Source organism: Telmatherina bonti (genome assembly GCF_933228915.1).
Source record: "Telmatherina bonti genome assembly, chromosome: 17".
Classification (NCBI taxonomy): Eukaryota; Metazoa; Chordata; class Actinopteri; order Atheriniformes; family Telmatherinidae; genus Telmatherina; species Telmatherina bonti.
Window position 1 is genome coordinate 34,825,839 of NC_136615.1, and position 144,179 is coordinate 34,970,017.

Consider the following 144,179-nt stretch of genomic DNA (forward strand, 5'->3'; position numbering starts at 1 on the left):
GAAAAGGTGGTGTGTATCTCTACTATCATCTGGAAATGATGATGAAGACACTTCCTGTCAAACTTTCCACCAATCAGAGAGCTGAACTTGACTGTGACATCCAATCAGGAGCAGCCTGAGGGCAGAAAGTTCAGCGTCAGTCTGAAAAGAACTTAAGTAATGATCTTCTATGGCTGGAATAAAGGCTAGAAGATGTTTCTGATGCAAAACCAGACCAAAAAGCAGAGTTAGTGTTGTGAGGATGTTAGATTAATAGTAGCACAAGGAGCTCCAAACAGCAGAAATAAACAAAGTATCTGTATAGTTTCTGTTGTGTTTAATGTTTTTTCTCCTGAAAGGTCCGACTGGAGAGACCGTGCAGATGGGAAAAGGTTTGCTCGCTGTGGAGGAGAAGCAGTTTCTGGTGTTGGCTTGGTTTTTACACCTGGAGGTTGTTTAGTCGTGCCTGAAGGCGGTGCAGGATGGTGACGGAGCTTCTTCCTGTTGTCGTTGCAGATCTGTGCATCCAGGATCCAGCCCTGTGCATGCCAGTGTCGCTGCTGTTCCTGGAGCAGTCCTAGAAGACGGCGCCAGCCTGCTTTCATCTGAATCCCATAATGGCTTGAAGCTAGCACAAGCTGAAGATGCACTGAGCAGCAGCTCTTCTCAGGCATGTCCAGAGCCTGCTGGGTCAGGATGTGAAACGGATCAACTTCCAGACTTCAAGGCCCAAAATCGCCGCTTATTACCCAACTTAAAGAACCCTCTGCACATAATCGATGGCCCAGAGCAGCGCTACTTCATCGGCATCATTGACATTTTCACAGTTTACAGTTTTAAGAAGAGGCTGGAGCATATGTGGAAGAGACTGAGACATCCTGGCCGATCCTTCTCCACTGTGAGTCCACAGACCTACAGCCTGAGGCTCTGCCAGTGGGTTCAGGACCACTCCAAGTAGACCTTCCCACCAGCAACTCCGGCTCGGCTGCTCACATGTCAGCATGATTTCATCTGCATCATGCTCAAAGCCGCGTCTCGCTTCCAGGATGACAGTCAACACGCAGAACATGCTTTTGCATGCAGTGGATTAAAGATGGACCGGTCAGAAAGCATCTTTTATTTGAGTTCATTAAATGTCTTCGCAGGATGATCTTTTTCTTAAGCTGGTGGGGGGGTGGATACAGACTGATCAGACATTGATTAGAATAAGTTTTTTTATATAGTTTAATCAATATTTAATCTCATCAGGTTAATTTTATTTTATATATTTTTCATGAAAAAAATCCATTTCTGCCATGAAATGAGAGGAACTGCACGTGTTTGTCGTGACTGTTTGGGGATCTATGAATATGCAAATTAGTCCCTCCTCCATCTACTTCCTGCTCTGGTCTGCTGAACACACAACATCAATAAAACGACTTGCAAAAGAAAGTTGTGTAACTGTGCAAAATGTAAATAAAACATATATGAGACGTGTGTGGAAAATATCAGCTCATATAGAACGTGTTGCAGCAACATGTCTGCCAAAAGTTGTTCCAGGATGATGCATCATGTAGCATCGTGGTGTCGCGGTCCCTCACGGAGTGCAGAAACAAAAAAAACCCCAAAAAACTGAAAAGTTAGCCAGAAAAACACAGGTTCAGAAAAGTGACATATAAAACGACTGTTTAGTTTACCCCAGCTTAGTTATTTATACTTCATTTATTTCCATTTCTTTATTGCAGCAGGTCTTATTTAACAATGAGGTGTTTTTTATGGGCTGAATCAGGAGTGGTTGTGTGTGAGAACCAGGTCATCAGTAAATCTCTCCTGATGAAGACTCATTGCTCCAAAAGTCGCTTCAGTTTCATCACACATTATATTTCGTACAAACATGATGGAGGAAACCAGATCAGATCAAACCGCCACATTCTGCAGCGCTGATAAAGTTTAGAGTGACTCTGAATGAAGCGTTTCCTGCTGCAGAAGGAGAAGAAAGAACATCAGAGCCAAACGATTGGTCATATTATGGAGCGACGCTTCCATCATCACTGCTGGTTGTGAACATGAAAGACACACAGTACAGTTACACACATGCATGTTTATTGCACATCACACTAGAGACCATATGATGACGGAAGTCTGGATGTTTTAAAACTGAAAACATTTGAAAAACACAATAAATTAGTAACATGTATGCAGATCCCCAACCAGAGCCGTGACTGCTTTCCACAGGCCTGCATACGTCTGCAGCAGACCACACCCTACAACGTTCATGCAAAACACTACAAATGCATAAAGAACTCAACGTCAGCTTGAATCTGAATGGATGCTCTTCCTACGAAGAGGGACTGAAAGGTCAAATTCAGTCATTAAAAAACCAGGAGAAAAAATCTGAGTAAAGAGGTGACCTGGAGGTGTTTGTGTCTCCGCGGGGCGCTGAGGACCGAGCTGTTCCGCCTGGTTTTCTGTTTAAAACACACACTAGTTTGTGTTCAGCTGCACGGTTTTCATCGGAGCGCGACGACGTGACCAGTCAGATGGTTTCTGTGGGAAACACGCCGAGCCTTTCTCAGCAGATGACTACACAGCTGGAGACGGTGATGGAGGAGGGTTTGGACCGGAGAGGCTCAGGAAGACTGTCTAGCTATGGAACAATGGTTTTACCTCAGGATCTAGTGTAACAGTGAGCAACCCTGGGCTCAGTCTGGACCAGGATCTGTCCCTGGACTCACATATGAAACAGGTTTCTGGGACCGCTTTTATATAACTTGGATTCATGTGGGTCACGTGATGCAAACTGCTGGTTTTACTTTGGTTTGGATCAGTTTCAGCTCCAGACAGAGTCCTGACTCCATCAGCAGCTTCTCTAAGGTTGGGATTACTTCAGGAATCCACATCCTGTTCATGCATGTCTGCATGCTGTGAAGCTCTACATCTCTACATGTCCTGCGTGCTGCACACCTCCGCTTTGAGCTCCAGTTCAGACCCGTTCTGCTCTGACTGGATTTAAGTGGAGAGCTGACAGGTCCGACTCTCGGCGGCAGAGTTTCCTCCCAACATCTGTGTCACTGCCAGATGTTTCAGGACGAATCAGCATCACAGATACAGTAAAGAGGTCGATTCATGTGTGTGTTTGGGGATCATGGAGATGTTTCATTTAACCTGAAAGTCGTAAATACGTGATACTTTCATTACATAAATAAGCAGAGTTCCTGTTTTCCTTCTCTGAAGTCATTTTTAACAAGCAGCTGATTGTGTTTCTTGGCTTCTTCATCGTGTTGTCACCACGTCGCCGAGTCCAGCTACACCATCATTAATATGTTTCTGTTTAATGTAAAACCAAAGGCTCATGTTTAGTTGTTCTAAACATCAGCGTATGTTCCGCATGCTCAGATGTCTCGTACTGTGGTTACATATCATGGTAACACTGGTCTCATAGTCAGAGTTTCATCCGGTTACTCGTCGTGTTTGCTGAAATGTTCCCAACAAGCAGAGTCTTTCTGCTTGTTGGGAACAAATCAGAAGGTTGGAGATGAGCCCAACTCTGGCCGGCTGCCTGTTAGCATAAATCTGCATCTCAGAAGTAACCGCAGCATGAAAGATGATGAAGCGATGGATCCTAGAAACCGTGCAGCGGTTACTGCTGGGAATCAAACGTACACCGACAGCTGAGAGGCACAAACTGAGGCTAAAAACAAGCGCACCCACCATGTGTGACAGAGAAAAGAGTTTTCTGTAAGTGTGTTCATGTTGCTTGGTCCATTAGCTCAGCAGTTCCAGGTAGGTGACGGGGACTTTGCCCTTTTCATTCCCCCTTTCTCCAATCAGCCAGTCAGGGTCCATTCCTGGGACAGTGTATACGGTAATAAGCTGCAGAGAGAAAGAAGTAAAAAGGTCAACATTAAGATAAAAGATAAAAGAAACACGCAAAACACTTCTGTTGTCACTTCTGACAGTTGGTTACACCATCCCATCTTTACACTGGTTAACATCCTGCTGGACGAGCAGAAAACAGTGTAAACAGTCAGTTTCTTCGCTCCTCAACCTGAGCCCACAATGCACAGGGGTCAGGTCGAGGAGGTCATGCCGTGATGACATAATCATGGATCTGGGGCCTCATTTACGAAGCTGTCGCACACACAAAACCTGCCGTACGCCAATTATAGTAAACTTTTGGGATTTATCAAAACACGACTTGGCGGTGAAACGTCCCGACCTCCACGCCAACTCTGACCCCGGCGTACGACAACATCTGGAGAAACGGCGACACCAAAGGCAGAAAATAAAACCAAAGAAATGGTGTGAAATTTGATACATTTGTTCAAAATCAAGTATAAACCTTTACGCAGAATGCTGTACATTAACAGCATTTGCAAAAGAAAAAAAAAACGCACACTTGATATCGTTCCTCCACCACTGAAAACATCAACCAGAAAAATCTGTTCTGAAACGAAGCAGTTCTACATGCTATAAAAACCATTTCACACAGTTAAGTCGTACAGAAGCTGCATTTATAATAAAAGTCTAAAAGAATAATTGCATTAAAATGACGTGTCGCCATGACAACAGCCCATGATTAGGATGATCAGGTGTTTCCTCCACCTGCAGATACAGAACATGAAGTGATGGTTGGAGATAAAATGCTCCCCAACGTGGCTTATCTGTCCCTGCTGGTGGACATGGAACATGGAGACTCTGGACTCCAGTCCGGCACCTTCCAAAGGGAAGGGACTGACAGGTCGGGTCCGCTCCTTTTCCCAACCCAGAGCAGAGGAACAGAACGATGTTCTCCACAGCCAGACGTGGTGTAGCGGCCATCGGGCAGATGGAGGCAGGTGGAGGTGCCTCCATGCCCAGGAGGAAACCTGTTGTACAGCTGCAGATGTGTGCAGATAGTGGAGACGCTACATAACATGCTACTAAATGACGTCAGCGCTTCACCTGCGTTCACCTGATCAATCATCCAATCTGAATGATTGTGTTGTCAATCATCCTCTCACGTTGGAACCAAACGCTGCTGCTTTATGTCTAGAAGTGATGCAACACACCAGAGGTGGAGAATTCTCATTTATTCACAAGTTTATCTTTAGTGTGGTTTCTGTCAGGGTGGTGTTTATTTCTCTCCATCTCCTGCACCTCCTCCTTCATAGTGATTATTGGTTCCTCTGCGAGGACACCGCAGCTAGGACACAAGGTGGACCCACTGCCCCCCCTCTCCGACCACATCTGCAGCGCTGCAACCCAGCTGGGACACACAGGAACACCAGTATGTTCCCAGTAAATAAACTGGAGTCAGAGACGTCTCATTTATGTCCGTTCATTTTATAATCTGAGACCAAGGAATGAAGCACTTCCAGCATCATCTGGAGCATTTTGTTCCAGCGTATCTCTGGACTCCTTCATTTTCCCGCCAGCTTCTAATCTGTGGGAGTGGGCAGCGGCCCCCCTTCCTCCTCCTGTGGACCAAGATGCACTTTCTCCCTACATTTTACTGTCTGACCACTTTATTTGTCCTTTCTGGATAAGTCCAGGAGTGTTCACCTGACCTTTTATGGCCAACACGTGGGCGTGACAAGATGTGCGCAACATTTAGTTTTGATCCTGATTTCTGAAGCGAAACAGGCGTGGGACGTGCGCGCGCACTGCTTTGTAAATCGGCAAGTTTTTTTGCGCCACATTTCCTGTTTTCCGTACGTATGCCACCTGTAGTCATCGTTGCTACGCACAGTTTGATAAATGAGGACCCAGATCGGCTGGTCTCTCAACGCAGTCGATTTTCTCCTCTCGAAGATCGGGCAGAGGGGAGCCCGCATGTCCTGACGGGATGCTTCCGGCTGGATACGTTCAGGACTCATGGGCCAGATGGAGACCGATGTGTCTGGCGGTTCTGTCCTCTGAGGACGTGGAGGATGTTTACATCTTTGGATTATTGGTGATCGGGATTCTGCTGCTTGGTGCTGGTGGAGTTCTGATCTACCTCAAGACCCGTGAGATTCTGGCAGCAACTGGCAGGCTGCCAGAATTTTGCAATGGAACAGGACGGGCTAGCAGTGCACAGACTCATGCGCTGACTGGATTCGACCATAAGCAGGATGCTGGTTTAGCCCAGACTGGTCATCTTTCGTCGGTCCCAGAGTTGATACCAACATGGAGAGGATGTCTGCTAAAATTGGTGGAAATTTACCCCCCCCATTCAGCTGTCTGGAGCTGCCAGCCTGAGATCTGCTATGGACTCAAGGCCGAGGGCAAATTGTTTTCCTCGCCTGGAACCCAAACAACAATCATATCTGGATTTGGCTTCCCAGCGGCCTTGGGCCGGCGCAACCCTCCCTGAGAACGGAAGAAGACATGTTCATAGATGCTCTTTCCCCCTCCTCAACCACCCCCAGTCCCCTCCCACATGACTCACTGCCTCCCGGGACTTTGTGTGTCTTGTTCGAGTTTGTGCTTAAATGTACGAGATTTTTTTTTCCCCTGTTTCTCCGGACTGCGTCATCTAGTGGCGCAGCCTGGAGTTACATGACCTTTTTTTCTGTAAACTTGTCATAAATCTTACATATCTGGATGTCAAACCTTGGACGAGCTGGTTTGAACCTTGACTCAGGGATGAATAAAGTACTTTGATTGATTGATAGATAATGTAATGCTGTTATGGTGTGGTGGTGTCATGTTGTGATGACATCATGTTGTGATGACATCATGTTGTGATGACATCATGCCATGACGCTACAGACTGCTAGAACTTCCAGAGATAAAACATTCGTAAGGCTGACGTTCCCCGCCAGTTCGGGGGCGGGGACACAGACCTGCTGGAGGGCGGTACGTGTAAACAAGACCTTTAAAAGAAAAGAATATAGACTTATGCAGAGTTGGGACTGTTACTAAAAAAGTAATTTGTTACTTGTTACCCGAGTAAATTGTAATGAGATTACTTCACTAAGTACTGCATTTGGAGTCACATAAAGGCACAAACTGAAACAGAGGTGATGAATCTGTGGAAGTGGTCATAATGTCTCCGGTTTTAATGAAACATTGTGTATTTGGCAGCAGATGGAGTGTGTTGGTGTGTATGAGAGGGTGTGGGCTGATGTCCGCCGGGTTTCACGCTGCGCATGCGGTCAGACCTCACAGCCAATCAGCAGCGTTAACACTGATCATACAGCTCCTTCAGAGGTTTACAGCTTTGTTTCTTTGTACGAGTCGAAGGTCACGTGTTGATCCTCGTGCCACAGAGACGTTATGATGTGATGTTACTGTACCTCATCAGCCAAGAGGGAGAGCTCGCTGGCATCGTGGGCATCGTAGTCGTACAGGACCTTGGCCTTTCGGGCGCCCGTGGCAGGCAGCTGCATCTGCTCTATAGCCAGTGAGCCGGCCCTCTGATTGGATGAGGAGGGGATGGTTGCCCCAGGAGATGATGGTCCAGATGGGAAAGCTGAGGATATGGGGGCGGGGCAGCCAGTAGCCAGCGTGTGTGGAGCGCCTGCAGCATTAGCGCTTCTGCAAGAGATTTGGAAAGCACAGACACTCATGAATGCTCGGTAGATCAGCGTGGGTCTGTTTTTCAGGAGTTCTCTTCACCAAATCTGTCCTCTGGAGCGGCCAGGAACACTAAGTCCTCACCTGTGGAGCTCCCTCTGAAGGTCCTGCATGTAGTGGTGACACTGAGCATAGTAGGTGGCCTGTGCCTCGGCAAAATCCTGCAAACAGCGCAGGTGGTTGAGCTAAAGAGAGAAAGGAAAAGGTTAGAGGGTTACATAGACATTTATTGTTGCTCCAACCTTCAACATATAACATCACATTGATGAAAGCTCCTTCTAATCTAATAATCTGCACAGCAGTGTGATGATGCTCCACTCGTACTTCTGTTGGTCTGAATTAGTGGCTTACAGGCCAAAACTGCGAACTGGGCAGGATAATATAGTTTAAGATAACTGGGATGTAATTTGATTACTTTTACTAAAAAAAAAAAAAGGGTTTTATTTTTTATATTTTAGGATTTTTTCCATTAAAAATACAATCTACCATTAGTGTACTACACATCTATACAGATTGATGGATGGATGGATGGATGGATGAATAATGGATGGAAGGATGAACCGACCACATTTAATTCCAGAAGGACTTTCTGGCTGTTGCTTGGACCTTCTATAATGACTCACATGTGTGCTGCTGATGCCTTCCAGCAGCAGCCTGGTGACCTCAGCCTGCCGGTCGAACTCCGTTTGAGCCACTCGGAGCTCGTGTTCGGCCTGTGAGGGAGAACACAGAACGGAGAGGAATCATTCAGGAACATGAGCTGTGATCATGGAGCAGGTGACCACACACTGTCCACTAGAGACGGTACTCACTTTGTCCACCTCCTCACTCAGCAACTGAGAGAAGGAGCATAACAGGAGAAAACACAGTCATGAGACATTATCATACTCAGACATGAAGCTACAAACATTTCCACAGTAAAACAGCTGCAGTGTGAGTGTGTGTGTGTGTGTGTGTTTCAATCTGAAAGTCATCATCATGTTTCTGATGTTTCACCACTGAAGTCAAATTACTGCTGTTTTTATTCAAATCCCTCATTGTAGACCTCTAAACGAGTTGCCTAGCAACCGCTGTGCTGGACAACAATAATAATCATACAACCCTAATGTCCCATGGTGCACTGGGAGACGTCCCATGGTGCACTGGGAGACGTGCCATGGTGCACTGGGAGACGTCCCATGGTGCACTGGGAGACGTGCCATGGTGCACTGGGAGACGTGCCATGGTGCACTGGGAGACGTCCCATGGTGCACTGGGAGACGTGCCATGGTGCACTGGGAGACGTCCCATGGTGCACTGGGAGACGTCCCATGGTGCACTGGGAGACGTCCCATGGTGCACTGGGAGACGTCCCATGGTGCACTGGGAGACGTCCCATGGTGCACTGGGAGACGTCCCATGGTGCACTGGGAGACGTGCCATGGTGCACTGGGAGACGTCCCATGGTGCACTGGGAGACGTGCCATGGTGCACTGGGAGACGTCCCATGGTGCACTGGGAGACGTGCCATGGTGTACTGGGAGACGTCCCATGGTGCACTGGGAGACGTCCCATGGTGCACTGGGAGACGTCCCATGGTGTACTGGGAGACGTCCCATGGTGCACTGGGAGACGTCCCATGGTGCACTGGGAGACGTCCCATGGTGCACTGGGAGACGTCCCATGGTGCACTGGGAGACGTCCCATGGTGCACTGGGAGACGTCCCATGGTGCACTGGGAGACGTCCCATGGTGCACTGGGAGACGTGCCATGGTGCACTGGGAGACGTGCCATGGTGCACTGGGAGACGTCCCATGGTGCACTGGGAGACGTGCCAATATGCACTGGGAGACATCCCATGGTGTACTGGGAGACGTCCCATGGTGCACTGGGAGACGTCCCAATATGCACTGGGAGACGTCCCATGGTGCACTGGGAGACGTGCCATGGTGCACTGGGAGACGTGCCATGGTGCACTGGGAGACGTCCCATGGTGCACTGGGAGACGTCCCAATATGCACTGGGAGACGTCCCATGGTGCACTGGGAGACGTCCCATGGTGCACTGGGAGACGTCCCATGGTGCACTGGGAGTGCACTGGGAGACGTCCCATGGTGCACTGGGAGACGTCCCATGGTGCACTGGGAGACGTCCCATGGTGCACTGGGGGGGGGGGCGTCTCTGTGTTGTCATTTATTCATGTTTCCCTTCTTCCCTCTCTGCAGGATCTCTGGTTCAGAGTTCTGCTTCTCGTGGACCCTGTTTGCTGTCCTCTCCACTCCCAGCTGGTCCAAGCAGATGGCCGTCCCTCCTGGTTCTGGTTCTGGTTCTGATGAGGTTTCTCTCTAATGTTTCTTGTGCAGCTCAGGATGGAGGATTTGATCCAGTCTGCTGGTTTCCTCAGCTGGGTATATAATACAAATACAGCTACAGTGGACTAATGTGGATCATATGATTGGGATTCTGACTGGACTGGAAGTTTGTGAAATGATCTCAGCCTAAATGTTTAGAACAAAGACAGAAACGCAGAGGAAGCCTCGTCAGCTAGGGAGAGGATGCAGCTAATGTTCTATCAGCACAACACCAGACAACAGAGACGTAGTCCTAACAGATGTACCACCTTCCTCTGAGAAGACACACTGGGCTCAGCTGCCACATCCCAGCTCTCCCAGTCGCTCTGCAGCTGCTTTCATCACACACAAAATGACAGACATGACTCCTGCGACTGGACAAACATCTCATTTACCGCTGAAACACAGCAGTCACACACCAACCTGGAATCATCGAGTCATCTGATCACACTGATTAAATACCAAGTCAGTCTGAACTGACACGAAGCTTGAAAACAAATATCAGTTTAACCATATGAGTATTTTCACATAGCTGCACTCATGCTGGGGAATTCTTTTCTCATGACTGGGTCGATATGAACACACGGTTATTTCAACTTCATTAATGTAGATTTGTTTTACTAAAATAAACTGGTGATTATGTCTGTAAAGTACCTTAAGATGATCTGTTGTGGGCTATCGTCATACAAATAAAGCTGAATTAAACTGATGCAGAAGAAAATAGGAATAAAAGAGACATAATTATTACTTAATGAATATTAATTTAATTAATAATTAATTACTTCTTAGTAATTACTTAGGATTCATTAAAAAATTCACTCCCCCCACAGTTGTCGTGAGGTTAAACCTGACCTATTAAACCGAAAATGTTTTTTTAACTAGGCTGTAAACGTGTTTATTTCTGCCGTAAACGTGTTTATTTCTGCCGTAAACGTGTTTATTTTTACTGTAAACACGATTATTTCTGCGTTGAAGTTGGTCTTTTTAACATTGGAGTCTCTGGATATTCCCTGCTATTTTGCATTTTCTCGAGTTATTTTTGTCTAATGTTATAATTTAGTGATAATCTGACACATTTAGGACAAATCTGCAAAATAATAAGAAACCAGGAAGGAGGTAAATACTTGTTCGCATCGCTGCATGGCAGCTGGATCGTCCACGATGATGTCACCAGCAGGCCTCTGGCCTGGAAGCTGCTGGGACCAGCATGAAACCCTGCACTGGTCTAAGCAGGGACACTGGACTGGTGGCTGCTTCTCTACTGGAAATCCCTGCATACGTCCAGTCGTTCAGGATTTTCCTCCTCAGCTCAGATTTTATTCCCAGCAGAACATTAAAGCATTTTTCTTTTTGTCGGAATGAAAAATGATTCGGGAGATTTTCACATCCTCGTGAATAATTATGTTTTAGATTAATTTACATGAGAGAACCGTTTAAACTAAAAACAGAGAAGCATCTTGTTTACGGAGGAAAGACCCCTCAACCAGGGTCTTGTAGCTGGACTCACTTTTCACTTTGCTTTCAGCAAGTGGGATGAGACCAGTTTTAATCTCATGCTGGCGGGGAAAATGGTCCAGCAGCCTAAAATATTTAAATAAATGTTAATTATTAATGTTTAGTATAGTGGCTTTAAAGATGTTGCAGTGTGAGGAGGAGCGTCTTCACTCTTTCAATGCATTAAACAAAATATTTGTGTTGCACAAACTACTTTATTCCTTTAAAATTCAGAACTTTTAGCTGCAATTTAAAGGAAAAATCAGTCAGAATAGCAACAGATGCTCATTCATGTTTGTTTCTTCTTACCGCAGATGCACTGGCAGAAAGAACGTAATTTCGAGGCCTCGTCTCCTGAAAATCTGGTGCAGCCTATAAAAACACACAGAGGATAACACGCATGTTGGCATCATGCAGGTAAAACGCAGACATCTCACTCAGGCAACACAAGGACGGAAACCAGAGAGAAAGCAGAGGAAACGTTGAAGATGAAGGGATTTTTAGCATCTTGAAAGTCAGATCGAATAACGCAGGGTTGGAGGTGTGCTGGGTCCAGCTCATTCAGCTAGATAAGCACATGTATCGTCGTAGCAACAGTCTCCAGCTCTGGTCCTGCAGATTTTAGTGTTTTCCTGGTACAACGCTTGATTCAAATGAAAAGGTTCTACAACAACTTGTGTGCACCTGCCTGTTAATGAGCCTTGTTTGATTTGGGTGCTGGAAACCCTCAGTCATCCTCAGCACATTCTCCAGAAACACCACTGAGAGCATCCTGAGACTCCGTATGGAGAGGAGGCTGCAGAGCTTCTGAGTGGAAGAGTGTGAGGAGAGTGGACCCCACACACCCCCATCATGCTGACGTCTGGTAGGAGGTTCCACAGCATTCGGGCATCATTTCACCATCTATTGGTGCATTTTGTATATATTTTTTAACACTGCTGAGCCAATGAAACAAAATTTCATTCTGTATACACTTTTGAATGACGATAAAATTGGTCTACGTCTACGTGTGTTGCAGCAGGGAAACAATAAAACCTGCAGGATGGTAGCTCAGCGGATGAGGATCGGAGTTGGAGATCCCTGGGAGAGTGTAAACAATGTAAACGTAAACCTGCAAGCATGTCAGGAGCAGTGACATACTTGCAACTCATTTGGTATGGGTTGGGCCAAACTGCAGCCCCCATGTCAACAACAGTCTCCACACCCTCCAACACACAGTCAGCCGCACAATGGGGCTGTTGGTTATATGTTGGTTATATGCTGGAAGATCCATTTCCTCACTGACATGTTAACGACGCATGGCGACACGTTCGCCAGCTGGATTCAATTGTTGCTGTTCTGTTTTTATTTTCCTTTATTTTATTACATATTTACTGGCAGTAATGAATGTAAAGCCACATATTTACAGCCAGAAGAAATCTAACACTACTGTACAGAAGCGTAGAGCCTGATTAAGTCTGGAATCTCATAACACGATAAATTTTATAATAAAAGATTAAACTTATTTCATGATAACGTGATGCGTTTTGTAGTGAAAACCTGGAATATAAACCGTATTCCTCTTTGAGTGAGGAAACTGCTGCAGATCAGAGAAAAGTCTGAACGGGATTACGTTGTAGTTCGTAGGACAGCCTGATGGTGCAGCTGGAGGATAAACCAGACAGGATACGTCTTCCTGTCCCAGTCCTACCAGAGCATTTATAGCATTTTATCATTAACCACTGGTACATGTTAACCAAAAGCAACACACACGCCATCTCACTGCTGCAGCCGTGTTGCTCATATCTGTCCTGAGTTACAACACTGAAGAATAATTCATCCTTTGAAAAATAAGTTTCTGCTTGATAAGAATAATTTCCATAAAACGCATTTTGCTCCAATGTTTTTGGTTGCAGCAACATCTGCAGCATTTTACAGTCATGATAAGGTCCCCGGTTGTGTTTTCTGTGCAACTGCAGAGTAAACAGACTACATGGACTTTGTGGGACTCCAGACATGTGCCATGATCTCACCGCTGCTTTGGCTTCTGCCTGCTTGGCTTTTTTCAGGCGAGCCTTGCAGATGTCCAGATCCAACCTTCGATTCTCCAGAAGCCGCTTCTCTTTCTGTAAACCGTCAGAAACATGGGATCAAACATTTCAGCAGCTTTTTATCCATGTAAAACAGAGTCAGACAGAGACACCAGACTGGAACAATCCATGCCCACATGGTTCTTCCCTTCACTGGTGTTGACATGAAAAGAACCAACAGGCCATACTCACTGATATGGTCCTCCAGTCCCCTTCCAGGAAGTTGCGTAGAGGAGAGAGAAAACTTCCAGCTGAGGTCTGGAGGAATTCCCGTTCAGCTCCTCCCAGTCTCTTCTGGTACTCTCCCACGGTGATCAGGGTACTACCTACAATGGTACAGATGGCGGAGGATATTCTGTTCACATGTACAGAAACTTTTAAAGTTTTATTTGGACATTTGGGAAGACGCAGGGAGGATGGGGGGGAGGTTTAAGGGTTTGGTTCAGAACTACAGGCTGCACTGTGCAACTTTCCAACCTTAAAACTGTTTCCAACTCATATAAAGGCACGGTGATGTCTACTGTGTGCAATTCTGCAGCCACCGGGGGGGGTGGTAGGGTTTTCAGGGTTTGGTGGGGGGGTGTGTTGTAGAGCTTCAGGGTTTGGTGGGGGGTGTGTGGTAGGGTTTTCAGGGTTTGGTGGTGTGTGTGTGGGGGGGGCTTCAGGGTTTGGTGGTGTGTGTGGTAGGGTTTTCAGGGTTTGGTGGGGGGGAGGGGTGTGGTAGGGTTTTCAGGGTTTGGTGGGGGGGAGGGGTGTGGTAGGGTTTTCAGGGTTTGGTGGGGGGGAGGGGTGTGGTAGGGTTTTCAGGATTTGGTGGGGGGGAGGGGTGTGGTAGGGTTTTCAGGGTTTGGTGGGGGGGAGGGGTGTGGTAGGGTTTTCAGGGTTTGGTGGGGGGGAGGGGTGTGGTAGGGTTTTCAGGATTTGGTGGGGGGGAGGGGTGTGGTAGGGTTTTCAGGATTTGGTGGGGGGGAGGGGTGTGGTAGGGTTTTCAGGATTTGGTGGGGGGTGTGTGGTAGGGTTTTCAGGATTTGGTGCAGTGTTGCCTGGTTTGCTTGTTAAAAGAGACTTTTGTTTTTTGTAAAGTCGCTTGTAAATATCATCAGTCGCGAGTTGCTTATTTGAGTTACTTTGTTCCTTGTATGAACGTATCTTGAATATTTCTAACTTATTCACATTTATGTGAAAAGCATCACATCTTGGATCTGTCCAAAAAAACCCATCTCCTTGGTAACCACACTGGCCCAAACTGGTAATCGACAGAGGGCTCTGCCTAGTTTGCAACGTTCACCATGCTGACTTGGTACCAGTGTTGCCAAGTCTGCTTGTTATAAGCAAGTTTTTGCTTGTTTGCTTATTCTGAGGGGTCAAGCTGATTCTTTTGGTCTTGTTTCCATCCAGCTGGTTGGTTGTTTTTCTTGCAAGATCTGGAAACATTAGTTTAGTGGGTGTTGGCACCAAAGGCTAGCCTTGAAACAAGAACCACACCTCAACTACCAAAAAGGCTAAAATTTGATTTAAACATGACTGGACTAGAGTTAAAGGTAGATTGGGAGATCCTGGAAACACAGTTCCATCAAGCCTCAAAAGAACCAGCACACACCAGAACCAGTACACACACTGCTCATTCTTCTTCTGCTTTTTTCTTAGAAGTAACTTTCTCCAAAACGGTTTTCGTTTCCGACTCCAGATGGTCACCTTTTCTGCCATAATGTCCCCTTTGTTTACATATGTACTTTATTCTAATATATATCATGCTAGCATGTTTACTTGTGTACTGTATTCTGATGTAGCATGCTAGCTAACGCAGCTAGCTAACGCAGCTAGCCAAGCTTGGTCTTTCTCTGAGTTTACTTTGTGTCATAATTTTTTCCTCTGCCAGATAAACAACTTTACATTTACAACAATAATTAGTTACTTTTTAAAGTTAATAAATTCCTTAATAATACAATGTCAGAGTACATTTAAGTCACTGATTATTTTGCTTTATTTTCATCATGCAATAATCAAAACAATATTATTGCTGGCATGTATTAAAGTCATGCAAAATTTTTGCTTTTGACATTATAGTCAGCGCTAAATTGTTATTGAAGAGATTCCTGCAGCAGATAATCCCTGAATTTAACAGACAGGTTGACCAAAGTTAAGAATATTCCTAACAGATGTTGCAGATAGTGATGATAGTTCATCAATAACTTCTGTCCCTGTTAAAACCCTCCAGACCCACCTCTGGCACAGAACAAGAAGAAATTCTTCTTTCATTGCTGGAGGACATATGAACATGCTGAGTTACTTAAAACTGTGTTCGTGTTCACATGACGGCACATCCTCCATCAGCTCGGCGCGACAGAGAGTGGAGTTCCACCAGCTGATTGTAGAGTGTGATGAATGTGGTCTCTGAAGAATTCTTCGTGTTTGTTTTTAATAGTTAAATTAAAAATGAGCTGATATTTCATAAAAACTGTAAACTCTCTTATTTTGAACATCTAATATGATGTTTGTGTTGTGGTTGAGTGCTACTCACCATACGGCGTCTCGGGGCCAAATTCAGTGGCAGCGTCCAACATATACTGGCCCAGTAGCTCTGCATTGGTGGTCCTGGAGGGGATCTTCTTGTCCAGTTTGTCATAGATGAATTCCTCTATCCGAGCACCTGGATAACAGGTGGGAAAAAAGAGCTGGAAGTCTCTGGTTCTGGAAAGATGGGGCTTCTTCTTACACAGAGGCACCCATCTAATAAACGGCAGGTCTGAACGTCATATAGATGTTTACTGTTGTATTTTTTTTTTCTGAAGTTTATTTATTCTATGTTTTTTTTCTTGTTTCTGTTTTGTGGTTGTTTTGTTTTTCCAGGACCAATCACATTTAAATATGAACTAGGGACCAGTAATAACTGATCAAACTCTGATGCAGCTAATCTTTGACACCTTCCGGACTACTAATCCCAGTTTGAAAATAAATCTCTACACTATCAACATGTAAGAAGTAATTCATATTCATATTCAATTCTTTTTTTTTTCCTTTCTCTCTCTCTTTTTCTCTCTACAAGTTGTTTTCTGTTTTCTCTTCTTTTCTATTCTCTTTCTGTCCCTCTTCTGTCCTCTCCAGTCCGGTCCAGCAGTACAAACTTTGTAATACAAACAATTATGTAAAATAAATAGAAAAATAAAATTAAAATCCAGAATATCAATAATGCTTCCCTTGGCAAAGTAAATTTGCCCAGCAGAACACAGCATCCAGAAAATCCATTTTGTCTGCTTAAATGCTGGACAAGACAAAAAGAAGAAGAAAAAAATAAATAAATCATATTTTATGTGAATAAATGGTTGCATTATGTAAATGAACTGAAATTTAAAGAGTGAAAACTGTGAACACTAATGTGCTTTATGTGACAAGGACAACAGCTGATGACCAAAAACCATCCACACCAAACAACGACAGAATCGACTGTTTGGTAGAGAAGATCTGGACAGGTTGTCATGGACACAACCCACATCCTCAACTCTGCTGCTCATCCAACTAATACATGTTTCTTCCAAATGGGACTCCATTTAACTGGGAAACAAACTGTCCACAGTATTTATTGTTTAAACAAATGAATAATCCACAAAATGCTCATTTACTAACAGCCCTGAGAAAGCTGGCGAAAACAAATAACAGAAATCTTCATTTAACCCTTTCCGGTCCTGCTCGACCATCTGGCAGAGGTAAATATGCAGTGACTTTCATGAATTTCTTGAAAGATTGTGGAAATAAACCTGCCTAAACATCTCTACCAGCTTGTTTGTGTATGTATATGCACATGGAGGAAGTCTTTTGCTGAACAAGAGGAGGTTATGGGTCTCGGGATCACTAGTGATTGCTGGTAATGCATGGAGAGTCTCATCAAGTTCTTTAGCACAGAGAACCATTCCTGCAGAGGTTCTCTGATAAAAGTTGGGGTTCAACCAGGTGAAATGTTAAAACCAACTCTGTAGGGGATGGGGGGCCAGAGTAGCTAAATTAATAATAGGGGACACGAGGATACTATAAGATTTAGCTATGAGCCTCGCTGCGGCCTTCTAAACAACTTGTAGTTGTTTCAGTCATTGTTTACATGGTGAACAAAGCATTGCCATAATACGGACTTGATGAAATGAAAGAATGCAGGATCATTTCCATCAACAGGACTCAGTTTGGCATTATTTTAAAAGTAATAAGAGCAAGAGTGAACCAAAGAAACATGACATTTGCATGAACTTCCTCCAGTCAACGCTAAGTTCAGAGTTAGCCAGAGGTCCCGGATGGAGGGTTTAACACATGAGGCAGGGGGTTAATATGTAGAAATCTATCTGGCCTTCAGTTTTTCATCATTATGTTGAAGAAAATTAGCATCCATCCCACTTCTGAGTCCAAGCACCTTAACAAGATTTGAACATTAAAAACATCAGAATTTAAAATGAAAATATAACAGCATATCATCAGCATATATCCGAGTAAAACCATCCAAAGCAGATGTTGATACCCAGCATTCAGCCAATCAAGCGTGATGTGGTGGTTAACTCCAACATCAGGAGCGCAGATCATCCTCATCATCAGGATGTTACAGGATGTTTCAGAGAAATGACATCCAAACGGAACACGATGGTATGTAGAACAGCTGGATGTCGTCTAGCCACAAGCTGATTGTTTTACAAGCTGATGAAAAATCTGGTGAGGTTTTCAAGCTGCTGCAGCAGATGGATGCTGGGCTTGTTGGGTAAATAATGACAACCAGGCTGGAACAACCAATAAAACGATGACTGTGTATCACATCCTGATGCAGAAAACCTGATTCAGTCTGAGTCAGTCACCACAGCACTGTGGGAGATGAAGGAGAGACTTACCGGTGTGATCAACTGCAGCATGAGGGGTGACAGAACACACACATCATTAACTTGCACTTTATATGACACTCATGTAAAGATTTCTACAGGTGCACCTCCACGAAAAGGTCCAGAACCTTCCAGAAACTTGTTTCTAGGAATGTCCCCAGCCTACTGCGATTCATGACGGAAACATAAAACTGGACTAGAGCTGAAGGTAGAATAGGAGATCCTGGAAACAGTTTCAGCGAGTCCAAACCCCGAAGCCGCGGCTCCAAGGCACCAATCCACTCGCTGCTCTTGCTCCACTCGGTCTGCCTTTCTTTGCCAGTAACCTTCTCCAGAACAGTCTTTCTTTTAGGCACCTTTTCTGGGTTAACCTCCCTAATGTTACGTTTGTACTCCATTCCAGGGGTGTCCCGCTCCGTTCTCGGGGGCCACAATCCTGCAGGTCTTCCGTGCTCCAACACACCTGACTCAAGCTAATCGGTCATTTTGGAGAACTTCATTGGCTGTTGGATCCTTTTAATGGAGGCCAGGTGTGTTGGAGCAGGGATACATGGAGAACCTGCAGGACAGCGGCCCTCAAGGACTCACTTTGGGCACCCCTGGTGTATTCTGATGTAGTATGTCAGCTAATGTAGCTAGCTGAGTTTTGCCTCTCCCTTTAATGCCTTTATGAGTCCTCTAAACCTCTGAGAGAGCGCGATCCGTGCACGAAGAGGGGCAGGTCAGTTTGATAGACATGTCTCCATCCAATCGTTTAGAACGGGTCGGTTAAAATGAGTGAAGGGTGTCTTTTCAGTCCTGTCTGTTCCACAGACGACTACGTTTGTTTTGTTTGTGTTGGAGCATTTAATCATCTGGTTGCAACCGCTGTGAAGAGGATTTTAAGCAAAATATTAAAACTGCTCCTGGAAAACATTACCAACCCTTAAAAAGTCTAAAATAGTCACTAAATGTCTCCTTTTGCTCAAACTGTAGAACAAGACGTCATCATCAACGAATCAGTCTTTATAGTTCTGAAGTGAATCAAGTTCTTCAGAAGGTTCTGGGTCTTCTGGTCAATCTCTTCAGTAAACACGGAGTCCGAGCGTTCAACTGGACGTACACACCTTCACACGGGACCGAAAGGTTTGGGAACTTACTCGGGTTGGGCTGCAGGAGAACCTCCGTTTGTCTTAAGATCTTTTCAGTCCAGTTTTTGGTACCATCCGCCTTCATGATCAGGTTCTCTAAGTGGGGATCCAGTTCAGTTTTCTCCGCCTGGCCCAGCTTCTCCTCGGTGAACTATGAGACAGGATCATAAAGGTCCATCAGGTCTCAACAGCAACTGGAGTCTGAACAGACGTAACATACAGAACATAACTGATTCTGTTGTTAGCTTTACTGAGCGGAAGATCGCCTGAACCGGCGCCTGAACTGGATGGATGTATGAGACTTGTACAGCTCTATTACAGTAAAGTTTAAGTCAAACAATCCGTGGGCTGTGTTGGTTTGAACATTACAGGTTTTTAAGTCATTTAAAACAAAGAGAAACACAGAACTCATGAAACAACATCAAACAGTAAAAACTGAGCAAATATAAACTTACTTCATGGTTAATAGTCGATAATTTTATAAGTTTTAACTTTTAATTTCTGTCTGAAGTTCAGCTCTCCAGCAGCTGATCACAACCCCAACTTCTAAAAGGTTTGTATGTTAAACTGTAAATAAAACCAAAAGCCAATTATTCCTAAATCTAAACAACCCAAATTCCATTTCCAGTAGAAGATAAGACAACATATTAGAAGTGGAAACTCAGATTTTTTTTATCATTTTGAGTTAAATATGAGTTCTAATTGAATGGAATGGCAGCAGGATGTTAAGCATCACATGGTATCACCTCTTCTTTTAATGGCAGGAGGGGAAAAAGCTGGAAAAGTAACTGGTACAAACTGGATGAGCATCTGGCCAGTAAAATGACTGGGTATGAAAGGAGCCTTTCAGAGAGGCAGAGTCTCTCAGATGGAAAGATGTTCACCAATCTGGGACAAACTGGGTCTGAGAATTGGGTTACAATTTCAGAAAATGTTCTTTAAGTAAAACTGTGAAGAATTTAAAGATCCCTTTGTAGAATATCATCAAAAGATTCAGAGAATCAGAAGGAATCTCTGTATGCTTTTGGTACTTTTATGCATTAAAACCAGACATGATTCTCTACTGGAAACCAGTGCATGGACTCATGAAGATTCCAGAAACAGCCCAGTTCAGCCTGAAATCCACACCTGCAGGTTAAAGCTCCATCATATGTGAAGAGGATCCAGAAACACGCCGTCTTCTCTGGACCAAAGCTCATTTAAAATGTTCTGAGTGGAAACCTGGATGAAGATGTGGAATAGTTTGTGGACAGCATGGACGGCGTGTCCTGCAGACTAAAGAGGAGAGGGAGCATCCAGCTTGTTATCAGCCTGCATCTCTGATGGGATGGGGTTGCATTAGTGCCGATGGCGTGGGCAGCTTCCACATCTGGGAAGCTCCATCAATGCTGAAACATCTGCTCCCATCCAGACAACGTCTCTTTCAGGGAAGACCTTCCACCATGCTGGACCACATCCTGATGGTGGATCAGGAGAACCGGTCCAGCAGGACCACGCTGGACCACATCCTGATGGTGGAACAGGAGAACCGGTCCAGCAGGACCACGCTGGACCACATCCTGATGGTGGAACAGGAGAACTGGTCCAGCAGGACCACATCCTGATGGTGGAACAGGAGAACTGGTCCAGCAGGACCACATCCTGATGGTGGAACAGGAGAACTGGTCCAGCAGGACCACGCTGGACCACATCCTGATGGTGGAACAGGAGAACTGGTCCAGCAGGACCACGCTGGACCACATCCTGATGGTGGAACAGGAGAACTGGTCCAGCAGGACCACATCCTGATGGTGGAACAGGAGAACTGGTCTGCTGCAGTCCAGATGTTTTAACCAGTACAGAACATCTGGAGCTTCATGGAAGCAGAAATCCAGCTGTGGAACCCCCCAGTTTAGCCCTGAATGGGTTAACGTCTTTATATCCGTTATCCTGCAGGTTTATCTCTTCTTTGTTTGTTTTTAACGCACTTTCATTTATGGTGTTTTAATTTCATAGTAAAGCTGCTTGTAGAATGAAAATAAAGCCTATCTATCCACCCACCCATCCATCCACCTACCTACCTGTCTGTCTATCTAGATACCTGTCTATCTACCCATCCATCTATCTAGACATCTATCTGTCTGTCTATCTATCTATCATCTATCCATCCATCTATCTATCTATCTATCTACCTACCTGTCTATATGTATGTCTGTCTGTCTGTCTGTCTGTCTACCTATCTAGAACAGGTGGTAGTCTGTGTGCTGAATGAATACGTCGGGAGTCTGCGAGCATGTGCGCGTGCATCTGAACATGCATGTGCGTGGTGTCATGTACTGGATCACAGCCATCAATAATAGATGGAGTCTGGAGGAGCCTTTATCGGCTTACAGCTGCTCATGCGCACCAAGCCCATAACCAGCAATATGTCCAGGTGGGATCAGAGGTCACGAGGAGTCTCGCGCTGTTAGAACCGGAACCTCGGCCCAGAACCAGCTGCAGTCTGACCTCATCTCCACCATACCGGACTCTGGAGGACCTGCTGCGGATCCAGGCTTACCTGGACGGCCCGGGTGAAGAACATCCCTGCGTCAGAGGCCAGCTTCTTCACGTTGAAGTCCATGGTGCCGTGCCGTGCCGTGCCGAGCGGGTTCGGGTCGGGCTGGTTTGGTTCCCCTCAAAGGGAATCCTCTGGATCAGCTGATGATGGAGTTGCAGACGGAAAACTGGAGCCGTAAATCCGCTCTGGCGATCGGGGATCTGCTGCGCGTCCTGGATTTAAAGAGACCGCAGCACCGCGTCATCATGATGAAGATGATGATGATGATGATGGTGGGGGAACTGCTTCCAGAGCTTTAAGCACACGTGACCTCCACATGCACAAACACTGGTAGTCACACCTATAAACATAAACAATAATAAACTATCCAGCCATCCATTTTCTGAACCACTTCGCCCAATACGGTCACTGGGAAACTGGATCTGTCCCAGTAGTCACTGGGCGGGAGGAAGGCACACTTGGACATGTCACCAGTCCAGCACAGAATAATAAACTCTAAAAAGTTATTTAAACATTGATGAAGATTTAAGGTTTGATTAAAAAGTTCTCATTAATTTTGCTAAATTACACAAAGCACAAGAAAGTCTTCCTGTCAGGTGGAAACTTCCACAGTGGGTGTTGTCTGTTATAGATGTAGCACACTTAGAGTTGTCTACTGCACGTGTACATAATGCTGAGGAAGAAACTATCATTGCCTGGAATCAGTGTCTGATCTGAAGAGTCTCATAATATGAGGCTACTTTTCAGGATGATTGAGAAAGTTGAGTCGCGTTTCCTTAGTATGCAGATCAAACACTTTATTATGTGTCCTGTGTCTGTAGGTTTATTTTATTTTTGTTCATAGTGTTTCTTCTATATGCGTTTTTGTTCATGTGTAGAATATAAAATAAATAAAAAAGTTGGTTAAAAAAAATTGTGCAATTTGCCCTCAACAGTTTAAGTTGGGATGGAAAATAAATAGAAAAAATAAATTAATTAATTAAATAATTTTTTAAAAAATGAATAGAAATTAATAAAAATAAATAGAAACAAACGAAATAAATCAAATAAATAGAAACAAACAAATAAAGGTTAGGTTGCCGGGTTATTCTGAATTGTCCCAGGGGGTGAGTGTGAATGGCTGTTTGTCTCTGTGTGTGGACCTGTGATGGACTGGGAACCACTGACTCCAGCTTCCTGCCTCCATCGACTGGTCTAAGTGGTGAAGAGAATGGATGAAGTAAATAAATGTCAATATGATCATTTATTAATCAATAATGTAAACCAGAATCCCCCCCCCCCCCCCCCCCCCCCCACATAGCCTACTTCAACCCAAACAACCAGCTTTCCTTTTTTAACTTGTTGCAGATATTTATGCTCGTTGATCCAGATGTTTTATTTTCATGTCTCTCTAACGGGATCACAGTTAAAACAGCTGTGTGTGTGTGTGTGTGTGTTAAGAGAGGAACATAATCGTGTGTGTGTGTGTGTGTGTGTGTCCCCGGTAAAATCTAAAGTTCTGTATTTGAGGATCCACAGAAGCTTCCTGAATATTTCTGATCATCTTCTGCAGCTTCTGTTGAATCCTTTATTTTCTTTCCACGCTTCAGGCTGAATGACGTTTGAGAGACAAAAATCTGCAACTGATTCTGAAAATTCACACAAAAATCCAGCTTTTAACCTGTAAAGAGGAAACTTGTTCATTTGCAGGTGAAAGAAGAAGGAAGATGAATATTTACAACATTCCTCTCAGTGCAGGTGGAAACATGGTGAACTGCAAAATAAATGGACTTATTTCATAAACTCTACTTCATCAGCTTCACCTGTTTACACAAATATCCGACCAGTAAATCACTGGCATGAGCGTTGTCATGGAGACATGGTGAAGACGATCCGCTGAAGTTCCCACCAAGCATCCGGATGAGGAGGAAAAGAGTTTAATGTGCTTTGAACGCAGCATGTTGTCGGTCTGAGTGTTTCAGAAGCTGCTGCGATTTTCACACACAATAACAGCAGTAACATCAGAGAACATCATCTCTGAACACACAACACGTCCAGCCTGGAAGCAGATGTTCTCCAGCAGCAGAAGACCACAGCGAGTTCCTCCTGTCAGTAAGAACAGGAAACTGAGGCTACAATTCCCACAGACTCACCAGAACTGGACAATAGAAGATGGAGAAACGTTGCTGGTCTGATGAGTCTCCAGTTCAGCTCCACATTCACATGGTAGGATCAGAATCTGCTGGAAACATCATGACAACATGGATCCATCCTGCCGTCAGGATCAATGCTGCAGGCTGCTGCTGGTGGGATGGTGGGGGTTCTTGTCCCACTTTGACGACTTCCTACAACCATCATGTTGGAGGAGACCAGATTTACGTCTGCCGTCGCAGGACATGTAAACAAATAAATACAGCTCAATTCCAGCAGAACAACCACTGTTAAACTCTGAAACAGGGCGGTCCAGCTGCGGTCCTCGGGGGCCACAATCCTTCAGGTTTCCCATGTATCCCTGCTCCAACACACCTGACTCAAACCAGTCAGTCATTGTACAGAACTTCCTTAACTGTTGGATCCTTTCAATAAAAGCGCGTTGGAGCAGGGATACATGGAAAACCTGCAGGACAGAGACCCTTAAGGACCGACTTTGGGCCCCCCTGCTCTAAAATAAAACTGGTCGGGGCCCCTGGTTGGACGAGCGTGGTAAATTATTACTGACATGAATGTCAGTCTCATTTAATGACACTGATGGTTTTATTTAGTTACACTTAATATTAGATTATTTACTGATTACTTTGTATCATTTTTATGTATCATTTTTTTAAATAAGACATTAATCATGATATATAATCTTATAGTAATGTTTAAAAACCTGTCAAACAAATGCAAAGTGTTGTATATTTATCATATAAAAACACCAGAGCTCAGAAGAAAGACATGATTCAGGCTGATTTTACCACTCCATCTTTATTGCTTATTTATTTATAGATTTTACATCAATTTCTGGAAACTACTGAAACAAACTAAGTGGAAACCTGAACTGTTGCTGTCCTCGCGCTGTTTGGGTGAAACCTACCAGCATCAGATAAGAAATGAACATTTTCTAACAGGAGAACCTTGGAAGCAACAGAACATTTCAACCTCACACACACCTTCACTCAAAGCCAGTCCACCTGCTACAGTTTTTACTTTTCATCTCTAACTTCGTTCCTTCTCGGGGAGAAAAAGCCGAACCCTTCCATGCTGTCCGAGCAGACGGACTGAAGGGAAAAGTTACCTAAAAGCTGGAGATGTGATGCATGTTCGCATTCACACAGAGAAACCACATGACTGTAACAGACAGCAGCTGGAACACATCTGTACCAACCAGACTGGAAGATCGACATGAGTCAGCTCCAAAGCGCCATCACTCAGAAAGCCAAACAGACGGTGGCAGAATTCCTCTGAGTTACATCATCAAGTCCTTTTTCTAATCCATCGGATAAAAGATCGTTAATATCACCTTTTTTCTGTTTATTAAATACTTTACAGCTGAAGAATGAAAACATGAACAGAAGGATGGTGTTTACAGAAAATGGACCTTTAAAAGTGAAGATGGTGCGTCACCTGGACAGGGCGTGTAGACGGAGACGGTTTTAACTCTGCCTCATTTCAACCAGATGAAAGCTGATGCAGCTACACGAGGAAATGTTCATGTTCACCAGCAAACTGTTAAAACCAGTCAAAGTCTGTGGTTCCTCACCACTGAAACCAGTCTCTTCAAACCAACGCCGTTCGTCTTCCTGTCAGCACAAGCAGGAGTCCATTAGAACTCCTGCAGAATGGTAATGAATCGTTTTCATTACCATGAAATGAAAACGATTCATTTCATGGTAAAATGAATGACCCGGTTGTTCTGGTCCTGGTGGACCTCAGTGGTCCGATGCCCCGGATCACAACATTCTGTTACTGGGATTAAAAAGATCAGATTGGTCTGATAGATTCCCGTTTGTTCATGAAAATGAGTCTTCATCACACCCGAACAAGTCATGGCGTCCCACAGGGTTCTGTCCTTGGACCAGTACTTTTCACCCTGTACGTGTTTCCGTTAGGTGATATCATTAGAATAAACATTTATTCCACCCAGATGATACTTAGCTATACTTCCTAATAAAAGCAGAACACACAGATATCTTAAAGACGCAGAGACATGGACGACCGAATCGTCCTCTAAACTTGGACAGAGTTTAGAGGACAACTCTTTAGACGACAACTCTTTGTCGTCTTTGGAGCCGAGAAGTTCAGGAAGACTCTGACTAGCTATGGATGGTTTTAGCTGGTGAGGAACCTTTCTGGACCAGGATCTGTCCTTCCTGGTAAAACTGGGGCTCCACTGTCTTCTCATGCAGCTTAGATTGGACCATTAAATCAAGGGTAAGACGTGATCCAATCCACTGGTTTGCTCAGCTGGGACATTCTGTTTATGAACTGGTTTATCTGAACAGAATTACTATAAATGATCATGAAATGGATTGGTGTGAACTGGATAATAACTGGAACACAATGAAGTGGATTGAGCTTGACTTTGGATTGGGTGGTTCTGAGTCTGGTTTGGTTGAGTTTAACTGGGTTTGGACTCCACCCTCCTTCAGACTGCGTCTGATGGGAGTCGAGACGATCCGCAAAACGGGATTTTAGAGGGAAAGTTTAGGCGAGGGAGTTTGAAGTCGGATCATGAAAAATGTCTGAAGAAACTTTTTAATGTGGAGTTTTTAAAAAACAAAATAAATTCTGCTGGCAGACAAACAGCTTTTACCCCTAAAAACAAAGAAAAGTCATCCTACTAAAGGTAGGGATGCGGCTGACATGTTTGTTCAGCTCAGTGTCAACATGAAGGTGAAGTAAAGGATGGAAACTCCACACAGCAGCTTCAGGAGAACGACTGAATAAAGTCAGACTTTGGCTGCAGGTTGAGGTCGGGGTGAAAGCAGAGTAGATATTACCAGTAGATATTAAATATAAATAAGAGATGGGAACAAGGTGTGATTAATCTGAGCTCACATTCAAACCAGTGATGTCGTCCACACGTTCCCTTCACCGTGATGTCCGAAGCTCCTCTCCGAACGCCAGAAAAGACCCCATCCCCACCACTCTCAGTGTCAACGTCCACACGTCGCTCCATTTTACTGGCATCGTTTGAAAAAGCCGAAAAGGGCAGATTCACGTAAAGCAGCAGCTCCAGCAGCAAGCTGCCGACCAGTAAACACAGATCTGTTCCTGAATTCTCCTTTACTGGACATCGGGCCAAACAAACAGCAATTCTGTTGACTTTAAAGTCTAAATATACAGACAGAGCAAAGCAGTAACTCCTACTAGATGCCAACCACTAGATAATATCACCGCCACCTGAGTGAACACCTGCAGGTCTTAATATTTGTTATAGCTTTACCAAACAAACAGGATCTACAGCTGAGTTAGAGGACGGGGGGTCAATCAGGCACTGAGTCTTCACGAAGAAGAAGAGAAGATGAAAACGACTATTAAACACGTTTCATGGCATTTCTCTGATGGTTCATCGTGACAATAAGACAGTTAAGCATGAATTCCTCCAACAACGGCTTTAGTTGTCCAGCTTCAGCCTGCTTTACAAACAGTCTACGAACAGCCAGCCAACAGTCTGCCGGACAGTCAGCCGACAGTCAGCCGGACAGTCTGCCGGACAGTCAGCCAGACAGTCAGCCGGACAGTCAGCCGGACAGTCAGCCAGACAGTCAGCCGGACAGTCAGCCGACAGTCAGCCGGACAGTCAGCCGGACAGTCAGCCGGACAGTCTGCCAGACAGTCAGCCAGACAGTCAGCCAGACAGTCAGCCAGACAGTCAGCCGACAGTCAGCCGGACAGTCAGCCGGACAGTCAGCCGGACAGTCAGCCGACAGTCAGCCGGACAGTCAGCCGAACAGTCAGCCGGACAGTCAGCCGGACAGTCAGCCGAACAGTCAGCCGAACAGTCTGCCGGACAGTCTGCCGGACAGTCAGCCGGACAGTCAGCCGACAGTCAGCCGACAGTCAGCCGAACAGTCAGCCGAACAGTCTGCCGGACAGTCTGCCGGACAGTCTGCCGGACAGTCAGCCGGACAGTCTGCCGGACAGTCAGCCGGACAGTCAGCCAAACAGTCTGCCAAACAGTCTGCCGGACAGTCAGCCAAACAGTCTGCCAAACAGTCTGCCGGACAGTCAGCCGAACAGTCAGCCGAACAGTCAGCCGAACAGTCTGCCGGACAGTCTGCCGGACAGTCAGCCGGACAGTCTGCCGGACAGTCAGCCGGACAGTCAGCCGAACAGTCTGCCGGACAGTCTGCCGGACAGTCAGCCGGACAGTCAGCCAAACAGTCTGCCAAACAGTCTGCCGGACAGTCAGCCGGACAGTCTGCCGGACAGTCAGCCGAACAGTCTGCCGGACAGTCTGCCGGACAGTCAGCCGGACAGTCAGCCGGACAGTCAGCCAAACAGTCTGCCAAACAGTCTGCCGAACAGTCAGCCGGACAGTCAGCCGAACAGTCTGCCGGACAGTCAGCCGGACAGTCAGCCGGACAGTCAGCCGGACAGTCAGCCAAACAGTCTGCCAAACAGTCTGCCAAACAGTCTGCCGAACAGTCAGCCGGACAGTCAGCCGAACAGTCTGCCGGACAGTCTGCCGGACAGTCTGCCGAACAGTCTGCCGAACAGTCTGCCAGACAGTCTGCCGGACAGTCTGCCGGACAGTCTGCCAGACAGTCTGCCAGACAGTCTGCCGAACAGTCTGCCAAACAGTCTGCCAGACAGTCTGCCAGACAGTCTGCCAGACAGTCTGCCAGACAGTCTGCCGGACAGTCAGCCAGACAGTCTGCCGAACAGTCTGCCGAACAGTCTGCCAGACAGTCTGCCAAACAGTCTGCCAAACAGTCTGCCAGACAGTCTGCCAGACAGTCTGCCAGACAGTCTGCCGAACAGTCTGCCAGACAGTCAGCCGAACAGTCAGCCAGACAGTCAGCCAGACAGTCTGCCGAACAGTCTGCCAGACAGTCAGCCGAACAGTCAGCCAGACAGTCAGCCAGACAGTCAGCCAGACAGTCAGCCAGACAGTCTGCCGAACAGTCTGCCAGACAGTCAGCCGAACAGTCAGCCAGACAGTCCCCCAGATTGTGGCTTATTTTGGACTGATGTTTTTTCTGCTGACAGGACACTGTGGACACATTCACTGCTCTTTCACGCCTTTAAGGGGTAAAAGAAATGTAAAAAAAACTGCAGAAACATTAGATGGATATTTTTCCACTCATCTCTCCACCCCCAAATCGTTTTACCAACTTCAGTCCTGATTAAAAATATCAAATATTAAATCATTTAAAATTATTTTAACCATTTAAATGTCAATTAAATCATGCAATGTCACTGCTTTTCTGAAAAAATACACTCTAGTTAGTTTCCACATAAATGTTGAGATTTATTAACTCATTCACTCATTTTGCCTCAAATGTAAGAAAGATTTGATTTGCTGAGTTTTTACAACTAATTGTGAAACCTTAAAGGCAACATTTATCTCTAAACCTGCAAAGCACACTAACAATGCACTGAAATAAGTTTTGTTTATTTCTGCTATTACTGAGATTAATAACAATATTCATCAATCTTGTACAGCACTTGGTCTGCTTGAGGGTAGCAGGGAGACTGGAGTCTATCCAAGGCAGGGGCAGGTCGCCAGCGCAGACACACACCACCACCAAAGCTCCGTCCTACGGAGGATTTATCGGTGTATCAGAACTATATTCAGCTTGAGACTTTCGAATCGCTTCACTGTAAACACTTTGCTCAAACTTGGCTGCTGCCACCTGGTGGACACAGTTTGCACTACAACAATCCTGACGTTGCACAGCAGTAAAACTGTAAATGTATAAAGATATTTCTAGAAAATATGCTTTTACATTTTGTTAAAATCCATATAAGAGTTTTTTTTAAACATTTTTGGGGGGGGGGTCAGGCTTTAAAGGGTTAAACTGCTATAACATCAGCTGGTATGAATGGATGAGGCGTTCATGTCCTTCCTCAATAAACACCCGTTTGTGTGGCGGGAACAGTTTTTGTGCATCTGGCCTCAGGTCTTCTGTTTTTGACAAAAGCTTGTAATGTCCATAAAGTTCATACTAAGTTTTTATTAATGGTTTTGTTTGGGATGATCAGGTCTTTCTGGAGGTTCAGGTCCACCACCACAGAGACAATCAGCTGGTGTCTGAGATTTAAAAACAAAGGCAAGGTTGAGCAACATCTAAAGAGCTGCTAAAGAACAGGAGAGTCTCCAGAAGTTTACATCTGAATGATTGGATAAACTGTGGATAGTTTCCTCAGTCGAACTTAAATTTAAATACAGAGTAAAGTCATGAGTGTTTACAGTCATAATATAAAACATACACACAGTAAAAGGATGAGACACAGAATATTTACATATATAACAAACAACTCTGTCTGGGAAAATCCCATCAAAACCAGTGGGATTTCTCTGCAGCCTGCACACATGATGGCTAATATTACTGTAGACAAGTTCACGTTTCCCACCAGCATCCAGGACACAGCGCAATCTCAGCCGTTTGTCCGAAGAGCTGCGGAGGACCTTTATGTCCCGTCTGAGAACTAAACATCTGTCCAGCTTTTCTGCTGGTGCCAATTCCTCAACACACACACACACACACACACACACGCACGCACGCACGCACGCACGCACGCACGCACGCACGCACGCACGTAAGAGGAGAGACAACAGTCACCCATCCCAACAGATGCTTATGTGCAGTAAACACCCTCACAACAAACACCATGCGCCTGCTGTCAGTCAGTCGGTGTCACACGGTAAGGTTTTGTCCAAACTGCTGTGAAGATGGTCAGAGACGCTGTTCTGCTCTACGAAACAAGAAGAAGAATGCACACAATGACCCTGGTGGTGATGATGGTAGCAGGGTCTCTGGTGGGTTTACTTGATCGCTCCTGGCTCCAGCGGGGTCAACCTCTTTGTCCATAGTTTACCTCCTGTCCGCTGTTCGTTTCCATGGGGTCCTCTTTGAAGCTCTCACACTGCTCCATCACTTTCCTGAAACATCACAACGTTTACAGTTTGACTTCAGAAATGCTGCAGAGGTCAATGACCGGGTCAGAGGTCAATGATTACAGAGCAGATAACCTCCTCCGTTCCATCTGACCGCTCTCCTTCAGAGCTTTCATCATCCTGACTCACACTCTCCTCCGTCCATCTGTCTGGAAACGAAGACAAACAGCTAAAAGTGCATTCACTTTCCACATCTCACTGGGACATGAAAACAGGCCAGAGGTCCTGTTGGTGGACGGCTCTCCTCACCATCATAATCTTCCTTTTATTTCAAAACGTCGTAGCTTTTCAACTCCATACTCACCTTTCTTCCAACAACGTTTAGGAAAAATTTCAATCTGGCTTCCGCTCTCTCCATCGTACAGAAACCAACCTTCTCAAAACCACCAGTGACCTTCTTTCTGCTGAGGCCGGTTCACTCTCCATCCTCCTTCTGCTTGACCTGAGCTCAGCCTTCGACATCATCTCACTCTCCATCCTCCTTCTGCTTGACCTGAGCTCAGCCTTTGACATCATCTCACTCTCCATCCTCCTTGACCGTCTTGCTTCAACTGGAAAAACTGGCACACCCCCAACCTGATTCCACTCATCTCTCAGGCCATACTCAGTTCATCCAGCTCAAGTCCTTCACCTCACACCTGTTTCCTTTCACCCCTGGTGTTCCGCAGGGTTCTGTCCTAGGCCCCCTGTTGTTTATTATCTACCTACTCCCTCTCGGTCACATTCTCAGAAAACATCACATCCACTTCCACTGCTTGCAGATGACACCCAGCTCTATCTTTCTAGCAAACCTAACTCTACACTTCCACCATCTTCCCTTCCTGACTGTCTCTGGGAAATAAAAACCTGGTTCACCTCAAACTTCCTAAAATTAAACAGCAATAAAACTGAACTCTTATTGGTTCCAAATCCACCCTCAACAAAGTCAAACCATTTTCCATTTCCATCGCCGGTGCCTCCATCTCCCCCTCCCCTCAGGTAAAGAGTCTGGGTGTCATCCACAACAGTTCCCTCTCCTTCACCTCACACATTAACAACATCATCCGCTCCGCCTATTTTCACCTCCGTAACATCCACCCCTCCGTCCCTCTCTCACTCCATCTCTGTTCTTGTCCACAGCCTCGTCACCTCTCGCCTTGACTACTGCGACTCCCTCCTGTTTGGTCTCCCTCACAAAACTCTCCATAAACTACAACTGGTCCAAAACTCTGCTGCCTGCATCATCACACACCCTCCACAAACCACATCACACCGGTCCTCCAACAGCTCCACTGGCTCCCCACCTCACACCGCATCCTCTACAAAGTCCTGTTCCTCACATCTAAAACGATCCACAACCTCGCCCCTCCATACCTGACTGACCTTATTCAGATCAGCTCACCTGTCGCTCCCTCTGCTCCTCCTCCTCCCTCCTGCCTGACTCCTCACTCCTCCCCAGCTCTGGAACTGTCTCCCCCCTGACCTCCGCAACACCGACTCACTCACAGACTTCAAATCCAGACTCAAAACTCATCTGTTTAGACAAGCCGACTCACTTCACCCATAACTGCACCGTCTTTTAATGTCTGTTGTTTTCATTTGTTTTAATGCAGTTTTTATCATGTGTAATGTTAGGCGACCTTGAGTGTCTAGAAAGGCGCCTAACAAATTAAATGTATTATTATTATGATTATGATCAGCTACAGACACTCGTCTTGTTAGAACAGAGAAGTTGATTTATTTTCCAGGGAATGCAGTCTGCTTCCATGTGAAAGCAGCTGGCCTACCTTGCCATGTCCTTGGTGTCTGGATGGGAACTTTCCAGCTCCAGAACTTTCTCCAAAAGAAGTATTCCTCCTTCCTTTATCAGTAAGGGACAGTATTTGCTTGCTGGAGATAAAAATAAATTTAAAAAAAAAAAAAAGGAAAAATGGAAGATTTATGATTAGAACATGGTCCTATATCATCATGTTGTTGTGGTTTATCAGCTTCTGCGTGTCCACTGGCATCTGCTGATGTCTGCTTAGCATGATGTGGCTCCTCTGTTGTGCAGATACTCACGGTAAACTGACACCAGGTTGTAAAGAGCCCACGTGGCCCAGTGCTGGCTGACCGGAGAGATGCTCTGGGGCAGCAGTCGCAGGATGGGCTCGAATGACCTGTCGGACCAAACGCCATTTACATTTCACACTCATGTCCACGACCAACAGATTTAGTGTCATTTTTCTAAACTAAATGCTGAATTGAGTGGAATGAGGGAAACGTTCTGAGGTTTTTAGCTCATTTAACACTGCATGTCATTACATTTGATAAGCTAATAGCACCTGTATTGGTTAAAAACCAGTAAACAGTTACCTGTAGTTGATATTGCGACGTGAGCTCACATCCCAGCTCTGGATGGCCTCCCACATTTTTTTCATCACGGTGTCCCGCTGCGGCTCTTCCATCGACCAAACCTCCGGTCCGTCAAACATGATGTGTGACAACACGCCACAGGCGTTGTATGACACTTCGATGCCGTCGGCCTTACTGTCCAGCAGGTTGCTGCAGCCAATGAGGAAGACAAAAGATGGAGACTTGGGGTCAGCATCAACTACAGCCGAGTCCATTCACTAAAGATGTTCTAACTACAGGACGTTTACAGGAAACAGCGAGAACACAACATGATTCACCACCAGCAGTTCAACTCATTTCAGCTGAGAGGGGTGTCATGGTGGATGATTGACATCTAGTCAAATCCAACCCACCTGTAGCTAAGAGCTAACCCCGAGCTGACAGGAGCTAACAGGAGCTAACCAAGCTAACTGGAGCTAACAGGAGCTAACCGAGCTAACAGGAGCTAACCAAGCTAACTGGAGCTAACAGGAGCTAACCGAGCTAACAGGAGCGAACCAGCTAACAGGAGCTAACAGGAGCTAACCGAGCTAACAGGAGCGAACCAGCTAACAGGAGCTAACAGGAGCTAACCAGCTAACAGGAGCTAACAGGAGCTAACCGAGCTAACAGGAGCGAACCAGCTAACAGGAGCTAACCAGCTAACTGAGGTAAGAGGGCTAAATCTAAGTCCCAGTGTTAGTCGGCTACCTGAAAGCTGATAATCATTCCATCATCTAATGGAAGTACCCTGAATCCCAGTCTAACCCTGAGGCACCACCATGCTGAACGTACCTGAACACAGTGATGAACTGTGGGGTGAGCAGCTGTGGCCTCAGAACTTTGACCTCTGCTACGTTTCCCAGAAGACCCAACATGTTGCGGTGAAGCTCCTGCTTGTCTGGAAACTCCTGGTGAAAGATCAGACAACAGAGTTGGACAGAGAGATGAACAGAGAGGTGGACAGACAGCTGGACAGAGTTGGGCAGAGAGGTGGACACAGAGGTGGACAGAGAGGTGGACAGAAAGGTGGACAGAGAGATGGACAGACAGCTGGACAGATCACGTCCAAAGAGTCCAGCAGCAGAACGTTTCATCACAATCTCCATTTTTAACCCACTTCCTGCTGAAGTTCTGACTTCATGTCCCCAAACTGCAGCTGCTTATGTTGAACATGTCTCAGAAACCGTGGCGACAGGTGAGAAGCTCCTCCTGGCCGTAGAGCGACCGCGTGGACTCACCTGTAGACATTCCAGGAACAGACTCATGCCCCGGCAGTTGAGGAACATGCGACAGTTGTCAGGTGTCTCATCGGTGATGTTCCACAGAGCGCTCCAGGAGAACTCCATCACCTGGTCACACTGAGGGAAAACAAACGGCTGGAGAGTTACTCGGCGCCGCAACAACCTGGAGCTTCTCATCACAAACACACTGCTGGCCTCCAACTCACCATTCTGTCCTGCAGCTTCTTCTGAATCAAGTTCAGCATCGTCTACCAAGAAAACAAAAGAAATAAACGTATTTACCAAACTCTGTGCAGGGTGAAAAATGTCACAATAAGTTACATAAATAAAGCATTTAATAGTTATTCAAATGGGTCATTAATATTAAACATTGAACACAGATTTATCAATAACTACGTAAGTGTCATAAACTCATACTGACAATAAATACAAATAATTCAGATAGAAAATTACCTACATGTTTCATTAATTTAAAAATAATAGAAATCAATTCATAATTTTTTGCTTGATTAAATTAAATTTTCAAATGTTTCAGTAATTAGAATAAATGAATTACAGCTCACACCTGTGCCTACGCTACCACACACACCTGTGCCTACGCTACCACACACACCTGTGCCTACGCTACCACACACACCTGTGCCTACGCTACCACACACACCTGTGCCTACGTTACCACACACACCTGTGCCTACGCTACCACACACACCTGTGCCTACGCTACCACACACACCTGTGCCTACGCTACCACACACACCTGTGCCTACGCTACCACACACACCTGTGCCTACGCTACCACACAAACCTTGCCTACGCTACCACACACACCTGTGCCTACGCTACCACACACACTTGTGCCTACCCTACCACACACACCTGTGCCTACGCTACCACACACACCTGTGCCTACGCTACCACACACACCTGTGCCTACGCTACCACACACACCTGTGCCTACGCTACCACACACACCTGTGCCTACGCTACCACACACACCTGTGCCTACCCTACCACACACACCTGTGCCTACGCTACCACACACACCTGTGCCTACGCTACCACACACACCTGTGCCTACGCTACCACACACACCTGTGCCTACGCTACCACACACACCTGTGCCTACCCTACCACACACACCTGTGCCTACGCTACCACACACACCTGTGCCTACGCTACCACACACACCTGTGCCATGTTTGGGTAGAGTTGTAATAATTTTTACATTATTACATTGATAATAAATGTATTTTGTGCACAGGAAGTGCTTCCACTCTACGTCCACCACATTGACATTTGTGTAAAACTGGTCGTCTTTTCTTAATGTAGCTAGGCTAGCTCGGCTAGCGCTTGGGCATCTCTTTCATACAACGTGCAGCTAGCTTAGAAAAACATCAAGATGAACAAAAACTGTCAGTTAATGTGGTGAAAATAATTTGAGAGTGCTTCCTGAGTAGAAAATAACATACATTACATGGAAATATAAAGATTAAATAGGTGGAAATTGAGAATTTGTGTGTGGATGTGTTTCAGTCACATCGCTCCACAGCAAGCTGAATATTGTCTGTAAGTCGTGCAGAACTAACTTCCAGGCAGAAATGCATGTGAAAAGCTGTACTGACATGAATAAAGGCATGAATAACAGGCGTGTTCCAGGGATCACACATTCTCAAACGATGAACTTCCTCAGAGGTGAAACTAAGTAGGCAGAAAAGACTTGGCCAGACCTGGAACATGCTGCTGCCATTACCTTGACAAATCCCATTTTCCCTACGGCTTCTTTGTGATGGTTGTCCACTTGGCAGACCAATGCGTTGCAGAGGTGGACAGCGATTCTCTGGATGGACTCGTCCTGTCGGGCCGGCTCCAGGATTTTCAGCAGCAGCTGGTTGACTCGACTGTACTGGAACTCCAGCTCCTCTGGAATACTGAAGTTACACAGAGTCAAGCAGCAGTTCCTCTGGACCTGGTGGCCGACAGGGAACAGGAAGTCAGGTCAATCATCAGCCTTTAACCAGACTTTCAGACAACACCATAAACGACCATTTAAATTCTCTTGAATGATTTAGTACACAACATCTTTGGTCAGAGACGCTTAGAAACGGAGAGGGCTGACTCACGGTGACCTCCTGGTACTGCTCCATCCCATTTAAAACCACTTGGATGACTTCTCGCCTCAGCCGTACACTTTGGTCACTGCGGTACTCCGTGTTGGTCAGGTAGAACAGAGCAGCGCTGCCCGTCACCTGGATGCTCTTGTCATATTTATGGCACTTCAGAGCCGCTATTACAAGCTGAAACACCAGAAAAACAAGGTTAAAAACAACTTAGAGGCTGGAAGTGTCTGTTCCCGTCTAGAAACAACAACCTTCATACCTGTAAGGCTCGGAGAAGCTGACTGCAGTGTTGTATCCTGGCGATGTCGAACAGCTGATTGATGGCTCTGTGAGCGAGCTCAGGGCGAAACTCCGTGTACGCCTCGATGGCATTCAGAACCTGGTCTTCATTCTTTGACCCAGTCACCTGAAAAAACAACAATCAGTGCTCAAGTCAAAACAAGTATTTAATAAAAAAGATCAAATTAAATTTAAAGGAAAAATAATCTCATTTAAATTCATTCGAAAAAAAAAGATCAATTTTCATTTAATACAATAAAAATATGATAAACTATGATAATGATAATGAAACTAAAAAGAAATAAAATATAAAAAGGAGGTAAAAATTAAACAGCTAAATTTAGTGACCAAAATAAAGTATTAAATAAAATGCACTAAAAATGGAATGAAATAAACTAAAATAACAAAATTAAAATAAAATTAAATATATATTTAACCAAAGAAAATGGCTAAAACTTGAATTAAATCAGATTTAAATTATATATTTAAATATAAAAAACAATTTAAAAAAACAAAACATTTCAACAAATATAAAATAAACTTGGACTTAGATCATGGCGCATGACGGAGCGAACGGTCAGCTGTAAAAGCATCGAGAACCAAAGATGACATTTTAATGAATAACTGAATAAAAACCTGACGTCAAAGCCTCTGAGAGCTAAAACTTAATAAATCCAGAACATCTCTGCCTCCTACAGGGCAGCCAGTTCCTGAACAGAGAGGGCTGGCGTTACACGCTCCCCGAGGTCGCATCATAGTTTCTGACTGTCAGGAAACTCTGAGATAATCGGCTCAGTTGTTTTCAGCAACACATCTGGATTCTGACACTTCTGTTGCCCTAAAAGACAAACACTAACAGGTTTTCCTGTTCAGTCGGAGAAACCCTGCAGAGTTCTGGTACCTTGTAAGCAGGGATGTGCGTCACATTACACAGGGTGGTGTCATACAAGCCCAGGAACTGCAGCGGCCTCTTCAGCTCCTGGAAGGGGTAGATGCTGCTCTTACACGGCTCGATGCTGGAAAAGGAAAGCGGCTTGTTCAGAAATGCATCATTCGTCTGACGGAAAGTGAAATTACACGCTCAGATGTCCACCTTGGGCGGCCCATAGCTTCTTCAGAGTGTGAGACTGTGCAGTTGTCCAGCATGATATGCCCTGAGATGTCCAGTGAAACCAGGTTGACCAAACGCTGTGTGATGGCCGTCAGGATTTTTCTGGTCATCTTGAACTTCGTGGTCCGCCTGCCCTCCCGAGAAATGTCCAAATGCCTGAAGAAGAATTTACAGAGACGTGACCTACATGGATCAGGCTACCAATCAGATCACAGCCAGTCAGTTAATACAGCAAGTACACACGTATTTGAGGCAAAATATTACGAGTTTCATCACATATTTAGAAAAAAACTACTGAATGACGTTAATAAAACACAACGCAAAATAATCCTCTGAAATGGACATATTTTGGTTTTAAAAGGCATTTCGAGTACAAACTGCGAAACAGTTGTGAGCAGGGACATCACCATCACAGATATACTTCGTACAATTATCGTCAATAATTGCAATTTTACAGCCATTGTACGTTAATTTCCCAACACTAACTGTGTAAAACCATAGACTGTATATGAAAGATGGACTGATTACAGTGCGGATGCGGTTAACAGAGAAGCCTATGCTGAAATACATAAAACTGCAGTTCCCCCTTCATCCACTAGGGGCTGCAAAACAGAGCAAATCCCCATAGACTCCCATGTTAAAAAGACCAACTTCACAGCAGAAAAAAACATGTTCACAGCAGGAATAAACATTTTTACAGCAGAAATAAACATGTTTACAGCATAAACACGTTTATTTCACGTTTATAGCAGAAATAAACATGTTTACAGCATAAATAAACATGTTTACAGCAGAAATTAACATGTTTACAGCCTATTTCAAAAATCTATTTTCGGTTTATTAAGTCAGGTTTACCTTCATGACAACTGTGGGGGGAATGTGAATTTTTTTCTAATTCGCCCGTTTAAAAGTAATTTAATCTTGAAGTTCGGCATATATAGGGGCGTGTCCTTTTGATTGACAGGTTATCTCCCGCTTCAAGTCAGAAGAACGTAGAAAAACCGCGGTTTTTAGCCGGTTAACAACGTGACTTAGCTTTAGCCCGTTTACCTCTGTTAGCTCGTTAGCTCCTGTTATCTCTGGGTTAGCTCTTAGCTACAGAAAGCTCGGAGTTCGCTTGATGTCAATCATCCACCATGACGCTCACAGCCCCCCTCTCAGCTCCACCTCTTTGCCCATATTTGTATTTTCCGGGCGAGACGACACGCATGCCCCTACCAAGATGGTGATGGTAGGAACCGCCCACCGAGTTTCAATTCAGCTCTTAAGAAACCTACGGGTGACACGGAGGCTCCGCCCATCTCTTCATATATTGTTTATGTGTAAAACCACATCAACACTCCTTATAGGTCTTTACGTTTTAATAGCGATGTGATGCGCTAATACAAAGAGCTAAATCTGTGGAAATTACCTTCTTTTCTTCCACATTAACGCATAAACAACAAAGTTATTACTCATGTCTTACTAAAAGTCAAATTTGACATGATCTCCATGAGAGAAGCTGATTTTGGGCCAAATGACCCAAAAACCCTTCCTGGCCATTATCAAGCCTTACATTTAGCGGATAGCGGCAGGACGCCCATTTTCTTTCTGTCCACAACTTGCACTGATCTGCCGTCACAGTCCAGATCTGATTGTTCATGTAAACTGACGATAATAATGCGGGATTTTAGCGATTAATTCATTGTGGCGTTTAATAAAGGAATAAAGGAAGTACTCCAGAGTCCTGAGCCTCAGCATGCTAACATGTACAGCAATACTACCTGCTTTCCATCAAACTAACTATAACAGCTCAGTAATGTTTTAAAATAAAAACATCTGCATTTCACCGCAACACAGGGTTTTTTTAATCACAATTCAGCGACCTCTCACAGCTGCTGACGTGGCGATGCAAGGTTCATAAACAAATCTGTTCTTAGAGCCAATTTTTTTGGGGAATGAGAAAAGTCCCAACAAAATAAAAGTTTCCTTCTGCGATGACACGTTTCTCAGCAAGACTCTGCTCAGCTGTTCATTAAAGGTTTGATTTAGATTAATAGTTGCTGTATTGGAATAGAAAATGCATAAAAACAAGTTCAAAATAAGTAAAAAAAAACAAAACAAAACAAACATTTCTCTTTTAATTTACCGACATTAAACCGTTTCTAAACTTCTAAATAAGGTTAAAATAGAGTCTCAATAATACGGAACGAGAAGCTGTTTAAGCACTGAACTGGACAACAGCACATTTAGCCCGGTGCCGTTTGGCCCGCTTTAAACTCGGTTCTTTTCAGCTTTATTTGTACTACGTCCCTTCACGACAAAGTCATCATATAGCCTTGCTAAAGGAAAACCAACAGATTACATCGACTTGTATCCGAGTCCGAGTCAAAAGAAGAAACTCTTAACCTGAACCTCCGGCATAAACCCGGATCAGGGAGACCAGAAGATAACAGGAGCTAACCAGCTAACAGAGGTAAGCGGGCTAAAGCTAAGTCACGTTGTTAACCGGCTAAAAACCGCGGTTGTTCTACGTTGTTCTTACTTGAAGCGGGAGATCGGGTACCTGTCAATCAAAAGGATACGCCGCTAAATATGCCGAACTTCAACATTAAATTACTTTTAAACGGGCGAATTAGAAAAAATATTCACTCCCCCCACAGTTGTCATGAAGGTAAACCTGACCTATTAAACCTAAAATGGATTTTTCAACCAGGCTGTAAACCTGTTTATTCCTGCTGTAAACAAGTTTATTTCTGCCGTAAACATGTTTATTTCTGCTGTGAACGTGTTTATTTCCGCTGTAAACATGTTTATTTCCGTTGTAAATGTGTTTATTCCATTTCAGCTGTAAGCATGTTTATTTCTGCTGTGAACGTGTTTATTCCTGTTGTAAACACGTTTATTTCTGCTGTAAACATGTTTATTTCTGCTGTAAACATGTTTATTTCTGCTGTGAACATGTTTATTCCTGCTGTAAATACATTTATTCCTGTTGTAAACACATTTATTTCTGCTGTAAACATGTTTATTTCTGCTGTGAACGTATTTATTTCTGCTGTAAACATGTTTATTTCTGCTGTAAACATGTTTATTTCTGCTGTAAACATGTTTATTCCTGCTGTAAACATGTTTATTTCCGCTGTAAACATGTTTATTTCCGCTGTAAACATGTTTATTTATGCTGTAAACATGTTTATTTCCGCTGTAAACACATTTATTTCTGCTGAAAACATGTTTATTCCTGCTGTAAACATGTTTATTTCTGCTGTCAATATGTTTATTCCTGCTGTAAACATGTTTATTTCCGATGTAAACATGTTTATTCCTGCTGTAAACATGTTTATTTATGCTGTAAACGTGTTTATTTCCGTTGTAAACACGTTTATTTCCGTTGTAAACACGTTTATTGCTGCTGTAAACATGTTTATTGCTGCTGTAAACACGTTTATTCCTGCTGTAAACGTGTTTATTTCTGCTGTGAACGTGTTTATTCCTGCTGTGAACGTGTTTATTCCTGCTGTAAACATGTTTATTTCCACTGTAAACATGTTTATTGCTGCTGTAAACACGTTTATTCCTGCTGTAAACACGTTTATTCCTGCTGTAAACATGTTTATTTCTGCTGTCAACATGTTTCTTCCTGCTGTAAACATGTTTATTTCCGATGTAAACATGTTTATTCCTGCTGTAAACATGTTTATTTATGCTGTAAGCGTGTTTATTTCCGCTGTAAACACGTTTATTTCCGTTGTAAACACGTTTATTTCCGTTGTAAAGATGTTTATTTCTGCTGTAAACGTGTTTACTTCCGCTGTGAACACGTTTATTCCCGTTGTAAATACGTTTATCACTGCTGTAAACGTGTTTATTTCCGATGTAAACATGTTTATTCCTGCTGTAAACATGTTTATTTATGCTGTAAACATGTTTATTGCTGCTGTAAACACGTTTATTCCTGCTGTAAACATGTTTATTTCTACTGTGAACGTGTTTATTTCTGCTCTAAACATGTTTATTCCTGCTGTAAACATGTTTATTTCCGCTGTAAACATGTTTATTTCCGCTGTAAACACGTTTATTTCTGCTGTAAAGATGTTTATTTCTGCTGTAAACGTGTTTATTTCCGCTGTGAACACGTTTACTCCCGTTGTAAATACGTTTATCACTGCTGTAAACATGTTTATTTCCGATGTAAACATGTTTATTCCTGCTGTAAACATGTTTATTTATGCTGTAAACATGTTTATTGCTGCTGTAAACACGTTTATTCCTGCTGTAAACATGTTTATTTCTACTGTGAACGTGTTTATTTCTGCTCTAAACATGTTTATTCCTACTGTAAACATGTTTATTTCCGCTGTAAACATGTTTATTTCCGCTGTAAACATGTTTATTTCTGCTGTAAACACGTTTATTTCTGCTGTAAACACGTTTATTTCTGCTGTAAACATGTTTATTTCTGCTGTAAACATGTTTATTTCTGCTGTAAACATGTTTATTTCTGCTGTAAACATGTTTATTTCCGCTGTAAACACGTTTATTTATGCTGTAAACATGTTTATTTATGCTGTAAGCGTGTTTATTTCCGCTGTGAACACGTTTATTCCCGTTGTAAACACGTTTATTTCCGTTGTAAAGATGTTTATTGCTGCTGTAAACGTGTTTATTTCCGCTGTGAACACGTTTATTCCCGTTGTAAATACGTTTATTACTGCTGTAAAACATGTTTATTTATGCTGTAAACGTGTTTATTTCCACTGTAAACACGTTTATTTCCGTTGTAAACACGTTTATTTCCGTTGTAAACACGTTTATTTCTGCTGTAAAAATGTTTAGTTCTGCTGTAAACATGTTTATTCCCGTTGTAAATACGTTTATTACTGCTGTAAAACATGTTTATTTATGCTGTAAACGTGTTTATTTCCACTGTAAACACGTTTATTTCCGTTGTAAACACGTTTATTTCTGCTGTAAAAATGTTTAGTTCTGCTGTAAACATGTTTATTCCTGCTGTAAACATGTTTATTCCTGCTGTAAACATGTTTATTTATGCTGTAAACACGTTTATTTCCGTTGTAAAGATGTTTATTACTGCTGTAAACATGTTTATTTCTGCTCTAAACATGTTTATTCCTACTGTAAACATGTTTATTTCCGCTGTAAACATGTTTATTTCCGCTGTAAACATGTTTATTTCTGCTGTAAACATGTTTATTTCCGCTGTAAACATGTTTATTTCTGCTGTAAACATATTTATTTCTGCTGTAAACATGTTTATTTCTGCTGTAAACATGTTTATTTCCGCTGTAAACACGTTTATTTCTGCTGTAAACATGTTTATTCCTGCTGTAAACATGTTTATTTATGCTGTAAGCGTGTTTATTTCCGCTGTGAACACGTTTATTCCCGTTGTAAACACGTTTATTTCCGTTGTAAAGATGTTTATTTCTGCTGTAAAAATGTTTAGTTCTGCTGTAAAAATGTTTATTGCTGCTGTAAACATGTTTATTCCTGCTGTAAACATGTTTATTTATGCTGTAAGCGTGTTTATTTCCGCTGTGAACACGTTTATTCCCGTTGTAAACACGTTTATTTCCGTTGTAAAGATGTTTATTTCTGCTGTAAACGTGTTTATTTCCGCTGTGAACACGTTTATTCCCGTTGTAAATACGTTTATTACTGCTGTAAAACATGTTTATTTATGCTGTAAACGTGTTTATTTCCACTGTAAACACGTTTATTTCCGTTGTAAACACGTTTATTTCCGTTGTAAACACGTTTATTTCTGCTGTAAAAATGTTTAGTTCTGCTGTAAACATGTTTATTCCCGTTGTAAATACGTTTATTACTGCTGTAAAACATGTTTATTTATGCTGTAAACGTGTTTATTTCGCACTGTAAACACGTTTATTTCCGTTGTAAACACGTTTATTTCCGTTGTAAACACGTTTATTTCTGCTGTAAAAATGTTTAGTTCTGCTGTAAACATGTTTATTCCTGCTGTAAACATGTTTATTCCTGCTGTAAACATGTTTATTTATGCTGTAAACACGTTTATTTCCGTTGTAAAGATGTTTATTTCTGCTGTAAACGTGTTTATTTCCGCTGTGAACACGTTTATTCCCGTTGTAAATACGTTTATTTCCGTTGTAAAGATGTTTATTTCTGCTGTAAACGTGTTTATTTCCGCTATGAACACGTTTATTCCCGTTGTAAATACGTTTATTACTGCTGTAAACATGTTTATTTCCGATGTAAACATGTTTATTCCTGCTGTAAACATGTTTATTTCTGCTGTAAACGTGTTTATTTCCGTTGTAAACACGTTTATTTCCGTTGTAAACACATTTATTTCCGTTGTAAACACGTTTATTTCTGCTGTAAACATGTTTAGTTCTGCTGTGAAGTTGATCTTTTTAACATGGGAGTCTATGGGGATTTGCTCTGTTTTGCAGCCCCTAGTGGATGAAGGGGGAACTGCAGTTTTATGCACTTCCGCATCGGCTTCACTTTTGTCCGCCGGAGGCTTCGTCCATCTTTCATATGCGGTCTATGGTTAGAGCGCAGAGAAGGCGTGGCACCTCTATGACATCACTTGATGATGTAGCATCGCCACCACCATCAGACTGGAACCTGATTGGCAGGTGGAAACGGGTCGCCTCGTCGTGAACCAATCATCGCCTTTCATCGTGACTTTATACGCTAAGCGTGATGCACCGTCGCTTCCTGCCATCTTACCTGAGGTTAACTAGCTCCACCACTGTGCTGACCAACTCGTCCGACAAGTCCACATTGTAGAGCACCAGTGAGGCCAGTCTGTCTTTCCACTGGGCCAGGAAAGCTGTTCCCAGTAAGTGTACGTTGGACAGATCTAAAGACGTGATGGACTTCAGGGGTCTGAGCAGGGTCTCGGCATCCACCTCGTCGGGCAGGCCTCCCAGGTTGAGCAAGCGGAGGCGGTTGAATCCCTGAAAGCTAAAGTCCGTCTCCAAGGCTTTCCGAGAGGAAGGGCTCTCCTCCTCATCCTCGTCCGAGTCCTCGTTGCACGCCAGCGGGGCTCCGCCCCTCTTGTAGAAGATGTGGTTGCAGCTGAACAGACAGAGGGAGAGCAAGGTGTCGCGGAAGCAGGTCAGAGTCTTCAGGCTGCGAGACGACAGGTTGTTGCAGTACGGGAGGTGCAGCTCGATCAGGTCCTGGGAAACACACAATTACCAGTAAGGAAGGAGCCGGACAACTGGGAACCAGTTCAACTTCACAACAACCACCAGAGGCCAAAACCAGGCATGAACGGTTTAACTGGAAACAGGTCAGAAGCTACTGGTTTAACTGGAAACAGGTCAGTAACATGACTGGTTTAACTGGAAACAGGTCAGTAACATGACTGGTTTAACTGGAAACAGGCCAGTAACATGACTGGTTTAACTGGGAACAGGTCAGTAACAGGACTGGTTTAACTGGGAACAGGTCGGTAACATGACTGGTTTAACTGGAAACAGGTCAGTAACATGACTGGTTTAACTGGGAACAGGTCTGTAACATGACTGGTTTAACTGGAAACAGGTCAGTAACAGGACTGGTTTAACTGGGAACAGGTCGGTAACATGACTGGTTTAACTGGGAACAGGTCGGTAACATGACTGGTTTAACTGGTAACAGGTCGGTAACATGACTGGTTTAACTGGGAACAGGTCTGTAACATGACTGGTTTAACTGGTAACAGGTCGGTAACATGACTGGTTTAACTGGAAACAGGCCAGTAACATGACTGGTTTAACTGGAAACAGGTCGGTAACATGACTGGTTTAACTGGGAACAGGTCTGTAACATGACTGGTTTAACTGGTAACAGGTCGGTAACATGACTGGTTTAACTGGGAACAGGTCGGTAACATGACTGGTTTAACTGGAAACAGGTCAGAAACATGACTGGTTTAACTGGAAAAAGGTCAGTAACATGACTGGTTTAACTGGAAACAGGTCAGAAACATGACTGGTTTAACTGGAAAAAAGTCAGTAACATGACTGGTTTAACTGGAAACAGGTCAGAAACATGACTGGTTTAACTGGAAAAAAGTCAGTAACATGACTGGTTTAACTGGAAACAGGTCAGTAACATGACTGGTTTAACTGGAAACAGGTCAGAAACATGACTGGTTTAACTGGAAAAAGGTCAGTAACATGACTGGTTTAACTGGAAACAGGTCAGAAACATGACTGGTTTAACTGGAAAAAAGTCAGTAACATGACTGGTTTAACTGGAAACAGGTCAGAAACATGACTGGTTTAACTGGAAAAAAGTCAGTAACATGACTGGTTTAACTGGAAACAGGCCAGTAACATGACTGGTTTAACTGGAAACAGGCCAGTAACATGACTGGTTTAACTGGAAAAAGGTCAGTAACATGACTGGTTTAACTGGAAACAGGCCAGTAACATGACTGGTTTAACTGGAAAAAGGTCAGTAACATGACTGGTTTAACTGGAAACAGGTCGGTAACATGACTGGTTTAACTGGGAACAGGTCGGTAACATGACTGGTTTCACTGGGAACAGGTCGGTAACATGACTGGTTTAACTGGGACCAGGCCAGTAACATGACTGGTTTAACTGGGAACAGGTCCGGTAACATGACTGGTTTAACTGGAAACAGGTCAGTAACATGACTGGTTTAACTGGTAACAGGTCAGTAACATGACTGGTTTAACTGGAAACAGGCCAGTAACATGACTGGTTTAACTGGAAAAAGGTCAGAAACATGACTGGTTTAACTGGAAACAGGCCAGTAACATGACTGGTTTAACTGGAAACAGGTCAGTAACATGACTGGTTTAACTGGAAACAGGCCAGTAACATGACTGGTTTAACTGGAAACAGGTCAGTAACATGACTGGTTTAACTGGAAACAGGCCAGTAACATGACTGGTTTAACTGGAAAAAGGTCAGTAACATGACTGGTTTAACTGGAAACAGGCCAGTAACATGACTGGTTTAACTGGAAACAGGTCAGTAACATGACTGGTTTAACTGGAAACAGGTCAGAAACATGACTGGTTTAACTGGGAACAGGTCAGAAACATGACTGGTTTAACTGGGAACAGGTCAGAAACATGACTGGTTTAACTGGAAACAGGCCAGTAACATGACTGGTTTAACTGGAAAAAGGTCAGTAACATGACTGGTTTAACTGGAAAAAAGTCAGTAACATGACTGGTTTAACTGGAAACAGGTCAGTAACATGACTGGTTTAACTGGAAACAGGTCAGAAACATGACTGGTTTAACTGGGAACAGGTCAGTAACATGACTGGTTTAACTGGAAACAGGTCAGAAACATGACTGGTTTAACTGGAAAAAAGTCAGTAACATGACTGGTTTAACTGGAAACAGGTCAGAAACATGACTGGTTTAACTTGAAAAAGGTCAGAAACATGACTGGTTTAACTGGGAACAGGTCAATAACATGACTGGTTTAACTGGAAACAGGTCAATAACATGACTGGTTTAACTGGAAACAGGTCAGAAACATGACTGGTTTAACTGGAAACAGGTCAGTAACATGACTGGTTTAACTGGAAACAGGTCAGAAACATGACTGGTTTAACTGGAAAAAAGTCAGTAACATGACTGGTTTAACTGGAAACAGGTCAGTAACATGACTGGTTTAACTTGAAAAAGGTCAGAAACATGACTGGTTTAACTGGGAACAGGTCAGAAACATGACTGGTTTAACTGGGAACAGGTCAGAAACATGACTGGTTTAACTTGAAAAAGGTCAGAAACATGACTGGTTTAACTGGGAACAGGTCAGAAACATGACTGGTTTAACTGGAAACAGGTCAGAAACATGACTGGTTTAACTGGGAACAGGTCAGAAACATGACTGGTTTAACTGGAAACAGGTCAGAAACATGACTGGTTTAACTGGGAACAGGTCAGAAACATGACTGGTTTAACTGGGAACAGGTCAGAAACATGACTGGTTTAACTTGAAAAAGGTCAGAAACATGACTGGTTTAACTGGGAACAGGTCAGTAAATTGACTGATGAATAATGATCCATTAGAATCTGGTTTTTCGGGGATTCAGAGGTATAAAGTTGAGAGAAGTAATATCTGAATGTGTCATTAATCTGAAGTCATGTTACCGTCCTCCATATTCATATCTGCTATGCCCCTTCGCTCCACGTCTTCTCAGCTGGTTAGCAAATAACTTCCCTGATTTTTCACCATGGATATAAAATGAGCCCTTGTTTCTCAGGATTTGTCGTCGATGGAATGGGTTGAGGCCAAATCAGATTGGATCTGAAGATCCACCTGAGTTTTAGACAAGTCAGGGTTTTCAGCATGAGCGTATCGTTTATTTCCTTCATTTGGTTGGCCAGTTCTAATCTTTCTCTTTTTTTTCCATATTCCATATTTTTTTCCAGTCAAAATTACTTTCCAGTAAGTTAAATGAAGTTATAAACTCGACAGCTAATGCCCATCTGTGCTGCTCCAGCAGCTCAGCGATAGCCTCCATGGTTAAGCTCGCAGTTTGGTCGTCTTTTTTCCCTGATTTGCTGCGATATGAAGTCATTTTTATGTGTATGTAAGGTAAAATAGAGTATGTTACTCAATAGAGATTAACAATGAGGAGCTCTGGCGCATTCTGTCTCCTCCATGAGGCAACTGACTGGAAGTAGAGAGATTTAAAGAGAAAAGGTCTGTAAATCTCAGTTTTCTGGATAAATGTTTCACATAAAATATAATAAAATAATTCTGAAAAGTTCATGAGCAGCATGGTACCTGTTTCCGTATGGCCTCCAGGTCTCTGTCCCGGACGAAATCTTCTCTAAGCTGCACTCTCGTCAGTCTGGTGCTTCGAGGGTCGGAGAACAGTTGGAAAAAGCTGTCTTCTGGCTCGAAGTTACTGTCTGTGTGTACTAACTCCATATATCTGTAAAAACAATATAAACACTGACTTCTAAGACAAAGCACAGGCAGTAAAAACATAAAGGGATGTTGAACGGCCCTGTTACGTACGTGTTGACCAATTTGTCACAGATTTCACTGGGAAGGAAGATGTCTGAGCGCAGGCATAGCTTGTTTCTGAATCCTTGGTAGCACATCGTCTTCCTGAGATTCCTGAGACAGAAGACTGTAGCCAGAGTCATGAGGCTGTCAGGATCGTCTCCTGCCTTGGCTGCCATGTTAGCCTCTTCTTCTCTGCCGCTGATTAACGATGGGCAGTGCAGGGGACCTACATGGACACATGTTTTATGAGCAAAAACTTCGTATGCAGTTGTTCCAGATGAAGGCAATGACCATGACATTCATAAAAAAATAGCTAATGTCTCCTGTGTCTTTAGCTAGGCTATTTGTTCTGAACTGGCTTGAACTGATGTGTCTGTAAAGTACCCTGAGAAGCTGAAGTTCCTTTGCTGACTTTTTCTAAACATTATTTCTTTAGTCAAAGGTCACAGTAGCTGATGTTACCGAGAGGCGTGCAGGTTGTGCTGAGCGAGAACCAGCAGACAGATGTCCTCTCTCATCTCTTACAGTTAATTTACTCCTCCAATAAGAGCATCAGCAGACCACCTGACATACCGGCATACTAGGGCCGGTATGTCGAACCGAAAAATCGAATATCGGGATTTTTTGATTGACAATTTTAAAATAGATTTTTTTTTTTTTTGTAAAAATAAAAGAAGAATTTCAAATAAATAATTTTTTTATTTTTTTTTTTAAATTGATCATTTTACTTGTCTTATTGGGTATTATAGCAGCAGACTGATTGTTTGGCTACTGTGTTGTTTTTTCCACATTGAAATAAGAAAAATGACGAGTAAAAAAAAAAAGTTTTGTACATTTTTTTTGTTTTTATTCTACAAAAATCAGCAATATGGAAGAATTGTGAGAATCGCAATTTAAATCGAATCGGCACCCAAAAAAAATCAAAATCGAATCGGGACAACAGCATATCGTCGCAGCCCTACGGCATACACTGACTTAGATTTGGCAGGTTTTTAACTGACATGACCCACATACTCACTCTACGGCTCATTTAAAAGTAAATAAACGGACTTTCCAAGACTGGTTACTAATAAGCATTTTACAATATATAATTAATACACTAAATATTCATTGACTAACTTTTTCTGATTGGTTTTGTAAACTGCTCATGACATTTTATTAATTACAGACAGTGGATCCAGCTATTTACTAAACTCCATTTACACCTAAGTCACTAAACTGGACATTAAAATGAAATTTCATCCACCCACTCTTTACTTATTCCTCCAGTTAGCTGCATTTTATCTGAGTGCAACCACGGACTGAGTGTAAATAAAATACTTTGGAGCACCTTTAGCAGCAGATGCACAGCTTTTAGTGCCAGTTAGCTGCCCTGCTTTAGGCAGCCTGCTGTTAGCAAGTCCTACTTAATAATAACTTGTTTAAATAAGAACAAATATACATATCACACTAATATGTCTAAGCGAGGTTCATCGTGAGTTGCGTGACCAAACTTTTGCTCCATCTTTCTGGACATACGACCGGTAGGTTAGCAGAACACATTCAGAGGAAGGCAGAGAACGTTACCAAGTTAGCATTCTGGCTAGCTGGCTAGCTGCACTATAACATAACTTAGTTTAACATTAACGCAGACAGCAGCTGATAAACGGGAATAATATCAACCTGCACACTTCATACAAGCCAGAAAACGAACAAACCAAACTTGTTATGTTGAGTTAAGGCTTGGCTTGCTGTTGCACTGTCAGCAGTCAGTTTCAAAGTGTAATTAGCTCGTTGCTAACGGTGACTTTCCCTGCTATAAGACTAGCCAGCTTAGCTGGAGGGTTAGCAGCGTGTCACATCCACCGCACACACCGGGTCACCGCGCGCACCGTCCGCCACAACTCCCCCTTACCTGTCGCCAAGGATGTATGTCCTGATGACGGCGACAAAAGTGATGTGTTAAAGCCTGTCTTCACTCATCTGATTTTCGCTGTAGTCCGATGTCAACAAACAGACTCCTCCTCCTTCACTTCTACTGCCCTGCTTCCTTTTACCCTTCTTCTTCTTCTGCTGCTTCCTCTGTTACAACCTCCAACCTCCAAGTCCCAAAGTTCCCATCAGCTCATAGCTTCTCTTCTTTCAATAATAATAATAATAATAATAATAATAATAATAATAATAATAATAATAATCTGTTCATCTTAGAGGGAAGTTTCAATTTTTTTTTATTGTACAAAACACAAAATACTTTATTTTTTAAAGTTTTATTGTTAATATTATATTACATATTATATTATAACTATGTAATATATATTACACACAGTCCGCAGGTCTGTGCTGTCCTTTACCCCGGTTCCGAAACGAACCGCCACCCGCCGTGCTGCTCGACCCGCTACATCTCCGCCACCACCTCAGGTAAAGCCTCCATCACACTCCTCTCCAACGACTCTGATAATTGGAGACTCAGTTGTGAGAAATGTAAGATCTCGCTCCATAGTTAGAAACGTGGCGATAGATACTCCAGGGATCGTAGTCGGATACATTCCAGGTGCCAGAGCAGGCCACATTGAATCTCACTTAAAACTGCTGGCTAAAGATAAACGTAAATACAAGAAGATTATTATTCATGTTGGGGTAAATGACACCTGGTTACGACAATCAGAGATCACCAAAGTAAATGTTGCCTCAGTGTGTGACTTTGCTAAAACCATGTCAGACTCCGTAGTTTTCTCCAGACCCCTGCCAGACCTGACCAGCGATGACATGTTTAGCTGTTTGTCATCCTTTAACCTCTGGCTGTCCAGGTGGTGCCCAGAACAAAATGTGGGCTTTATAGATAGATGGAAAAGCTTCTGGGGAAAACCTGGTCTTATTAGGAGAGACGGGATTCATCCCAAAGTGGATGGAGCAGCTCTCATTTCTAGGAACATGGATCCTTTTATTAGTCAATTAAACCCATGACTGTTCACGACTGGGACTAGGAAGCAGAGTTGTAGTCTCACATGCTTTTCTGTAATCTCACCCCTGTCGCCCCCCTCCCCAAAACCCATAATGATGGTATCTGTCCCCCCCCTCCCCAAAACCCATAATGATGGTATCTGCCATCAGATCGCACGGGTGGAGTAAATCTTAAAAACCTAATTAATATCAAAACAATGAATCTAATAAGACAAAATAATAAAACCATTAAATGCGGTTTATTGAATATCAGATCTCTTGTGTCTAAGTCTCTGTTAATCAATGACCTGATTACTGATCATCATATTGATCTATTTTGTCTGACGAAAACCTGCTGCAGCAGGAGGATCATGTTAGTATTAATGAATCGACTCCACACAGATGTTCCCAGAACTACAGGTCGGAGAAGGTCTGGGAGCTATCTTTAAATCAGAACTATTGATTAGTACTAAACATAAAAATAGTTACAATACCTTAGTCTCTCCCACCCAAGATGGAAATGAGAGAAGCCACTTCTCCTAGTCGTAGTCTACCGTCCACCTGGATCTTCCTCACAGTTCCTAACTGACTTCTCAGACCTCTTATCAGACTTAGTGCTGAATACTGGGTGATTTTAACATTCATCTTGATGATGAACATGACAGTTTAACCATTGCCTTTAACTCTATATTAAGTTCAATTGGATTTTCCCAAAATCTCCACAGACCGACTCATTCTCATCGTCACACTCTGGATCTTGTTCTGACATGTGGCATCAAGTGATCAACTAACAGTTTTTCCTCATAACCCTGTTCTGTCTGATCATTTAATAACTTTTAAGTTTACTTTACTTTACTACACAAGGGCTGAGATGAAAATTCATCATAGTCGATGTTTGTCAGATAGTGTTGTAACAAAACCTTCTCTAGTTAATTATTAAAATCTACTACAAAATTGAGTTTCCCTTTGGGGATGAATAAAGTATTTTTCATTTCAGTTGTATTCATATGTATTCATCTCCTTTCATTAAAGAAAAGGCTGAATTTACAACAGTCACTCAAATAACTGGAGACTTAAGTCTCAGTTCTATCTTTTACCCCTAGCCCTACCCCTAGCCCTCGGCCCCCCAGTGGAGGGGTAAGTGTCAAGTGGTGAAAATGTTCCCCTAAGAGATGGGACACCACTCCACCGTGACGACGTCATCAAGCTGCGGCACTCTAGCTGCTACGCAAACAGAGGTGACGAGTGATTGTTTTCCAAGATGCCGTTGTCGTCAGCCGTGCAACTTTCTGTTGTCTGGCCAATCGGTATATCTCCCATTTCTTGTCTGCTTGTTGGCCAGTCACCTTTCCTTCCAACCACACCGCTTTTTCAATGTTCTGTATCGAAAGTAGAAATTTTTTGTTCGTTTTCATTAGCCCAATGCATTCCATTCCAAGTGTCAGATACAAGTTGTCTATGAGATACATGTGCATAGCTTGATCTTTTTCTTTTCTTTTTTAAATGTAGATATATTACAGACTGAACCGTAATCATCAAAAGTAACCTGGTAGTAATTGTATAAAAATTTTAATGCTGTGTAAACTGCATAAACGGGAACTACTGTCCCTTGAACGTTGTTTTGCAGACATTGTATTCACAACATGGGAATTGAACGTGTAACATCTTTATGTAATTATAACTTAATAGAGGCTTTTTAACAGAAATTAGTCCAAGAACAGGAACGTAAACAATAAACTCCTCTTTTTCTGCTCTGTAGCGGATAAGTGCCCTCGTGTGTTCTGGTGTCCCTGGTTAAAACATGTGAGACAATTTAGCACTGTGCACAAAAGTAAAGGAAATGCTACAATGTATAGATGATTGTCACTGAAAGAAAACAGCGACAGTGGTTTTATGTGTTCATATATCAAACCAGCAGTTCAGCAAATGCTAGCCTCTTGTGCTAACTGTAGCAAACTTTCACAGAGCAGAACATACGATCGTAAAATAAAACACCGTAATTTCAGTCTTGTTATTGAATTGTATTTTAATGCTGAAAATACATAAATGTGTAAACCTCTTTTTCAGCGTTGGTAGACATGTTGCTGGTGAACACGCTGGACAGGAACTAGTAATTAGCAGCTGTACGCTTCTACCCCTTCTTCAATGAAGTGTGGTCCTGGAAAATTTCACTTTAAGGGACATGTAGCCCTCACCCTTCCCCCTTAGCCTTTGTCCAAAGGAGAATTGGGATACCCCTTCCCCCCACATGATTGCGCAATATGGAGGGATAGGGCTAAGTGGAAGGGGGAAGGGGGAGAATTGAGAATCACCTTTAAAAAAGGAACAATAAATAAAATTTGCAAAAATATAATTTAGTGATATCAGAGACCGTTTTTTCATTCATTTGAGTTAAAGAAAGAAAAAAAACAAATGTGTCCTGGACAAATGAGAGACTTTTCTGTTAAACAGTGGGACAAAATACCTGTCAACAGGTATTCAGTCAGACTGTCAATCAGTCTGACTGAGAGGAACAGAAAACACCTGACTGGAGCGGAAACATTAAAGGATTCTTCAACTAAATATTAGTTTATAAGTGATGTAATAGAAAGAAAATAATCTTTTGGACTATTATATAACCATTTTATTGACATTTTGTTGAAGGGATTACCAAAGACCTCATAAAGACAATTTTTTCATGGGTTGGGCTTAGTAGGGTTTTGGAAATTATAAACTTTTTATATTTTTCTGTTGCTGCTTGAAAGAGGTGTAACCTGTTAACTTCAGTTCCACAAAAGTTGTGGTTTTGTGTTGAAAGTAAATAAAACATATTTTTCATTATCTATGAGCCATAATTATCAAAGTTTCAAGAAATAAATGTTTGAAATGTTTCACTCTGTGTGTCATTAATCTATATAATGTACGGGTTTCACATTCTGAAATAAGTGATAAAAAATATTGAACTTTTTTATAATCTATTTTTCTGCGATGTACCTGTATAACAGAACTTTCACAATCTAAATTTGATGATCTTGAAGGGTTTGGACATTTCCAAAGTTTCTGTGTGTAATCTGTCTGATCAGGACTGCATTTTCTGAGAATATGATCCCTGTTCACACACGTTTCAGTGGAGGTCACCAGTAAGTCACTGGAAACACAAGAGAGATGTTTAACCAGGTCTTTGTTAACTTGCACTGTCAGAGGGTTCAGTCAGTGAACTTGTAACTAGTTTTAATGATGAAATGTCAGATGTTATGGAGGCTTTTGCTCTATTTCATGTGAAGGTTGTCTGTGGAAGGAAAAAGTCTCCATGGGGAAATTCCACACTGGTGAAACATGAAAAAAGAGAACGTCAGAAGCTTCCATTGTTAAGAGTCAATGAAAAAGCCATTTTCCATCAACTAAATAATTTTATAACACAAAACAACAGCTATGATGTAGGGCTGCACGATATAGAAAAAACTAACAGGATTTTTTCTAACCCTGCAATATATATTGTGATATAAAATGAGACAGGAGTTTTCAGCATTAGACTTGAATAGGACTTTAAGTTATGCTGCACTCCGGACACTCCGGAGCTGACAATAAACCTCCATGACCTCACCTCTTTTTGTGAATGGTACAAGTATGGCTTTTGTCTGTATTTAAACCGGGCGGCTGTAGCTCAGGAGGAAGAGCAGTTGTCCTTCAACAGGTAAGTTGAGGGATCAATTCCAGGCTTCCCCTGAAATGCCAAAGTGTCCTAGGGCAAGACACTGAACCCCAAACTGCCCCCCGATGTGCCTATCAGGGTATGAGTGTGTTGAATGAGTGTGTGTGTGAATGGGTGAATGTGACAAGTAGTGTAAAGCGCTTTGAGTGGTCTGTATGACTAGAAAAGCGCTATAGAAGTACAAGTCCATTTACCATTTATTTAAGAGTTATTCTTATTATCTGTGTTGCTTGCTTTTATTGTCCTGAGTAAATGTTTTAATTCTACCATGTCTATTTTATAAACTGCCCACATATAAGCAGTCGCAAATGAAAATGTACAAGCTCCTCCGTGTCTGCATGACGAAGATGGACAGATGGACATATTGAGTTCATTTGCCTCCTACATTGCTGGACCTGCAATCTGACAATTGTATACCCGACCCATGTTTGGCAATGACGATGCTCTATCGATATATTCTATTCTATTCTATTCTATTCTATTCTATTCTATTTTACAGTCATTCAGCAGACGCTTTTTTCCAAAGCAACTTACATAAGCAAGTTCAGCTCTACTAGATGTCTTCCAGACAGCACCACAGCACCGATCCTGCTCTGACCAGAGGTATTAATGACATATGTTTAACCACAGATGATAAAAAAATATCTTTGTTTTACTGGGACCTCAGTGCTGCATTTGATACTGTTGACCATGATATATTACTCCAACAACTGGAGAGCTAGTTGGACCTCTTTGACACTTTACTAAAGTGGTTCAAAACATACTCTGAGAACAAGAAGTACGTTGTGTCAATAGGTAACTTTACATCTTAGCAGACAAGAATTACATGTGGAGTTCCCAAGGTCTCCATCCTGGAGCCTCTTCTGTTCAACTTCTACATGCTCCCACTGGCACAGGTCATTAGTTACTATAGTTACGCAGATGACACACATGTTTATATAACAATGTCACTGGGAGGCTGAGGCGCTAAGCAGGATCTTGGTAAATGCATTGAAGAGATTGACTGGATTGACTTTCTTCAGCTAAACAAAAACAAAACTGTACACCTGAAAATCACCAACCAGACCAGGAATCTGGCTCTAGCGATGGACTCAGACCTAAAACCACCAACCAGGCCAGAAATCTAGCTCTAGTGATGGACTCAGACCTTAAAGCCTCCAACCAGGCCAGAAATCTTGCTCTAGTGATGGACTTAGATCTAAAAACCAACAACCGGACCAGAAATCTGGCTCTAGTGATGGACTAAGACCTAAAAGCCACCAACCAGGCAAGAATTCTAGCTCTAGTGATGGACTTAGACCTAAAAGCCACCAACCAGGCCAGGAATCTGGCTCTAGTGATGGACTAAGACCTAAAAGCCACCAACCAGGCGAGAATTCTAGCTCTAGTGATGGACTCAGACCTAAAAGCCACCAACCAGGCCAGAAATCTGGCTCTAGTGATGGACTCAGACCTAAAAGCCACCAACCAGGCCAGAAATCTTGCTCTAGTGATGGACTCAGACCTAAAAGCCACCAACCAGACCAGAATTTGGCTTTAGCAATCGACTCAGACCTAAAAACCTCCAACCAGGCCAGGAATCTGGCTCTAGTGATGGACTAAGACCTAAAAACCTCCAACCAGACCAGAAATTTGGCTTTAGTGATGGACTAAGACCTAAAAACCACCAACCAGGACAGAAATCTGGCTCTTGTGATGGACTAAGACCTAAAAACCACCAACCAGGACAGAAATTTGGCTCTAGTGATGGACTCAGACCTAAAAGCCACCAACCAGGCCAGAAATCTAGCTCTAGTGATGGACTCAGACCTAAAAGCCACCAACCAGACCAGAATTTGGCTTTAGCAATCGACTCAGACCTAAAAACCTCCAACCAGGCCAGGAATCTGGATCTAGTGATGGATTCAGACCTAAAAGCCACCAACCAGACCAGAATTTGGCTTTAGCAATCGACTCAGAGCTAAAACACACCAACCAAGCCAGACGTCTGGGTGTAATGATGGACTCAGAAAACAACATCAAGAGAATAACAAAATCATCTTACTTTCACTTTAAGCTGGTATGAAGGATAAAAGATGTCACAGCAGAACCAGAAAAACTAGTCCAGGCTTTCCTGTTTAGTCAGATTGAATACTGTAGCAATGTGTTTAGGGTCTTCAGGTGACTGCAGTTTATTCTGAACTCTGCTGATCCAGTCCTCACTAAGACCCAGATTTGGACCATATCAGTCGAGTTCTGAGGTCTTTACACTGGCTGGCTGTCCGTCTGAGGATGGACTTTAAAGTTCACTCTCTGGTCTATAAAGATCTGAATGATTCAGGACCAAAATACATCCAAGACTTCCCCATCCAGGATCAACCCACTCAGGTCATCGGAATCTGGTCTTTTATCAGTTGCCAGGGTCAGAACCAGTCCTGGAGAATCTGCATTCAGCTTCTATGCTCTACATGTCTAGAAAAACTCCCAGAAAGCCTCAGATCAGCTGAAACTTCCAGTAGAAGACCCTCCTGTTCTCTGCTGCAGTTCAGTTATTTAAAAGTCCACATCAACGGTTTCTTTTAAGCTGTTTTTTCTCTTTTCTTGTTAAACTTGGTCATTTTTTATTAGTTTCATCGAATGATACTACCTATTCCTTTGCCATTTGTTTTAAATATAAAAATATGCTTTTTATGTTTTAATGTTTAATGTCTCTGTGAAGCAGTTTGTGCTGTGTTGATAAACTCAATACTCTGGCCAACATGGCAGAAATGTGAAGCTTTACTGCTCCCCAGTGGCTGACAGGAGCTCTGACACCTTCAACAGAAGCATTTACTGTACTAAATGACAAAAATGTTTCAAACCAAAGCAGCAGCCACTTGTTTTAGCTGCTTATTCTATTTATTTTCTTGGAAAAAATAGATGATTGACTTCACATCTATAACAATTCTGCAGATAATTAATGTTTTGTTGCTATCACCAGGAAAGGAAGGTTGTGCTAAAAGGGTTGTGACTGGGAAACAGGAGTGGTGTGCATGATTCTGTGAAGCAGAGACCTGCAGGTGGACTCCAGATCAGCCCGGAGTGTCCAGGAGTGTCTCCTCTGCTCACGGCTCAGCTGTGAAGACGGAAGTGACAGGAGGACTTCCCTCTCACAAACAATTCATCCCTTTTTGGAGACAGTGGAAGGACAACAACGTCGCCTGTCCAGACATGTCTACAGCATACAGGAACAGGTGAGACATGTGGCTGTCTTTTGTCTCATGCAGACAGGTGAAAAGTATGACCAGCTAGCATCTTAACCGAAACTAGCATCTTTCAGCTAGCAGCAGCTAACTGAACACAAGCTAAGTTTGGCTTTTAGGCGACACTTAAACGAGTCCTAAATGCTTCTTGCTTTACTTAAAGGCAAAATGGTACATTTTATGTTAGGATACTAGGCAGGTAGGGGCGTTTTCTAAACTATAGTTTAGTCAATTACATTATGTAAGGAGCTACAATAAGTCCCTGTTAGCAGATCAGCTGACATCCTCCAAGTGGCTAACAGTTAGCCTGGATCCTGCTGCTGGAGTGTGTTTTTATCCAGAAAACCTCCTGACAAATCCCATTTCTCCCAGTTAGAAACCATGACAGCATGTTTTTATCCAGAAAACCTCCTGACAAATCCCATTTCTCCCAGTTAGAAACCATGATGGCATGTTTTTATCCAGAAAACCTGACAAATCCCATTTCTCCCAGTTAGAAACCATGACAGCATGTTTTTATCCAGAAAACCTCCTGACAAATCCCATTTCTCCCAGTTAGAAAGCATGATGGCATGTTTTTATCCAGAAAACCTCCTGACAAATCCCATTTCTCCCAGTTAGAAACCATGACAGCATGTTTTTATCCAGAAAACCTCCTGACAAATCCCATTTCTCCCAGTTAGAAACCATGACGGCATGTTTTTATCCAGAAAACCTCCTGACAAATCCCATTTCTCCCAGTTAGAAACCATGACGGCATGTTTTTATCCAGAAAACCTCCTGACAAATCCCATTTCTCCCAGTTAGAAACCATGATGGCATGTTTTTATCCAGAAAACCTCCTGACAAATCCCATTTCTCCCAGTTAGAAACCATGACGGCATGTTTTTATCCAGAAAACCTCCTGACAAATCCCATTTCTCCCAGTTAGAAACCATGACGGCATGTTTTTATCCAGAAAACCTCCTGACAAATCCCATTTCTCCCAGTTAGAAACCATGATGGCATGTTTTTATCCAGAAAACCTCCTGACAAATCCCATTTCTCCCAGTTAGAAACCATGACAGCATGTTTTTATCCAGAAAACCTCCTGACAAATCCCATTTCTCCCAGTTAGAAACCATGACAGCATGTTTTTATCCAGAAAACCTCCTGACAAATCCCATTTCTCCCAGTTAGAAACCATGATGGCATGTTTTTATCCAGAAAACCTCCTGACAAATCCCATTTCTCCCAGTTAGAAGCCATGACGGCATGTTTTTAATCCAGAAAACCTCCTGACAAATCCCATTTCTCCCAGTTAGAAGCCATGACGGCATGTTTTTATCCAGAAAACCTCCTGACAAATCCCATTTCTCCCAGTTAGAAACCATGACAGCATGTTTTCTTCCAGAAAACCTCCTGACAAATCCCATTTCTCCCAGTTAGAAACCATGACGGCATGTTTTTATCCAGAAAACCTCCTGACAAATCCCATTTCTCCCAGTTAGAAACCATGACGGCATGTTTTTATCCAGAAAACCTCCTGACAAATCCCATTTCTCCCAGTTAGAAACCATGATGGCATGTTTTTATCCAGAAAACCTCCTGACAAATCCCATTTCTCCCAGTTAGAAACCATGATGGCATGTTTTTATCCAGAAAACCTCCTGACAAATCCCATTTCTCCCAGTTAGAAACCATGACGGCATGTTTTTATCCAGAAAACCTCCTGACAAATCCCATTTCTCCCAGTTAGAAACCATGACGGCATGTTTTTATCCAGAAAACCTCCTGACAAATCCCATTTCTCCCAGTTAGAAACCATGACGGCATGTTTTTATCCAGAAAACCTCCTGACAAATCCCATTTCTCCCAGTTAGAAACCATGATGGCATGTTTTTATCCAGAAAACCTCCTGACAAATCCCATTTCTCCCAGTTAGAAACCATGATGGCATGTTTTTATCCAGAAAACCTCCTGACAAATCCCATTTCTCCCAGTTAGAAACCATGACGGCATGTTTTTATCCAGAAAACCTCCTGACAAATCCCATTTCTCCCAGTTAGAAACCATGACGGCATGTTTTTATCCAGAAAACCTCCTGACAAATCCCATTTCTCCCAGTTAGAAACCATGATGGCATGTTTTTATCCAGAAAACCTCCTGACAAATCCCATTTCTCCCAGTTAGAAACCATGACGGCATGTTTTTATCCAGAAAACCTCCTGACAAATCCCATTTCTCCCAGTTAGAAAGCATGATGGCATGTTTTTATCCAGAAAACCTCCTGACAAATCCCATTTCTCCCAGTTAGAAACCATGACAGCATGTTTTCTTCCAGAAAACCTCCTGACAAATCCCATTTCTCCCAGTTAGAAACCATGATGGCATGTTTTTATCCAGAAAACCTCCTGACAAATCCCATTTCTCCCAGTTAGAAACCACAACAGTGTGTTTTTATCCAGAAAACCTCCTGACAAATCCCATTTCCCCCAGTTAAAAACCACTCTTGCTGGCACAGTATTTTCATACAGTTCTAATGAGCCAGATCACACTGTCGTCAGCACCTTTTTGATAAAATAATCAATACATTGAACTTTGAATCGACTGAAAATGATTTTAAGCAGAGTGTCATATGATAAAAACCAGACTTTCCCCTTTGAACAACCATTGTCCAGTACACAGCCATATTTATTTATTTATAAACTATACAAGAATTTTAAACTGTTATTGGTTTTACTTAGAAAATAAAGGAGCCATGACTACAGATTTAATTTTATTATGATTTTTGATGAAACTGAAGGGTCATTCTTACAGTTTAAAGTGTTTAGACATGCTTTACCAATCAGGCTTATGTAAACACTCTCCATGAACAATAGACTTAGCACAATAAGTCAGCAAATGGTGGATTATTTCTCATCTTTAATAAACCCAGCTGGTGTTGTTAAACATCCTGGTCTAAAACCAGTTAGAACTGGTGGGATGGAGAGTTAGGGTCTGTAGGCCAAAATGTTCCCAAACTCCTGCTGGTGTTTACTCTGGTTCTGAGGTTCAGCCACAGACGATGACTGATCCAGAACCAGTGGGGATCCATATCTCCAGAATCTGGACCTGAGCTGCCGTGGAAATGTCCGTCGTCTTGCATGAAAACAAAACAAGAGAAAGGATTGTTGACTTCAGGAGAAGAGTAAACAAAATGCTGTTTACGTCCTGCGAGAAGAGCTGGTGGAGGAAAACAGGAAGCTCAGCTGGACCGCAGGCCCAACATGAAACTGGATAAAGGAAACAAACACAGAACCATCAGAACCGAACAGAACCATCAGAACCGAGCAGACAGAAATCCTTCTAAATCTGAAGCAACACGTTGCAGAACTTCTCTCAGGTTTGATCCGCTTCGCAGCAGAACCATAGTCACACTGCAAGAGACTGGTCAAGCTAATCCACAAACTGGTTCTGGTTCTGTGCTGAGGATGTCTGGTTCTGGGTCTGTGTTGGGAGTGATTCTGGTTCTGTGCTGACAATGGCTCTGTGTGGGGGATGGCTCTGGTTCTGGTTCTGTGTGGTGGATGGCTCTGGCTCTGGTTCTGGTTCTGTGTTGGGGATGGTTCTGTCTCCGTGCCTGGGATGGTTCTGTTTCTGTGTTGGGGATGGTTCTGGTTCTGTGTTGGGGATGGTTCTGGCTCTGTGTTGGGGATGGTTCTGGCTCTGTGTTGGGGATGGTTCTGGCTCTGTGTTGGGGATGGTTCTGGCTCTGTGTTGGGGATGGTTCTGGCTCTGTGTTGGGGATGGTTCTGGCTCTGTGCTGGGGGTGGTTCTGGCTATGTGCTGGGGATGGTTCTGGTTCTGTGTTGGGGATGGTTCTGGCTCTGTGTTGGGGATGGTTCTGGCTCTGTGTTGGGGATGGTTCTGGCTCTGTGTTGGGGATGGTTCTGGTTCTGTGTTGGGGATGGTTCTGGCTCTGTGTTGGGGATGGTTCTGGCTCTGTGCTGGGGATGGTTCTGGCTCTGTGCCTTGGGATGGTTCTGGCTCTGTGCTGGGGATGGTTCTGGTTCTGTGTGGGATGATGGTTTTGGTTCTGTGTTGGGGATGGTTCTGGTTCTGTGTTGGGGATGGTTCTGGCTCTGTGCTGGGGATGGTTCTGGCTCTGTGTTGGGGATGGTTCTGGCTCTGTGCTGGGGATGGTTCTGGCTCTGTGCTGGGGATGGTTCTGGCTCTGTGCTGGGGATGGTTCTGGCTCTGTGCTGGGGGTGGTTCTGGCTCTGTGCTGGGGATGGTTCTGGCTCTGTGCTGGGGATGGTTCTGGCTCTGTGCTGGGGATGGTTCTGGTTCTGTGTGGGATGATGGTTTTGGTTCTGTGTTGGGGATGGTTCTGGCTCTGTGCTGGGGATGGTTCTGGCTCTGTGCTGGGGATGGTTCTGGCTCTGTGCTGGGGATGGTTCTGGCTCTGTGCTGGGGATGGTTCTGGCTCTGTGCTGGGGATGGTTCTGGTTCTGTGTGGGATGATGGTTTTGGTTCTGTGTTGGGGATGGTTCTGGCTCTGTGCTGGGGATGGTTCTGGCTCTGTGCTGGGGATGGTTCTGGCTCTGTGCTGGGGATGGTTCTGGCTCTGTGCTGGGGATGGTTCTGGCTCTGTGCTGGGGATGGTTCTGGCTCTGTGCTGGGGATGGTTCTGGCTCTGTGCTGGGGATGGTTCTGGCTCTGTGTTGGGGATGGTTCTGGCTCTGTGCTGGGGATGGTTCTGGCACTGTGTTGGGGATGGTTCTGGCTCTGTGCCTTGGGATGGTTCTGGCTCTGTGCTGGGGATGGTTCTGGCTCTGTGCTGGGGATGGTTCTGGCTCTGTGTTGGGGATGGTTCTGGCTCTGTGCTGGGGATGGTTCTGGCTCTGTGCTGGGGATGGTTCTGGCTCTGTGTTGGGGATGGTTCTGGCTCTGTGCTGGGGATGGTTCTGGCTCTGTGCTGGGGATGGTTCTGGCTCTGTGTTGGGGATGGTTCTGGCTCTGTGCTGGGGATGGTTCTGGCTCTGTGCTGGGGATGGTTCTGGCTCTGTGCTGGGGATGGTTCTGGCTCTGTGTTGGGGATGGTTCTGGCTCTGTGCTGGGGATGGTTCTGGCTCTGTGTTGGGGATGGTTCTGGCTCTGTGTTGGGGATGGTTCTGGCTCTGTGCTGGGGATGGTTCTGGCTCTGTGCTGGGGATGGTTCTGGCTCTGTGCTGGGGATGGTTCTGGCTCTGTGCTGGGGATGGTTCTGGCTCTGTGACAACAGTGGGTCTCTGTGAGTGGAGTCCAGTGGGAGACAGACTGGTACCGTCTCCGAGTTGAAAGGTTTAAAATGGGAACCGCTGACGGTCCATCGTCTTCCCAGCTGCAGGTCCGGATACGACACCAGCACATCCATCGCTCGCTCGCCTTCCCACACAGGCTGGTGGCGAACTGGTCCCAGTTTAGAGGTGGGACACAGCTGTACAGATGTGGAGGATGTGGTGAGAGCATGAGGAACCTGCAACCCCGCCTAGATCTTCTCTCCACATAAATCTGTTCATGTCTGAAACTCGCCAGAGACGGTCATGTGACCCACTTTAATCACTAAAACCTGCAGGAATAAAAACACGTGTGTTTATTCTCATGGTATCCAGCGACGTCCCTTTCAGGTTGAATAATCTTGATGGTTTCAAGTATCTGTGTGTGTGTGTGTGTGTGTGTGTGTGTGTGTGTGTGTGTGTGTGTGTTTCATCATACTGACGACACACAGAGACGACGTCTCGTATGGACCGCTCAGACTTCTCTAATCGTTGTTTTATCTCATGTCAGAATACAAGAGTTCAAAGTAGCCCTGAGTGAAGAAACCATAAACCTGAAGACCCTGAGAGAGCTGTGCTTCAATGGTAAACCCCCCCCCCCCCCCCCCCCCCCCCCCCCCCACACACACACACACACAACCCCCCTGCTCTTATATCCTCGTATCGTCCACATGAAGCTTTAATATTTATCCAGATTTTGCTTTGCTTTATTTACCAGGAATCCCATTTGAGGGAGGCATACGGGCACTTTGCTGGAAGGTAGGTTTCGCTCCCTCCTGTGAGGCTTGTTGTCGGGTCCTGTCAGCGTTTTCTGAGCTCAGTGAGCTGCATCCACACAACGCTGCCGTTCAGCTGTAATAATGCCTGATGGAGAGATGTGAAAATCTGCTAAAGTTTCCTTCAAAGAAAATGTAAATATAACAGATTTTACGTCCTTAAGCTGGTTCTGGATGACCCTCAGGTGACACAAACATTTGTGGGTCTGAGATGTTCTGTTCTAAACTGAGTTAAGACCAGAAAGAGGCTGGCTGTCGGAGCTGCTGCTGCTTCTTACAGCTGAGATCTTCTTCGCAGGATACATGCTTTTAACTTGGACAGCGCCTGCATGGTCCAACATGGATCTGCATGTGATGATGAATGTGATTATGGAAGACTTTTTCTGTCCTCCTGACCTTGTGGTTTTTTTCCAGATTCTCCTGAACTACCTTCCTCTGGATCAGACGTTATGGGAGTCTTTTCTGAAAAAGCAGAGGTGAGCAGACGCACATGACTAGCCGGCTCTGAGGTCTGAAGCTTCTTTTGTTTCTGTGGTGTGACCGAGCAGCTGAATCAGGTGCTATCACTTAGCTTCAGCTGATGTCGTTAGCTCATCATTCAGGATCACACCAGCAGTGGGAGAAGCTCATTCACTGGAACCAAACGTACAGAGTCATAATGTGAAGTAAAAAGAGCCGGTTTATCCTCCAGATGTTTGTGTTTTCTTCACCTGTTAACCATGATAGAAACCATCTTATATAGAAAATATGAAAATCTGCTTCCACATTTACTCTGTTTTGTTTACACAGCATGTTTAATACAAAGATTTTTACAATGAGACAATAAACGAGTCATTAAAACTTGAAAAAACATAAAAGTTTAAATAAATACTTAAAAAGCAGCACAAGGATTTGTTAATTCAGCTTTTATTTTTTCATTACAAAGCAGTTTTTTTTTTTTTTAAATGGATCTGAAAAAATCAGATTCATTCAACTAAAGTACCTTATTAAACTTTCCAGTGTTGTAGAGTTCAGTAGAATCTGCTGAAATGAAACCTAACAGAAGAAACCCTGAACACTTCCTGGATGGATTTTATCTTAAAATCCAACTAATCCAGCCAATAATGCATGAGATTACTGTAGTTATTTCTGTAACTAATGAGGTTAATATGTAATAATAATTAGGAATAATCATATTTCTGTGATTTTTTTATTTTATTTTTTTTTACAGGGAGGGGTATTCCCAGTTCCTAAAAGAGATGATCATCCAGCCAGGCATCGCCAAAGCCAACCTGGGTCTTTCCAGAGAAGATGTGACGATGGAGGATCATGTAAGTCTTCTCCGCTTTGCTGCAGCCCGGAACTGAAATCAGACTGAACCCACTAAACGCCGCGGATCTGATTAAAAAAAAAAAAACAAACAAAAAAAACTAAGCTACACTCCCACATTCAGAGCGGTGTAAAACAGCTTTTCTTCAAAAACATCCAATTTTTCTCTCAGATTACAGATCATAGATGGAGGGGACTGGTTAGAGCTGGACATTAGAGCAGAGTCTGAGCAGCCATCCCGCTGTAAAGAATCCATGCAGCACTTCCTCACAAACTGACTTCATAGTTTGATCAGGATACAACGTATTCAGTAGATAATGACTCAGTGTCTTAGTTATATCACTTTGTGCAACGGGATTAGGGTCCGATTCAGAATGCAGAGACCGATATGAGATGGTGTCACAGCTGATTTAACCTAATCCCTTCCATTTAGATCAATATAGTAAGAATCTAGATTTCTTCCTGGCTTCAGTTTCTGCAGGGAGATGAAGACACTGATGATGCTGAGCATCAGGACACATACTTATTATAATAAAAGGAATACGATTGACATACCTAGTGAACTGAATGGAGGCTGATGACACCAGAAAACACTGGAAATGTGGTGTCAAGCATGGAAACAGTTCCTGATGCCCCGCGCAGTGCCATGCGGCAGACGCGGGGTGCCGCGAGGCAGACGCGGGGCGCCGCGAGGCAGACGCGGGGCGCCGCGAGGCAGACGCGGGGCGCCGCGAGGCAGATATGAACTGTTTAGATGAATGTGTAACAGAAGGAAAATGACTTCTGTACGTCACAATGCAGCATGTTTTTTTATTCCAGTCTCATGACACGCTGGATCCAACATCTTATGACATGCTGCACAGTAATGACTTACTCATGTGAATCGTGTGTTGGAGCAGGAAACAATGAAACTGACATCTAATATCACCCTGTTAAATTTACCTCATCTGTATCTCAGTTTTACTTCAAGCCAGTCCGATGGTCTCTGGGTGGAAACCGAGACATTTTATGGCTTTTTCTGGTTTTATTTCTGTAAAACGAAGTTCAGTACAGATAAAGTCTGATCGATTGATTAATCCGACATCCAGTGTTGCATAGACTCAGCCAATACTTGTTTGATTCCCATTAATGCAGCAGTTCTATTGGTTTCTGACTGATTTTTGTTCAAAATGTCTGAAATTGTTTAATTTTCCCTGCTGTCATGAAGGAGGACGGGAAATATTGACTTTTGTTTGTGTGTTTACAGCCTTTAAATCCAAACCCAGACAGCCGGTGGAACACCTACTTCAAAGATAATGAGATTTTGCTTCAGATTGATAAAGATGTGAGGTAGGACTTCACACTGGATCTGTGTGTTCAGATGGAAAGCTTCCAACACATCTGACGGCTGACATGTTGTTGTTTTTAGGCGGCTGTACCCAGACATGGCCTTCTTCCAGCGGCCGACAGAATATCCTTGCCAGCTGATCTTGGACCCTCAGAATGAATATGAGACGCTGCGACGACGAGTTGAACAAACAACCCTGAAAGCGCAAACTGTGAACCGAAACCGCAGCGGAGTCACCAACGTAAGTCACCTTTACCTGGCCCGGTCGGGACAGGGTGGTCGTCGGCTCCCTGTTGAGTTAAACAGGTTGGATTTTCTTGACCACACACATAACACATGCACGGTGTAGAAGTCTTCCTAACAAGTCTGGAGAATGTTGTTAGAAAGCAGAACGTTGTGCAGTTCCGCCACTTTCATTAGCTGCCTGTATCCCATCATTGAAAACTAAGGAATATGGGCACAGATCTTTGCAAATGACGCCCGCAATCGCTGCAGTTATTATGAGAGAACGTGCAGAATTGTCTGTAAAGTTTGCTTGAGTTGTGGCCCGATGGACGCTTAGACATGAGATCTTGGTGATGTGGTTCATCAGGTTTGTCATATTTCCACAAAACTTCCCCTCCGCTTGACATGTCTTGCAAATCGAGTTTGTCTTTTTGTTTGTCCTTTCCTGAGTCTGAAATGTTTCTAGAAATCAGCCTTAAACATTTCGGGTGTTTTCAAAGCCGGAGCTTGGCTAACAGTGCTAGTGCCTGACGCCATGTTCACTGTTTTAAAGTCGTCACACGCATGTGTAAATTCAATAATGCGGTAAAAAGGTTAAAGGTCACCGAGGAAAATTGATCTTTCGACTCACGGGTCGATCTTTAGGATTCAGAATTGCTGAATCAATCTTTTCAACACACCTCTAACAGGAACTGTTCATATAAAGCAGCTCCGCTTGGTTCACATCTGAAATAATGATCTGAATAATAATTCTCGGACTGTCAGGAGGGATGGTGGAGGTGTGGACCCAAATGCAGGAGTGGAGGCAGGAATGCTGAATCTAAATGTTTATTCCAAAAGACTTGATGCGGGAAGTGACAAAACGAACCAGCAAACAACTGTAAGCAAGCGCTATAAATACTGGGAAAGCAGACAAGACCCAGGTGTAGTGAAAGAACTAAACGAGACCAGGTGAACTTAATGAACCAAACAGGGAAGATAGGAAACCAAAACTGAGAAAAACACATGAAACGTCACGTCATGACACACACATTCAGAACCAGCAAGTCATGCAACACAACGACTCGTGAAGTCATGCAACACGACGACTCGTGAAGTCATGCAACACGACGACTCGTGAAGTCATGCAACACGACGACTCGTGAAGTCATGCAACACGACGACTCATGCCGGCGAGGAATTAATGTTCCCAGACAAAAGACCTGAATGGAAAATGTAGAGGAAAGGAAGTGAGGAAGCTGCCTGGAACATTTGGACCTTCATCACGTGGAACGGAGTGATCAGAGTGATCAGTTCAGTCAGTATAATGTCACAAACTTACACATTAACAGAGCCGTCTATGTTCTACCAGTGTTCCTTCCAGGGTGTTGCTTTGGTCTGGACGATGCGTTTAATTCTCCGTATTTGTGAATGTCTGCTCCTCCCTGGTGAAGTAGCTGCTCTGCAGGGTTTCTACATGTCCTCCATTGGTCAGAGGCTGCAGACTCCATCTGATAGCCAGCTCGTAGTACTCCTTAACCAGATCTGAATGTCTGGCTGGACCAACCCAGGTAACGGAGACATCTGGTGTGGTATTCACAGTACAGACGGGAGCTGGTTGCCTGAGGGGGTCGTTGCTAACTTTCACCAGGTCTGTCTGAGTCCCGACTTGATGTTTATCTTCTTGGTTTGAGTTGGAGTACGAGCGACTGAAAAGGACTTGTTCCATCTCCAGATACGTGCGTCAGTAGAGCGTCGATCCGAGGTTAAACCTGCATCCCGGCAGCTTTTTTAAATCCTGCAGCAGCTCGGATCGTCTTCCAGTAAAGCAGTCTAACTTATTCTGGACCCTGCTGAGTCTAGGACTATTTAACAGCATGGATTAGAGTCTGGGTTAGATCTAGGACGAGTCTAAACCTCTGTATACCTGCTGAACATCAGGCCAGGTGACTTTAGGAAGCAGATGTGTGGTGTGACTCATCCGTTTTGTTTCTCCATGTCATCTTGTTTCCATGTTTGTGAATGAATCACAGTTTCATGCTTTTCTTCTTCTTCTCCCAGGTGAGTTCTCCTGGAAAGTCTCTGAACCTGTATCCATCTAATGAATACGAGGTGCTGCCCAACGGCAGCGAGGCTCACTGGGAGGTGGTGGAGCGGATCCTCTTCATCTACGCCAAACTCAACCCTGGGATTGCTTACGTACAAGGCATGAATGAGATCGTCGGGCCAATCTACTACACGTTTGCCACAGACCCCAACAGCCAGTGGAAAGGTCTGTTATAAGTCTCAACGATTTGTCATTTGACAAAATTTCATTGTCGTTGTGTTGCATTATAAACGTCCGTAACGCTTTGCTAATAAAACGCTGCGCCAGGCAACTTAACCCTGTTTACCAACCACGGCTTTTCAGTCAGTATCAGAACTCTAAACACCAAGCGAATGACACAAAGCACCACAGGAAGCGTTGGGGGCAGTATCGTCATGTTGTGCAGCGTCTCTTCAACGAAGAAGAAACTGATGGCAGCGCAATTTATTTCCAAAGTTTGGGGATATTTCAGGCTAAACAAAGAGTCAAACAGGTGAAACGTGTCGTCTGCCGCGCAGAGTCGGCGTACCACGGCAGCACAACAGTCATGCATGAGCATCTGGAAGGAAAGCAGCCGGAGTCATGGTTTCCAGCGTTCTGGATGGCAAAGTTAGCCTTAGCTAAAGTTAGCATTAGCGAGTAGCGATGTGCTGCTGTTACCTCTGCCAAAGAGCTTCTGTTTTTACTGCCGTTTATCTGTTTGTGTTCAAGATAACTCAGAAAGTTATGGATAGATTTTCATGAAATGTTCAGAAGTTGTTGGAAAAGGAAGAAGGGATTTAATCTTGGTGGTGATCTGGATCACCGTTTGGATTCAGGAATGTTTTAAAGGATTTTGGCCCTTGTTTACCTACAAAACAGGTTTTTTTTTTTAAAGATGTAAATAATCATTTCAACGCAATTCTACAAAATCTAATATGTTAAAATATTTTTTTTATTTCTTTTTGTTGTGGCAAACAGTCTGTCGATGACGAGGAGTCTGCTTCTGAAGTGAAAAAGATTACAAAGTCTGTTTAACAGAAAATAAAGTACAGAATAATACAAATTGCAGTTTGGAGAGACGGTCCAAAGGTCCGACGGGCAGAAGTCTGGAATGCTCTACCCGAGTCCTGGGCTGAACCGTCCTTTTACCCTCGCATAAGGGTGTCACTTGTCTGGCCTGAATCTGTTATTCCAAACAAGAAATATCTGTTGTTAGCTGTAACCCTCTTCGAGGAAGAGAGTGTTCTAACTAATCAGATGTCTGAATGCAGACATGTCAGATCTACACATTGCTATGTCTGTAAAGGGGAATAAGCAGACACTGTGTAACGAAGCTTAAGTTCCTAAGTTCATCATGACCTTTTCAGAAAGCCCACAAAGCCAGAATCAGAAATAAATATATGCTAGGACTATGAAATATATGAAAATCTAAACATTTCCACGACATTTTCCTTTTGAGGCAAATCCTGTCCAGCTTGGAAATGACACTATAGCTAAGTTTGGATGTTTCATAATAAATTAGTAGTGAGCTGTTAAGCTTAAATTTAATATTCAGCTGGTTCAGGAGTCGTTCTTTTAACTTCCGAAAGGACATTATGTTGGGACTGACTAAAGGACATTATGTTGGGACTGACTAAAGGACATTATGTTGGGACTGACTAAAGGACATTATGTTGGGACTGACTAAAGGACATTATGTTGGGACTGACTAAAGGACATTATTTTGGGACTGACTAAAGGACATTATGTTGGGACTGACTAAAGGACATTATGTTGGGACTGACTAAAGGACATTATGTTGGGACTGACTAAAGGACATTATGTTGGGACTGACTAAAGGACATTATGTTGGGACTGACTAAAGGACATTATGTTGGGACTGACTAAAGGACATTATGTTGGGACTGACTAAAGGACATTATGTTGGGACTGACTAAAGGACATTATGTTGGGACTGACTAAAGGACATTATGTTGGGACTGACTAAAGGACATTATGTTGGGACTGACTAAAGGACATTATGTTGGGACTGACTAAAGGACATTATGTTGGGACTGACTAAAGGACATTATGTTGGGACTGACTAAAGGACATTATGTTGGGACTGACTAAAAGACATTATGTTGGGACTGACTAAAGGACATTATGTTGGGACTGACTAAAGGACATTATGTTGGGACTGACTAAAAGACATTATGTTGGGACTGACTAAAGGACATTATGTTGGGACTGACTAAAGGACATTATGTTGGGACTGACTAAAGGACATTATGTTGGGACTGACTAAAGGACATTATGTTGGGACTGACTAAAGGACATTATGTTGGGACTGACTAAAGGACATTATGTTGGGACTGACTAAAGGACATTGTGTTGGGACTGACTAAAAGACATTATGTTGGGACTGACTAAAGGACATTATGTTGGGACTGACTAAAGGACATTATGTTGGGACTGACTAAAGGACATTATGTTGGGACTGACTAAAAGACATTATGTTGGGACTGACTAAAGGACATTATGTTGGGACTGACTAAAAGACATTATGTTGGGACTGACTAAAGGACATTATGTTGGGACTGACTAAAGGACATTATGTTGGGACTGACTAAAGGACATTATGTTGGGACTGACTAAAGGACATTATGTTGGGACTGACTAAAGGACATTATGTTGGGACTGACTAAAGGACATTATGTTGGGACTGACTAAAGGACATTATGTTGGGACTGACTAAAGGACATTATGTTGGGACTGACTAAAGGACATTATGTTGGGACTGACTAAAGGACATTATGTTGGGACTGACTAAAGGACATTATGTTGGGACTGACTAAAGGACATTATGTTGGGACTGACTAAAGGACATTATGTTGGGACTGACTAAAGGACATTATGTTGGGACTGACTAAAGGACATTATGTTGGGACTGACTAAAAGACATTATGTTGGGACTGACTAAAGGACATTATGTTGGGACTGACTAAAGGACATTATGTTGGGACTGACTAAAAGACATTATGTTGGGACTGACTAAAGGACATTATGTTGGGACTGACTAAAGGACATTATGTTGGGACTGACTAAAGGACATTATGTTGGGACTGACTAAAGGACATTATGTTGGGACTGACTAAAGGACATTATGTTGGGACTGACTAAAGGACATTATGTTGGGACTGACTAAAGGACATTATGTTGGGACTGACTAAAGGACATTATGTTGGGACTGACTAAAGGACATTATGTTGGGACTGACTAAAGGACATTGTGTTGGGACTGACTAAAGGACATTATGTTGGGACTGACTAAAAGACATTATGTTGGGACTGACTAAAGGACATTATGTTGGGACTGACTAAAGGACATTATGTTGGGACTGACTAAAAGACATTATGTTGGGACTGACTAAAGGACATTATGTTGGGACTGACTAAAGGACATTATGTTGGGACTGACTAAAGGACATTATGTTGGGACTGACTAAAGGACATTATGTTGGGACTGACTAAAGGACATTATGTTGGGACTGACTAAAGGACATTATGTTGGGACTGACTAAAGGACATTATGTTGGGACTGACTAAAGGACATTATGTTGGGACTGACTAAAGGACATTATGTTGGGACTGACTAAAGGACATTATGTTGGGACTGACTAAAGGACATTATGTTGGGACTGACTAAAGGACATTATGTTGGGACTGACTAAAGGACATTATGTTGGGACTGACTAAAGGACATTATGTTGGGACTGACTAAAGGACATTATGTTGGGACTGACTAAAGGACATTATGTTGGGACTGACTAAAGGACATTATGTTGGGACTGACTAAAGGACATTATGTTGGGACTGACTAAAGGACATTATGTTGGGACTGACTAAAGGACATTATGTTGGGACTGACTAAAGGACATTATGTTGGAACTGACTAAAGGACATTATGTTGGGACTGACTAAAGGACATTATGTTGGGACTGACTAAAGGACATTGTGTTGGGACTGACTAAAGGACATTATGTTGGGACTGACTAAAGGACATTGTGTTGGGACTGACTAAAGGACATTATGTTGGGACTGACTAAAGGACATTATGTTGGGACTGACTAAAGGACATTATGTTGGGACTGACTAAAGGACATTATGTTGGGACTGACTAAAGGACATTATGTTGGGACTGACTAAAGGACATTATGTTGGGACTGACTAAAGGACATTATGTTGGGACTGACTAAAGGACATTATGTTGGGACTGACTAAAGGACATTATGTTGGGACTGACTAAAGGACATTGTGTTGGGACTGACTAAAGGACATTATGTTGGGACTGACTAAAGGACATTATGTTGGGACTGACTAAAGGACATTATGTTGGGACTGACTAAAGGACATTATGTTGGGACTGACTAAAGGACATTATGTTGGGACTGACTAAAGGACATTATGTTGGGACTGACTAAAGGACATTATGTTGGGACTGACTAAAGGACATTATGTTGGGACTGACTAAAGGACATTATGTTGGGACTGACTAAAGGACATTATGTTGGGACTGACTAAAGGACATTATGTTGGAACTGACTAAAGGACATTATGTTGGGACTGACTAAAGGACATTATGTTGGGACTGACTAAAGGACATTATGTTGGGACTGACTAAAGGACATTATGTTGGGACTGACTAAAGGACATTATGTTGGGACTGACTAAAGGACATTATGTTGGGACTGACTAAAGGACATTATGTTGGGACTGACTAAAAGACATTATGTTGGGACTGACTAAAGGACATTATGTTGGGACTGACTAAAGGACATTATGTTGGGACTGACTAAAGGACATTATGTTGGGACTGACTAAAGGACATTATGTTGGGACTGACTGGGAATCAGGGGGACGTTCATATGATGTATGAAACATGACGACGTCCAGTATGCTAAAACATACTGGAACCTGGAATAGAGCTGCGTCAACTGGAAGCACAGATGGTGGGCGGGACAGAAATAATCACAACTAATGGAAAAAAATGATTTACAGATTAGTCAACTATTGAAATAATCATTAGTTGCAGCCCTAGTTAGTTAACTGTAAGGAAACACACACTGTTGTACACACCTAACAGTTCAGCTGGAGCTTTGTGTGGATTTCCAACATGGTGCTGAAGTGACATGATGTGGGATGTAACTCTGCCGTACAGAGCACGCCGAAGCCGACACCTTCTTCTGTTTCACCAACCTGATGTCGGAGAACAGAGACAACTTCATCAAGAGCCTGGATGACTCTCAGTGCGGCATCACTTACAAGATGGAGAGCGTTTACTCCATGCTGAAAGACAAAGACCCGGAGCTCTACGTCAAGCTGGTAAGACTGCAGCTTCCTGGACCTCCTGTTCACAGAGGAACGGCCACATGGCTTCACATGGATCACTTCAATGTTTCACATTAAAACTTCAAACCTTTTTTACTGTTTATTAGTCTGCCTGTTTTTCGTCCATAAGACACCATGACTTCAGCCATGACTTCACATGGAGGTGTTTAATCTGCTGAAATGGTCCCACACAGTCGGGCTGGAGATTAATCAGATTTTAATCTCAGTACGATCTGGGTTTCCATCGATGATAAAACTAAAAGGGTGTGATTATTTTCCTCTCTGCAGTTTCCTCTGTCTTCAGCTGCTAATCGAGCGTCTCTGGCGTTGCAGCGCTGTGCTGTAAACTCCTCCCACAGCCGCTTTGCTTTCTTTCAGACACTGTTGCCAACTTGGAGACTTTCTCGCTAAATCTGGAGACTTTTTTTGTTAAAAGTGACAAATCTAGCAGCTTTTACTGGAGTTATTAGAGACTTTTCTGGTGTTGTGGCGACTGACTTGAAGACACATATTGTTCTGCAGTTACTGTAAGGAAGGAGCAGCGGGAGCCTCTCCCGTCCTAAAGCACTCCCAGGCGGCCAGTCTCAGTCGGCTCCGGCTGCAGGTCCATGTAGAATAACTGCAGTAGGTTGTGGAAGTTCACCTAAACATAGTTTATACCATTGTCACTGACAACTGGCTGCATTATTTTCCTATACATAGTTCGGCCAGTTAAACACTGTAATATCCCTCCGTTACGGGGCGTTGCCATAGCAACGCGTTAACCAGCTGGTTCAGATCAGCCGTCTTTTAACAGGTGAACGAGAGAAACGCGCTGCAGCCTGACAGCGGTTGTTTGGTATAAAACGTAAAATAGTTTGTATACTTCAGCAAATGTTGTAGAAAAGAAATACAAATTTGTTATAAAATATTTACTGTGTGGGACCGTGGTATAAGCGGATTAAACAACTCGTAACCGCGTGTTAGACGGTTATAATGCACAACATGGAGTCTAGAACACCACGACGTTGTTTCAGTCAAAATAATGGTGATGATAATTTTTGCCATAATCGAGCAGCTCTACCACACAGTAAACATTTAATAACAAATGTTTGTTTATTTTACAAAACTACCTCAATATGCTGGAGTATAAGAACTATTTCATGTTGGCCTCCTGTTGTTTCTGCTGAAACAACCGCTGTCAAGCTGCAGTGAGTTTCTCTCATTCACCTGTCAAAAGCAGCTGGTCGGAACCAGTAGATCCACCCGTTGCTATGGCGACGCCCGCACCAGAGTGATGCGGCAGTGGTGTAACTTTACGGACTACGTGTTCTTCTCTCAGGACTGGATGGAATCTGAACAAACGGCATATAGAACATATGGATATGTGGGCGTATGGCCTGATTGTTGCCAGGACACACCCCGAATCCTGCCGCCGGGTTGTTAACCTCCCGGATGCACCTCGACCGTAACTATCCATACAGTTTTCAGAACTTCTTAAAGAACTGGTTGTGAGTGAGACTGGAACCAGCAGACGTTCTCGGCCAGAACGTTGGACGGAGCCTGATGATGCTGATGGTTGGAGCTGACGGCTGCATGTGGTCTCAGGCGGTCTCCTGGTTTCTGTCCTCGCAGGAAGAGCAGAACATCAAGCCGCAGTACTTCACATTCCGCTGGCTCACCCTCTTGTTATCCCAGGAGTTCCTCCTGCCGGATGTCATCCGCATCTGGGACACGCTGTTCTCCGACCAGGACCGCTTCCACTTCCTGATCCTGGTCTGCTGCGCCATGCTCACGTGAGGCTCCCACTCTGCTCCTCTGATGCGTGTGATTCTGCCTTTCGCTCGTCATCTTCTTGGCTTTTTCTGTCCGCAGTCTGATCCGGAGCGACTTGCTGGCGGGAGACTTCACGGTGAACATGAGGCTCCTGCAGGTGGGTCCTCAGAGGAACGTTAGAGCCTCACAGCTTCATATTGCACAGAAGTGCCTCTCTATTTGTGCTGTGTTCTCCTCGCAGGATTACCCCATCTCAGATGTCCACACCATACTGACCAAGGCCAAAGAGCTGCAGGATAACTCCTAACCTGATCCGCTTTTCCCACGGCCGCCCCGGCTCGCTCCGGTAGGTGGGAGGTGTTGTGGACGGACCTAGCAGGGAAAAGCCTGCTTACTATGTTTTAACTGTGTGTGTGTGTGTGTGTGTGTTTGGCCATCGGGGGACTGCTGAGACGAGGCACCGTTTTATCATGCAGCTGTTTCTCCCATGGAGACGTGGCGGGTCTGGAAAACCTTGTTTCCAGGGAGAAGTAACCCCACACTACCAACCTTAGTTCGACCGTGCAGCGGAGCATGAAGCAGGAACTTCTCTGCAGTTTTATAAGAAGCGAAGCTGAGAAAATGATTTTTATTTTTCATGTTGATCATTTTTAATTGAACCGACATGTTTGCCTTATGTGTTTACTGGTGTCCAAACACCGACAGTGTTCCGGGTTAAATACGTACCAAGTGATGAACGTCCGCGTTGGATCAGGAGTCGCCGCAGGTCACCAGGTGGCCGGTGTGTGTGTGTGTGTGTGTGTGTGTGTGTGTGTGTGTGTGTGTGTGTGTGTGTGTGTGTGTGTGTGTGTGTGTGTGTGTGTGTGTGTGTGTGTGTGTGTGTGTGTGTGTGTGTAAGCTGGTTCATTAAACATCCTCATCAGTTCACCACCGTAAAGAGTTTTTGTTTTTAACAAGGTGTTGATTTGCTGAGCGGAGGAATGTGGCGAGGTGTGTTAATGTTTAGCGCCGCCAGCGTGCAGCGGAGATGAACTTTAGCATGGGGGCTGAAAGCGCCGCGGCGTGGAGGAAACATCCCAGGATCGGGCTTTCTGATTGGATGTTTTATTACACACCGTCCAGCAGAAACAGGAAAACTGAGGATAAAAGTTCTGATGAAGATCTTCGTGGACGTTAATCTGAGACGTGATTTTCACACGAAACGGAGAAAAACTTAGAAACTCCACCATTTAAAAGTTCCACAGCTTCCAGTTTTTCCTGTTTTTACTTCTGAAACGGAACCAGTTTGGAGTCTCTTCGTTTTCTGGAATAATAACAATCCTACGAAGAAGTCGTAGATCCAGAACCGGACCTCTCCACACAGACCTCTCTGGGTCTACTGGACCTCTCCAGGTCTACTGGACCTCTCTGGTTCTACTGGACCTCTCTGGGTCTACTGGACCTCTCTGGGTCTACTGGACCTCTCTGGTTCTACTGGACCTCTCTGGGTCTACTGGACCTCTCTGGGTCTACTGGACCTCTCCGGGTCTACTTGACCTCTGGGTCCACCAGACCTCTCTGGTTCTACTGGACCTCTCCGGGTCTACTTGACCTCTGGGTCCACCAGACCTCTCTGGTTCTACTGGACCTCTCCGGGTCTACTTGACCTCTGGGTCCACCAGACCTCTCTGGTTCTACTGGACCTCTCCGGGTCTACTTGACCTCTGGGTCCACCAGACCTCTCTGGTTCTACTGGACCTCTCCGGGTCTACTTGACCTCTGGGTCCACCAGACCTCTCTGGGTCTACTGGACCTCTCTGGGTCTACTGGACCTCTCCGGGTCTACTTGACCTCTGGGTCCACCAGACCTCTCTGGTTCTACTGGACCTCTCTGGTTCTACTGGACCCCTCCGGGTCTACTGGACCCCTCTGGGTCTACTGGACCCCTCTGGTTCTACTGGACCTCTCCGGGTCTACTGGACCCCTCTGGGTCTACTGGACCTCTCCGGGTCTACTGGACCCCTCTGGGTCTACTGGACCCCTCTGGTTCTACTGGACCTCTCCGGGTCTACTGGACCCCTCTGGGTCTACTGGACCTCTCCGGGTCTACTGGACCCCTCCGGGTCTACTGGACCCCTCCGGGTCTACTGGACCTCTCTGGGTCTACTGGACCTCTCCGGGTCTACTTGACCTCTGGGTCCACCAGACCTCTCTGGTTCTACTGGACCTCTCCGGGTCTACTTGACCTCTGGGTCCACCAGACCTCTCTGGTTCTACTGGACCTCTCCGGGTCTACTTGACCTCTGGGTCCACCAGACCTCTCTGGTTCTACTGGACCTCTCCGGGTCTACTTGACCTCTGGGTCCACCAGACCTCTCTGGGTCTACTGGACCTCTCCGGGTCTACTGGACCTCTCCGGGTCTACTGGACCCCTCCAGGTCTACTGGACCCCTCCAGGTCTACTGGACCCCTCTGGGTCTACTGGACCTCTCCGGGTCTACTGGACCCCTCCAGGTCTAGTGGACCTCTTTCTTCCAGAGGGTCTGAGCCATCAGATGGTGAAGGGGACTGGTGAACATCTAGACTTTCCGTGTCAGCTGGACCTTCTGGTCTATGATGGTGGTCCGGTGGTCGGTTCTGCCCCTCCTCTGCGGTTCTGGTTCCAGACTGTGTCAGCCCGAGAGGTTGGAAGTTCTCTGGGGAAGCTGGACCAGCTGGAGGACCATGTCACGGCTTCACCAGCCTCCCTTTTCAACCTTTTCCCACCAGAACTGCTTGGATTTCAGTAAAAACAGGAGGAATGTGGTCGTTGTGAAACTTGTGACCACGAAGGAGTCCGTTAGAACTGGACCTGAGCTCGGACTGTGCTGGCGCCATCCATTAGTTCCCTGCTCTGTCAAAGCTCATCACTGAGAGAGGATGATGGGTTTCCACATGTTATTCCTCCAGTTTGAGTTCAGATGCTCAGAGTCCAGGTAAACTACCCCCCCTCCCCAACGCAGGAGGTTGCACCTGAATGACACTATTGGTTCTCTTTCCACTGTTCACATCATTTTTATTTGGTGTGTATATCTTATATTTGGTCCTCTAGCTGCTGCCAGACTCCTCCTGGTGTGCCTACCAGCCAGCTAGCATGAAGTCAGCTCGTACTTGGCTGGATATTTGAGATTAACATGATGTTTAGCAGGAATGTCTTTTTCTTTGGAAGGAATAAACATCTTTCAAGTTATTTAACTCCACGTTCTTATTTTATGATAAAGCCTAAAGGCTGGTAGAAGTGAGGCCTTTACTTTGATGAGCAGATGTTCTGTGCGGATCACCAACACCGTCATCCTGTCTTTGTACAAATAACTTCCAAAAAAGTCAGAGTATTGTTTAAAATGTAACCACAAACAGAAATATGTAAATGTCATCACCACATATTTTATTCCCAGTAGAACATAAAACATATCAGATGGTGAAATCGGGGCATTTTAATGGAAAGTTAATCTGATGGCAGCAAAGCATCTGTAAAACGTCGTTGGAGGGTGACGTTTGCTACTGTGTAGCATCACTTTATCATCAGAGATTCTGCTTTTTAACTGTCTGCTGATAACAAGTCTTAACCTTCAACTTAGTCCCCGACACACAGAGATTCCTCCTGATTCCTCCTGATTCTTTCATCTGTTGATGAAATTAAACATTGTGTCATCAGTTTCACAGGTTTCAGAAATTATTCCACAATGTTCAGACCCAGTTTGTCTAAATTAGTGAAGCTCTGTCCATCTTTCCATCTAAGAGACTCTGCCTCTCTGAAATGCTCCTTTCATACTCAGTCATGTTACTGGTCTGCTGCCAGTTAAACCAGTCATGTTACTGGTCTGCTGCCAGTTAAACCAGTCATGTTACTGGTCTGCTGCCAGTTAAACCAGTCATGTTACTGGTCTGCTGCCAGTTAAACCAGTCATGTTACTGGTCTGCTGCCAGTTAAACCAGTCATGTTACTGACCTGCTGCCAGTTAAACCAGTCATCTAACTGACCTGCTGCCAGTTAAACCAGTCATCTAACTGACCTGTAGCCAGTTAAACCAGTCATCTAACTGACCTGTAGCCAGTTAAACCAGTCATCTAACTGACCTGCTGCCAGTTAAACCAGTCATCTAACTGACCTGTAGCCAGTTAAACCAGTCATCTAACTGACCTGTAGCCAGTTAAACCAGTCATCTAACTGACCTGCTGCCAGTTAAACCAGTCATCTAACTGACCTGTAGCCAGTTAAACCAGTCATCTAACTGACCTGCTGCCAGTTAAACCAGTCATCTAACTGACCTGCTGCCAGTTAAACCAGTCATCTAACTGACCTGTTGCCAGTTAAACCAGTCATCTAACTGACCTGTTGCCAGTTAAACCAGTCATCTAACTGACCTGCTGCCAGTTAAACCAGTCATCTAACTGACCTGCTGCCAGTTAAACCAGTCATCTAACTGACCTGCTGCCAGTTGAACCAGTCATCTAACTGACCTGCTGCCAGTTAAACCAGTCATGTTACTGACCTGTAGCCAGTTAAACCAGTCACATAACTGACCTGCTGCCAGTTAAACCAGTCATGTTACTGACCTGCTGCCAGTTAAACCAGTCATGTTACTGACCTGCTGCCAGTTAAACCAGTCATGTTACTGACCTGTTGCCAGTTAAACCAGTCATCTAACTGACCTGTTGCCAGTTGAACCAGTCATCTAACTGACCTGCTGCCAGTTAAACCAGTCATCTAACTGACCTGCTGCCAGTTAAACCAGTCATCTAACTGACCTGTTGCCAGTTAAACCAGTCATCTAACTGACCTGTTGCCAGTTAAACCAGTCATCTAACTGACCTGCTGCCAGTTGAACCAGTCATCTAACTGACCTGTTGCCAGTTGAACCAGTCATCTAACTGACCTGTAGCCAGTTAAACCAGTCATCTAACTGACCTGTTGCCAGTTGAACCAGTCAGCTAACTGACCTGTTGCCAGTTGAACCAGTCATGTTACTGGCCAGTTAAACCAGTGACGTTACTGGTGTGCTGCTAGGTAAGCTGACTAGTTATACTAGTTGTCCTCCAGATGTTTCCAGACAGATTGACAGTCAGCCAATCGTATTTCCCGTCTCAGCTTCATCGTCTGATTGGTCGTTGGTGTTCCACTGGGAGGGAATGATGACATCTGGAAACCATTGTTCTGGTTCTGGTTTGGGTTTCTGGAAATGTTGGACCGTTTCCGTGACAACCAAAGTTCAGTTTTTACCGCTCAGTCTTCACATCGTTTGTGAGAACGTAGAATCTGGTTACCAAACATGGCAGTGCCGAGTCTTGTGTGTAATCAGCTGTTTGTTGCCAAACCAAGCGTCCGTGAAAGCATCTCCTGCATCAGAGCGCCAAACGCCACGCCAACCTCGTGTTTTGTGGCCAAACGCTCCGCTGGGGACGTTTTAAATGCAACGGCGTTGACTCCAGCGTGGAGACACAGCGGGGGGTTTATGGAAGATAAAAGACCCGAACAGATGGGATTTTCCTCAAACGTCTGCTGATGCGAGCGAATAACCACAAATACACAAACCTCCCGAACTGGAACCTGCACACGGGGTAAACTGGAAATATCAGCTGTCCTGTAGACGTTTGATGGAAACTGTGGGAGTCATGTGCGCTTTGCAGACATGTTGGGACGCAGACATATAGAACTACATCTCTTCCACCAGATTTATTGTTTACATTTCAAACAGCAGGATTTTATTCAGTTAACATGAATGTTTGTAAAACCTTTTTAGCTGTTTCTAATAGAAAAACCAGATTTAGTATTAGTCAATGGTGATAATTAGTTATGAAATACTAGTCAGTATTTCAGTGTTGAAAAGTTGCAAACTCTGAATATGGTTTGTCATATTTAAGCAGTTCAGTTTTTAAAGTTCAGTTTTGGACTTTTGACGTTTTGAAAAGGGGAAAAATAAAAACTCTGGAGTTCATTCAGACAGAAGAAATGCAGAAAATGTGTTGTTGCATAAACTGTTGCTGGTTAGAAATGTAAAAGCTGAATGTAGTGAATCATATTGGAAATCAGATGCATGCAATGTTTTATTCTTTTTACCTGACATTAATGAAAAACTCATGAATGCCTCTAATGATCTGTTCAGTTTGACCAAAACAGACACTTGAAGGTCATTTTTATGTGCAAAAGTTGCTTTATATCTATTTTTTTCTTTTTATGACTGTTACTGATCATCTTCCTGTTTTTTCTATCCTGATGATTTTTTTGCGTGTGGGTGTGATATTTGATACTCTGTCTTCTGTCTGCTATTTGCATGGTTTCTATTTTGTAAGCACATTTTTTGTAATGTCCCAGTGTTGAAACTTGTATAAATGTTTTTACATGTTTGCAGGTGTACATTAAAATAAAACAACTGAATAAATCAGACGCTGTTTTGTTTTTCTGTTGATAAAGTCAGTGATGTAATATTTGCAAAAACAAATAAGTTGAAGTTCTAACAGAAATTTGCACGTAGCACATCAAACTTTCTCCGCATTCCTGTTTGATTACAAACTACATGGTGTTATGACCTAAATATAACAAAGAAAGGTTTTCATTATGAAGGTTTTTATAATGACAGATGTCTTTGGGGTGTCACCAGTAACCCCACATGTATATGATTAGTAAGATTTGTAACTATTTAAAAAATGTATTTCTGTTTTTCAGTAGATATGATCGTCTGTACAACCAGCATAAAAAAACATTTACATGAGCATTTGATCCACAAATTCTACTTCCTGTGATTGATTTATTGACATATTTACTTTTATTCATGTGTTATTTACCTCAGTAACTTAAGAGCTGGTGTATGTATGTCTATAAATATGAAGATGAATACATGTAAATGAACTAAACTAACAAAAAGAATAGGGGCAGCTATCTGCTACATGCTAATGGGGATCCAAATAAATTAAAAAAATAAAAACCGGTCCAGCCTGCAGCACATCAGTTTTTCTCCCTCTGGATGAACAAACTTCTTTAGTTGGAGAAGTGTTATAAATAGTGACATCATGAGGAGAAAGGTGTTGGGGAAATCTTTCTTCTTGTCATTGCAGTGGTATAACAAATAACAAACAGTATTATGAGACATAAAGGAAACATTTAGCTGATGCCAGAGGATGTATGACAGGAACATTACAAATATTTGTTAGCATATAATTTATAACAAAATATTGAATTTAGAGCAAAGAGACATTGTTTTCAGGGCTTTACTATTGGAGGAAGAAGATAAAGTGCAATATTTAGTTTTACTTTTTTGATGAAGCTGATGTATGAGGGTATATATAGTCCTAGTAACTTTGCATTTATGGACATAAAATCTGGCTAATAGCAGGATAGGATTGCACAAAAAGAGTTGGTCAACTAGTTCCTTCTTATATAGTGTAAACCCAAATAACATCTTTAAAGTACAGTTCAAAATGATTCTGTATATTGTCCACAGCAAAGTGCCAAATGCCACAGAGGTCTGGTGTGTTCACAGCTCCAAAACAGATGAAATATTGTTTCTGGTTGAGTGCTGCAGAAGCAGGGGCGCTGCGAGAAATTTTGGGCCCTATGAAAGACAATGACGTAGACCCCACCACTTGTTTTCTAATTGCTGAACGTTGTTTTTGCTGCAGCTGCTTATTACAGAAACTGGAGACTCTGGGTTTTGTTATTTTAAATAAAAAATACTGAATTAAAATGCAATTAATTTTCAGTTATTTTCTGCAACGCATGTGTCAAGTTTTTCCGTCCCGCATTGATAAATCCATCTTTCCTGTCCAAACCCGTCGCTGAATATGCACATGAAGGCTGATTTTATTTGGCCTGATACTAATTATAATTAATTAATTAATAATAATATTATAAAAATATAGTATTATACTTAATTTTATTATTAATAATAATAATAATAATAATAATAATAATTTTAATTTTAATATTATATATTAAAATTATTATATTATATATATTTATTATTATTATTATTATTATTATTATTAATAATAATAATAATAATAATAATAATAATAATAATGTAATTACATTACATTAAATATATATTTTTTAATATTCTTTTTTTTTGTTTATCTGTTTACTGCTATATTTTCTTATAGCTTTTGAAAATATATATGTGTGTTTGTTTGTTTTTTTATGAAGGGTTTATAATGTTCTTAGAGTTTGCACATCTCCTTGGGCCCCTATCAAGTCGTGGGCCCTAGGAATCTTCCTAACTTTCCCCCCCATGCAGAAGGTACAGGTAGCATCATTGTCCTTTTTATATTTCATCAGAAATTATTTTAAAGGGAAACAGCGATTAATGATTTTCAAGGAAACTTCTCTTACTTTAAATAAGAATTTGTTGGGAAAAGTCCATGTTTTGTTCCATCTCGCTCCTTTAACCAGGAGCACGCTGTGCCTCTTTACGCCGTACGTCCTGCGCTGACGTCAGACGTTGACCTTCGTGGCCCCGCCCACCGCGGTAGACGCGCCAGTGCCACGGTGCGGGACAGTGCGGGTCTGCTAGTCATAATAATATATGTCTATAAGCCGCTATCAGCTGACAAGCAAAGGTAAGCAGGCAGAAAGGAGCCACCTGGAAGGTTTTGGTCTTCTGGAGCGTTTATTACAACCTTTCTAGAACCGAGACGAGTCCGTGTGAAGAACTGAAGCATTTCAACTTGTTTACAAACAGCGCAGAAGATAAACAAACATTATCAGACCTTAAATCACAAACAAGTTGGGAAGTTTGATTTGTGAAAATGTAATTCTGGTAAATATGTAGATGATCATTGTCAGATCATAATCAGTCCTCAGACTTAACTTAATTCTGTTCTTGTTTTTTTTTTTTAGTTTAGTTTTGTTTTTACAGAAACTTTTTACTGAAACCTCGTCTTTTTTACACGTTTCTGCTTTTTATCTTAATCTTTAGATTAAATCAAATAAAGAGCTGATTATTTTCAAGGCACGACTAGTTCCTTCAGACCAGAACACCTGAGACTGAAACACACGTAGAGTTTAGACTCCAGCACTGAGCTGGAACTGACTGGAACAGGTGTCATTTAACTCAGGTGAGTTCAAAGTCCAACTTTATTGTCCCTGTTGCTGTCTGCAACAAGACAGGAGACGACTGGTAGGAGACATCTGACAGGACACATCTGGTAGGAGACATCTGACAGGACACATCTGGTAGGAGACATCTGACAGGACACATCTGTCAGGAGACATCTGACAGGAGACATCTGACAGGACACATCTGGTAGGAGACATCTGACAGGACACATCTGGTAGGAGACATCTGACAGGAGACATCTGGCAGGAGACATCTGACAGGAGACATCTGGTAGGAGACATCTGACAGGAGACATCTGGCAGGAGACATCTGACAGGAGACATCTGGCAGGAGACATCTGACAGGAGACATCTGACAGGACACATCTGGTAGGAGACATCTGACAGGAGACATCTGGCAGGAGACATCTGACAGGAGACATCTGGCAGGAGACATCTGACAGGACACATCTGACAGGACACATCTGGTAGGAGACATCTGACAGGAGACATCTGACAGGACACATCTGGTAGGAGACATCTGACAGGACACATCTGGTAGGAGACATCTGACAGGAGACATCTGGCAGGAGACATCTGACAGGAGACATCTGGCAGGAGACATCTGACAGGAGACATCTGACAGGACACATCTGGTAGGAGACATCTGACAGGAGACATCTGGCAGGAGACATCTGACAGGAGACATCTGACAGGACACATCTGGTAGGAGACATCTGACAGGACACATCTGGTAGGAGACATCTGACAGGAGACATCTGGCAGGAGACATCTGACAGGAGACATCTGGCAGGAGACATCTGACAGGAGACATCTGACAGGACACATCTGGTAGGAGACATCTGACAGGAGACATCTGGCAGGAGACATCTGACAGGAGACATCTGGCAGGAGACATCTGACAGGACACATCTGACAGGACACATCTGGTAGGAGACATCTGACAGGAGACATCTGACAGGACACATCTGACAGGACACATCTGGTAGGAGACATCTGACAGGAGACATCTGGCAGGACACATCTGGCAGGAGACATCTGACAGGAGACATCTGACAGGACACATCTGGTAGGAGACATCTGACAGGAGACATCTGGTAGGAGACATCTGGCAGGAGACATCTGACAGGAGACATCTGGTAGGAGACATCTGACAGGACACATCTGGTAGGAGACATCTGACAGGACACATCTGGCAGGACACATCTGGCAGGAGACATCTGACAGGAGACATCTGGTAAGAGACATCTGGCAGGAGACATCTGACAGGAGACATCTGGCAGGACACATCTGACAGGAGACATTTGGTAGGAGACATCTGACAGGACACATCTGACAGGACACATCTGGTAGGAGACATCTGACAGGACACATCTGGCAGGAGACATCTGACAGGAGACATCTGGTAGGAGACATCTGACAGGAGACATCTGGCAGGACACATCTGGCAGGAGACATCTGACAGGAGACATCTGGCAGGAGACATCTGACAGGAGACATCTGACAGGACACATCTGGTAGGAGACATCTGACAGGAGACATCTGGCAGGACACATCTGGTAGGAGACATCTGACAGGAGACATCTGGCAGGAGACATCTGACAGGAGACATCTGGCAGGAGACATCTGACAGGAGACATCTGGCAGGACACATCTGGTAGGAGACATCTGACAGGAGACATCTGACAGGAGACATCTGGCAGGAGACATCTGGCAGGACACATCTGGCAGGAGACATCTGACAGGAGACATCTGGCAGGAGACATCTGACAGGAGACATCTGGCAGGAGACATCTGGTAGGAGACATCTGACAGGACACATCTGGTAGGAGACATCTGGCAGGACACATCTGGCAGGAGACATCTGACAGGAGACATCTGGCAGGAGACATCTGACAGGAGACATCTGGCAGGAGACATCTGGTAGGAGACATCTGACAGGACACATCTGGTAGGAGACATCTGGCAGGACACATCTGGCAGGAGACATCTGACAGGAGACATCTGGCAGGAGACATCTGGTAGGAGACATCTGACAGGACACATCTGGTAGGAGACATCTAGCAGGACACATCTGGCAGGAGACATCTGACAGGAGACATCTGGCAGGACACATCTGGTAGGAGACATCTGACAGGACACATCTGACAGGAGACATCTGGCAGGAGACATCTGGCAGGACACATCTGGCAGGAGACATCTGACAGGAGACATCTGACAGGAGACATCTGGCAGGAGACATCTGGTAGGAGACATCTGACAGGACACATCTGGTAGGAGACATCTGGCAGGACACATCTGGCAGGAGACATCTGACAGGAGACATCTGGCAGGAGACATCTGACAGGACACATCTGGCAGGAGACATCTGACAGGAGACATCTGGCAGGAGACATCTGACAGGAGACATCTGACAGGAGACATCTGGCAGGAGACATCTGACAGGAGACATCTGACAGGAGACATCTGGCAGGAGACATCTGACAGGACACATCTGGCAGGAGACATCTGGCAGGAGACATCTGGCAGGACACATCTGGCAGGAGACATCTGACAGGAGACATCTGGCAGGAGACATCTGGCAGGAGACATCTGACAGGAGACATCTGGCAGGACACATCTGGCAGGAGACATCTGACAGGAGACATCTGGCAGGAGACATCTGGCAGGAGACATCTGACAGGAGACATCTGGCAGGAGACATCTGACAGGACACATCTGGCAGGAGACATCTGACAGGAGACATCTGACAGGAGACATCTTACAGGAGACATCTGGCAGGAGACATCTGACAGGACACATCTGGCAGGAGACATCTGACAGGAGACATCTGACAGGAGACATCTTACAGGACACACCTGGTAGGAGACATCTGGCAGGAGACATATGGCAGGACATATCTGGCAGGAGACATCTGACAGGAGACATCTGAGAGGAGACATCTGGCAGGACACATCTGGTAGGAGACATCTGACAGGAGACATCTGGCAGGACACATCTGGCAGGAGACATCTGACAGGAGACATCTGGTAGGAGACATCTGACAGGAGACATCTGGCAGGAGACATCTGACAGGATACATTTGGTAGGACACACCTGGTAGGAGACATCTGGCAGGAGACATATGGCAGGACATATCTGGCAGGAGACATGTGACAGGAGACATCTGACAGGAGACATCTGGCAGGAGACATCTGGCAGGAGACATCTGACAGGATACATTTGGTAGGACACACCTGGTAGGAGACATCTGGCAGGAGACATATGACAGGACATGTCTGGCAGGAGACATCTGGCAGGAGACATCTGGCAGGACACATCTGACAGGACACATCTGGTAGGAGACATCTGACAGGACACATCCGACAGGACACATCTGACAGGAGAAATCTGGCAGGAGACATCTGACAGGAGACATCTGACAGGAGACATCTGGCAGGAGACATCTGACAGGAGACATCTGGCAGGAGACATCTGGCAGGAGACATCTGGTAGGAGACATCTGACAGGAGACATCTTACAGGAGACATCTGGCAGGAGACATCTGGCAGGAGACATCTGGTAGGAGACATCTGACAGGAGACATCTTAGACATCTGAGAGGAGACATCTGGCAGGAGACATCTGGCAGGAGACATCTTACAGGAGACATCTGAGAGGAGACATCTGGCAGGAGACATCTGGCAGGAGACATCTGGCAGGAGACATCTGACAGAACACATCTGGTAGGAGACATCTGACAGGACACATCTGACAGGACACATCTGACAGGAGACATCTGGCAGGAGACATCTGACAGGAGACATCTGGCAGGAGACATCTGACAGGAGACATCTGGCAGGAGACATCTTACAGGACACATCTGACAGGAGACATCTGGCAGGAGACATCTGGTAGGAGACATCTGACAGGACACATCTGACAGGACACATCTGACATGAGACATCTGGCAGGAGACATCTGACAGGAGACATCTGGCAGGAGACATCTGACAGAACACATCTGGTAGGAGACATCTGACAGGAGACATCTGGCAGGAGACATCTGACAGGAGACATCTGGCAGGAGACATCTTACAGGAGACATCTGACAGGAGACATCTGGCAGGAGACATCTGACAGGAGACATCTGGCAGGACACATCTGACAGGAGACATCTGGCAGGAGACATCTGACAGGACACATCTGACAGGAGACATCTGGCAGGAGACATCTGACAGGAGACATCTGGCAGGAGACATCTGACAGGAGACATCTGGCAGGAGACATCTGGTAGGAGACATCTGACAGGACACATCTGGTAGGAGACATCTGGCAGGACACATCTGGCAGGAGACATCTGACAGGAGACATCTGGCAGGAGACATCTGACAGGAGACATCTGGCAGGAGACATCTGGTAGGAGACATCTGACAGGACACATCTGGTAGGAGACATCTGGCAGGACACATCTGGCAGGAGACATCTGACAGGAGACATCTGGCAGGAGACATCTGGTAGGAGACATCTGACAGGACACATCTGGTAGGAGACATCTAGCAGGACACATCTGGCAGGAGACATCTGACAGGAGACATCTGGCAGGACACATCTGGTAGGAGACATCTGACAGGACACATCTGACAGGAGACATCTGGCAGGAGACATCTGGCAGGACACATCTGGCAGGAGACATCTGACAGGAGACATCTGACAGGAGACATCTGGCAGGAGACATCTGGTAGGAGACATCTGACAGGACACATCTGGTAGGAGACATCTGGCAGGACACATCTGGCAGGAGACATCTGACAGGAGACATCTGGCAGGAGACATCTGGCAGGAGACATCTGGTAGGAGACATCTGACAGGACACATCTGGTAGGAGACATCTGGCAGGACACATCTGGCAGGAGACATCTGACAGGAGACATCTGACAGGACACATCTGGCAGGACACATCTGGCAGGAGACATCTGACAGGAGACATCTGGCAGGAGACATCTGACAGGAGACATCTGACAGGAGACATCTGGCAGGAGACATCTGACAGGAGACATCTGACAGGAGACATCTGGCAGGAGACATCTGACAGGACACATCTGGCAGGAGACATCTGGCAGGAGACATCTGGCAGGACACATCTGGCAGGAGACATCTGACAGGAGACATCTGGCAGGAGACATCTGGCAGGAGACATCTGACAGGAGACATCTGGCAGGAGACATCTGACAGGACACATCTGGCAGGAGACATCTGACAGGAGACATCTGGCAGGAGACATCTTACAGGAGACATCTGGCAGGAGACATCTGACAGGATACATTTGGTAGGACACACCTGGTAGGAGACATCTGGCAGGAGACATATGGCAGGACATATCTGGCAGGAGACATCTGACAGGAGACATCTGACAGGAGACATCTGGCAGGACACATCTGGTAGGAGACATCTGACAGGAGACATCTGGCAGGACACATCTGGCAGGACACATCTGACAGGACACATCTGGTAGGAGACATCTGACAGGACACATCCGACAGGACACATCTGACAGGAGAAATCTGGCAGGAGACATCTGACAGGAGACATCTGACAGGAGACATCTGGCAGGAGACATCTGGCAGGAGACATCTGGCAGGAGACATCTGACAGGAGACATCTGACAGGAGACATCTGACAGGAGACATCTGGCAGGAGACATCTGACAGGACACATCTGACAGGAGACATCTGGCAGGACACATCTGACAGGACACATCTGGTAGGAGACATCTGACAGGACACATCCGACAGGACACATCTGACAGGAGAAATCTGGCAGGAGACATCTGACAGGAGACATCTGACAGGAGACATCTGGCAGGAGACATCTGACAGGAGACATCTGGCAGGAGACATCTGGCAGGAGACATCTGACAGGAGACATCTGACAGGAGACATCTGACAGGAGACATCTGGCAGGAGACATCTGACAGGAGACATCTGGCAGGACACATCTGACAGGAGACATCTGGCAGGAGACATCTGACAGGACACATCTGACAGGAGACATCTGGCAGGAGACATCTGACAGGAGACATCTTGCAGGAGACATCTGACAGGAGAAATCTTACAGGAGACATCTGACAGGAGACATCTGGCAGGAGACATCTGACAGGACACATCTGACTGGAGACATCTGGCAGGAGACATCTGACAGGAGACATCTGGCAGGAGACATCTGACAGGAGACATCTTACAGGAGACATCTGGCAGGAGACATCTGGCAGGAGACATCTGGTAGGAGACATCTGACAGGACACATCTGACAGGAGACATCTGGCAGGAGACATCTGACAGGAGACATCTGGCAGGAGACATCTGGCAGGAGACATCTGACAGGAGACATCTGGCAGGAGACATCTGGTAGGAGACATCTGGTAGCAGACATCTGACAGGAGACATCTGACAGGACACATCTGACAGGAGACATCTGGCAGGAGACATCTGACAGGAGACATCTGGCAGGAGACATCTGACAGGAGACATCTTACAGGAGACATCTGACAGGAGACATCTGGCAGGAGACATCTGACAGGACACATCTGACAGGAGACATCTGGCAGGAGACATCTGGCAGGAGACATCTGACAGGAGACATCTGGCAGGAGACATCTGGCAGGAGACATCTGGTAGGAGACATCTGGTAGGAGACATCTGACAGGACACATCTGACAGGAGACATCTGGCAGGAGACATCTGACAGGAGACATCTGGCAGGAGACATCTGGCAGGAGACATCTGACAGGAGACATCTGGCAGGAGACATCTGGTAGGAGACATCTGGTAGGAGACATCTGACAGGACACATCTGACAGGAGACATCTGGCAGGAGACATCTGACAGGAGACATCTGGCAGGAGACATCTGGCAGGAGACATCTGACAGGAGACATCTGGCAGGACACATCTGGCAGGAGACATCTGACAGGACACATCTGGTAGGAGACATCTGACAGGACACATCTGACAGGACACATCTGACAGGAGACATCTGACAGGAGACATCTGACAGGAGACATCTGGCAGGAGACATCTGACAGGACACATCTGACAGGAGACATCTGGCAGGAGACATCTGGCAGGAGACATCTGACAGGAGACATCTGGCAGGAGACATCTGGTAGGAGACATCTGGTAGGAGACATCTTACAGGAGACATCTGACAGGAGACATCTTACAGGAGACATCTGACAGGAGACATCTGACAGGAGACATCTGGCAGGAGACATCTGGCAGGAGACATCTTACAGGAGACATCTTACAGGAGACATCTGACAGGAGACATCTGGCAGGAGACATCTGGCAGGAGACATCTGACAGGAGACATCTGACAGGAGACATCTGGCAGGAGACATCTGACAGGACACATCTGGCAGGAGACATCTGACAGGACACATCTGGTAGGAGACATCTGACAGGACACATCTGACAGGACACATCTGACAGGAGACATCTGACAGGAGACGTCTGGCAGGAGACATCTGGCAGGAGACATCTGACAGGACACATCTGACAGGAGACATCTGACAGGACACATCTGACAGGACACATCTGACAGGAGACATCTGACAGGAGACATCTGGCAGGAGACATCTGACAGGAGACATCTGGCAGGAGACATCTGACAGGAGACATCTGGCAGGAGACATCTGACAGGAGAAATCTGGCAGGAGACATCTGGCAGCAGACATCTGACAGGAGACATCTGGCAGGAGATATCTGGCAGGAGACATCTGGTAGGAGACATCTGACAGGACACATCTGACAGGACACATCTGACAGGAGACATCTGGCAGGAGACATCTGGCAGGAGACATCTGACAGGACACATCTGACAGGAGACATCTGACAGGACACATCTGACAGGACACATCTGACAGGAGACATCTGACAGGAGACATCTGGCAGGAGACATCTGACAGGAGACATCTGGCAGGAGACATCTGACAGGAGACATCTGGCAGGAGACATCTGACAGGAGAAATCTGGCAGGAGACATCTGGCAGGAGACATCTGACAGGAGACATCTGGCAGGAGACATCTGGTAGGACACATCTGACAGGACACATCTGGTAGGAGACATCTGACAGGACACATCTGACAGGAGACATCTGGCAGGAGACATCTGACAGGAGACATCTGACAGGACACATCTGGCAGGAGACATCTGACAGGAGACATCTGGCAGGACACATCTGACAGGAGACATCTGACAGGAGACATCTGGCAGGAGACATCTGACAGGAGACATCTGGCAGGAGACATCTGACAGGAGACATCTGGCAGGAGACATCTGGCAGGACACATCTGACAGGAGACATCTGGCAGGAGACATCTGACCGGACACATCTGACAGGAGACATCTGACAGGAGACATCTGGCAGGAGACATCTGACAGGAGACATCTGGCAGGAGACATCTGACAGGAGACATCTGACAGGAGACATCTGGCAGGAGACATCTGGCAGGACACATCTGACAGGACACATCTGACAGAACACATCTGACAGGACACATCTGGTAGGAGACATCTGACAGGACACATCTGATAGGACACATCTGACAGGAGACATCTGGCAGGAGACATCTGACAGGAGACATCTGACAGGAGACATCTGGCAGGAGACATCTGACAGGACACATCTGGTAGGAGACATCTGACAGGACACATCTGACAGGACACATCTGACAGGAGACATCTGACAGGAGACATCTGGCAGGAGACATCTGACAGGAGACATCTGGCAGGAGACATCTGACAGGACACATCTGGCAGGAGACATCTGACAGGAGACATCTGGCAGGAGACATCTTACAGGACACATCTGACAGGAGACATCTGGCAGGAGACATCTGACAGGACACATCTGGCAGGAGACATCTGACAGGAGACATCTGACAGGAGACATCTGGCAGGAGACATCTGACAGGAGACATCTGGCAGGAGACATCTGACAGGACACATCTGGCAGGAGACATCTGACAGGAGACATCTGGCAGGAGACATCTGACAGGACACATCTGACAGGAGACATCTGACAGGACACATCTGACAGGACACATCTGACAGGAGACATCTGACAGGAGACATCTGGCAGGAGACATCTGACAGGAGACATCTGGCAGGAGACATCTGACAGGAGACATCTGGCAGGAGACATCTGACAGGAGACATCTGGCAGGAGACATCTGGCAGGAGACATCTGACAGGAGACATCTGGCAGGAGACATCTGACAGGAGATATCTGGCAGGAGACATCTGGTAGGAGACATCTGACAGGACACATCTGACAGGACACATCTGACAGGAGACATCTGACAGGAGACATCTGGCAGGAGACATCTGGCAGGAGACATCTGACAGGACACATCTGACAGGAGACATCTGACAGGACACATCTGACAGGAGACATCTGACAGGAGACATCTGGCAGGAGACATCTGACAGGAGACATCTGGCAGGAGACATCTGACAGGAGACATCTGGCAGGAGACATCTGACAGGAGAAATCTGGCAGGAGACATCTGGCAGGAGACATCTGACAGGAGACATCTGGCAGGAGACATCTGGCAGGAGACATCTGGTAGGACACATCTGACAGGACACATCTGGTAGGAGACATCTGACAGGACACATCTGACAGGAGACATCTGGCAGGAGACATCTGACAGGAGACATCTGACAGGACACATCTGGCAGGAGACATCTGACAGGAGACATCTGGCAGGACACATCTGACAGGAGACATCTGACAGGAGACATCTGGCAGGAGACATCTGACAGGAGACATCTGGCAGGAGACATCTGACAGGAGACATCTGGCAGGAGACATCTGGCAGGACACATCTGACAGGAGACATCTGGCAGGAGACATCTGACCGGACACATCTGACAGGAGACATCTGACAGGAGACATCTGGCAGGAGACATCTGACAGGAGACATCTGGCAGGAGACATCTGACAGGAGACATCTGACAGGAGACATCTGGCAGGAGACATCTGGCAGGACACATCTGACAGGACACATCTGACAGAACACATCTGACAGGACACATCTGGTAGGAGACATCTGACAGGACACATCTGATAGGACACATCTGACAGGAGACATCTGGCAGGAGACATCTGACAGGAGACATCTGACAGGAGACATCTGGCAGGAGACATCTGACAGGACACATCTGGTAGGAGACATCTGACAGGACACATCTGACAGGACACATCTGACAGGAGACATCTGACAGGAGACATCTGGCAGGAGACATCTGACAGGAGACATCTGGCAGGAGACATCTGACAGGACACATCTGGCAGGAGACATCTGACAGGAGACATCTGGCAGGAGACATCTTACAGGACACATCTGACAGGAGACATCTGGCAGGAGACATCTGACAGGACACATCTGGCAGGAGACATCTGACAGGAGACATCTGGCAGGAGACATCTGACAGGAGACATCTGACAGGAGACATCTGGCAGGAGACATCTGACAGGACACATCTGGCAGGAGACATCTGACAGGAGACATCTGACAGGAGACATCTGGCAGGAGACATCTGGCAGGAGACATCTGACAGGACACATCTGAAAGGACACATCTGACAGAACACATCTGACAGGACACATCTGGTAGGAGACATCTGACAGGACACATCTGATAGGACACATCTGACAGGAGACATCTGGCAGGAGACATCTGACAGGAGACATCTGACAGGAGACATCTGGCAGGAGACATCTGACAGGACACATCTGGTAGGAGACATCTGACAGGACACATCTGACAGGACACATCTGACAGGAGACATCTGACAGGAGACATCTGGCAGGAGACATCTGACAGGAGACATCTGGCAGGAGACATCTGACAGGACACATCTGGCAGGAGACATCTGACAGGAGACATCTGGCAGGAGACATCTTACAGGACACATTTGACAGGAGACATCTGGCAGGAGACATCTGACAGGAGACATCTGACAGGAGACATCTGGCAGGAGACATCTGACAGGAGACATCTGACAGGAGACATCTGGCAGGAGACATCTGACAAGACACATCTGACAGGAGACATCTGGCAGGAGACATCTGACAGGAGACATCTGGCAAGAGACATCTGACAGGACACATCTGACAGGAGACATCTGGCAGGAGACATCTGACAGGAGACATCTGGCAGGAGACATCTGACAGGAGACATCTGACAGGAGACATCTGGCAGGAGACATCTTACAGGACACATCTGACAGGAGACATCTGACAGGACACATCTGACAGGAGACATCTGGCAGGAGACATCTGGCAGGAGACATCTTACAGGAGACATCTGACAGGAGACATCTGGCAGGAGACATCTGACAGGACACATCTGACAGGAGACATCTGACAGGAGACATCTGGCAGGAGACATCTCACAGGAGACATCTCACAGGAGACATCTGGCAGGAGACATCTGGCAGGAGACATCTGACAGGAGACATCTGACAGGAGACATCTGGCAGGAGACATCTGGCAGGAGACATCTGACAGGAGACATCTGACAGGACACATCTGGTAGGAGACATCTGACAGGACACATCTGACAGGACACATCTGACAGGAGACATCTGACAGGAGACATCTGGCAGGAGACATCTGACAGGACACATCTGACAGGAGACATCTGACAGGAGACATCTGACAGGAGACTTCTTACAGGAGACATCTCACAGGAGACATCTGGGAGGAGACATCTCACAGGGGACATCTAGCAGGAGACATCTGACAGGAGACATCTGACAGGAGACATCTGGCAGGAGACATCTGGTAGGAGACATCTGGTAGGAGACATGTGACAGGACACATCTGACAGGAGACATCTGACAGGAGACATCTTACAGGACACATCTGACAGGAGACATCTGGCAGGAGACATCTGGTAGGAGACATCTGGTAGGAGACATCTGACAGGAGACATCTGACAGGAGACATCTGGCAGGAGACATCTGGCAGGAGACATCTGACAGGAGACATCTGACAGGACACATCTGACAGGAGACATCTGGCAGGACACATCTGGCAGGAGACATCTGACAGGACACATCTGGTAGGAGACATCTGACAGGACACATCTGACAGGACACATTTGACAGGAGACATCTGGCAGGAGACATCTGGCAGGAGACATCTGACAGGAGACATCTGGCAGGAGACATCTGACAGGAGACATCTGACAGGAGACATCTGGCAGGAGACATCTGACAGGAGACATCTGACAGGAGACATCTGGCAGGAGACATCTGACAGGAGACATCTGACAGGACACATCTAACAGGAGACATCTGACAGGAGACATCTGGCAGGAGACATCTGGCAGGAGACATCTGACAGGACACATCTGACAGGACACATCTGACAGGAGACATCTGACAGGAGACATCTGGCAGGAGACATCTGACAGGAGACATCTGGCAGGAGACATCTGGCAGGAGACATCTGACAGGAGACATCTGACAGGACACATCTGACAGGACACATCTGACAGGAGACATCTGACAGGAGACATCTGGCAGGAGACATCTGACAGGAGACATCTGGCAGGAGACATCTGACAGGAGAAATCTGGCAGGAGACATCTGGCAGGAGACATCTGGCAGGAGACATCTGGTAGGACACATCTGGTAGGAGACATATGGTAGGAGACATCTGACAGGACACATCTGACAGGAGACATCTGGCAGGAGACATCTGACAGGAGACATCTGACAGGACACATGTGGTAGGAGACATCTGACAGGAGACATCTGGCAGGACACATCTGACAGGAGACATCTGACAGGAGACATCTGGCAGGAGACATCTGACAGGAGACATCTGGCAGGAGACATCTGGCAGGAGACATCTGGTAGGAGACATCTGACAGGACACATCTGGCAGGACACATCTGACAGGAGACATCTGGCAGGAGACATCTGACAGGACACATCTGACAGGACACATCTGGCAGGAGACATCTGACAGGAGACATCTGACAGGACACATCTGGCAGGACACATCTGACAGGAGACATCTGGCAGGAGACATCTGACAGGACACATCTGACAGGACACATCTGGCAGGAGACATCTGACAGGACACATCTGACAGGACACATCTGGCAGGAGACATCTGACAGGAGACATCTGACAGGAGACATCTGGCAGGAGACATCTGGCAGGAGACATCTGGCAGGAGACATCTGGCAGGACACATCTGGCAGGAGACATCTGACAGGAGACATCTGACAGGAGACATCTGACAGGAGACATCTGGCAGGAGACATCTGACAGGAGACATCTGGCAGGAGACATCTGGTAGGAGACATCTGGTAGGAGACATCTGACAGGACACATCTGACAGGAGACATCTGGCAGGAGACATCTGACAGGAGACATCTGGCAGGAGACATCTGGCAGGAGACATCTGGCAGGAGACACCTGACAGGAGACATCTGGCAGGAGACATCTGACAGGACACATCTGGCAGGAGACATCTGACAGGACACATCTGGTAGGAGACATCTGACAGGACACATCTGACAGGACACATCTGACAGGAGACATCTGACAGGAGACATCTGGCAGGAGACATCTGGCAGGAGACATCTGACAGGACACATCTGACAGGAGACATCTGACAGGACACATCTGACAGGACACATCTGACAGGAGACATCTGACAGGACACATCTGGTAGGAGACATCTGACAGGAGACATCTGGCAGGAGACATCTGGCAGGAGACATCTGACAGGACACATCTGACATGAGACATCTGACAGGAGACATCTGGCAGGAGACATCTGACAGGAGACATCTGACAGGAGACATCTTACAGGAGACATCTGGCAGGAGACATCTGACAGGGGACATCTGGCAGGAGACATCTGACAGGACACATCTGGCAGGAGACATCTGGTAGGAGACATCTGACAGGACACATCTGACAGGAGACATCTGACAGGAGACATCTGGCAGGAGACATCTGGCAGGAGACATCTGGTAGGAGACATCTGACAGGAGACATCTTACAGGAGACATCTGACAGGAGACATCTGGCAGGAGACATCTTACAGGAGACATCTGACAGGAGACATCTGGCAGGAGACATCTGGCAGGAGACATCTGACAGGAGACATCTGGCAGGAGACATCTGACAGGAGACATCTGACAGGAGACATCTTACAGGAGACATCTGACAGGAGACATCTCGCAGGAGACATCTGGCAGGAGACATCTTACAGGAGACATCTGACAGGAGACATCTGGCAGGAGACATCTGACAGGAGACATCTGGTAGGGGACAGGACAGGAGACATCTGGCAGGAGACATCTGGCAGGAGACATCTGACAGGAGACATCTGGCAGGAGACATCTGACAGGAGACATCTGGTAGGGGACAGGACAGGAGACATCTGGCAGGAGACATCTGGCAGGAGACATCTGACAGGAGACATCTGGCAGGAGACATCTGACAGGAGACATCTGGCAGGAGACGTACATCTGGCAGGAGACATCTGACAGGAGACATCTGACAGGAGACATCTGGTAGGGGACAGGACAGGACAGGACAGCTGCAACCCTTTACCAGGAGTGAGACGCCTAAAAGTTTAACTTTTCTACGTTTTCCAACACAGTTATAAAAAGTATTTACTATTTAACGCAGTTATAAATGCTGCGTTAAATAGAAACATAAGCAGAACGAAATTATTTCCAGACTCATATTTTACTCCCAGAGGAACAAAAACAACACATCAGATGTTCAGATGGAGACATTTGATCATGTCTTGTCTTACACACATCTACGTCAGACACGGTCTGTAGAGGCTGCAGGTTCCTCTGGGTTCTCCATCAGCTCAGTCCGGTTTGGGGTTATGGACGCTGCAAAGCCGTAAAGAAACACACCGATATTAGGAGTCAAATCATTCCAGAATATATCAGACTGTATTTTCTATGTTTATAAGGAAGCCTGAATAACTGAGCCTCCATCCTCAGGTGTGTGATGAAGTACTGCAGCACTCGCGGCGGCGTCCAGGGATGGAACTTCAGGGATGTTCTGTTCTCAGGTTACGCTCCAGATGGAGGGATGTTCATGCCAGAGCAGGTGCCTGTTCTGCCCCCCGACACCCTGAGGGGCTGGAGGGGGCTGTCTTACAGCAAACTGGTGGTGGAGGTTGCATCGCTGTTCATCCCTGCTGAGCTGATCCCCAGGGACGAGCTGGAGGGTGAGGCCGTGTCTCCTGCAAGATCTCCAGCCTGTCCATCAGTCCCTCGGCCGGTGGACAGTAACCCTGTCACTCTTATCCACATCCTGTTCTTTCTGTGTTGTCTGCTAGTCCTCGTAGATGAAGCCCTGTCCGGCTTCTCTGTGCCAGAGGTGGTCCGGATATCCCGGCTGAACGGTGGTCTGGCGGTCCTGGAGCTTTTCCATGGAAACACTCTGGCTTTCAAGGACTTGGCGATGACGTGTACGGTTCGCTTCCTCAGCTACTTCCTGCAAAAAGAGAACGGAAGAGCCACGGTTCTCGTAGGTAAGAACCGAAGGAGACGAGTGGACGGAGACGTGTCCTCTCTGCGGAGGTGTTAACGCCAGCAGGAGGGAGGAGGAGGCAGGGACGTTTCCAGCGTCTGTCTCCACGTTAATCACGATCATGATGAAGCTCTGTTCCTGTCACCATGTGGTCACCATGTGGTCACCATGCGGTCACCATGCGGTCACCATGCGGTCACCATGTGGTCACCATGCGGTCACCATGTGGTCACCATGCGGTCCGAACCCTCCACAGGAACGTCGGGGGACACTGGGGGCTCCGCCGTCCAGAGCGCCAAAGGCCTCCCTGGTTTGGACGTGGTTGTGGTTTATCCTTACGGACGCATCACCCCGGTGCAGGAGAAGCACATGACCACCTGTCTGGAGGACAACATCCACGTGTTCGCAGGTACAGCTGGTCCTCCAGGTCCTCCAGGTCTGCTTGTTCCTTCTCCCAGCTCTTCTTACTGGTTTACCCTTACTGGTTTACCTGCAGCGGACGGCAGCTCAGACGACATAGACCAGCCTCTCCGCCGTCTCTTCGCCGACCAGGAGCTGGTGAAGACCCACAGACTCATGAGCCTCAACTCCGTCAACTGGTCCAGAGTCATGGTCCAGCTGGCCCACTTTGTCCTGGCTTACCTGGAGCTCAGTGGTTGGGAGGGGTCCGGTTCAGACCTGCCGGAGCTGGAGGTGGTGGTTCCAACGGGAGGCGCGGGGAACATCGCAGGTTGGTTGGAGCGGATCAAACTAGTTTAAACTGGTTTTCCGTCATGAATTAATCACAAAAACACAGAACAGAACCGAAGTAGAACAAAAGGTCTCTGGGGAACATTTCTAGACGCTTGTTGGATTATTTTGTATTTAAAATAGGATTAAAATGATTTGGTTATTACATCATCAAATCTAAGAGATATTTTACAGCATTGCAGGGCTGACGATACGCTTTCGTCCCGATTCAACTTTTTGGCACCGATTCGATTTAAATTGCAATTTTGCGATATTGCTGGTTTTTGTAGACAAAAAATAAAAAATAAAAAAATGTACAAAACTTTTTTTACTCGTCATTTTTCTTTATTTCAGTCAGAAAAAACAACCCAGTAGCCAGACCATCATTATGCTGCTGTAACGCCCAAGAAGATAAGTTAAAACATCAATAAATACAATAAAAATGACAAAAATTTTATAATGGATTATTTTATTTATTTAAATTTTTTTTTCTTTTTTTTAAACAAAAATCTATTATAAAATTATGAAGCAAAAAAATCCAGATTTTCTATTTTTTTATTTGATTTTTCCACCCCTGTATTATTATAAGTTAGATTATTAGTCCTACTGATTATCATTTCTACTGATTATCAGTTCTACTGATTGTTAGTTCTACTGATTATTAGTCCTACTGATTATCAGTTCTGCTGATTATTAGTCCTACTGATTATTCGTTCTACTTATGATTAGTCCTACTGATTATTTGTTCTAGTGATTATTAGTTCTACTGATTATTAGTCCTACTAATTATTAGTTCTACTGATTATTAGTCCTACTGATTATCAGTTTTACTGATTATTAGTTCAACTGATTATCAGTTCCACTGAGTATCAGTTCTACTGATTATTCATCCTACTGATTATTCGTTCTAGTGATTATTAGTTCTACTGATAATTAGTCCTACTGATTATTAGTTCTACTGATTATTAGTCCTACTGATTATCAGTTTGACTGATTACGATTAGTCCTACTGATTATCAGTTCTGCTGATTATTAGTCCTACTGATTTTTCGTTCTACTTATGATTAGTCCTACTGATTATTCGTTCTAGTGATTATTAGTTCTACTGATTATTAGTCCCACTGATTATTAGTTCTACTGATTATTAGTCCTATTGATTATCAGTTCTACTGATTATTAGTCCTACTGATTATCAGTTCTGCTGATTATTAGTCCTACTGATTATTCGTTCTACTTATGATTAGTTCTACGGATTATTCGTTCTAGTGATTATTAGTTCTACTGATTATCAGTTCTACTGATTATTAGTTCTACTTATTATTAGTTCTACTGATTATTAGTCCTACTGATTATTAGTCCTACTGATTATCATTTCTACTGATTATTAGTCCTACTGATTATTAGTCCTACTGATTATCATTTCTACTGATTATTAGTCCTACTGATTATCATTTCTACTGATTATTCGTTCTACTTAGTATTAGTCCTTCTGATTATTCGTTCTCGTGATTATTAGTTCTAATGATTATTAGTCTTACTGATTATTAGTCCTACTGATTATTCGTTGTCGTGATTATTAGTTCTAATGATTATTAGTCTTACTGATTATTAGTCCTACTGATTATTCGTTGTCGTGATTATTAGTTCTAATGATTATTAGTCTTACTGATTATTAGTCCTACTGATTCTTAGTCCTACTGATTATCATTTCTACTGATTATTCGTTCTACTTAGTATTAGTCCTTCTGATTATCATTTCTACTGATTATTTGTTCTACTTAGTATTAGTCCTTCTGATTATTCGTTCTCGTGATTATTAGTTCTAATGATTACTAGTCTTACTGATTATTAGTCCTACTGATTATTTGTTCTATTGATTATTAGTTCTACTGATTATTAGTCCTACTGATTATTTGTTCTATTGATTATTAGTTCTAATGATTATTAGTCCTACTGATTATTTGTTCTATTGATTATTAGTCCTACTGATCATTAGTCCTACTGATTATTTGTTCTATTGATTATCAGTTCTACTGATTATTAGTCCTACTGATTATTTGTTCTATTGATTATTAGTTCTACTGATTATTAGTCCTACTGATTATTTGTTCTATTGATTATTAGTTCTAATGATTATTAGTCCTACTGATTATTTGTTCTATTGATTATTAGTCCTACTGATCATTAGTCCTACTGATTATTTGTTCTATTGATTATTAGTTCTACTGATTATTAGTCCTACTGATTATTTGTTCTATTGATTATTAGTTCTAATGATTATTAGTCCTACTGATTATTTGTTCTATTGATTATTAGTCCTACTGATTATTAGTTCTACTGAGACACTCTCCATGTTCACATCACAAGACATCAGCCCCACGTTGATCACTGAGATCATTAGTTTGGTAGAATAAGTTCCACACAGTGTTTTTTTTTTTTTTATCTTATCGTACATTTATTTTATTTATACAGTTTTTATTAATAATTATCTTAGTTTTCATTGATTAGAATCAGATCAAAATATTGAACAACAGAACATGTTGTACAGAGATTCAGTAAAAACCTTCATGCTTTTATCCTTGTTTTTTTCCCCGTCTGTCCATCTGTCCATCTATCTGTCTGTCCATCCATCTGTCTGTCAGCCGGCTACATTGCAAAGCAGATGGGATTGCCCCTGAAACTGGTTGCCATGGTGAACTCTAATGACATAGTGCACAGGACGGTTACCGCCGGCGACTTCTGCATGGCTCCTGATGTCACACAGACGTTGGCGCCTGCCATCGACATCCAGGTATCTGAGCGTTCCTCGGTGTGACCACCTTCCTGCAGACCAAACCGAGCTTCATGCTGGTCAGACTGGTTGCTCTACTGGTTGTTGTGCTGGAGTCAGACTGAAGACGTCTTTGTCTGACCCGTAGGACCCGTACAACATGGAGCGAGTCTTCTGGCTGCTGCTGGACCGAGACGGCGCCGCGGTTAAAAGCATGATGGAGACGTTCCACAGCTCCCACAGATTCACACTGCCAGAAGACCACCGTAAACTGGTAAACTGGTTGTTGACATCCAGTCGTGTGAAGGCTGGCATCAAGCATCCGCTTCCCTTTCTCTCCCTGGAAGCTGTCGCAGGTTCTGTCCACTGGAACGGTGACCGATGAGGGAATCTTGGACACCATGAAGACGTGCTGGGAGGAAAACCAGTATGTGCTGTGTCCCCACACAGCTGTGGCTGTATGGCACCACTACCACTGTCCCCACGCCTCTGCACCCAGCAGGTTGGAGATGTTCCCACTCTCTGCATGTAAACAGGTGGATCCGCCGCCTGTGGGGAACTGGGATTACGTCATTCCGGGCTACTTTTCCCTCTGAATCCGCCATGCGGCGGCATTACAGATCTTTTCTGGCCAACCAGTCCGTTTGCAGCTCGAGCCCTCATCTGGAAAACACGGAGAAATGCAGCCGATAAGTAGGCTGCTGAAGGAAACAAGGCGCTGCTGCAGCCCGGAATGACGGCAATCCCATCCTCATCCTCACACCTGCAGGTTTTCCACATGAACTTTCATTTCCTGCTGGAAATACGGTGGATAAGAACGTGGAGGAGAGCGGCGAGCTGCTCCGGCGATGGCGTGGAGCGTCGTCCGGTTTTACTGCTTCTCCAGATTGTATCAGAAGGTACAACCTGGAGGAGCGGCGCCTCCTGCAGGAGGGAGGAGAGACGCCTCCTCCTGCAGGAGGGAGGAGAGACGGCTCCTCCTGCAGGAGGGAGGAGAGACGCCTCCTGCAGGAGGGAGGAGAGACGGCTCCTCCTCCTGCAGGAGGGAGGAGAGACGGCGCCTCCTGCAGGAGGGAGGAGAGACGGCTCCTCCTCCTGCAGGAGGGAGGAGAGACGGCGCCTCCTGCAGGAGGGAGGAGAGACGGCTCCTCCTCCTGCAGGAGGGAGGAGAGACGGCTCCTCCTGCAGGAGGGAGGAGAGACGGCTCCTCCTGCAGGAGGGAGGAGAGACGGCGCCTCCTGCAGGAGGGAGGAGAGACGGCTCCTGCACGTCCGGTCCTGTGGGTTTGGTTCTGTGGGTCCGGTTCCGTGGGTCCGGTTCCGTGGGTCCGGTCCTGTGGGTCCGGTCCTGTGGGTCCGGTCCCGTGGGTCCGGTTCCGTGGAGCCAGTCCTGTGGGTTTGGTTCCGTGGGTCCGGTCCTGTGGGTTTGGTTCCGTGGGTCCGGTTCCGTGGGTCCGGTCCCGTGGGTCCGGTCCTGTGGGTTTGGTTCCGTGGGTCCGGTTCCGTGGGTCCGGTCCTGTGGGTTTGGTTCCGTGGGTCCGGTTCCGTGGGTCCGGTCCTGTGGGTCCGGTTCCGTGGGTCCGGTCCTGTGGGTCCGGTTCCGTGGGTCCGGTCCTGTGGGTAACAGCTGCCACTGTGTCTGCAGGTGCTACGTGGCGACGGCGTCTCCAGCCAAGTTTGAGGCGGCGGTGCAGAAGGCCGGTCTGTCTGTGGATCTGCCTGAGGCGGTTCTGGTTTTGGACGGGTTCCCCACGCGGTTCCAGAAGCTGGAGCGGACTCTGAACTGGTGTGTAGACTGGGAGGACAAGCTGAGGGACTGGATCCAGTCTGTGAGCAACGTCAGGAAGGAGAACGGCGCTTATTACAGATGACATGTCTGGACCAGGATCCTGGTCCTGGACTCCGGTCTCATCGACACGTTTCATTTGCAGACTGATGTCATGTGATCAGATGTACAGAGTCATGTGATCAGATGTACAGAGTCATGTGATCAGATGTACTGAGTCATGTGATCATGATGTACAGAGTCATGTGATCAGATGTACAGAGTCATGTGATCAGATGTCCCGTCGTCCTGATGGAGAATAAAGCCAGATGTTTACGCTGTGTGGGTTTGTTGACAACAGAGTGGATAGAACAAACAACATGGCAGAATGATAACTCCCCGTCCTGGACCTGCAGGAAGGACGAGGAGGAGGAGGAGGAGGAGGAGGAGGAGGAGGAACATCTCCCATCATGGCTCCAGACTATAAACATACTAAAAAGAAGTCAGGAGAGATAAGGAGGATTTCTTCTATGATGAAATAAAAATCCATCAGAAAACATGAAGGTTGGAGATCCAGTGGTTCATTTCAGCTTCACACACAGTACACGCAGTACACACAGTACACGCAGTACACACAATACACACAGTACACGCAGTACACGCAGTACACGCAGTACACACAGTACACGCAGTACACACAGTACACACAGTACACGCAGTACACGCAGTACACACAGTACACGCAGTACACGCAGTACACACAATACACACAGTACACGCAGTACACGCAGTACACGCAGTACACACAGTACACGCAGTACACACAGTACACACAGTACACGCAGTACACGCAGTACACACAGTACACGCAGTACACGCAGTACACACAGTACACACAATACACACAGTACACGCAGTACACGCAGTACACGCAGTACACGCAGTACACACAGTACACGCAGTACACGCAGTACACGCAGTACACGCAGTACACGCAGTACACACAGTACACACAGTACACGCAGTACACGCAATACACACAGTACACACAATACACACAGTACACGCAGTACACACAGTACACGCAGTACACACAGTACACACAGTACACACAATACACACAGTACACGCAGTACACACAGTACACACAGTACACACAATACACACAGTACACGCAGTACACGCAGTACACACAGTACACGCAGTACACGCAGTACACACAGTACACGCAGTACACACAGTACACACAGTACACACAATACACACAGTACACACAGTACACACAGTACACGCAGTACACACAGTACACGCAGTACACACAATACACACAGTACACACAATACACACAGTACACGCAGTACACACAGTACACGCAGTACACACAATACACACAATACACACAGTACACACAATACACACAGTACACACAATACACACAGTACACACAATACACACAGTACACGCAGTACACACAATACACTCAGTACACACAATACACACAGTACACGCAGTACACACAGTACACGCAGTACACACAATACACACAGTACACACAATACACACAGTACACGCAGTACACACAATACACACAGTACACACAATACACACAGTACACGCAGTACACACAGTACACGCAGTACACGCAGTACACGCAGTACACACAGTACACGCAGTACACGCAGTACACACAGTACACGCAGTACACGCAGTACACGCAGTACACACAGTACACGCAGTACACTCAGTACACGCAGTACACACAGTACACGCAGTACACTCAGTACACGCAGTACACGCAGTACACACAGTACACGCAGTACACACAATACACACAGTACACGCAGTACACGCAGTACACGCAGTACACACAGTACACGCAGTACACACAGTACACGCAGTACACGCAGTACACACAGTACACACAGTACACGCAGTACACACAGTACACGCAGTACACGGAGTACACGCAGTACACACAGTACACGCAGTACACGGAGTACACGCAGTACACGGAGTACACGCAGTACACGCAGTACACACAGTACACACAGTACACGCAGTACACGCAGTACACACAGTACACGCAGTACACGCAGTACACACAATACACACAGTACACGCAGTACACGCAGTACACGCAGTACACACAGTACACACAGTACACGCAGTACACACAGTACACGGAGTACACGGAGTAAACGCAGTACACACAGTACACGCAGTACACGGAGTACACGCAGTACACCCAGTACACACAGTACACGCAGTACACACAGTACACACAGTACACGCAGTACACGCAGTACACACAGTACACGCAGTACACTCAGTACACGCAGTACACGCAGTACACAGTACACGCAGTACACACAGTACACACAGTACACGCAGTACACGGAGTACACGCAGTACACGCAGTACACGCAGTACACTCAGTACACGCAGTACACACAGTACACGGAGTACACGCAGTACACGCAGTACACACAGTACACGCAGTACACGCAGTACACGGAGTACACACAGTACACACAGTACACGCAGTACACGCAGTACACACAGTACACGCAGTACACTCAGTACACGCAGTACACGGAGTACACACAGTACACGCAGTACACGCAGTACACACAGTACACACAATACACACAATACACGCAGTACACGCAGTACACGCAGTACACACAGTACACGCAGTACACACAGTACACGGAGTACACGAAGTACAAGCAGTACACACAGTACACGCAGTACACGCAGTACACACAGTACACGCAGTACACACAATACACACAGTACACACAATACACACAGTACACGCAGTACACACAATACACACAGTACACACAATACACACAGTACACGCAGTACACACAGTACACGCAGTACACGCAGTACACGCAGTACACACAGTACACGCAGTACACGCAGTACACACAGTACACGCAGTACACGCAGTACACGCAGTACACACAGTACACGCAGTACACTCAGTACACGCAGTACACACAGTACACTCAGTACACGCAGTACACGCAGTACACACAGTACACGCAGTACACACAATACACACAGTACACGCAGTACACGCAGTACACGCAGTACACACAGTACACGCAGTACACACAGTACACGCAGTACACGCAGTACACACAGTACACACAGTACACGCAGTACACACAGTACACGCAGTACACGGAGTACACGCAGTACACACAGTACACGCAGTACACGGAGTACACGCAGTACACGGAGTACACGCAGTACACGCAGTACACACAGTACACACAGTACACGCAGTACACGCAGTACACACAGTACACGCAGTACACGCAGTACACACAATACACACAGTACACGCAGTACACGCAGTACACGCAGTACACACAGTACACACAGTACACGCAGTACACACAGTACACGGAGTACACGGAGTAAACGCAGTACACACAGTACACGCAGTACACGGAGTACACGCAGTACACCCAGTACACACAGTACACGCAGTACACACAGTACACACAGTACACGCAGTACACGCAGTACACACAGTACACGCAGTACACTCAGTACACGCAGTACACGCAGTACACAGTACACGCAGTACACACAGTACACACAGTACACGCAGTACACGGAGTACACGCAGTACACGCAGTACACGCAGTACACTCAGTACACGCAGTACACACAGTACACGCAGTACACTCAGTACACGCAGTACACGGAGTACACGCAGTACACGCAGTACACGGAGTACACACAGTACACACAGTACACGCAGTACACGCAGTACACACAGTACACGCAGTACACTCAGTACACGCAGTACACGGAGTACACACAGTACACGCAGTACACGCAGTACACACAGTACACACAATACACACAATACACGCAGTACACGCAGTACACGCAGTACACACAGTACACGCAGTACACACAGTACACGGAGTACACGAAGTACAAGCAGTACACACAGTACACGCAGTACACGAAGTACAAGCAGTACACACAGTACACGCAGTACACGCAGTACACGGAATACACGCAGTACACGGAGTACACGCAGTACACCCAGTACACACAGTACACGCAGTACACACAGTACACACAGTACACGCAGTACATGCAGTACACTCAGTACACGCAGTACACGCAGTACACAGTACACGCAGTACACGCAGTACACACAGTACACGCAGTACACTCAGTACACGCAGTACACGGAGTACACGCAGTACACGCAGTACACGGAGTACACACAGTACACGCAGTACACGCAGTACACGCAGTACACTCAGTACACGCAGTACACTCAGTACACGCAGTACACGGAGTACACGCAGTACACACAGTACACGCAGTACACGGAGTACACGCAGTACACTCAGTACACCCAGTACACACAGTACACGCAGTACACACAGTACACACAGTACACACAGTACATGCAGTACACACAGTACACGCAGTACACGCAGTACACTCAGTACACGCAGTACACGCAGTACACAGTACACGCAGTACACACAGTACACACAGTACACGCAGTACACGGAGTACACGCAGTACACACAGTACACGCAGTACACTCAGTACACGCAGTACACACAGTACACGCAGTACACTCAGTACACGCAGTACACGGAGTAAATTCAGTACACGCAGTACACGCAGTACACCCAGTACACACAGTACACGCAGTACACGCAGTACACTCAGTACACGCAGTACACGGAGTACACGGAGTACACTCAGTACACGCAGTACACGCAGTACACCCAGTACACACAGTACACGCAGTACACACAGTACACACAGTACACGCAGTACACACAGTACACGCAGTACACACAGTACACACAGTACACGCAGTACACGGAGTACACGCAGTACACGCAGTACACACAGTACACGCAGTACACTCAGTACACACAGTACACGCAGTACACACAGTACACTCAGTACACGCAGTACACGCAGTACACCCAGTACACACAGTACACGCAGTACACACAGTACACACAGTACACGCAGTACACGCAGTACACTCAGTACACGCAGTACACGGAGTACACTCAGTACACGCAGTACACGCAGTACACCCAGTACACACAGTACACGCAGTACACACAGTACACACAGTACACGCAGTACACACAGTACACGCAGTACACGCAGTACACCCAGTACACACAGTACACGCAGTACACACAGTACACACAGTACACGCAGTACACCCAGTACACACAGTACACGCAGTACACACAGTACACACAGTACACGCAGTACACCCAGTACACACAGTACACGCAGTACACGGAGTACACGCAGTACACGGAGTACACGCAGTACACGCAGTACACACAGTACACGCAGTACACTCAGTACACACAGTACACGCAGTACACGCAGTACACTCAGTACACGCAGTACACGCAGTACACCCAGTACACGCAGTACACACAGTACACACAGTACACGCAGTACATGCAGTACACACAGTACACGCAGTACACGCAGTACACAGTACACGCAGTACACACAGTACACGCAGTACACGGAGTACACGCAGTACACTCAGTACACCCAGTACACACAGTACACGCAGTACACACAGTAAACACAGTACACGCAGTACATGCAGTACACACAGTACACGCAGTACACGCAGTACGCTCAGTACACGCAGTACACGCAGTACACAGTACACACAGTACACTCAGTACACGCAGTACACGGAGTACACGCAGTACACTCAGTACACGCAGTACACGCAGTACACACAGTACACGCAGTACACGCAGTAAACACAGTACACGCAGTACACACAGTACACGCAGTACACACAGTACACACAGTACACGCAGTACACGCAGTACACACAGTACACGCAGTACACACAGTACACACAGTACACGGAGTACACGGAGTAAACGCAGTACACACAGTACACGCAGTACACGGAGTACACGCAGTACACCCAGTACACACAGTACACGCAGTACACACAGTACACACAGTACACGCAGTACACGCAGTACACACAGTACACGCAGTACACTCAGTACACGCAGTACACGCAGTACACAGTACACGCAGTACACACAGTACACACAGTACACGCAGTACACGGAGTACACGCAGTACACGCAGTACACGCAGTACACTCAGTACACGCAGTACACACAGTACACGGAGTACACGCAGTACACGCAGTACACACAGTACACGCAGTACACGCAGTACACGGAGTACACACAGTACACACAGTACACGCAGTACACGCAGTACACACAGTACACGCAGTACACTCAGTACACGCAGTACACGGAGTACACACAGTACACGCAGTACACGCAGTACACACAGTACACACAATACACACAATACACGCAGTACACGCAGTACACGCAGTACACACAGTACACGCAGTACACACAGTACACGGAGTACACGAAGTACAAGCAGTACACACAGTACACGCAGTACACGCAGTACACACAGTACACGCAGTACACACAATACACACAGTACACACAATACACACAGTACACGCAGTACACACAATACACACAGTACACACAATACACACAGTACACGCAGTACACACAGTACACGCAGTACACGCAGTACACGCAGTACACACAGTACACGCAGTACACGCAGTACACACAGTACACGCAGTACACGCAGTACACGCAGTACACACAGTACACGCAGTACACTCAGTACACGCAGTACACACAGTACACTCAGTACACGCAGTACACGCAGTACACACAGTACACGCAGTACACACAATACACACAGTACACGCAGTACACGCAGTACACGCAGTACACACAGTACACGCAGTACACACAGTACACGCAGTACACGCAGTACACACAGTACACACAGTACACGCAGTACACACAGTACACGCAGTACACGGAGTACACGCAGTACACACAGTACACGCAGTACACGGAGTACACGCAGTACACGGAGTACACGCAGTACACGCAGTACACACAGTACACACAGTACACGCAGTACACGCAGTACACACAGTACACGCAGTACACGCAGTACACACAATACACACAGTACACGCAGTACACGCAGTACACGCAGTACACACAGTACACACAGTACACGCAGTACACACAGTACACGGAGTACACGGAGTAAACGCAGTACACACAGTACACGCAGTACACGGAGTACACGCAGTACACCCAGTACACACAGTACACGCAGTACACACAGTACACACAGTACACGCAGTACACGCAGTACACACAGTACACGCAGTACACTCAGTACACGCAGTACACGCAGTACACAGTACACGCAGTACACACAGTACACACAGTACACGCAGTACACGGAGTACACGCAGTACACGCAGTACACGCAGTACACTCAGTACACGCAGTACACACAGTACACGCAGTACACTCAGTACACGCAGTACACGGAGTACACGCAGTACACGCAGTACACGGAGTACACACAGTACACACAGTACACGCAGTACACGCAGTACACACAGTACACGCAGTACACTCAGTACACGCAGTACACGGAGTACACACAGTACACGCAGTACACGCAGTACACACAGTACACACAATACACACAATACACGCAGTACACGCAGTACACGCAGTACACACAGTACACGCAGTACACACAGTACACGCAGTACACACAGTACACGGAGTACACGAAGTACAAGCAGTACACACAGTACACGCAGTACACGAAGTACAAGCAGTACACACAGTACACGCAGTACACGCAGTACACGGAATACACGCAGTACACGGAGTACACGCAGTACACCCAGTACACACAGTACACGCAGTACACACAGTACACACAGTACACGCAGTACATGCAGTACACTCAGTACACGCAGTACACGCAGTACACAGTACACGCAGTACACGCAGTACACACAGTACACGCAGTACACTCAGTACACGCAGTACACGGAGTACACGCAGTACACGCAGTACACGGAGTACACACAGTACACGCAGTACACGCAGTACACGCAGTACACTCAGTACACGCAGTACACTCAGTACACGCAGTACACGGAGTACACGCAGTACACACAGTACACGCAGTACACGGAGTACACGCAGTACACTCAGTACACCCAGTACACACAGTACACGCAGTACACACAGTACACACAGTACACACAGTACATGCAGTACACACAGTACACGCAGTACACGCAGTACACTCAGTACACGCAGTACACGCAGTACACAGTACACGCAGTACACACAGTACACACAGTACACGCAGTACACGGAGTACACGCAGTACACACAGTACACGCAGTACACTCAGTACACGCAGTACACACAGTACACGCAGTACACTCAGTACACGCAGTACACGGAGTAAATTCAGTACACGCAGTACACGCAGTACACCCAGTACACACAGTACACGCAGTACACGCAGTACACTCAGTACACGCAGTACACGGAGTACACGGAGTACACTCAGTACACGCAGTACACGCAGTACACCCAGTACACACAGTACACGCAGTACACACAGTACACACAGTACACGCAGTACACACAGTACACGCAGTACACACAGTACACACAGTACACGCAGTACACGGAGTACACGCAGTACACGCAGTACACACAGTACACGCAGTACACTCAGTACACACAGTACACGCAGTACACACAGTACACTCAGTACACGCAGTACACGCAGTACACCCAGTACACACAGTACACGCAGTACACACAGTACACACAGTACACGCAGTACACGCAGTACACTCAGTACACGCAGTACACGGAGTACACTCAGTACACGCAGTACACGCAGTACACCCAGTACACACAGTACACGCAGTACACACAGTACACACAGTACACGCAGTACACACAGTACACGCAGTACACGCAGTACACCCAGTACACACAGTACACGCAGTACACACAGTACACACAGTACACGCAGTACACCCAGTACACACAGTACACGCAGTACACACAGTACACACAGTACACGCAGTACACCCAGTACACACAGTACACGCAGTACACGGAGTACACGCAGTACACGGAGTACACGCAGTACACGCAGTACACACAGTACACGCAGTACACTCAGTACACACAGTACACGCAGTACACGCAGTACACTCAGTACACGCAGTACACGCAGTACACCCAGTACACGCAGTACACACAGTACACACAGTACACGCAGTACATGCAGTACACACAGTACACGCAGTACACGCAGTACACAGTACACGCAGTACACACAGTACACGCAGTACACGGAGTACACGCAGTACACTCAGTACACCCAGTACACACAGTACACGCAGTACACACAGTAAACACAGTACACGCAGTACATGCAGTACACACAGTACACGCAGTACACGCAGTACGCTCAGTACACGCAGTACACGCAGTACACAGTACACACAGTACACTCAGTACACGCAGTACACGGAGTACACGCAGTACACTCAGTACACGCAGTACACGCAGTACACACAGTACACGCAGTACACGCAGTAAACACAGTACACGCAGTACACACAGTACACGCAGTACACACAGTACACACAGTACACGCAGTACACGCAGTACACACAGTACACGCAGTACACACAGTACACACAGTACACGCAGTACACGCAGTACACACAGTACACGCAGTACACACAGTACACTCAGTACACGCAGTACACCCAGTACACACAGTACACGCAGTACACACAGTACACCCAGTACACTCAGTACACGCAGTACACGCAGTACACGCAGTACACACAGTACACTCAGTACACGCAGTACACACAGTACACACAGTACACGCAGTACACGCAGTACACGCAGTACACACAGTACACTCAGTACACGCAGTACACCCAGTACACGCAGTACACGCAGTACACACAGTACACGCAGTACACACGCAGTACACGCAGTACACGCAGTACACACAGTACACGCAGTACACACAGTACACGCAGTACACTCAGTACACGCAGTACACACAGTACACGCAGTACACACAGTACACCCAGTACACGCAGTACACGCAGTACACGCAGTACACACAGTACACTCAGTACACGCAGTACACCCAGTACACACAGTACACGCAGTACACACAGTACACCCAGTACACACAGTACACGCAGTACACACAGTACACGCAGTACACGCAGTACACTCAGTACACACAGTACACACAGTACACACGCAGTACACGCAGTACACGCAGTACACACAGTACACGCAGTACACACAGTACACGCAGTACACACAGTACACCCAGTTCACCCAGTACACGCAGTACACACGCAGTACACGCAGTACACGGAGTACACGCAGTACACGCAGTACACACAGTACACACAGTACACGCAGTACACGCAGTACACACAGTACACGCAGTACACGCAGTACACACAATACACACAGTACACGCAGTACACGCAGTACACGCAGTACACACAGTACACACAGTACACGCAGTACACACAGTACACGGAGTACACGGAGTAAACGCAGTACACACAGTACACGCAGTACACGGAGTACACGCAGTACACCCAGTACACACAGTACACGCAGTACACACAGTACACACAGTACACGCAGTACACGCAGTACACACAGTACACGCAGTACACTCAGTACACGCAGTACACGCAGTACACAGTACACGCAGTACACACAGTACACACAGTACACGCAGTACACGGAGTACACGCAGTACACGCAGTACACGCAGTACACTCAGTACACGCAGTACACACAGTACACGCAGTACACTCAGTACACGCAGTACACGGAGTACACGCAGTACACGCAGTACACGGAGTACACACAGTACACACAGTACACGCAGTACACGCAGTACACACAGTACACGCAGTACACTCAGTACACGCAGTACACGGAGTACACACAGTACACGCAGTACACGCAGTACACACAGTACACACAATACACACAATACACGCAGTACACGCAGTACACGCAGTACACACAGTACACGCAGTACACACAGTACACGGAGTACACGAAGTACAAGCAGTACACACAGTACACGCAGTACACGAAGTACAAGCAGTACACACAGTACACGCAGTACACGCAGTACACGGAATACACGCAGTACACGGAGTACACGCAGTACACCCAGTACACACAGTACACGCAGTACACACAGTACACACAGTACACGCAGTACATGCAGTACACTCAGTACACGCAGTACACGCAGTACACAGTACACGCAGTACACGCAGTACACACAGTACACGCAGTACACTCAGTACACGCAGTACACGGAGTACACGCAGTACACGCAGTACACGGAGTACACACAGTACACGCAGTACACGCAGTACACGCAGTACACTCAGTACACGCAGTACACTCAGTACACGCAGTACACGGAGTACACGCAGTACACACAGTACACGCAGTACACGGAGTACACGCAGTACACTCAGTACACCCAGTACACACAGTACACGCAGTACACACAGTACACACAGTACACACAGTACATGCAGTACACACAGTACACGCAGTACACGCAGTACACTCAGTACACGCAGTACACGCAGTACACAGTACACGCAGTACACACAGTACACACAGTACACGCAGTACACGGAGTACACGCAGTACACACAGTACACGCAGTACACTCAGTACACGCAGTACACACAGTACACGCAGTACACTCAGTACACGCAGTACACGGAGTAAATTCAGTACACGCAGTACACGCAGTACACCCAGTACACACAGTACACGCAGTACACGCAGTACACTCAGTACACGCAGTACACGGAGTACACGGAGTACACTCAGTACACGCAGTACACGCAGTACACCCAGTACACACAGTACACGCAGTACACACAGTACACACAGTACACGCAGTACACACAGTACACGCAGTACACACAGTACACAGAGTACACGCAGTACACGGAGTACACGCAGTACACGCAGTACACACAGTACACGCAGTACACTCAGTACACACAGTACACGCAGTACACACAGTACACTCAGTACACGCAGTACACGCAGTACACCCAGTACACACAGTACACGCAGTACACACAGTACACACAGTACACGCAGTACACGCAGTACACTCAGTACACGCAGTACACGGAGTACACTCAGTACACGCAGTACACGCAGTACACCCAGTACACACAGTACACGCAGTACACACAGTACACACAGTACACGCAGTACACACAGTACACGCAGTACACGCAGTACACCCAGTACACACAGTACACGCAGTACACACAGTACACACAGTACACGCAGTACACCCAGTACACACAGTACACGCAGTACACACAGTACACACAGTACACGCAGTACACCCAGTACACACAGTACACGCAGTACACGGAGTACACGCAGTACACGGAGTACACGCAGTACACGCAGTACACACAGTACACGCAGTACACTCAGTACACACAGTACACGCAGTACACGCAGTACACTCAGTACACGCAGTACACGCAGTACACCCAGTACACGCAGTACACACAGTACACACAGTACACGCAGTACATGCAGTACACACAGTACACGCAGTACACGCAGTACACAGTACACGCAGTACACACAGTACACGCAGTACACGGAGTACACGCAGTACACTCAGTACACCCAGTACACACAGTACACGCAGTACACACAGTAAACACAGTACACGCAGTACATGCAGTACACACAGTACACGCAGTACACGCAGTACGCTCAGTACACGCAGTACACGCAGTACACAGTACACACAGTACACTCAGTACACGCAGTACACGGAGTACACGCAGTACACTCAGTACACGCAGTACACGCAGTACACACAGTACACGCAGTACACGCAGTAAACACAGTACACGCAGTACACACAGTACACGCAGTACACACAGTACACACAGTACACGCAGTACACGCAGTACACACAGTACACGCAGTACACACAGTACACACAGTACACGCAGTACACGCAGTACACACAGTACACGCAGTACACACAGTACACTCAGTACACGCAGTACACCCAGTACACACAGTACACGCAGTACACACAGTACACCCAGTACACTCAGTACACGCAGTACACGCAGTACACGCAGTACACACAGTACACTCAGTACACGCAGTACACACAGTACACACAGTACACGCAGTACACGCAGTACACGCAGTACACACAGTACACTCAGTACACGCAGTACACCCAGTACACGCAGTACACGCAGTACACACAGTACACGCAGTACACACGCAGTACACGCAGTACACGCAGTACACACAGTACACGCAGTACACACAGTACACGCAGTACACTCAGTACACGCAGTACACACAGTACACGCAGTACACACAGTACACCCAGTACACGCAGTACACGCAGTACACGCAGTACACACAGTACACTCAGTACACGCAGTACACCCAGTACACACAGTACACGCAGTACACACAGTACACCCAGTACACACAGTACACGCAGTACACACAGTACACGCAGTACACGCAGTACACTCAGTACACACAGTACACACAGTACACACGCAGTACACGCAGTACACGCAGTACACACAGTACACGCAGTACACACAGTACACGCAGTACACACAGTACACCCAGTTCACCCAGTACACGCAGTACACACGCAGTACACGCAGTACACGCAGTACACACAGTACACGCAGTACACACAGTACACGCAGTACACGCAGTACACTCAGTACACGCAGTACACACAGTACACACAGTACACCCAGTACACGCAGTACACACAGTACACTCAGTACACGCAGTACACCCAGTACACACAGTACACGCAGTACACACAGTACACCTAGTACACACAGTACACGCAGTACACGCAGTACACGCAGTACACGCAGTACACACAGTACACGCAGTACACACAGTACACCCAGTTCACCCAGTACACGCAGTACACACGCAGTACACGCAGTACACACAGTACACCTAGTACACACAGTACACGCAGTACACGCAGTACACACAGTACACGCAGTACACACAGTACACGCAGTACACGCAGTACACTCAGTACACGCAGTACACACAGTACACGCAGTACACACAGTACACCCAGTACACGCAGTACACAGTACACGCAGTACACACAGTACACACAGTACACGCAGTACACGGAGTACACGCAGTACACACAGTACACGCAGTACACTCAGTACACGCAGTACACACAGTACACGCAGTACACTCAGTACACGCAGTACACGGAGTAAATTCAGTACACGCAGTACACGCAGTACACCCAGTACACACAGTACACGCAGTACACGCAGTACACTCAGTACACGCAGTACACGGAGTACACGGAGTACACTCAGTACACGCAGTACACGCAGTACACCCAGTACACACAGTACACGCAGTACACACAGTACACACAGTACACGCAGTACACACAGTACACGCAGTACACACAGTACACACAGTACACGCAGTACACGGAGTACACGCAGTACACGGAGTACACGCAGTACACGCAGTACACACAGTACACGCAGTACACTCAGTACACACAGTACACGCAGTACACACAGTACACTCAGTACACGCAGTACACGCAGTACACCCAGTACACACAGTACACGCAGTACACACAGTACACACAGTACACGCAGTACACGCAGTACACTCAGTACACGCAGTACACGGAGTACACTCAGTACACGCAGTACACGCAGTACACCCAGTACACACAGTACACGCAGTACACACAGTACACACAGTACACGCAGTACACACAGTACACGCAGTACACCCAGTACACACAGTACACGCAGTACACGGAGTACACGCAGTACACGCAGTACACACAGTACACGCAGTACACTCAGTACACACAGTACACGCAGTACACGCAGTACACTCAGTACACGCAGTACACGCAGTACACCCAGTACACGCAGTACACACAGTACACACAGTACACGCAGTACATGCAGTACACACAGTACACGCAGTACACGCAGTACACAGTACACGCAGTACACACAGTACACGCAGTACACGGAGTACACGCAGTACACTCAGTACACCCAGTACACACAGTACACGCAGTACACACAGTAAACACAGTACACGCAGTACATGCAGTACACACAGTACACGCAGTACACGCAGTACGCTCAGTACACGCAGTACACAGTACACACAGTACACTCAGTACACGCAGTACACGGAGTACACGCAGTACACTCAGTACACGCAGTACACGCAGTACACACAGTACACGCAGTACACGCAGTAAACACAGTACACGCAGTACACACAGTACACGCAGTACACACAGTACACACAGTACACGCAGTACACGCAGTACACACACAGTACACGCAGTACACACAGTACACACAGTACACGCAGTACACGCAGTACACACAGTACACGCAGTACACACAGTACACTCAGTACACGCAGTACACCCAGTACACACAGTACACGCAGTACACACAGTACACCCAGTACACTCAGTACACGCAGTACACGCAGTACACGCAGTACACACAGTACACTCAGTACACGCAGTACACACAGTACACACAGTACACGCAGTACACGCAGTACACACAGTACACGCAGTACACACAGTACACTCAGTACACGCAGTACACCCAGTACACGCAGTACACGCAGTACACACAGTACACGCAGTACACACGCAGTACACGCAGTACACGCAGTACACACAGTACACGCAGTACACACAGTACACGCAGTACACTCAGTACACGCAGTACACACAGTACACGCAGTACACACAGTACACCCAGTACACGCAGTACACGCAGTACACGCAGTACACATAGTACACTCAGTACACGCAGTACACCCAGTACACACAGTACACGCAGTACACACAGTACACCCAGTACACACAGTACACGCAGTACACACAGTACACGCAGTACACGCAGTACACTCAGTACACACAGTACACACAGTACACACGCAGTACACGCAGTACACGCAGTACACACAGTACACGCAGTACACACAGTACACGCAGTACACACAGTACACCCAGTTCACCCAGTACACGCAGTACACACGCAGTACACGCAGTACACGCAGTACACACAGTACACGCAGTACACACAGTACACGCAGTACACGCAGTACACTCAGTACACGCAGTACACACAGTACACGCAGTACACACAGTACACCCAGTACACGCAGTACACGCAGTACACACAGTACACTCAGTACACGCAGTACACCCAGTACACACAGTACACGCAGTACACACAGTACACCTAGTACACACAGTACACGCAGTACACGCAGTACACACAGTACACGCAGTACACGCAGTACACACAGTACACGCAGTACACACAGTACACACAGTACACGCAGTACACACAGTACACGGAGTACACGGAGTACAAGCAGTACACACAGTACACGCAGTACACGGAGTACACGCAGTACACCCAGTACACACAGTACACGCAGTACACACAGTACACACAGTACACGCAGTACATGCAGTACACACAGTACACGCAGTACACTCAGTACACGCAGTACACGCAGTACACAGTACACGCAGTACACACAGTACACACAGTACACGGAGTACACGCAGTACACGCAGTACACACAGTACACGCAGTACACGCAGTACACTCAGTACACGCAGTACACACAGTACACGCAGTACACTCAGTACACGGAGTACACGCAGTACACGCAGTAGACGGAGTAAACACAGTACACACAGTACACGCAGTACACGCAGTACAGACAGTACACGCAGTACACTCAGTACACGCAGTACACGGAGTACACGCAGTACACTCAGTACACCCAGTACACACAGTACACGCAGTACACACAGTACACACAGTACACGCAGTACATGCAGTACACACAGTACACGCAGTACACGGAGTACACGCAGTACACACAGTACACGCAGTACACGCAGTACACTCAGTACACGCAGTACACACAGTACACGCAGTACACTCAGTACACGCAGTACACGGAGTACACGCAGTACACGCAGTACACGGAGTACACACAGTACACACAGTACACGCAGTACACGCAGTACACACAGTACACGCAGTACACTCAGTACACGCAGTACACGGAGTACACGCAGTACACACAGTACACGCAGTACACGGAGTACACGCAGTACACTCAGTACACCCAGTACACACAGTACACGCAGTACACACAGTACACACAGTACACGCAGTACATGCAGTACACGCAGTACACGCAGTACACTCAGTACACGCAGTACACGCAGTACACAGTACAAGCAGTACACACAGTACACACAGTACACGCAGTACAAGGAGTACACGCAGTACACGTAGTACACACAGTACACGCAGTACACTCAGTACAAGCAGTAGACACAGTACACGCAGTACACTCAGTACACGCAGTACACGGAGTACACTCAGTACACGCAGTACACGCAGTACACCCAGTACACACAGTACACGCAGTACACGCAGTACACTCAGTACACGCAGTACACGGAGTACACGCAGTACACACAGTACACGCAGTACACACAGTACACACAGTACACGCAGTACACGCAGTACACACAGTACACGCAGTACACACAGTACACACAGTACACGCAGTACACGCAGTACACACAGTACACGCAGTACACACAGTACACTCAGTACACGCAGTACACCCAGTACACACAGTACACGCAGTACACACAGTACACCCAGTACACTCAGTACACGCAGTACACGCAGTACACGCAGTACACACAGTACACTCAGTACACGCAGTACACACAGTACACACAGTACACGCAGTACACGCAGTACACACAGTACACGCAGTACACACAGTACACTCAGTACACGCAGTACACCCAGTACACGCAGTACACGCAGTACACACAGTACACGCAGTACACACGCAGTACACGCAGTACACGCAGTACACACAGTACACGCAGTACACACAGTACACGCAGTACACTCAGTACACGCAGTACACACAGTACACGCAGTACACACAGTACACGCAGTACACGCAGTACACCCAGTACACACAGTACACGCAGTACACACAGTACACCCAGTACACACAGTACACGCAGTACACACAGTACACGCAGTACACGCAGTACACTCAGTACACACAGTACACACAGTACACACGCAGTACACGCAGTACACGCAGTACACACAGTACACGCAGTACACACAGTACACGCAGTACACACAGTACACCCAGTTCACCCAGTACACGCAGTACACACGCAGTACACGCAGTACACGCAGTACACACAGTACACGCAGTACACACAGTACACGCAGTACACGCAGTACACTCAGTACACGCAGTACACACAGTACACGCAGTACACACAGTACACCCAGTACACGCAGTACACGCAGTACACACAGTACACTCAGTACACGCAGTACACCCAGTACACACAGTACACGCAGTACACACAGTACACCTAGTACACACAGTACACGCAGTACACGCAGTACACACAGTACACGCAGTACACGCAGTACACGCAGTACACACAGTACACGCAGTACACACAGTACACACAGTACACGCAGTACACGCAGTACACACAGTACACGCAGTACACACAGTACACGGAGTACACGGAGTACAAGCAGTACACACAGTACACGCAGTACACGGAGTACACGCAGTACACCCAGTACACACAGTACACGCAGTACACACAGTACACACAGTACACGCAGTACATGCAGTACACACAGTACACGCAGTACACTCAGTACACGCAGTACACGCAGTACACAGTACACGCAGTACACACAGTACACACAGTACACGGAGTACACGCAGTACACGCAGTACACACAGTACACGCAGTACACTCAGTACACGCAGTACACACAGTACACGCAGTACACTCAGTACACGGAGTACACGCAGTACACGCAGTAGACGGAGTAAACACAGTACACACAGTACACGCAGTACACGCAGTACAGACAGTACACGCAGTACACTCAGTACACGCAGTACACGGAGTACACGCAGTACACTCAGTACACCCAGTACACACAGTACACGCAGTACACACAGTACACACAGTACACGCAGTACATGCAGTACACACAGTACACGCAGTACACGGAGTACACGCAGTACACGCAGTACACACAGTACACGCAGTACACGCAGTACACTCAGTACACGCAGTACACACAGTACACGCAGTACACTCAGTACACGCAGTACACGGAGTACACGCAGTACACGCAGTACACGGAGTACACACAGTACACACAGTACACGCAGTACACGCAGTACACACAGTACACGCAGTACACTCAGTACACGCAGTACACGGAGTACACGCAGTACACACAGTACACGCAGTACACGGAGTACACGCAGTACACTCAGTACACCCAGTACACACAGTACACGCAGTACACACAGTACACACAGTACACGCAGTACATGCAGTACACGCAGTACACGCAGTACACTCAGTACACGCAGTACACGCAGTACACAGTACAAGCAGTAGACACAGTACACGCAGTACACTCAGTACACGCAGTACACGGAGTACACTCAGTACACGCAGTACACGCAGTACACCCAGTACACACAGTACACGCAGTACACGCAGTACACTCAGTACACGCAGTACACGGAGTACACGCAGTACACTCAGTACACGCAGTACACGCAGTACACCCAGTACACACAGTACACGCAGTACACACAGTACACACAGTACACGAAGTACACACAGTACACGCAGTACACACAGTACACACAGTACACGCAGTACACGGAGTACACGCAGTACACGCAGTACACACAGTACACGCAGTACACGGAGTACACGCAGTACACGGAGTACACGCAGTACACTCAGTACACGCAGTACACACAGTACACGCAGTACACGCAGTAAACACAGTACACTCAGTACACGCAGTACACGCAGTACACACAGTACACGCAGTACACTCAGTACACACAGTACACGCAGTACACACAGTACACGCAGTACACGCAGTACACAGTACACACAGTACACACAGTACACGCAGTACACGGAGTACACGCAGTACACTCAGTACACGCAGTACACACAGTACACGCAGTACACACAGTACACGCAGTACACGCAGTAAACACAGTACACGCAGTACACGCAGTACACACAGTACACGCAGTACACTCAGTACACACAGTACACACAGTACACGCAGTACACGCAGTACACACAGTACACGCAGTACACGCAGTACACACAGTACACGCAGTACACACAGTACACTCAGTACACGCAGTACACCCAATACACACAGTACACGCAGTACACACAGTACACCCAGTACACACAGTACACGCAGTACACACGCAGTACACGCAGTACACGCAGTACACACAGTGCACGCAGTACACACAGTACACGCAGTACACGCAGTACACTCAGTACACGCAGTACACACAGTACACGCAGTACACACAGTACACCCAATACACGCAGTACACGCAGTACACACAGTACACTCAGTACACGCAGTACACCCAGTACACACAGTACACGCAGTACACACAGTACACCCAGTACACACAGTACACGCAGTACACGGAGTACACGCAGTACACTCAGTACACGCAGTACACGCAGTACACACAGTACACGCAGTACACGCAGTACACTCAGTACACGCAGTACACACAGTACACGCAGTACACACAGTACACCCAGTACACGCAGTACACGCAGTACACGCAGTACACACAGTACACTCAGTACACGCAGTACACCCAGTACACACAGTACACGCAGTACACACAGTACACACAGTACACACAGTACACGCAGTACACGCAGTACACACAGTACACGCAGTACACATAGTACACTCAGTACACGCAGTACACGCAGTACATCCAGTACACACAGTACACACAGTACACGCAGTACATGCAGTACACACAGTACACGCAGTACACGCAGTACACAGTACACGCAGTACACACAGTACACGCAGTACACGGAGTACACGCAGTACACTCAGTACACCCAGTACACACAGTACACGCAGTACACACAGTACACACAGTACACGCAGTACATGCAGTACACACAGTACACGCAGTACACGCCGTACACTCAGTACACGCAGTACACGCAGTACACAGTACACACAGTACACACAGTACACGCAGTACACGGAGTACACGCAGTACACGGAGTACACACAGTACACTCAGTACACGCAGTACACACAGTACACGCAGTACACACAGTACACGCAGTACACGCAGTAAACACAGTACACGCAGTACACGCAGTACACACAGTACACGCAGTACACTCAGTACACACAGTACACGCAGTACACACAGTACACGCAGTACACGCAGTACACACAGTACACGCAGTACACACAGTACACACAGTACACGCAGTACACGCAGTACACACAGTACACGCAGTACACACAGTACACTCAGTACACGCAGTACAACCAGTACACACAGTACACGCAGTACACACAGTACACCCAGTACACACAGTACACGCAGTACACACGCAGTACACGCAGTACACGCAGTACACACAGTACACGCAGTACACGCAGTACACGCAGTACACTCAGTACACGCAGTACACACAGTACACGCAGTACACACAGTACACCCAGTACACGCAGTACACGCAGTACACACAGTACACTCAGTACACGCAGTACACCCAGTACACACAGTACACGCAGTACACACAGTACACCCAGTACACACAGTACACGCAGTACACACAGTACACGCAGTACACGCAGTACACTCAGTACACACAGTACACGCAGTACACACAGTACACTCAGTACACGCAGTACACCCAGTACACACAGTACACGCAGTACACACAGTACACCCAGTACACACAGTACACGCAGTACACACAGTACACGCAGTACACGCAGTACACTCAGTACACACAGTACAAACAGTACACACTTAGTACACGCAGTACACGCAGTACACACAGTACACGCAGTACACACAGTACACGCAGTACACACAGTACACCCAGTACACCCAGTACACGCAGTACACACGCAGTACACGCAGTACACGCAGTACACACAGTACACGCAGTACACGGAGTACACGCAGTACACGCAGTACACTCAGTACACGCAGTACACACAGTACATGCAGTACACGGAGTACACGCAGTACACTCAGTACACGCAGTACACCCAGTACACACAGTACACGCAGTACACACAGTACACCCAGTACACGCAGTACACGCAGTACACGCAGTACACACAGTACACGCAGTACACGCAGTACACACAGTACACACAGTACACGCAGTACACGCAGTACACACAGTACACGAAGTACACGCAGTACACGCAGTACACTCAGTACACGCAGTACACGCAGTACACTCAGTACACGCAGTACACGCAGTACACTCAGCACACGCAGTACACACAGTACACGCAGTACACGCAGTACACACAGTACACGCAGTACACGCAGTACACTCAGTACACGCAGTACACGGAGTACACGCAGTACATTCAGTACACGCAGTACACCCAGTACACACAGTACACGCAGTACACACAGTACACGCAGTACACACAGTACACACAGTACACGCAGTACACACAGTACACGCAGTACACACAGTACACGCAGTACACTCAGTACACCAGTAAACGCAGTACACACAGTACACGCAGTACACGCAGTACACGCAGTACACGCAGTACACACAGTACACGCAGTACACGCAGTACACACAGTACACGCAGTACACACAGTACACTCAGTACACGCAGTACACCCAGTACACACAGTACACGCAGTACACACAGTACACCCAGTACACACAGTACACGCAGTACACACGCAGTACACGCAGTACACGCAGTACACACAGTACACGCAGTACACGCAGTACACTCAGTACACGCAGTACACACAGTACACGCAGTACACACAGTACACCCAGTACACGCAGTACACGCAGTACACGCAGTACACACAGTACACTCAGTACACGCAGTACACCCAGTACACGCAGTACACGCAGTACACTCAGTACACGCAGTACACCCAGTACACACAGTACACGCAGTACACACAGTACACCCAGTACACACAGTACACGCAGTACACGCAGTACACACAGTACACGCAGTACACGCAGTACACGCAGTACACGCAGTACACACAGTACACGGAGTCCACGGAGTACAAGCAGTACACACAGTACACGCAGTACACGCAGTACACCCAGTACACACAGTACACGCAGTACACACAGTACACACAGTACACGCAGTACATGCAGTACACACAGTACACGCAGTACACTCAGTACACGCAGTACACGCAGTACACGCAGTACACAGAACACGCAGTACACACAGTACACACAGTACACGCAGTACACGAAGTACACGCAGTACACGCAGTACACACAGTACACGCAGTACACGCAGTACACTCAGTACACGCAGTACACACAGTACACGCAGTACACTCAGTACACGCAGTACACGGAGTACACGCAGTACACGCAGTACACGGAGTACACACAGTACACGCAGTACACGCAGTACACACAGTACACGCAGTACACTCAGTACACGCAGTACACGGAGTACACGCAGTACACACAGTACACGCAGTACACTCAGTACACCCAGTACACACAGTACATGCAGTACACGCAGTACACACAGTACACGCAGTACATGCAGTACACACAGTACACGCAGTACACGCAGGACACGGAGTACACGCAGTACACGCAGTACACACAGTACACGCAGTACACGCAGTACACTCAGTACACGCAGTACACACAGTACACGCAGTACACTCAGTACACGCAGTACACGGAGTACACGCAGTACACGCAGTACACGGAGTAAACACAGTACACACAGTACACGCAGTACACACAGTACACGCAGTACACTCAGTACACGCAGTACACGGAGTACACGCAGTACACGCAGTACACGGAGTACACGGAGTACACGCAGTACACTCAGTACACCCAGTACACACAGTACACGCAGTACACACAGTACACACAGTACACGCAGTACATGCAGTACACACAGTACACGCAGTACACGCAGTACACTCAGTACACGCAGTACACGCAGTACACAGTACAAGCAGTACACACAGTACACACAGTACACGCAGTACACGGAGTACACGCAGTACACGCAGTACACACAGTACACGCAGTACACTCAGTACACGCAGTACACACAGTACACGCAGTACACCCAGTACACACAGTACACGCAGTACACGCAGTACACTCAGTACACGCAGTACACGGAGTACACGCAGTACACTCAGTACACGCAGTACACGCAGTACACCCAGTACACACAGTACACGCAGTACACACAGTACACACAGTACACGAAGTACACACAGTACACGCAGTACACACAGTACACACAGTACACGCAGTACACGGAGTACAGGCAGTACACGGAGTACACGCAGTACACCCAGTACACACATTACACGCAGTACACACAGTACACACAGTACACGCAGTACATGCAGTACACACAGTACACGCAGTACACTCAGTACACAGTACACGCAGTACACACAGTACACGCAGTACACGGAGTACACGCAGTACACTCAGTACACCCAGTACACACAGTACACACAGTACACAGAGTACACGCAGTACATGCAGTACACACAGTACACGCAGCACACGCAGTACACAGTACACGCAGTACACACAGTACACGCAGTACACGGAGTACACGCAGTACACTCAGTACACCCAGTACACACAGTACACGCAGTACACACAGTACACACAGTACACGCAGTACATGCAGTACACACAGTACACGCAGTACACGGAGTACACACAGTACACGCAGTACACGCAGTACACACAGTACACGCAGTACACTCAGTACACGCAGTACACGGAGTACACGCAGTACACGCAGTACACACAGTACACGCAGTACACGCAGTACACTCAGTACACGCAGTACACGCAGTACACTCAGCACACGCAGTACACACAGTACACGCAGTACACGCAGTACACACAGTACACGCAGTACACGCAGTACACTCAGTACACGCAGTACACGCAGTACACGCAGCACACGGAGTACACGCAGTACACTCAGTACACGCAGTACACGCAGTACACACAGTACACGCAGTACACGCAGTACACACAGTACACGCAGTACACACAGTACACTCAGTACACGCAGTACACCCAGTACACACAGTACACGCAGTACACACAGTACACCCAGTACACACAGTACACGCAGTACACACGCAGTACACGCAGTACACGCAGTACACACAGTACACGCAGTACACACAGTACACGCAGTACACGCAGTACACTCAGTACACGCAGTACACTCAGTACACGCAGTACACACAGCACACGCAGTACACACAGTACACCCAGTACACGCAGTACACGCAGTACACGCAGTACACACAGTACACTCAGTACACGCAGTACACCCAGTACACACAGTACACGCAGTACACACAGTACACCCAGTACACACAGTACACGCAGTACACACAGTACACGCAGTACACGCAGTACACTCAGTACACACAGTACACACGCAGTACACGCAGTACATGCAGTACACACAGTACACGCAGTACACACAGTACACCCAGTACACCCAGTACACGCAGTACACACGCAGTACACGCAGTCCACGCAGTACACACAGTACACGCAGTACACACAGTACACGCAGTACACGCATTACACTCAGTACACGCAGTACACCCAGTACACACAGTACACGCAGTACACCCAGTACACACAGTACACGCAGTACACACAGTACACGCAGTACACGCAGTACACACAGTACACGCAGTACACGCAGTACACACAGTACACACAGTACACGCAGTACACGCAGTACACTCAGTACACGCAGTACACGCAGTACACGCAGTACACTCAGCACACGCAGTACACACAGTACACGCAGTACACGCAGTACACACAGTACACGCAGTACACGCAGTACACTCAGTACACGCAGTACACGCAGTACACGCAGTACACCCAGTACACTCAGTACACGCAGTACACACAGTAAACACAGTACACGCAGTACACACAGTACACGCAGTACACGCAGTACACTCAGTACACGCAGTACACACAGTACACGCAGTACACGGAGTACACGCAGTACACTCAGTACACGCAGTACACGCAGTACACCCAGTACACACAGTACACGCAGTACACACAGTACACACAGTACACGCAGTACATGCAGTACACACAGTACACGCAGTACACACAGTACACACAGTACACGCAGTACACGGAGTACACGCAGTAAACGGAGTACACGCAGTACACACAGTACACACAGTACACGCAGTACACTCAGTACACACAGTACACGCAGTACACACAGTACACTCAGTACACGCAGTACACCCAGTACACACAGTACACGCAGTACACACAGTACACACAGTACACGCAGTACATGCAGTACACACAGTACACGCAGTACACGCAGTACACTCAGTACACGCAGTACACGCAGTACACAGTACATGCAGTACACACAGTACACGCAGTACACGGAGTACACGCAGTACACTCAGTACACCCAGTATACACAGTACACGCAGTACACACAGTACACGCAGTACATGCAGTACACACAGTACACGCAGTACACGCAGTACACTCAGAACACGCAATACACGCAGTACACAGTACACGCAGTACACACAGTACACACAGTACACGCAGTACTTGGAGTACACGCAGTACACACAGTACACGCAATACACACGCAGTACACGCAGTACACGCAGTACACACAGTACACGCAGTACACACAGTACAAGCAGTATACACAGTACACGCAGTACACGCAGTACACTCAGTACACGCAGTACACACAGTACACACAGTACATGCAGTACACGCAGTACACCCAGTACACGCAGTACACTCAGTACACGCTGTACACACAGTACACGCAGTACACGCAGTACACTCAGTACACGCAGTACACGGAGTACACGCAGTACACGCAGTACACTCAGTACACGCAGTACACGCAGTACACGCAGTACACTCAGTACACACAGTACACGCAGTATACTCAGTACACGCAGTACACACAGTACACGCAGTACACGCAGTACACCCAGTACACACAGTACACGCAGTACACACAGTACACACAGTACATGCAGTACACACAGTACACGCAGTACACACAGTACACACAGTACACGCAGTACACGGAGTACACTCAGTACACGCAGTACACACAGTACACGCAGTGCACTCAGTACACACAGTACACGCAGTACACACAGTACACGCAGTACACGCAGTACACACAGTACACTCAGTACACGCAGTACACACAGTACACGCAGTACACACAGTACACGCAGTACACACAGTACACCCAGTACACGCAGTACACGCAGTACACACAGTACACGCAGTGCACGCAGTACACGCAGTACACGCAGTACACTCAGTACACGCAGTACACACAGTACACGCAGTACACGCAGTACACACAGTACACGCAATACACACAGTACACACAGTACACGCAGTACACACAGTACACGCAGTACACACAGTACACACAGTACACGCAGTACACGGAATACACGCAGTACACTCAGTACACGCAGTACACGCAGTACACACAGTACACGCAGTACACACAATACACGCAGTACACGCAGTACACACAGTACACGCGGTACACGCAGTACACACAGTACACGCAGTACACGCAGTACACACAGTACACGCAGTACACACAGTACACGCAGTACACGCAGTACACCCAGTACACGCAGTACACACAGTACACGCAGTACACGCAGTACACACAGTACACGCAGTACACACAGTACACGCAGTACACACGCAGTACACACAGTACACACAGTACACGCAGTACACGGAGTACACGCAGTACACTCACTACACGCAGTACACGCAGTACATGCAGTACACACAGTACACGCAGTACACTCAGTACACGCAGTACACACAGTACACACAGTACACGCAGTACACACAGTACACAGTGTACACGCAGTACACGCAGTACATGCAGTACACACAGTACACGCAGTACACTCAGTACACGCAGTACACACAGTACACACAGTACACGCAGTACACACAGTACACGCAGTACACACAGTACACAGTGTACACGCACTACACACAGTACACGCAGTACACACAGTACACACAGTACACGCAGTACACGGAGTACACGCAGTACACTCAGTACACGCAGTACACACAGTACACGCAGTACACGCAGTACACGCAGTAAACGCAGTACTCCCAGTACACACAGTACACGCAGTACACACAGTACACACAGTACACGCAGTACACACAGTACACGCAGTACACAGAGTACACGGAGTACACACAGTACACACAGTACACGCAGTACACACAGTACACGCAGTACACACAGTACACACAGTACACGCAGTACACACAGTACACGCAGTACACACAGTACACACAGTACACGCAGAACACACAGTACACGCAGTACACACAGTACACGCAGTACACAGAGTACACGCAGTACAATCACTACACGCAGTACACGCAGTACACACAGTACACGCAGTACACTCAGTACACGCAGTACACTCAGTACACGCAGTACACACAGTACACGCAGTACACGGAGTACACGCAGTACACTCACTACACGCAGTACACACAGTACACGCAGTACACTCAGTACACGCAGTACACTCAGTACACGCAGTACACACAGTACACACAGTACACGCAGTACACACAGTACACGCACTACACACAGTACACGCAGTACACACAGTACACACAGTACACGCAGTACACGCAGTACACACAGTACACGCAGTACACACAGTACACGCAGTACACACAGTACACGCAGTACACGCAGTACACACAGTACACACAGTACACGCAGTACACGGAATACACGCAGTACACTCAGTACACGCAGTACACGCAGTACACACAGTACATGCAGTACACGCAGTACACACAGTACACGCAGTACACACAGTACACGCAGTACACGCAGTACACGCAGTACACACAGTACACGCAGTACACACAGTACATTCAGTACACGCAGTACAGACAGTACACACAGTACACGCAGTACACACAGTACACCCAGTACACACAGTACACGCAGTACACGCAGTACACACAGTACACGCAGTACACACAGTACACCCAGTACACACAGTACACGCAGTACACGCAGTACACACAGTACACGCAGTACACGCAGTACACTCACTACACGCAGTACACGCAGTACACCCAGTACACACAGTACACGCAGTACATGCAGTACACATAGTACACTCAGTACACGCAGTACACACAGTACACGCAGTACACGCAGTACACTCACTACACGCAGTACACGGAGTACACGCAGTACACGCAGTACACGCAGTACACCCAGTACACGCAGAACACGCAGTACACGCAGTACACTCAGTACACGCAGTACACACAGCACACGCAGTACACGCAGTACACTCACTACACGCAGTACACGGAGTACACGCAGTACACTCAGTACACGCAGTACACGCAGTACACCCAGTACACACAGTACACGCAGTACACACAGTACACGCAGTACATGCAGTACACACAGTACACGCAGTACACACTGTACACACAGTACACACAGTACACGCAGTACACGGAGTAAACACAGTACACGCAGTACACTCAGTACACGCAGTACACGCAGTACACTCAGTACACGCAGTACACACAGTACACGCAGTACACACAGTACACACAGTACACGCAGTACACTCAGTACACGCAGCACACGGAGTACACGCAGTACACTCAGTACACGCAGTACACGCAGTACATCCAGTACACACAGTACACGCAGTACACGCAGTACACTCAGTACACGCAGTACACGGAGTACACGCAGTACATGCAGTACACGCAGTACACTCAGTACACACAGTACACGCAGTACACGGAATACACACAGTACACGCAGTACACAGAGTACACGGAGTACACACAGTACACACAGTACACGCAGTACACACAGTACACACAGTACACGCAGTACACACAGTACACGCAGTACACACAGTACACACAGTACACGCAGTACACGGAGTACACGCAGTACACTCACTACACGCAGTACACGCAGTACACACAGTACACGCAGTACACTCACTACACGCAGTACACGGAGTACACGCAGTACACTCAGTACACGCAGTACACGCAGTACACCCAGTACACACAGTACACGCAGTACACACAGTACACGCAGTACATGCAGTACACACAGTACACGCAGTACACACTGTACACACAGTACACGCAGTACACGGAGTACACGCAGTACACGCAGTACACACAGTACACGCAGTACACGCAGTACACACAGTACACACAGTACACGCAGTACACACAGTACACGCAGTACACACAGTACACCCAGTACACGCAGAACACACAGTACACGCAGTACACGGAGTACACGCAGTACACTCAGTACATGCAGTACACGCAGTACACCCAGTACACACAGTACACGCAGTACACACAGTACACACAGTACACGCAGTACATGCAGTACACACAGTACACGCAGGACACACAGTACACGCAGTACACAGAGTACACGCAGTACACTCACTACACGCAGTACACGCAGTACACACAGTACACGCAGTACACTCAGTACACGCAGTACACACAGTACACGCAGTACACGCAGTACACGGAGTACACGCAGTACACTCACTACACGCAGTGCACACAGTACACGCAGTACACACAGTACACGCAGTACACGGAGTACACGCAGTACACTCAGTACACGCAGTACACGCAGTACACACAGTACACGCAGTACACGCAGTACACGCAGTACACACAGTACACGGAGTACACGCAGTACACTCAGTACACGCAGTACACACAGTACACTCAGTACACACAGTACACGGAGTACACGCAGTACACTCAGTACACGCAGTACACGCAGTACACACAGTACACGGAGTACACGCAGTACACTCAGTACACGCAGTACACGCAGTACACACAGTACACGGAGTACACGCAGTACACTCAGTACACGCAGTACACGCAGTACACACAGTACACGGAGTACACGCAGTACACTCACTACACGCAGTACACGCAGTACACACAGTACACGCAGTACACTCAGTACACGCAGTACACACAGTATACACAGTACACGCAGTACACGCAGTACACACAGTACACGCAGTACACACAGTACACTCAGTACACACAGTACACGGAGTACACGCAGTACACTCAGTACACGCAGTACACGCAGTACACAGTATACGGAGTACACGCAGTACACACAGTACACGGAGTACACGCAGTACACGCAGTACACACAGTGCACACAGTACACGCAGTACACGCAGTACACACAGTACACACAGTGCACACAGTACACGCAGTACGCGCAGCACACGCAGTACACGCAGTACACACAGTGCACACAGTACACGCAGTACACGCAGTACACACAGTACACACAGTTCACACAGTACACGCAGTACACGCAGTACACTCAGTACACGCAGTACACACAGTACACGCAGTACACACAGTACACGCAGTACACCCAGTACACGCAGAACACACAGTACACGCAGTACACGGAGTACACGCAGTACACGCAGTACACCCAGTACACACAGTACACACAGTACACGCAGTACATGCAGTACACACAGTACACGCAGTACACGCAGTACACTCAGTACACGCAGTACACGGTACACACAGTACACGCAGTACACACAGTACACGCAGTACACGGACTACACGCAGTACACGGAGTACACGCAGTACACTCAGTACACGCAGTACACGCAGTACACCCAGTACACGGAGTACACGCAGTACACACAGTACACGCAGTACATGCAGTACACACAGTACACGCAGTACACACTGTACACACAGTACACACAGTACACGCAGTACACGGAGTACACACAGTACACGCAGTACACTCAGTACACGCAGTACACGCAGTACACTCAGTACACGCAGTACACACAGTACACACAGTACACGCAGTACACACAGTACACGCAGTACACACAGTACACCCAGTACACGCAGAACACACAGTACACGCAGTACACGGAGTACACGCAGTACACTCAGTACACGCAGTACACGCAGTACACCCAGTACACACAGTACACGCAGTACACACAGTACACACAGTACACGCAGTACATGCAGTACACACAGTACACGCAGTACACGCAGTACACTCAGTACACGCAGTACACGGTACACGCAGTACACGCAGTACACACAGTACACGCAGTACACACAGTACACGCAGTACACACAGTACACGCAGTACACGCAGTACACACAGTACACGCAGTACATGCAGTACACACAGTACACGCAGTACACACTGTACACACAGTACACACAGTACACGCAGTACACGGAGTACACACAGTACACGCAGTACACTCAGTACACGCAGTACACACAGTACACGCAGTACACACAGTACACGCAGTACATGCAGTACACACAGTACACGCAGTACACACTGTACACACAGTACACACAGTACACGCAGTACACCCAGTACACACAGTACACGCAGTACACGCAGTACACTCAGTACACGCAGTACACGGAGTACACGGAATACACACAGTACACGCAGTACACAGAGTACACGGAGTACACACAGTACACACAGTACACGCAGTACACACAGTACACGCAGTACACACAGTACACACAGTACACGCAGTACACGGAGTACACGCAGTACACTCACTACACGCAGTACACGCAGTACACACAGTACACGCAGTACACTCACTACACGCAGTACACGGAGTACACGCAGTACACTCAGTACACGCAGTACACGCAGTACACCCAGTACACACAGTACACGCAGTACACACAGTACACGCAGTACATGCAGTACACACAGTACACGCAGTACACACTGTACACACAGTACACACAGTACACGCAGTACACGGAGTACACGCAGTACACGCAGTACACACAGTACACGCAGTACACTCAGTACACGCAGTACACGCAGTACACTCAGTACACGCAGTACACACAGTACACACAGTACACGCAGTACACACAGTACACGCAGAACACACAGTACACGCAGTACACGCAGTACACGCAGTACACACAGTACACGCAGTACATGCAGTACACACAGTACACGCAGGACACGCAGTACACGCAGTACACGGTACACGCAGTACACACAGTACACGCAGTACACTCAGTACACGCAGTACACACAGTACACGCAGTACACGCAGTACACGGAGTACACGCAGTACACTCACTACACGCAGTACACACAGTACACGCAGTACACACAGTACACGCAGTACACGGAGTACACGCAGTACACTCAGTACACGCAGTACACGCAGTACACACAGTACACGCAGTACACGCAGTACACACAGTACACGCAGTACACACAGTACACGGAGTACACGCAGTACACTCAGTACACGCAGTACACGCAGTACACAGTACACGGAGTACACGCAGTACACACAGTACACGGAGTACACGCAGTACACGCAGTACACACAGTGCACACAGTACACGCAGTACACGCAGTACACACAGTACACACAGTGCACACAGTACACGCAGTACACGCAGCACACGCAGTACACGCAGTACACACAGTGCACACAGTACACGCAGTACACGCAGTACACACAGTACACACAGTGCACACAGTACACGCAGTACACGCAGTACACTCAGTACACGCAGTACACACAGTACACGCAGTACACACAGTACACGCAGTACACCCAGTACACGCAGAACACACAGTACACGCAGTACACGGAGTACACGCAGTACACTCAGTACACGCAGTACACGCAGTACACCCAGTACACACAGTACACACAGTACACGCAGTACATGCAGTACACACAGTACACGCAGTACACGCAGTACACTCAGTACACGCAGTACGCGGTACACACAGTACACGCAGTACACACAGTACACGCAGTACACGGACTACACGCAGTACACGGAGTAGACGCAGTACACTCAGTACACGCAGTACACGCAGTACACCCAGTACACACAGTACACGCAGTACACACAGTACACGCAGTACATGCAGTACACACAGTACACACAGTACACGCAGTACATGCAGTACACACAGTACACGCAGTACACACTGTACACACAGTACACACAGTACACGCAGTACACGGAGTACACACAGTACACGCAGTACACGCAGTACACTCAGTACACACAGTACACACAGTACACGCAGTACACACAGTACACGCAGTACACACAGTACACCCAGTACACGCAGAACACACAGTACACGCAGTACACGCAGTACACGGAGTACACGCAGTACACTCAGTACACGCAGTACACGCAGTACACCCAGTACACACAGTACACGCCGTACACACAGTACACACAGTACACGCAGTACATGCAGTACACACAGTACACGCAGTACACGCAGTACACTCAGTACACGCAGTACACGGTACACGCAGTACACACAGTACACACAGTACACGCAGTACACACAGTACACGCAGTACACGCAGTACACACAGTACACACAGTACACGCAGTACACGCAGTACACACAGTACACGCAGTACATGCAGTACACACAGTACACGCAGTACACACTGTACACACAGTACACACAGTACACGCAGTACACGGAGTACACACAGTACACGCAGTACACTCAGTACACGCAGTACACACAGTACACGCAGTACACACAGTACACGCAGTACATGCAGTACACACAGTACACGCAGTACACACTGTACACACAGTACACACAGTACACGCAGTACACGGAGTACACACAGTACACGCAGTACACTCAGTACACGCAGTACACGCAGTACACTCAGTACACGCAGTACACACAGTACACACAGTACACGCAGTACACACAGTACACGCAGTACACACAGTACACCCAGTACACGCAGAACACACAGTACACGCAGTACACGGAGTACACGCAGTACACTCAGTACACGCAGTACACGCAGTACACCCAGTACACACAGTACACGCAGTACACACAGTACACACAGTACACGCAGTACATGCAGTACACACAGTACACGCAGTACACGCAGTACACTCAGTACACGCAGTACACGGTACACGCAGTACACACAGTACACACAGTACACGCAGTACACACAGTACACGCAGTACACACAGTACACACAGTACACGCACTACACTCAGTACTCGCAGCACACGGAGTACACGCAGTACACTCAGTACACGCAGTACACGCAGTACACCCAGTACACACAGTACACGCAGTACACGCAGTACACTCACTACACGCAGTACACGCAGTACACACAGTACACGCAGTACACTCACTACACGCAGTACACGGAGTACACGCAGTACACTCAGTACACGCAGTACACGCAGTACACCCAGTACACACAGTACACGCAGTACACACAGTACACGCAGGACATGCAGTACACACAGTACACGCAGTACACACTGTACACGCAGTACACGGAGTACACGCAGTACACGCAGTACACACAGTACACGCAGTACACTCAGTACACGCAGTACACGCAGTACACTCAGTACACGCAGTACACACAGTACACACAGTACACGCAGTACACACAGTACACGCAGTACACACAGTACACCCAGTACACGCAGAACACACAGTACACGCAGTACACGGAGTACACGCAGTACACTCAGTACACGCAGTACACCCAGTACACACAGTACACGCAGTACACACAGTACACACAGTACACGCAGTACATGCAGTACACACAGTACACGCAGGACACGCAGTACACGCAGTACACGGTACACGCAGTACACACAGTACACACAGTACACGCAGTACACACAGTACACGCAGTACACTCAGTACACGCAGCACACGGAGTACACGCAGTACACTCAGTACACGCAGTACACGCAGTACACCCAGTACACACAGTACACGCAGTACACGCAGTACACTCAGTACACGCAGTACACGGAGTACACGCAGTACACAGAGTACACGGAGTACACACAGTACACACAGTACACGCAGTACACACAGTACACACAGTACACGCAGTACACACAGTACACACAGTACACGCAGTACACGGAGTACACGCAGTACACTCACTACACGCAGTACACGCAGTACACACAGTACACGCAGTACACACAGTACACACAGTACACGCAGTACACGGAGTACACGCAGTACACACAGTACACACAGTACACGCAGTACACGGAGTACACGCAGTACACTCACTACACGCAGTACACACAGTACACGCAGTACACACAGTACACGCAGTACACGGAGTACACGCAGTACACTCAGTACACGCAGTACACGCAGTACACACAGTACACGCAGTACACGCAGTACACACAGTACACGCAGTACACACAGTACACTCAGTACACACAGTACACGGAGTACACGCAGTACACTCAGTACACGCAGTACACGCAGTACACAGTACACGGAGTACACGCAGTACACACAGTACACGGAGTACACGCAGTACACGCAGTACACACAGTGCACACAGTACACGCAGTACACACAGTACACACAGTGCACACAGTACACGCAGTACACGCAGCACACGCAGTACACGCAGTACACACAGTGCACACAGTACACGCAGTACACGCAGTACACACAGTACACACAGTGCACACAGTACACGCAGTACACGCAGTACACTCAGTACACGCAGTACACACAGTACACGCAGTACACACAGTACACGCAGTACACGCAGTACACCCAGTACACGCAGAACACACAGTACACGCAGTACACGGAGTACACGCAGTACACTCAGTACACGCAGTACACGCAGAACACCCAGTACACACAGTACACGCAGTACATGCAGTACACACA

At 46.3% G+C, this 144,179-nt stretch overlaps 5 protein-coding genes across 6 annotated transcripts in view; 3 read left to right on the top strand and 2 right to left on the bottom strand.

The window, feature by feature from the left end:
- The window catches only part of pip5kl1 (phosphatidylinositol-4-phosphate 5-kinase-like 1), a 30,960-nt gene extending 29,927 nt beyond the window's left edge, over positions 1-1,033 (top strand). Inside the window, exon 10 of the mRNA XM_079256187.1 lies at positions 496-1,033. Within this exon, the coding sequence (XP_079112313.1) occupies positions 496-937 (442 nt within the window). The 3' untranslated portion in view covers positions 938-1,033. The remainder of the gene's footprint in view (positions 1-495) is intronic.
- A 1,054-nt stretch (positions 1,034-2,087) lies between these two features.
- sh3glb2b (SH3-domain GRB2-like endophilin B2b) lies at positions 2,088-22,074 on the bottom strand. Of its 2 annotated transcripts, XM_079256461.1 has the most exons (11): positions 21,914-22,074; positions 19,384-19,525; positions 15,916-16,044; positions 13,587-13,720; positions 13,338-13,430; positions 11,635-11,697; positions 8,313-8,336; positions 8,124-8,213; positions 7,585-7,685; positions 7,221-7,461; positions 2,088-3,831 (listed from the first exon to the last, which is right to left on the bottom strand). In XM_079256461.1, exons 1-11 carry the CDS (start codon positions 21,974-21,976, stop codon positions 3,724-3,726), a joined length of 1,188 nt encoding a protein of 395 aa, XP_079112587.1. In that variant the 5' UTR covers positions 21,977-22,074; the 3' UTR covers positions 2,088-3,723. The 2 variants fall into 2 exon arrangements, with proteins under 2 accessions (XP_079112587.1, XP_079112588.1); XM_079256462.1 differs by lacking the exon at positions 8,313-8,336.
- Positions 22,075-29,038: 6,964 nt separating this feature from the next.
- zer1 (zyg-11 related, cell cycle regulator) lies at positions 29,039-51,123 on the bottom strand. The gene is made up of 16 exons (XM_079256619.1): positions 50,990-51,123; positions 49,105-49,321; positions 48,868-49,018; positions 44,825-45,279; positions 38,087-38,260; positions 37,895-38,009; positions 36,974-37,120; positions 36,718-36,891; positions 36,348-36,563; positions 34,804-34,845; positions 34,595-34,714; positions 34,149-34,264; positions 33,336-33,524; positions 33,042-33,139; positions 32,768-32,870; positions 29,039-30,986 (listed from the first exon to the last, which is right to left on the bottom strand). The coding sequence occupies exons 2-16, from the start codon at positions 49,269-49,271 to the stop codon at positions 30,899-30,901; spliced, it is 2,355 nt and encodes a 784-aa protein (XP_079112745.1). The 5' UTR covers positions 49,272-49,321; positions 50,990-51,123; the 3' UTR covers positions 29,039-30,898.
- Positions 51,124-58,800: 7,677 nt separating this feature from the next.
- tbc1d13 (TBC1 domain family, member 13) lies at positions 58,801-77,908 on the top strand. The gene is made up of 12 exons (XM_079257214.1): positions 58,801-58,917; positions 64,717-64,790; positions 64,924-64,964; positions 65,396-65,457; positions 66,192-66,291; positions 67,536-67,618; positions 67,698-67,857; positions 69,882-70,092; positions 75,088-75,251; positions 76,872-77,032; positions 77,112-77,169; positions 77,254-77,908. The coding sequence occupies exons 1-12, from the start codon at positions 58,895-58,897 to the stop codon at positions 77,317-77,319; spliced, it is 1,203 nt and encodes a 400-aa protein (XP_079113340.1). The 5' UTR covers positions 58,801-58,894; the 3' UTR covers positions 77,320-77,908.
- A 7,578-nt stretch (positions 77,909-85,486) lies between these two features.
- On the top strand, positions 85,487-107,330 carry thnsl2 (threonine synthase-like 2). Its single transcript, XM_079257157.1, has 9 exons — positions 85,487-85,583; positions 101,118-101,347; positions 101,459-101,653; positions 101,909-102,061; positions 102,149-102,382; positions 105,024-105,172; positions 105,300-105,425; positions 105,499-105,653; positions 106,796-107,330. Exons 2-9 carry the CDS (start codon positions 101,125-101,127, stop codon positions 107,019-107,021), a joined length of 1,461 nt encoding a protein of 486 aa, XP_079113283.1. The 5' UTR covers positions 85,487-85,583; positions 101,118-101,124; the 3' UTR covers positions 107,022-107,330.
- Positions 107,331-144,179: the final 36,849 nt, after the last annotated feature.

Bases quoted from the DNA above. Each gene is read 5' to 3' on its own strand.
- sh3glb2b (XM_079256461.1), bottom strand. From the start codon at position 21,976: ATGGACTTCAACGTGAAGAAGCTGGCCTCTGACGCAGGGATGTTCTTC. The intron at 8,337-11,634 runs GTAAGAAGAAAC...TCCTTCTCTCAG, and splicing joins TTTCTGCCAGTGCATCTGCG to TTGCTGAGTGAGGAGGTGGA. The intron at 8,214-8,312 runs GTGAGTACCGTC...TCTCCCTCACAG, and splicing joins TGAGTGAGGAGGTGGACAAA to GCCGAACACGAGCTCCGAGT.
- zer1 (XM_079256619.1), bottom strand. From the start codon at position 49,271: ATGGCAGCCAAGGCAGGAGACGATCCTGACAGCCTCATGACTCTGGCT. The intron at 37,121-37,894 runs GTACCAGAACTC...TTGTTTTTTCAG, and splicing joins CGCACATCCCTGCTTACAAG to GTGACTGGGTCAAAGAATGA. The intron at 36,892-36,973 runs GTATGAAGGTTG...CTGGTGTTTCAG, and splicing joins AGCTTCTCCGAGCCTTACAG to CTTGTAATAGCGGCTCTGAA.
- tbc1d13 (XM_079257214.1), top strand. From the start codon at position 58,895: ATGTCTACAGCATACAGGAACAG. The intron at 66,292-67,535 runs GTAAGTCTTCTC...GTGTGTTTACAG, and splicing joins ATGTGACGATGGAGGATCAT to CCTTTAAATCCAAACCCAGA. The intron at 77,033-77,111 runs GTGAGGCTCCCA...TTCTGTCCGCAG, and splicing joins GTCTGCTGCGCCATGCTCAC to TCTGATCCGGAGCGACTTGC.
- thnsl2 (XM_079257157.1), top strand. From the start codon at position 101,125: ATGAAGTACTGCAGCACTCGCGGCGGCGTCCAGGGATGGAACTTCAGG. The intron at 105,426-105,498 runs GTAAACTGGTTG...TCTCCCTGGAAG, and splicing joins CAGAAGACCACCGTAAACTG to CTGTCGCAGGTTCTGTCCAC. The intron at 105,654-106,795 runs GTTGGAGATGTT...CTGTGTCTGCAG, and splicing joins CACGCCTCTGCACCCAGCAG to GTGCTACGTGGCGACGGCGT.